We start from the raw sequence: 144,179 nt of genomic DNA, 5'->3' as shown, positions 1-144,179 counted from the left end.
TATTCTTGCCTGGAGAATCCCATGAAAATAGGAGCCTGGCAGGCTACAGTCCATAGAGTTGCAAATAGTCAGACAGGACAAGCACATACAATTATGATACCAGCATGTTACCTTTTTGCAATTGTGGCATTATGTTGTTAGTCATGTATCACTATTAATTCTATTGTGTTTATAAGTAGTAGAATATCTTTAAAGAAAATTGCTTTTTTTTAAATGAAACTGTATTTTAGTACCTTCAATGGCAAATTTTCACCCTGGATATCGAATAAGGGGTTTCTTCTTTTCATTTTGCACTTCACTGTACAAGTTATGTACCTGACCCTGCCTAGATCACCTCCAATCTACAATCTAAAACCTGTAAGCAAGGGGAAAAAATGTAAAAATGACTGAGAATCTGAAATTGCTTTGCATGCAGCATTGTCTCAGAACTTACTGACTTGATATAGGTCTTTTAAGGATTTCTGTTGTGAGCGTGGCCCCTTGTCTCCTGGCATTGTCTATAGTTTCTGCTCTGTGGAGATACTTGCTGTGTTTAAAGAATTTGGGCCTGAATTATACTTGCTTTGCTATCAGGACCATAACCACTACATTCTCATTACCTAGGATACTTTGCCATCCCTTTGTTGTTAGCTTTTATGAATTACTTTGCTAAGTCAGTTTCTTAAACAGAGTTGCATTTATTTATTTGTGAACCAGTCTAAAAATGCTTTTAACAAGGGAGTCAAGCCAATTTGCATATACTGATTTGACTGATATATTTGATTTCAATTGCCATGTTATTTTGTTGTATGTATATTATCTATTACTATGTTTTTCTTTTATTTATACTGTCTTGTTCATTTTCTTTTTCTAACTTTTTATATTTAAAAAATGAATGGTTTTTCTAGAGGTAACTTGTATAAAAATAAAATTTTAAATTTATTTTATTGAAATATAGTTGATTTACAATTTTAAATCAATATCTGCCATACAGAAAAGTGATTCAAATTTATATATGCTCAAATATGTATACATTCAGGTATATATATATATATATATATATATATATATACACACACACACACACACACACACACACACACACACATATAACATTATTTTTTATATTCTTTCCCATTTTGGTTTATCTCAGGATATTGAATTAAGTTCCCTGTGTTATACAGTAGGACCTTGTTGTTTATCCATTCTATATGTAACAGCTTGCATCTTTAAAAATAATTTTAATAATGCTTCTTGACTCCTTGACTTGTCAGCTTTAAATTATATCTTTTGACATCTATCGACTACATAGGAGAAAACCAGTAAACTTTCGATTTCCCATTCTGTTGCTTATCCTTTCATTGTTTCAGTGCATTATTTTTGTCTTGTCATAATGTATAACATGCACATATATTATTCTTATATACTTATCTGCATTTTCATATCTATAACTTTAACCTATCAGTCTCTCTGCTAAAAGTTTCTTAGTTATATCTGTTTTTGATTAATATGGTATTAATTTCCTAGGGCCTCCAGAAAAAAAATTACTGCAAATTGATTGGCTTCAGACAAAAAAAAATTGTTTTCTCATGGTTTTGGAGGCTAAAGTCTAAAATGAAGGTGGCAGTAAGGTTGATTCTGTTCGAAAGTTTTGCAAGAGAATCTGTTCCTTGCTTCTCTCCTAGCTTCTGCTGTTGCTGGCAGTTCTTCACTTGCCTTGGTTTATCCATACATTTCTGTTCTTTTCTAATAAGGACACCAGTCAAATTGAATTATGGTCCATCCTGATATAATATGACCTCATTTTAGCTTTGATAATTAGTGCCACGGTGGCTTAGACAGTAAAGCGTCTGCCTGCAATGCGGGTGACCTGGGTTGATCCATGGGTTGGGAAGATCCCCTGGAGAAGGAAATGACAATCCACTCCAGTACTCTTGCCTGGGAAAGCCCATGGGCGGAGGAGCCTAGTAGGCTACAGTCCATGGGGTCACAAAAAAGTGGGACACTACTAAGCGAGTTCACTTTCACTTTCACTTGATTACTTTTGCAATGACCCTATCTCCAAGTAGGGTCACATTCATTTCTGAGATAATCTTTTTCTTTAATATTTCTCCGGGTTCAGTCAACTCTAACTTTATATCTTTCCATTTTCCTCCATTTATCTTTTGAATTCATAAATTTCTGATGTACAGAGTTAATTTTTATCTTTATATCTATGTTAAATCTAATAATATCCTTTGTATCTATGTTATATGATATTTAATTATGGTTGGAATGTTGTGTTATGATTTTTTCATACTCTGGTTATATGGGGAGTATTCTGATCAGCTGAAATATCTTGCTTCCCATTTCCTGCTCTCTATTTATAGTAGCTGTCTAGAGATGGTGTCTATAGATGTTAGTTAGTTAGCTTTGTTTTGAATGCTTAAAGTTTTCTTGATCCGACAATAACAGATGATTCAATATAGGTATAGAGAAGACATTTTGGTGGACTACTGGGCTTAAGAACATTTTCTTCCATTGGTACAGTGGACTTTCTGCCATAAATGTCAGCCTTTTGCAGAGTAAGAGTTAGGACAATACAATTATGTTTTATTTATGATTCTTTCCGTTTTCTTCAGAACCCTTAACTTTCACCCTTTTGTTCTACTATGTTTCTCATGACATGAAGTCTTGGAAAGGTATCGCCCCATTTCATATTGACACGTTATCCCCCTGAAGCAGTGTCTGCATCCTCTACCCGCACTCATTTTCAAAGACCCTCAATTTCCAGGTCTCATACCTGTTCTCAACATTTCTTTCTTTTTATGTTAGATCTTTTTTTCTTTTAGGGGTGATGGCATCATCATTTCACCAGTCCTAGGTTCCCTACTCATTTCTGTTTCCTACTTGAACTCCACCAGACTGTGCTCCAATGTGGGCTCTTGATATATTATATGATTCCCTTTTAAAATGATTTAAAGTTGATGGCATTCTGTTTTCTAATTAAACTGTGAGTGTTAATTTGGGTGGATTTATTTGCTGTGTGCTTCGATCTGTTGGGGATTCCCTGGTAGCTCAGTGGTAAAGAATCCACCTGCGAATGCAAGCAACCTCTGTTTGATCCCTAGATCAGGAAGATCTCCTGGAGAAGGAAATAGCAACCCACTCCATTATTCTTGCCTGGGAAGTCTCATGGACAGAGGAGCCTGGTGGGCTACAGCCCATGAAGTCACAAAAGAGTCAGACACAACAAGCGACTAAACAGCAACGGCAACTAAATAACAACGGCACCATCATTTGTGTTTGGATAGGGGAGATGATTCTGAAGTGGTTTGCCATTCCCTTCTCCAGTGAACCACATTCTGTCAGACCTCTCCACCATGATCTGACCATCTTGGGTGGCCCCACACAGCATGGCTTAGTTTCACTGAGTTAGACAAGACTGTGGTCCTGTGATCAGATTGGCTAGTTTCTGTGATTATGGCTTTAGTGTGTCTGCCCTCTGATGCCCTCTCACAACACCTACCATCTTACTTGGGTTTCTCTTACCCTGGACATGGGGTATCTCTTCATGGCTGCTCCAGCAAAGTGGAGCCGCTGCTCCTTTCCTTGGACTAGGGGTGTCTTCTCACGGCTGCCCCTCCTGACCTTGAACGTGGAGTAGCTCCTCTCGGCCCTCCTGCGCCTGCACAGCAGCCACTCCATGGAGGTGGGGTTGCTCCTCTCGGGCGCGGCCCCTGACCTCGGACGTGGGGAAGCTCCTCTGGGCCACTCCAGCGCAGTCGCAGCCTAGCACTCTCAGATGCTACCCTTGACCGTGGGCAAGGAGTAGCTCCTCACGGCCATGCTTCTGCATGGTCCGTTCCAGCAGGCATGCTTCTGCATGGCAAGCCACTTCAGAATTCGTTGTTGAGAACCCCATGAACAGTAGGAAAAGGAAAATTGATAGGATACTGAAAGAAAAACGCCCCAGGTCGGTAGGTGGCCAATATGCTAATGGAGATGAGTGGAGAAATAACTCCAGAAAGAATGAAGGGATAGAACCAAAGCAAAAACAATACCCAGTTGTGGATGTGACTGGTGATAGAAGCAAGGCCTGATGCTGTAAAGAGCAATATTGCATAGCAATCTGGAATGTTAGGTCCATGAATCAAGGCAAATTGGAAGTGGTCAAACAGGAGATGGCAGGAGTAAATGTCGACATTCTAGGAATCAGCAAACTAAAATGGACAGGAATGGGTGAATTTAATTCAGATGACCATTATATCTACTACTGTGGACAGCAGTCCCTTAGAACAAATGGAGTAGCCATCATGGTCAACAAAAGAGTCCAAAATGCAGTACTTGGATGCAATCTCAAAAAGGACAGAATGATCTCTGTTCATTTCCAAGGCAAACCTTTCAATATCATGGTAACCCAAGCCTATGCCCCAACCAGTATCACTGAAGGAGCTGAATTTGAATGGTTCTATGAAGACCTACAAGACCTTTTAGAACTAATACCCAAAAGAAGATGTCCTTATCATTACAGGGGACTGGAGTGCAAAAGTAGGAAATCAAGAAACACCTGCAGTAACAGGTAAATTTGGCCTTGGAGTATGGAATGAAGCAGGGCAAAGGCTAATAGAGTTTTGCCAAGAGAACACACAGGTCATAGCAAACACCCTCTTCCAACAACACAAGAGAAGACTCTACACATGGACATCACCAGATGGTCAACACCGAAATCAGATTGATAATATTCTTTGCACCCAAAGATGGAGAAGCTCTATACAGTCAGCAAAAACAAGGCCGGAAGCTGACTGTGGCTCAGATCAGGAACTCCTTATTGCCAAATTCGGACTTAAACTGAAGAAAGTAGGGAAAACCACTAGACCGTTCAGGTATGACCTAAATCAAAACCCTTATGACTCTACAGTGGAAGTGAGAAATAGATTTAAGGGACTAGATCTGATGGACAGAGTGCCTGATGAACTATGGACCGAGGTTCATGACATTGCACAGGAGATAGGGATCAAGACCATCCCCATGGAAAAGGAATGCAAAAAGGCAAAATGGTTGTCTGAAAAGGCCTTACAAGTAGCTGTGAAAAGAAGAGTAGTGAAAAGCAAAGGATAAAAGGAAAGATATTCCTATTTGAATGCAGATTTCCGAATAACAGCCAAGAGAGATAAGAAAGCTTTTGTCTGCAATCAATGCAGAGATATAGAGGAAAACAACAGAATGGGAAAGACTAGAGATCTCGTCAAGGAAATTAGAGATACCAAGAGAATATTTCATGCAACGTTGGGTTCAATAAACAACAGAAATTGTAAGTACCTAACAGAAGTGGAAGATATTAAGAAGCGATGGCAAGAATACACAGAAGAACTATACAAAAAATATCTTCATGACCCAGATAATCAGAATGGTGTGATCACTCACCTAGATCCAGACATCCTGGAATGTGAAGTCAGGTGGGCCTTAGAAAGTATCACTATGAAAAATGCTAGTGGAGGTGATGGAATTCCAGTTGAGGTATTTCAAATCCTGAAAGTTGATGCTGTGAAAGTGCTGCACTGAATATGCCAGCAAATTTGGAAAACCCAGCAGTGGCCACAGGACTCAAAAAGGTCAGTTTTCCTTCCAATCCCTAAGAAACACAATCCCATAGAATGCTGAAACTAATGCACAATTGCAGTCATCTTACACGCTAGTAATGTAATGCTCAAAATTCTCCAAGGCAGGCTTCAGCAATACATGAACCGTGAACTTCCAGATGTTCAAGCTGGTTTTAGAAAGGTCAGAGGAACCAGAGATCAAATTGCCAACATCTGCTGGATCATCGAAAAAGAAAGAATATTCCAGAGAAACAACTATTTCTGCTTTATTGACTGCCAAAGTCTTCGACTGTGTGGATCACAATAAATTGTGGAAAATTCTGAAGGAGATGGGAATACCAGACCACCTGACTTGCCTCTTGAGAAACCTGTATGCAAGTCAGGAAGCAACAGTTAGAACTGGACATATAACAACAGACTGATTCCAAATAGGAAAAGGAGTACGTGAAGGCTGTATATTGTCGCCTTGCATATTCAATTTATATGCAGAGGACATCATGAGAAATGCTGGACTGGAAGAAGCACGAGCTGGAATCAAGATTGCTGGGAGAAATATCAATAACCTCAGATATGCAGATGACATCACCCTTATGGCAGAAAGTGATGGGGAACTAAAAAGCCTCTTGATGAAAGTGAAAGAGGAGAGTGAAAAAGTTGGCTTAAAGCTCAACATTCAGAAAACTAAGACCATGGCATCTGGTCCCATTACTTCATGGGAAATAGCTGGGGAGACAATGGAAACAGTGTCAGACTTTATTTTTGGGGGCTCCAAAATCACTGTGGATGGTGATTGCAGCCTTGAAATTAAAAGACGCTTACTCCTTGAAGGAAAGTTATGACAAACCTAGAAAGCATATTAAAAAGCACAGACATTACTTTTCTACCAAAGGTCCATCTGGTCAAGGCTATGATTTTTCCAGTGGTCATGTGTGGATGTGAGAGTTGGACTGTGAGGAAAGCTAAACGCTGACAAATTGATGCTTTTGACCTATGGTGTTGGCGAAGACTCTTGAGAGTCCCTTGGACTGCAAGCAGATCCAACCAGTTCATCCTAAATGTGATCAGTACTGGGTGTTCATTGGAAGGACTGATGCTGAAGCTGAAACTTCAATACTTTGGCCACCTCATGCAAAGTGTTGACTCATCGGAAAAGACCCTGGTGCTGGGATGGATTGGGGGCAGGAGGAGAAGGGGACGGTAGAGGATGAGTTGGCTAAATGGCATCACTGACTCGATGGGCGTGAGTTTGAGTCAACTCCGGGAGTTGATGGACAGGGAGGCCTGGTGTCCTGTGATTCATGGGGTCGCAAAGAGTCGAACACGACTGAGCAAGTGAACTGAACTGAACTGAACTGAGGGGAGATGATGATACTTAGATTTGCATTTAAGTGGACACAATTATCCTGTGTTAACATGGAACTAATGCATCACTTTTAAGTATGAACAGTTAAGGGTCACCTGGTAGTTTTATGATTCTAGAACTATTAATTGAGAATTTTCTGGAGTTTTTTCCTATTTTCTAGAATAATGCAAGTGACACAAGAATTATGTTTGTTCAAGGTTTGTTAGGACTTGCCTGTAGAACCATATATTTTAAATTACATTTTTCAATGCTTTCTATTTACACTGATTTTCATTTTTAAATAATTCATATTTTCATGGAGAATTCTCTTTTGCATCAAGAAGTTGAAATTTATTAGTATAAAGAAATGCATTTTTTCTCTCATAATTTTATATTTCTATATCTGTAGTTACATTTTTTTTCTTACACCTGTTATTTATTGTTTGTATCTTATCCCTTTTTTGAAAAGACCAAATCCCTACTCAGAACACTTCGTCTAGTATGTACATCCATTGTGGTCTCTGAAGCTGCTTTTCTGTTATCTGCAGAGTTTCCAATATCCAAATCATTTTCTTTGTTTATCTGAAACCTAAATTTCCTCTAAGACATTTTTTTTGCATCAAATGTAGCCTTGTCATTTTCATTTCCCATCCAAATAAGGTCAGTGTGTCTATTTAAATCCCCATTCATCAGTGTCGTGGGATGGAGGAGGAGTGTGGGAAGGCAGTGTTGCCAGATTGTACAGACAAATCATATAAACTTCAAATTAATAAATATTCTTTTTTTATTTAATGGTAATTTTTCTTTCCAACTTTAAATGAATTTCAAGTTTTTCCTTGTTTTTCACTTTTTGTTTTGTTGGCCACACTTCACAGCATGCTCGGTGTTAGTTCTGACCAGGGACTCAACCAATGCCAGTCGCCATGGGAGCATGGAGTCTTAACTACTGGACTCTCAGGAAAGTCCCTGTAGATATTCTTATAGGAAGATAGAACAGTAGTGATCTGTTAGTGTCATCAGTTATGCCTGTGTCACCATTCTGTTTTCTCTGTTATCTATACCAGGACAATGGAAACAGTGACAGATTTTATTTTCCTGGACTCTAAAATCATTGTGGATGGTCACTACAGTCATGAAATTAAAAGACGCTTACTCCTTGGAAGAAGAGCCATGGCAAACCTAGACAGCATGTTAAAAAGCAGAGATATTACTTTGCTAACAAAGGTCATATAGTCAAAGCTATGGTTTTTCCAGTAGTCATGTACGGCTGTGAGAGCTGGACAATAAAAAAGGCTGAGTAACAAAGAATTGGTGTATTCAAACTGTGGTGCTGGAGAAGACTCTTGAGAGTCCCTTGGACAGCAAGGAGACTAAACCAGTCAGTCCTAAAAGAAATCAACCCTGAATATTCATTAGAAGGACTGATGCTTAAGCTGAAGATCCAATACTTTGGCCACCTGATGTGAAGTGTTGACTCCTTGGAAATGACTCTGATGCTGGGAAAGATTGAAGGCAGCAGAAGGGGATGACAGGGGATGAGATGGTTAGATGGTATCACTGGACTCAATGGACATGAGTTTGAACGACCTCCAAGAGATAGTGAAGGACAGGGAAGACTGTTGTGCTGCAGTCCATAGGGTCACAGAAAGTCACATGACTGAGCAACTAGACAGAAAACAGCAACAACTAACCCTTGATATTTTGTGGAATATGCTACAGGCTAAGCTGCTACAATAATAAGACTCCAGAATCAAGAGTTTTATGTAAGTTAGAATTTTATTTTTCTACAACAATTCAATTCAAGTTTTTTATCTTATGCAACTGAGAGGTAAACTAGGAATGGTGGTTCTGCTACACTTCAACATGTAGCTTCCATCTCTGGGTCCTAAGAAGCTTCTCCAATGGCTGCCACTGTCTATATTGATTGAAAAAAAAAATTGCACAACCTAAAAGTTGAGAATTTTTTTTATTTAGTGGGCAAAACTGAGGACTTAAGCCCAGGACACAGCATCTCAGATAACTCTGAGAGAATACCCTGACGTAGTAAGAGAAGAGCTAAGTTTCTGCAACAAAAGGCTGATAGTCAGAAGATCAAGATTACTATTAATCAAGGAAAACTAGACACCTCAATTTAATGAATTTAGCATTTTTCTGTGTATTGTTGTTGTTTAGTCTCTCAGTTGTGTCCGACTCTTTTGCAACCTCAGGACTGTAGCCTGCCAGGCTCCTCTGTCCATGGGTTTCCCAGGCAGAATACTGGAGTGAGTTACCATTTCCTTTTCCAGGGATCTTCCTGACCCAGGGATTGAACATGTGTCTCCTGCATTGGCAGGATGATTCTTTACCACTTAGCCAGCAGGAAAATCCTTTCTATGCATGGGAAAATACAAAAGTCAAGGTTCATTGAAATAAATCATTTGGTATGCATGTCAGCTATTGGAAGCCAGTATCCTGTGCTTTCTCATCCTGAGTCTCCTCAAAATATGCTGTCAGGGACTTGCTGCCATGTCTAATGGCCTCATAGAAGGTAGCCTATTTGCACCCTGAGTTCCCTCAGGGTTCACTGTGGGTGGAGGAGTGATGACTGTAGTGGTTGATGGCCTCAACATCTTTTTTTGTTTGTTTGTTTTTACTGGTATAGCAAGCAGCATTTCTAGTGTAGGCCAAGATTCCAAGAAAGTGAAATGATAAAGAGGGCAAGGAGTTTCCTTACTAAAGATGTGACCCAAAATTCAAACACATCATTTTTTCATCCGTACCTGACTTCAGGAGAGGCTAGATATGTGAACTTTATATGGCTGATAATATTCACTAATAAGACTTGGAGATTATTTTATTTAAAAAAGAAGAAGGGACAAGGATGTCAGTGGGACAATGAACAGTTACATGACTGCAGATATGTGTGTGTATGTGTGTGTGTGCGTGTGTGTGTAAAAATCCCAACTTCCCTTATTGCTGTTAATTGGCAGAAAATGCAGACACTAATGGCTCATTTAATGTGTTCAACCTCTGCTAAGGCCTTGTCTTATGGGACCCTAGACATGTATGTAATTATTTAGAGCAGTAATTGTAAGAGAAGAAGGGTGATACTATGATGACTGGTCTCTGTTAGGGAGTTTACTGCTGGCCTAGCCTTTTTTAAAAATCATTTTTCGATGTGGCAGTTCAGTAAACTGAGTCTTGGAATCAGTCCCTCCTCACACTATGAGTCTAAAATAAAAATTCTCTATTTAGCAAGCAGTGGCTAGAGCTAAGTCCTTTGGATACCTACCCTCAGTAAGTGTGAGGGAGGAAGATTTTATGAGGCTGGGGCATTGATGCAAATAAATTTCTAGAAATCCTGTTGGTCACTCTAAGACTTATCCTTGTAACTATGAGTTGTGGGCTTTTCCTTCTTTTTTTTTTCTTTTCTTTATTTTTTTTAAAGGAACCAGCCTAATTACGTCTCAGGTGGTAGAGCTGGGCTTTGCATTTTGTTGTAGATTTATCAATGGTGATTGGATGTTTTCTTAATTTGTTACCCTTTGATATATGTACTTTTTTTTGTAAAATAATATACCAAAAGGTAGTGGCTTTTGTTTTTCTTGAATGTTCTCAAAATGTTTTCAAATTTTCTGGATTTTTGAGAGTCTAAAATAAAAATTCTCTATTTAGCAAGCAGTGGCTAGAGCTAAGTCCTTTGGATACCTACCCTCAGTAAGTGTGAGGGAGGAAGATTTTATGAGGCTGGGGCATTGATGCAAATAAATTTCTAGAAATCCTGTTGGTCACTCTAAGACTTATCCTTGTAACTATGAGTTGTTACAAGAACTATCCTTCTTTGTTTTTTAGTCCCATGGATCTTTTTCCTGATTTTATTCTTTAAGAGAGGGGATGGCTTATGGTTAAGAATAGGTTTGACTATAGATAAGAGAAATCCAAAATAAGAGTGACTCAAGCAAGAGAGAATTTCACATGAACAAAATCCAGAAGTATAGTCTGAGGTTGACATTGTGGCTCCATCATCATTGGACACTCCAGATCTTTCTGTCTTTCTCTAAACTTTTCAATATATGCCTTATATTTTGTTGCTCAAAAAGACTGATTCAGCCTAGCCTTCATGTCTGTATTCCATCAAGCGGAATATAGAAGCAAAGAAGCTTACACTTAATTGTATGACATTCTATTAGGTATATCTTAGTCATTTGGCCACATCTGAGTCACAATAGTGACTAAAGCGTGTACCCAGCTCAAAAGTAAAGGTTCTATTCCCAGAAAATAAAAGAAAATTGATATTGGGAGATGAATATGCCACAAAACCAGAAACAATTATTTAGGTTCAATTCACTCTCTTAACACACAAAAACAGTTTCTTTCTTGAAACCCCTCAAAATAATTGCATTTATCTACTAGTAAGGAAAAATATTCACATTAGTATGCCCTCAGTAATGCTGATTATGACACAATTTGATGTGGTCGTGGTGTTCCAGCCATGAATTCCTTTTCAATTTTATTTTTACTTCAAGAAGCAAAAGCATAGGTAATACCTAAGAATGTGTCTGTGAGGAGCTTGTATTGTATTATTTAGCATTTTGAAACCCCCTTTATCTTTTAATTTATATCACACACATATTTTACTATGTGGGGACACTTAGCAAATGCACACATTTTATTAAAAGAGAGTGAATTTAGCAAAAAAGATCCAAACAAGTTCCTATAGAAAGCAGTATTATCATTATTGCATAGAAAATCATCCAAAAGTCACCTTCCTTTCTTGGGATTTTGACATGCTAAAAGGTAAAACCAAACTGTATAGGAAGGAAGATGTACTAAAACATCAGTGGCACACACTCTTTACAGCATAAAGCTTGGGAAACAGGAGGCTACGGCATTTTTTGCTAATGAACATAGGGTGAAAGATCTTGGCATGAACACTGCAGTTTTCAAATAATACATTTTTGAACTAGTGCAGGGTTATTATGGCAGAGCAGCAGTCTAACCCTCTTGTCATCTGTGATAAGGACATCAATATTAGTCATTGTCAACCTTCATTAAGTACAGATCTTACATTCTTCCATCCCTAAGGGTGTGTTTCATTGATGTTTTCTTAGCAAACTACACAAGGACACAGGGACACAAGCTCACATCAAACTGGCATTTAGAGCTAGATTGTTTTCTCTTCCGTTGGACATTTACTACAAAGAAACAAAACCTCTTTTCAACAATGTTTTTCAATTTTATTAAACTTATAATGGATACTTAATCTTCTCAAATAAATGTGCTAATTTAAGTAAGTTTAACATGGGAATACATATTATGATTTAAAATATATTTTGACATTGTTTCAATATGCATTATTATTTTTTAAGTCTTACATCTAGAAAGCATGGTGAGCCTAAGAAGGTATTTCTATAGTATATAACTTTTGGGGGGGAGTATTACATTTATTTATTAAGTTCAATTAGGATTTCATTTTCCACTACCGCACTTGTATTAATGAACTTTTTATGACTGTATGATCCCTTGCTGGGAATGAAATCAACTTGTATTTTTAAGCTATACAAAATCCCCACTTCTGTATACACAAGATGCCTTATCTACTCATGACCTGACTATCAGTGAGAGATGCCCCATTGGAATAGCTTCAAAAGCTCAGTCCTGGGCACGACTTCAAGGGACTACTACACAACCACACATCAAGGACCTAGACACGGCATACTGTGGGCAGCCCTGTAGGTTACTGAAGAGTCACACCAAAGGGGAAGTGAGCAAAGGACAGGAGAAAGAAACAAATCGAATGACTTTCAGACCTTTTCATTTTGAATTCTGACTTTGATTTAGCTCAAATTCTTATCAATATGCAGACTTCATTCAGCTGTCAGCCATAAGGAACTTTCCAAGCCTTTCAAAGAAGAGCTTCTGTTTCACTCATGGCTGCTTGCTCAAGTTGTAGAACATATCTGATCACAAGCACTTCAAATGTTTGGGTTTCAAAGTGAAATAGTCATGGAATTGACTTATGATTATAAAATTTAAAATCTCTTCCATTCTAAATATGGTGGATGTATCTGGGGAGAAATAAAGAAGGAAACATTCCTGCTTAAGAGTGAGTAATACCAATACAAAGATTGTAGATGGGAAGAATATGAAACTAAGCAAAATAAAACTGGAGCCGAAACTGTTAAATTAAATCAAATTATTTCTGGTGTGGAACACATTTGTTCCTATTCTTAATCATACTCATGTGCTCTGATTATATATTTACATGAACTTCATGAATTGTGTTCCTATGATTATGAGACTCATGGTAGTTGTAACTTAGCTTTAGCTTCCTTCATGCACTTATCTATTTACATAAATATAGCAAAATGGAAACTGATCAGAGTTAATTCTGGCTGCTCCTCACTTGATGCATACTCTCAACTCATTCTTTCCTACAATAGCCCAGGAGAAAGTGCTATATTTAGGACGATGGGATGGGCTTCCACTCACCGCTGCCTTATATGAAGCTGCTCCCTATTTCCAAAGGGCCACTTTTTCATAATTAATGGCTCTCTATATGTACATAGCATTAAAATACTTCATCCCGATTACAGTAAGACAAACAATATATATGAGAAAATTCTCTGAGACACTCAGTCAATCATACATATTGATTGAATTCCAACTCTATGGCAGGCAGAATATAGGTAGTAAGGCACCTTACCTTACTACTGAGTGAGTAAAATTATAAGAAGTAGCAACTATGAGGGAGCTTGACTTACCAGACATACCAGTCAGATTTAGGGCAATGCCCTGTTCATTCTTTCCATTCTTGCCACAAGATCCCAGAGACTTAGTCTGTGTTTTTTTTTCCCTTCTTTCTGTAGTTACTACTCTATCCTTAGGGATCCCATGCCCTCAAACTGACAGTAGATGCATTATATTTTTCAGTTCCTTTTTTGTTGTGTTGTTGCTATTCTTGAATGAAAACACAGTAGCTCTTTTTATTTCAAGGACCTTAATATTAAGTACTATAACAATGATAACAGTTAAAATGGAAAAAGCATTAACAAATCATTTAAAAGTTCAAATATTTATGGTACCTGAGCTAAAGGCCTAGATAACCTTACTGAGTTAGCACCTGGACATCCCTTGAAGGTCTTTTCTCTTGTTTTATTTTATTTTTTTTAATTTATTTTTTTTTAATTTTTTTTCCAGTGGGTTTTGTCATACATTGATATAGAAAATAAGAGAAGACCCTGTTTTCTGGAGTAGAATTCATGATTTGAAATGGACAGAAAAATTAGCAACATCAGGCATCTACTTGTTTCATGGAGATATTTTTCACCTCTAGGAAACTATTAACTAAACAACATTTATTTAGGTGGATTTATTGCTCTAGTAGGGATGTGAGAGTTGGACCATAAAGGAGACCGAACGTCAAATAATTGATGGTTTTGAATTGTGTTGCTGGAGAAGACTCTTGAGAATCCTTTGGACTGCAAGAATATCAAATCAGTCCATCCTAAAGGAAATTAACTCTGAATATTCATTGGAGGGACTGATGCTGATGTTGAAGCTCCAATACTTTGGCCACTTTATTCTAATGGTTGACTCACTGGAAAAGATCTTGGTGCTGGGAAAGACTGAAAGCAAAAGGAAAAGAGGGCAGCAGAGGATATGACGGTTGGATGGCATCACAGATTCAATGGGCATGAACTTGGACAAACTCCAGGAGTTGGTGAGGGACAGGGAGGTCTGGTATGCTGCAATCCATGGGATTGCAAAGAGTTGGACATGACTTAGGGGCTGAAAAATTGCAACATTACTCTAGTTCCATATGACAGAAGTTTTCAATCTTTTTCCTTTTGGTAAAGAAACTATTTTGTTTTTATTTTTTCTAAATATAATATTTTGATATGGTCCAATATATATAATTGATAAAACTAGAAAACCTTTGTTTGAAGTGTAGAAGGATGTCCCAAGTCCCACTAACTTGGTTTGCCCCCATAACCACCCACTCCATAGAATTTTAGAGCTCAAAGGAACACGGATGAAAACGATTGCCTTATGGTGTTTCCTCAAAATCCTTCTCCCTTAACATTAAAATTAGGCTTTACTATTTTAAAATGAAGTTTTAAAAATAATCTTTGCTCATTTTAAGTACAGAAAACCATTTTAAAAACAAGGGAGGGAAACAGTTATTATCCTGGCACTCAGTGATATAACCACTATTAATATTTGCTTTATATATATTTCCAGCCTTTACTTTTTAGTGGTAACTCTTATCCTTCTTACCGTGGGAATTTATATTATAACCAGGACAGAGCTTAATGTACTCTGAAGAACATGTGCTTTCAAATCAGATAATTCTGCATTCATATTTTGGTTTCTAGGCAAGTACTTAATTTCTATGAGCCTTAATTCTCATCCCCTCACCCTTATTTTTAAGTCTGTATATAAAACTTCATCAAAATGCCCCTGTCAGGATTAAATGAGTGAATATGCAAAGTACCTTAGATAGCTCTGACACAATAATTATTCATCTTCAGTCTTGTTCTTTTCCTTTAATAAATAATGGTTCTACATTAAAACAATTTAACAGTCAGTGAGTCAGTTCAGTCTCTCAGTCGTGTCTGAATCTTTGAGACCTCGTGGACTGCAGCACGCCAGGCTTCCCTGTCCAACAAAAACAAGAGCTTGTCCAAACTCATGTCCATCAAGTTGGTGATGCCAGCCAACCATCTCATCCTCTGTCATACCCTGCTCCTCCTGCCTTCAATCTTTGCCAGCTTCAGGGTCTTTTCCAATGAGTTGGTTTTCACATCAGGTGGTGAAAGTATCGGAGCTCCAGCTTCAGCATCGGTCCCTCCAATGAATATTCAGTACTGATTTCCCTTAGAATTGACTCGTTTGATCTCCTTACAGTCTAAGGACTCTCAAGAGTCTTCTCCAACACTACAGTTCAACAGCATCAATTCTTCAGTGTTCAGTCTTCATTTCAGTCCAACTCTGACATCCATACATGACTACTGGTAAAACCATAACTTTGACTATACGGACCTTTGCCAGCAAGTAATGTCTCTGCTTTTTAGTATGCTGTCTAGGTTGTTCATAGCTTTTCTTCCAAAGAACAAGCATCTTTTTTTTTTTTTTTTTTTTTTTTAATTTCATGGCTGCAGTCACCATCTGCAGTGACTTTGGAGCCCAAGAAAAAGAAGTTTGTCACTGTTTCCATTGTTTCCCCATCTAGTTGCTATGACGTGATGGGACCGGATGCCATAATCTTCATTTTTTGAATGTTGAGTTTTAAGCCGGCTTTTTAACTCTCCTATTTCAATTTCATCAAGAGGCTCTTTAGTTCCTCTTTGCTTTCTGGCATAAGGCCGATGTCATCTATGTATCTGAGGTTATTGATATTTCTCCCAGCAATCTTGATTCCAGCTTTGCTTCACCCAGCCTGACTTTTGTACTCTGCATATAATTTAAATAAACAGGGTGAGAATATACAGCTTTGTCGCACTCCTTTCCCAATTTGGAACCAGTCCTTTATTCCATGTGCAGTTCTAAGTATTTCCTCTTGAGCTGTATATAGACTTCACAGGAGGCAGGAAAGGTGGTCTGGTATTCCCATCTCCTTAAGAATTTTCAAGTTTCTTGTGATCCACACACTTGAAGGCTTTAGCGTAGTCAATGAGGTAGAAGTAGATTTTTTTTTTTTTCTGGCATTCTCTTTAGTTTTCTATGATCCAATGGATGTTGGCAATATGATCTCTGGTTCCACTGCCTTTTCTAAATCCAGCTTGAACATCTGGAAGTTCTCGTTTCACACACTGTTGAAGCCTCACTTGGAGAATTTTCAACATTAATTCCTAGCATGTGAGATGAGTGCAATTGTGTGGTAGTTTGAACATTTTGTGGCATTGCTTTTCTTTGGAATTGGAATGAAAACTAATGCTTTCCAGTCCTGTGGCCACTGCTTAGTTTTCAAATTTTCTGTCATATTGATTGCAATATTTTCACCACATCATCTTTTAAAATTTGAAATAGCTCAGCTAGAATTGCATCACCTCCCCTAGCTTTGTAGCAGTGCTTACTAAGGCCCACTGGAATTCACATTCCAGAATGTCTGGCTCTAGGTGAGTGATCACACCACCATGGTTATCTGGGTCATTAAGAGATTTTCATATAGTTCTTCTGTGTATTTTACCCACCTCTTCTCGATATCTTCTGGTTCTGTTAGTTCTGCACCATTTCTGTCATTTATTGTGCCCATCTTTGCATGAAATATTCCCTTGTTATCTCTAATTTTCCTGAAGAGATCCTAGTCTTTCCCATTCTATTGTTTTCTTCTATTTCTTTTCATTGATCCTTTAGGAAGGCTTTCTCTTCTCCCCTTGCTATTCTTTGAAACTCTGCATTCAGGTGAGTATATCTTTCCTTTTATCCTTTGTCTTTTGATTCTCTTCTTTCCTCAGCTATCTGTAAGGCCTCATTATACAACATTTTGCCTTATTGCATTTCTTTTTAATGGGGATGGTTTTGATCAATGCCTCCTGTACAATGTCAAGAAACCTCCCTCTATAGTTTTTCAGGCACTCTGTCTATCAGATCTAATCCCTTGAGTCTAGTCACTTCCACTGTATAATAGTAAGGGATTTGACTTAGGTCATACCTGAATGGTTTAGTGATTTTCCCTACTTTTTACAATTTAAGCCTGCATTTGGCAACAAGGAGTTCATGATCTGAGCCACAGTCAACTCCTGGTCTTGTTTTTTTTTTTTTTTCCCCCAACTGTATAGAGGTTCTTCATCTTCAGATGCAAATATAATCAATCTGAGTTTGGTATGGACCTTTTGGTGATGTCCGCATGTCGAGTCTTCTCTTGTGTTGTTGGAAGAGGGTGTTTGTATGACCAGTGTATTCTCTTGGCAAAACTCTGTTAACCTTTGTCCTGCTTCATTTTGTACTCCACAGTCAAACGTTCTTGTTACTCTAGGTATCTCTTGATTTTCTATTTTTGCATTCCAGTTCCCTATGATGCACAGGACATCTTTATATATATTAGTTCTAGAAGATCTTGTAGGTCATCATAGAACCGTTCAACTTCAGCTTCCTCAACATTAGTTGCAGGGGCATAGACTTGGATTACTGAGATATTGAACGGTTTCCCTTGGAAATGAACAGAGATTATTTTAGCATTTTTGAGATTGCACCCAAGTACTGCATTTCGAACTCTTTTGTTGACTACGAGGGCTATTCCATTTCTTCTAAACGATTCTTGCCCCCAGTCGTAGATATCTTATGGTCATCTGAGTTAAATTTGTGCACTCGGGTCCATTTTAGTTCACTGATTCCTAAAATGTCGATGTTCACTCTTACCATCTCCTGTTTGACCACTTCCAATTTACCTTGATTTGTAGACCTATCTTTCCAGGTTCCTTTACAATATTGTTCTTTACAGCATCGAACTTTATTTACATCACCACTCACATCCACAATTGGGTGTTGTTCTCCCTTTGGCTCTGTCACTTCATTCTTTCTGGAGTTATTTCTCCACTCTTCTCCAGAAGTATATTGAGCACCTACTGACCTGGGAAGTTTATCTTTCAGTGTCAAATATTTTTGCCTTGTCATACTGTTCATGGGGTTCTCAATACAAGAATACTGAAATGGTTTGCCATTTCCTTCTCCAGTGGACCACGTTTTGTCAGCCATTACCTCTAACATAATTTGGTCTCAAACCAAACAACAGGGAGAGAAAACAGACCCACACATCAACAGAAAATTGGATTAAACATTTACTGAACATGGTCCCACCCATGAGAACAAGAACCAGGTTCCCCCACAACAAGTCCCTCCCATCAGGAAGCTTCCACAAGCCTCTTATCCTTATTCATCATAAGGCAGACAGAATGAAAACCACAATCACAGAAAACAATGGAACACCAGATAGTCAAAGGGGTAGTTGAAAATATATATTTTTTAATGAGTTAAAAAGCATTCCATTGTGTTCTCTGAAATTACATTATGTGAATCACCACTGTTACCTATGCATAAAGATTGAATTGTGCTATCCCTAGCCTCTCAGTGAAAAATGACAAACACAAGTTAATAGAAAAGTCTATGCTATTTGGGTTCACCAGTGTTTTTATTGTTCATGGATATGGTTTATAGTAAAAGCATAGTTGATAATAGTGCTAATTTTAGCTCTTACACTTACTAGCTTTGTGACCTTGGCAAATCACTTAAATTTTCTTAGTCTTATTATCATCTTATAAAAAGGGAGATTAAAAAAACGATAATATATGTAAAGTATTTAGGATGGTGCCAAACATATAAAAAGTGCTAAATGATTATCAGTGATCACTATCAAAATTATTTGAAATTTAATTAAACTCATAGACAGCAGAGGACTGTGTAATGTATGATTAGCACTTAAAACTGTTGCCTATTTTCATAAGTGCTTTATTTTGTTGGTGCTGTAGGTAATAATGATAACATTTTATGACTAAAAAGACATGTAATAGTGAAAATTAACCAAAAGAACTGCAACTTATATCACAATAATAACAAAGATCAACTTGAAAACTATAAACTAGTTTATCTTGCCCTTATCCAGTAAGAGTCAAGGGCATGCTAAATTGAGAATTGATTAACCAGGTAAGGGAGGAAAATCATCAAAGAAAAGGACCTTTCCTTAAAGAAAGTGACAAATGAGCTTCCCAAAGTTAAACCTGATATCTCTTCCACCTAACAATTATTCACTCTTTTTGACTGAGAAATGCTTTTGAAATGCAGTACAAAGTTTCATCATTTTCAGAAAATAGAATGGTACACTGGAAACCTATTAACTCTGGAGTGCAAATCAAGATGTTATTTGAAAATATTCCTTCAACAAACCCTACAGGTATTTAATCAGTTTCTTCTCTGTGTGTGTGTATGTGTGTGTGTGTGTGTGTGTGTGTGTGTGTATATATATATATATATATATATATATATATATATATATATATATATGCACTTTGGTCAGCAGAAATGCTCATACGAAGTGATACCAAGACTCTAAAGCTAAGGATAATATACACATATTTTCTAGGGCAGACACAGCTTTGTAACTCTCTGCCTATCTTGATTTACTAGGCTGAGTTCCAGGATTGTAGTATACAGAATAAGTCTTGAGTTTATTTCTATATATACCCTAATAACAGTGGGGAATGGGTTTACTGCAACACTTGCCGATGTTTTCTCTGAGCATTAGTACAGTTAGAGGAGTTCAACCTTTAGCCTGTGGAAACCTTTAGCTGAGGGAACTAGATAAAATGCAGATTCCTAGGTTACATCTCGGAATTTTGCAATTAAGTTTCTTTTGTGAAACAAGGAAACAACACTTTTCACAAGCTCTAGAGGAAACAGATCGTTTATGCACATTTTGAAAAACATTGCCTTTTCTTAGGACGTGAGGCTGCAAAAGAGTCTGGCTGCCATGTCAAGACAGAAAAAGCAAGTGAAAATGAGTTTAAGGGCAGCCAACTAGAAACTTGTACCTGTATATTATGGGGCACATGAATAAAAGCATTCACTGCGGAGGTTTCTGTTAACCAGGATCACACAAGGATAAACAATCAAACAGCCATGTAACTAATCACTACTTTTTAGGGGAAGTACTTACATAACAGAAGACCAGAAAAGGAAATGTGAAAAGCAAAGGGTTGGCAGGGACCTGTGAGAGAGGAGTAGCTACAGATACAACTCTTAACCAATAAAGCTTTGTTTTAAATTCATAACTGTCTGACTTCAATTCCATCTATGCTAGTGGTTCTCAAACTTAGAACATTCTAAGACTGTCTAGAAAACTCCTTAAAATGATTCTAATCCATTGTTGGAGATTCTTACTCAATAGAGATGAAATGGAGCAAAATAATCCTAATGAAAGTGAACTTTGTATCAGTTAGGATCTATACCCTGATGACACAGTGGTAAAAAAAATATATGTGTGCCAATGCAGAAGATGCAAGAGATCCAGGTTCAATCCCTGAGTCAGGAAGACCCCCTAGAGTAAAAACAAATGACAACCCACTTCCATATTCTTGGTGGAGAAATCCCATGGACAGAGGAACCTGGCAGGCTACAGTCCATGGGTTGCAAAGACTTGGACATGACTGAGCAGCATAATAGTTGAACATAATATTTTGGCTCATAACCCTGATGAAAATGTAGTCACATAATCATACCTAACTGCAAAGGAAGCTTAGAAATGTAGTCTCTAGATAAACAGTATGTATACTGCTGAAACTTAAGGGACTGTCTATAACTAAAATAAAGAAGGGGAGAATAGATGTTAGGAGAGAGCTAGCAGTCTCTGCCATAGTATTCAGACTCCACTTTCTAAAAAACAAAACAAAACAAACAAACAAAAAAACTGTCTACAGATGAAGTTAATCCTGGTTGTTTTTGTTCAGTCACTAAGTTGTGTCCAACTCTTTGCAACCCCGTGGACTGCAGCATGCCGTGCTTCCCCGTCCTTCACCATCTCCCAGTGTTTGTTCGAACTCATGTCCGTTGAGTCAGTGATGCCATCCAATCATCTCATCCTCTGTCACCCTCTTTTTCTCCTGCCCTCAATCTTTCCCAGCATCAGGGTCTTCACCAATGAGTAGGATCTTCACCAATGAGTTGGCTCTTCACATCATGTGGCCAAAGTATTGGAGCTTCACCATCAGCATCAGTCCTTCCAATGAATGTTCAGGGTTGATTTCCTTTAGGATTGACTGGTTTGATCTCCTTGCTGTCCAAGGAACTCTCAAGAGTCTTCTTCAGCACCACAATTTGAAAGCATAAATTCTTTGACGTTTAGCCTTTTTTATGGTCCACTCTCACATCCATACATGACTACTGGAAAAACCATAGCTTTGACTATATGGGCCTTTGTCATAGAATGCTGTAAGGAATATAAGTGTGATGGCTAGTTGTTAGCAGAAGCCCAGAGAAAACCTATAGAAGCAGTTTGATCTCATTTCCACAATATCTGCATTAGTTCTAAAAATATCATTGTCTAAAGTTTAAAAAAAAAAAAAAAAAAGACATCCCTGGGAACTTACAAAAAGGACACATTAGTTGATATAACTGTTCAAAACCCACCCCCTCACATCTCATGTGATGTCATTCCCAAAGCTCTTGGCACTAGAAAAGTTGATTAAAAGTTATAGGAATAAAAACGAAAGAAAGGTCACATTTAATTGGAAAAGTTCAAAAGAGGCTTCCTGAGAGAAATGACAGTTGTGATAAATCTTGAAAGATGGTAGAATTTTGAAAAGTTGAAGAGGAGATATCAGAATATTCTGATTCAAGGAAACAACTTGACAACACTATCGGAGCAAGCAAAAACATAAACAAGAGGCATTTTCAATGAACCTCTAATTCAACTCAATGATATTTAGAACAATTCTAACAAAAAATATTGTAAGACAAGATGGAGAATTTAAAATAAAAGTCAGAAAGTTGTAGTTCTTCTCCTTTATCTATTTATATTTTAATTTAATTTTTCTTGGATTAGGGATGAAAATACAATTTTGAGACTAAATTTAGCTTTCCACTAGTTTGACATCAAGAGATATATATGCTCTAACAAATTAGAGGGTGGAAAGTTTAAATACACCAGAGACTATGCTCTACTAAGCTTCTCTTATATTACTATTAAATTTTCTCCCTTGTGCTTCTGAATTTGTTCAGTGGATATCAACTCAAATGCCTTTTTTCCAGTTTTTAATGCTTTCTAGTCCAAATGACAGCATTTTGGCATATTACTTTTGATATATGAATATACATTTCATCTTTATTAATATTTCTAGTCACTCAGTAAAGGGGCTGAGTAACAGAAAGAGCCGATTTTTATCTGACTGTATTATGAGTTCATTTGACAGTAGCTAGCGGCAAAGCTGTAAAGTGCTGCAGAAATTGTCAAATGTCCTTAGTCTTCATTGATATAAGTTTTGCACATCACCTTTCAAATTTTATTCTCTTTCTTTCTAATGTATTGATCCTTCATCCTTTTGATAAAGCAATTTCTGTATATATCTTTATATTTTTCTTTAAAAGTGCATCATGAAACATTGTCAGTCTTAAATTTCCCAGTTAGTGACATCAGAAAAATCCGTACCAACTTGCCATTTTGAAGAAGAAAGATGATATTTACCATCAACTGATATATACTGTACTTGTTTATATAGCAGGATATTTACTTTTGAGTCACAAAAAATGCAGTTCAAAACTTCTGTCTGTCACCTTCTAAGTAAGTGACCCTGGGAAAGCTACACACACTTAAAACAGATAATACATGCAAAACAATTTGCACAATACCTAGAGTATAGTACATAATCAACAAGTAGTATTTTTTTTTTTACTACATATATAAGAAATAATAATTTCATCAAAAGGATGATTAGTACTAGTTTGCATTCCCACCAACAGTGTAAGACAGGTGGGAGGGGGGATTGGGATGGGGAATACATGTAAATCCGTGGCTAATTCAAGTCAATGTATGACAAAAACCACTACAATACTGTAAAGTAGCCTCCAACTAATAAAAATAAATGAAAAGAAACAAACAAACAAATGAAAAAAGATGATTAGTAAATATGTGTTTGTGACTTTAATTTTTTAACACCAACTTTTTGGAAATTCTAAAAGCAGCAGAAGAACTTAATATCTTTTTCAGAATAGTTAATGATGGATTCAGAAATTATTGCCCCAAGGTTGAATATCATTTGAATCAAAAGTTTGAAATGATTAAAATTAAGTCATTTCTGTTGCAGTTAGAAATAAACTAAATCATATGAAGCATGGACTTCTCTTTTAAAATACTTCCACATCAAATGTGACTCATTGTTTTCTTTTTCAAATGGGTCATTTCATTTTTATTTCTTTGGAATGAATTTGCTCATTTTAGACAAAATAATATATTACAGTATATTGAAATTTCAAGGAATCCAAGGTGGAACACATTATCAAGTGGTTAGAATAGCTCAGAGAAAATTTTGGAACTAATCAGAATATCAATATGATAGGCTTTTTTAGCTATCGATAAATATTGTGTATATTTTCAATAGTGTATAACGTGGATCCTCTTTTGATCTGCCCTTGGTAGCTATATATATACACAGTCAAAAGTTTTGTTCACATTTCTCTGAGTAAAAATTCTGCTCATATTCAATTCGCCTTTCTTATCTATATGTTGTTGTCTGTCGTTCAGTTGCTAAGTCGTGTCTGACTCCTTGCAAAGCCATGGACAACTTACCAGGCTTCCCTGTCTTTTACTATCTCCCAGAATTTGCTCAAATTCATGTCCATTGAGTTGGTGATGCCATCCAACCATCTCATTCTCTGCTGCCCTCTTCCCCTTTTGTTTTCAGTCTTTCCTAGCAACTAATGAGTCTTTTCTAATGGATCTTTTCTAATGAGTCGACTCTTCACATCAGGTAGCCAAACTATTAGAACTGCAGCTTCAGCATCAGCCCTTCCAATGAATATTCAGGGTTGATTTCTTTTAGGATTGCCTGTTTTGATCTCCTTACAGTCCAAGGGACTCTCGAGAGTCTGCTCCAGCACCACAATTCAAAAACATCCATTCTTCAGCTCCCAACCTTTTTCTATTGTCCAGTTCTCACATCTGTAATTGACTACCGAAAAAGCTGCAGCTTTGACTATTCGGACCTTTGTTGGAAAGTGATGTCTCTGCTTTTTATTATGCTGCCTATGTTTGTCATAGCTTTCCTTCCAAGGAGCAAGTGCCTTTTAATTTCATGGCTGCAGTCACCATTTGCAGTGATTTTGGAGACCAAGAAAACAAAATCTGTCTCTGTTTCACTTTTTCCGCTTCTATTTGCCATGAAGTGATGGGACCAAATGCCATGATCTTACTTTATTGAATGTTGAGTTTTAAGCCGACTTTTCATTCTTTTCTTACCTCGTCAAGAAACTTTTTAGTTCCTCTTCATTTTCTGCCGCTAGAGCAGTATCATCTGCATATCTGAGGTTGTTGATATTTCTCCCAGCGATCTTGACTGCAGCTTGTGATTCTTCCAGCCTGGCATTCCGCATGATGTACTGTGCATAGAAGTTAAATAAGTAGGTTGACAATATACAGCCTTGATGTACTCCTTTCCCAATTTTGAACCAGTCCATTGCTTCATGTTTGGATCTAACTGTTGCTTCTTGATTCACATACAGGTTTCTCAGAAAACAGGTAAGGTGGTCTGGTCTTTAAGATCTCTTTAATGTGATTTTGGAAAATCTCTTTAAGAATCTTCCAAAGTTTGTTGTGATCCACAGTCAAAGGTTGTAGCGTAGTCAAGGAAAGTGAAGTTGCTCAGTTATGTCTGACTGTTTGCGACCCTATGGACTGTAGTTTGCCAGGCTCCTCTGTCCATGGGATTTTCCAAGCAAGAATACTGGAGTGGGTTGTCATGTCCTTCTCCAGGGAATTTTCCCAACCCAGGGATTTAACTCAGGTCTCCCACATTGCAGGCAGACTCTTTAACATCTGAGCCACCAGGAAGACTATAAGACTGTTTTTCTGGAACAAGAAAGTTCCAGAAAGCAAGAAAGCTTTCTCTATGATCCAATGAATGTTGACAATTTGATCTCTGGTTGTTTGTCATTCCTTCCTCCAGTGGACCACGTTTTGTCTGAACTCTCCACTATGACCCGACTGTCTTGGGTGGCCCAGCACAGCATGGCTCATAGCTTCATTGAGTTATGCAAGCCCCTTCACCATGACAAGACTGTGATCCAAGAAGGGGTCTTATCTATGTATGAATCATTATTTGATTTTTTTAAATTAAATTAATGCAATCATCATTCAGAATGCTTCCCCACCTAAAGGGAATACTATGACTATTTCTCTATGTTATATTTTAAAATGCTATTCTTCAGTCAAATCCATCTGAGAATGCAATATGTAGAAAAGAATATGCTAAATATCATATAAGCATAAGAAAGTATAAGGCAGTTGTTATTGTTGTTTAGTCACTACGTCATGTCTGACTCTTTTGTGACCCCATGAACCATAGACCGCCTGGGTCCTCTGTCCATGGGATTTCCTAGGCAAGAATACTGGAGTGGGTTGGGTTGCCATTTCCTTCTCCAGGGAATCTTTCCAACACAGGAACTGAACGTGTATCTCCTGCACTAGCTGATAGATTCTTTTACCACTGAGCCTCCAAGGAAGCCCAGAGTGTGCTATAGTAGAAAAGGATTGTCTTTGGAATCTGACACTAGTTTCAAATCCTGACTCTTGTTATTAATGTTACTGTGTAACTTTTAGCATATTAATTAACCTCTCAATTTTTCTGTAATAATACTTATTATTAATAAGACTAGTAAAAGAGAATTTGAACTTAGAATGTGGCATGATGAATGGCAAATGTGGAATAGATAATTTGTAGCTAAGTCTTGGCATTCTCAACGACAGCTGGCACAAGGTAGACCAAAGTATGGAACTGCTCCCCATTGGTTAGGAATCTCAAATGTTCCTAGAGGGCCCAAGGGGGCCAGATGAAATGCTGTGTGATCTTCTGCACTATGGAATAAGGATGACATTGATGAGTCAAATTTCATAATTCCCGATTCTAACTCATAACACTCTCCTCGAATAACCAGAATTAATTGTTAACTAATCCTTTTCCTAATGTAAGCTTTTATGCATCTGTGGAAATAAGATTCCTCAAAGAAAGAGGTCATGTTCTATCAATGACATGGCCATTTTGCATAATTACGGCAGAATTTGCTAAATAAAGGAACTATATAAAGCTCTTATAATTCTCTTAGATTAGGTCAAGTAAACTAATTTATATCCTTTAAACAAGACACAACTCTCAGCCCTAACAAAGAATTAGATACTTTGTTCCTAAAGTACCCCGAATCTATACAAGTTTATGTACAGAAAGCTTCTAGAAAAATACAAAAACAATCTTATGAATGATTATCAAGGTCATGAGGAGAAGACCTGACAAGCAAGGCAGATCAGGACTTCAGGAATTTTGAAAAGCTGCCCCAGCGCTCACCTTAAAGATGATCTCTGTCTTTCTGATGCTTGCTATATTAGACTACTCCCTAATTTCTGTGACACAGGTAGAAGGCTTTCCCCAATCTCTTCTCCAAACAGACTCAACTTAAAACTTTAATCAATATGTCCCCCGGATGGCGGTATCCTATAAGATTATCCAGGATGAAAGGAGTGTTTCAATTTAGACCCCTTTGCTGGCATTCTAGCCTGCTTGGCAAATGCGTACTCATGTACATGACTGCTCACAACACCTTAATCATGAACAGCATAAAGAACCTGATCTAACTAAAGGCCCTAATAGGCACAGAGCCCTTTGGGGGGGTGGGGGGTGGGGTGAGGAAGCCCTATTAGAGAACACAAAAATATTATTTTAAAAGTGGTTGGAATTGTTCATTTTAATCAGGAATGTTAAACAGGTGCTGCCTCACCGGAGCTGCAGTCTTTGTGTTGTAAACCTTTTAGATAAATTTAACTAATAACTTCTGCAAAAGGACTGACTGACCTTTGTGTTCAATAAAGAATAGATTACAGGAAAACAGCTTTGCATTCACCTAGGTCATAAAATTTCAATAGGCCCCGAGGCCAGAAGATAATGTATAAGACTCTCACAAAGAAGTATGCAGAAAACACCCTGGTTTCCTGAAGAACAAGCTGATATAATGTTAAACTATCTTCCCCTTAGAAATGTACTAATTTACAGTATAAAAGCCATGGTAAAAAATAAAGCATTGCCAGACTCTGCCAGACTCTGCACCCTGTCTGGTCACTCTCTCTCTCTCTCTTTCTCGCTCTCTCCCTCGCAGACTTGGCCCCATCAAGGCTGGTCTCACGTGTCTTCTCTCTCTCGCTGATGCCGTTCATCCTGAGGGTACACCCTGGATCCTACCGAGGCTGGACCCTGGCAATCTCTGTGCTATATTAATGGGAGTTTGGGGCAGAATGTGAAAGAAAATTTTGCTTTAGTATTTTCTTTTTATTATTTTTCCTTTCATCTTTCTTTACATTTTTTCCACTTTGAGATATATTATCCTTATTATTTAAAAAGTAGTTAATAGGAGTGACATATATAATCAATGGGTCTTTTGTTTCTTTAGGTAGATATTTTATTTTATACTAAGTATTTTATTCTTTTTGTTGCAACGGTGAATGTTATTGTTTCCTTAATTTCTCTTTCTGTTTTCTTATTGTTACTGTATAGGAATGCAAGTGATGTCTCTGTGTTAATTTTATATCCTGAAACTTTACTATATTCATTGATTAGCTCTAGTAATTTTCTGGTAGAGTCTTTAGGGTTTTCTATGTAGAGGATCATGTCATGTGCAAACAGTGAGAGTTTTACTTCTTCTTTTCCTATCTGGATTCTTTTATTTCTTTTTCTGCTCTGACTGCTGTGGCCAAAACTTCCAAACCTATGTTGAATAGTAGTGGTGAGAGTGGGCACCTTTGTCTTGTTCCTGATTTTAGGGGAAATACTTTCAATTTTTCACCATTGAGGATAATGCCTGCTGTGGGTTTGTCATACATAGCTTTTATTATGTTGAGATATATTCCTTCCATTCCTGCTTTCTGGAGAGTTTTTATAATAAATGGATGTTGAGTTTTGTCAAATACTTTTTCTGCATCTATTGAGATAACCATATGGTTTTTATCTTTCAATTTGTTAATGTGGTGTATTACATAGTTTGATTTGTGGATATTAAAGAATCCTTGCATTCCTGGGATAAAGCCCACTTGGTCATGATGCATGATCTTTTTAATATGTTGTTGGATTCTGTTTGCTACAGACATTTCTCCAAAGAAGATGTAGAGATGGCTAACAAACACTGGCATGGTACCTTTACATGCCAGTCAGAATGACTGCTATCCAAAAGTCTACAAGCAATAAATGCTGGAGAGGATATGGAGAAAAGGGAACCATCTTACACTGTTGGTGGGAATGCAAACTAGTACAGCTACTATGGAAAACAGTGTGGAGATTCCTTAAAAAAACTTCAAATAGAACTACCATATGACCCAGCAATCCCACTCCTGGGCATACACACCAAGGAAACCAGAACTGAAAGAGACACGTGTACCCCAATGCTCTTCTCAGCACTGTTTATAATAGCCAGGACATGGAAGCAACTTAGATGCCCATCAGCAGACGAATTGATAAGAAAGCTGTGGTACATATACAGCATGGAATATTACTCAGCCATTAAAAAGAATACATTTGAGTCAGTTCTAATGAGATGGATGAAACTGAAGTCCATTATACGGAGTGAAGTAAGCCAGAAAGATAAACACCAATACAGTATACTAATGCATATATATGGAATTTAAAAAGATGGTAAAGATAACCCTATATGCAAGACAGAAAAAGAGACACAGATATAAAGAAGAGACTTTTGGACTCTGTGGGAGAAGGCGAAGGTGGGATGATCTGAGAGAACAGCATCAAAACATGTATATTATCAAGTGTGAAACAGATCGCCAGTCTAGGTTGGATGCATGAGACAAGTTCTTGGGGCTGGTGCACTGGGATGACCCAGAGGGATGGGATGGGGATGGAGATGGAAGGGGGCTTCAGGATGGGGAACACATGTAAATCCATGGTTGATTCATGTCAATGTATGGCAAAAACCACTAAAATATTGTAAAGTAATTAACCTCCAACTAATAAAAATAAATGGGAATAAAAAAGAATCAATGGGAAAAGGAAAATTATTCAAGGCTTAGTTTGGGTATACTTGACTGTCTATTAAAAATAATATTGATGAACATTGGGCTGCACGTGTCTCTTTCAGATCTGGTTTCCTCAGTGTGTATGCCCAGAAGTGGGACTCTGTGGGAGAAGGCGAGGGTGGGATGTTTCGAGAGAATAGCATGCATATTATCTATAGTGAAACAGATCACCAGCCCAGGTGGGATGCATGAGACAAGTGCTTGGGCCTGGTGCACTGGGAAGACCCAGAGGAATCGGGTGGAGAGGGAGGTGGGAGGGGGGATCGGGATGGGGAATACATGTAACTCCATGACTGATTCATGTCAATGTATGACAAAACCCACTGCAATGTTGTGAAGTAATTAGCCTCCAACTAATAGAAATAAATGGAAAAAAAAAGCTCAACATTTAGATAACTATGACAAAAAAATAATATTGAATCCATATATTGCATCAACCAGAAAATAACTTCTGTATAGATTAAAGAGTTGAGCATGTTAAGCAAAATTCTCAAGCTGTTTGAAAACAATACTTTAAACGTATGGGCTCTGGGTAAGGGGGTTTTTTGTTTTTTGTTTTTTAAGATTCAAAAAGCAAAAATTGTATAGAATAAATAAATTTAAGCACATAAAATTTCAACACATTGGGAAAGCAGAACATAACAACATTATGGTCTAAAAAGTTTTCTACTTCTAACCATGATGGAATTATGAGAACCAAACTTGGCAACTCATGGTGAACAACTAGAAAACTGGGATAAATATGTGAATCAATTATTTTCAATTTGGACAAGAAGTAGCACAGGACTGTCATTCTTGAAAAAAAGGAAACCAATGAGGACAGCATTATGACTGCCTAGCTTTCTACTTGGATGTACATTCACGAACACTGTTCGAAAAAGAAGAACTGAAACAGATACTTGTGGTCATGCTGAGTTGAGATAGAGATCAGAATTGAGGAGTTTCAGTGGCTGGACTTTGTGAGTACAGGAGGGAGATATATAGAACAAAAGCTCCAGATAAATGTCTAATGGTTTTCATAAGTCTTGCTAAATATTAAGTTGAACATGTATAGGATGTTATTCCAGGAATTTGAACAAAGAACAGGTGTGAAACTGAATCTGAACAATACCTAGAACTTATACAGTGATGGGAGACATAAGTTCTAATCATATGGGGTGTAAATTCCTTTTTGGAAAGTCAGGACAATCAATAAATACTCCAGAAGGGCCATGTCATAATAGTAAGGCAAACTTAGATGTAGAACTACCGTAGCAAAGTTTAAAATCAGACTCCAAGGAATCGAGCTGTTCCAAAAGTAAATTAACTGTCTGTACAAATGAAGTTCTCCACTCTGAGAAATTAAGGAAAATCCAGTACTCCACAATATAAAACTCCAAGAATTCAGCATTTAATAAAAATTTACTATGTATATGTACGAGCAAAAGCTTTGCACCAACAAAAGAAGAAAAAAAAATCACTTAATAGAAACAGACACAGAATTGACAAAATTGATGGAATCAACAGACAGTGACTGTAAAACAGCTACAGAAGGATATATGCTGCAGAATACTAAGGAAAGAAATGAGAGAGAAAAAATGAGTGGAGCCATATTATGGATATATAACAATTTGTTTATCCAATCACCTGTTGATGGACATCTAGAAACTTTCATTCCCCAGTTTTTGGCTATTAGGTAGATTTTGTATGAACATTTGTGGGTGAGACTTTGTGTGAACATATGGTCTGATTTCTCTTAGGAAAATAGCTAGAAGTGTAACTTCTGGGTCATATGTAATATGTGGTGAATTTTACAAAAAATTGCTAAACTGTTTTTCATTTTGTATTCCCACCAGCAATGTATGACTTGTTTGACATACCCAACAACAGTTGGAATTATTATTTTTAACTTTAGCGATTCTAGTGAGCATATAATGATATTGCTTAAATTTGCATTAACTTGATGTTGATCAAATATTTATATGCCTTTGACCATTTGTAAATCTTCTTTTGTGAAATATCAGTCTTTTATTATTTTTTAGTTAACTTGACTCTTTAATAAGTTGCAAGAATTCTTTTTACAATCTGAACATATGTCCTTTGTCAGATCTATGCAGTGCAAATATTTTCTTCAATTCAGTGACTTGCCTTTTCATTTCTTTAACAGTGTCATTCAAGAATGTTAGTTGTTTTTTTTTTTTTTTTCAATTTTCAAGAAAGTTATTTTATTATTTGTTTCTCTTTTTGTTTATGTTTTCTGTGTTGTAACTAAGACATCTTTGGCTAAACCATGGTCACAGAGATTTTTTTCTTGCTTTTCTCATAGAAGCTTTATAGTTTAGTGTTCACATTTAGTTCTCTGATTTATTTGGAGCTAATTTGTGTGTATGGTAACAGATATGGATTGACATTCATTTTTTTTCCATATAGATATACAGTTATTCCAGCATCGTTGGTTGAAAAGACTATTCTATCTCCATTGAATTATCTTGCCATTTTTGAATTGCATTAATGTGGGTCTGCACATTGTGGTTCTATCCTGTTCCATTGAACTAAATATTTATTTTTATCCCATGACACATTAAAATTACGATAGCTTCACAACAATCAAGTAGTGTAAGCTTTTACAATTTTATTTTTGTTTTTAATGATGTTTCTAGCTATTCTGACTCTTTCATTTTTTATGTATAATTTAATGAAGTCATCAACTTCTACAAATCAACTGCTAGAATCATGTTTGATATTAAATGAATCTGTATATCAGTTGGGGAGAATTGCTATCTTCATTCTATTGAATCTTGCAATACATGGACATAATGTATCTTTCCATTAAATTTTAAAAGTTTTGTCTCAGCAATGTTATGTAATTTCAGTATGTAAACATCAAACACATTTTGATAAATTTATATGCATGTCTTTCATGTATTTGGTGTTATTATAAATGCTCATTATTTTAATTTCCAATTGTTCACTGAAATTATACATAAATGCAAGTAATTTTTGTATACTGACTGTGTATACTGACTGTGTATACTGCGATCTTGCTAAGTTCATTTTTTTGTAGATTTATTATTTTTTAACAATGATAATATCATCTATGAACACTTTTTCATTTTCAATTGATATGTTTTTTGTTTCTTTTTGATTTCCTTATTGCACTGACTGGCACTTCCAGTAGAACATTAAACATAAATGGTGAGAATGAACATTGTCATCTTTTTTCCTGATCTTAGGGAGAAAGCATGTGTTGTTTCACCACTAAGTTTAATGTTAGCTGTAGGTTTTTCGTAGACATTGTTTATCAGGTTGAGGAATTTAATATCTATTGAGGAGCCTTGTAGAATTTTTTCAAATGTTTCTTGTCATTTAGTGAATTGATAAAATCATATTGCCTGTTTATTTGATTAAGATGAATTATAGGTGACTTATAGCACCTTGGGCTTCCTAGGTGTCACTAGTGGTAAAGAACCCGCCTGTCAGTGCAAGAGATGTAAGAGACCAGGGTTCGATCCCTGGGTTGGAAAGATCCCCTGGAGGAAGGCACTGCAAGCCCTTCCAATATTCTTCCCTGGAGAATCCCATGCCCAACTTACCGGGCAATGGTCCATAGGGTCTCAAAAGTAGAACACGAGTGAAACGACTTAGCATGCACTCATAGCAACTAGTTTTTAAGATGATAAATCAACTTTGTATTCCTAATAAAATAAACCTCATTTATTTGTGTTTTATTTCATATATTTTTGAAATTTGATATTTTGTTACTTTTTTTGGCTTTATTTTTATTAATTTTTTAAAAATTTTTCAGTGGGTTTTGTCATACATTGATATGAATCAGCCATAGAGTTACACGCATTCCCCATCCCGATCCCCCCTCCCACCTCCCTTCCCACCCAATTCCCCTGGGTCCTCCCAGCCCACCAGGCCCGAGCACTTGACTTATGCATCCCACCTGGGCTGGTGATCTGTTTCACCATAGATAATATACATGCTGTTCTTTCAAAACATCCCACCCTCACCTTCTCCCACAGAGTTCAAAAGTCTGTTCTGTACTTCTGTGTCTCTTTTTCTGTTTTGCATATAGGGTTATCGTTACCATCTAGATACCCATCAGCAGATGAATGGATAAGGAAGCTGTGGTACATATACATCATGGAATATTATTCAGCCACTAAAAAAAATTCATTTGAATCAGTTCTAATGAGATGGATGAAACTGGAGCCCATTATACAGAGTGAAGTAAGCCAGAAAGATAAAGAACATTACAGTATACTAACACATATATATGGAATTTTGTTACTTTTTGTATCTATCTCCATGAAAATCATTTGTCTGTAATTGTGTTTTTCTTGTAATGGCTTCATCTGGTTTTGGTCTCTGTCTAATTCTGAAATAAATAAATAAATAATAATAATTTTGGAAGGGACCTCTCTTCTTTATTTTCTAAAAGAATTTATGTAGGATTGGATTTATTTTCTCTTTGAATCTTAACAGAATTTAACAGTGACTCATCTGGGCCTGGAATTTTCATCATGAGAAGATTTTTATTTTTATTTTTTAATAAATTTATTTAATTGGAGGCTAATTACTTTATAATATTGTAGTGGTTTTGCCGTACATTGACATGAATCCACCATGGGTGTACATGTGTTCCCCATCCTGAAACCCCCTCCCACCTACCTCCCCATCCCATCCCTCTGGGTCATCCCAATGCACCAGCCCCAAACACCCCGGCTCATGCATCAAACATGGACTGGTGATTCATTTCACATATGATAATATACATGTTTCAATGTCATTCCCCCAAATCATCCCACCCTTGCCCTCTCCCACAGAGTCCAAAGGACCATTCTATACATCTGTGTCTCTTTTGCTGTCTCTCATATAGGGTTATCTTTACCATCTTTCTAAATTCCATATATACATGTGTTAGTATACTGTACTGGTGTTTATCTTTCTGGCTTACTTCACTCTGTATAATAGGTTCCAGTTTCATCCACCTCATTAGAACTGATTCAAATGTATTATTTTTAAAGGCTGAGTGATATTCCATTGTGTATATGTACCACAGCTTTCTTATCCATTCATCTGCTGAGAAAATTTTTAATTATAAATTCAATTAATTTAATAAAGACAGTGCTATTCAGATTATCTATTTCTTTTTTCTCCATTCTGAGAATGTCTTTTTAAAGGAATTTTTAGAGGTTATTGAAAATATCTGTCCCTAGTATTACTTTATTATTTTTCTATTAGCTGTAAGATATGTAGTGATGTCTTCCATTTCACACTCATTTTGAAAATTTGTGTCTTCCATCTCTTTTTTCCCTCAGTTTAACTTACTGAAATTTTTCCAAGAAGCACCTTTATGTGTCCTTGATTTTCTCTAGATTTTTCTGTCTTTAATTTCAAAATTTTCTGGCTAAATTTGATTTTTGTTTTCTTGTTTTTTTAAAAATAGAAATATAGGTCACTCATTCAGAGCCTTTCTTCATATGCTTTTCATATTCCAGCATAACTATCTAAGCACTTCTTTAGCTATATCCCACAATCTGATATGTGTTTTGATTTTAATCTAGTTCAAAAGATTTTTTTTACATCCCTAGGAAGTTCTTCTTTGATCTATGGGTTACTTAGAAATGTCTTTTATAAACTTATGAGTATAGGGATGAGAATTTTTAGATTTTTTGGATAATGATTATTAATTGCCTTTTTTATTAAAGAGCATAATTTTGATGATTTAAGTTTATTTAGACTTAGGGTCTCAAAGAGTTGGACACGACTGAGTGACTAACAGACACACAGACTTACTGAGACATGTTTTTATTGCCTATATTGTGATATATCTTGGTGAATGCATCATGTGAACTTGAAAAGTGCAGAACGCCATTGCAATTTGTGCAGAGGTAACTCAGGCCTTTAGAGGGAGAATGAAAGAGTAAGGAGGTGGAATGAGCAAGGGTTCAATTGGAATCAGGAAAATGGAAAAAAAATACAAAGGGTTATTCAGTGTAAATGCAATTAGTCCACATGTGTCTGCTTAACTGGCAATTATGGAAATTAAGATTTTTATCCTCCCCATTTAGGATAATGTTTGCTGTGGGCTTGCCATATATAGCTTTTATTATGTTGAGGTATGTTCATGCTATGCCTGCTTTCTGGAGGGTTTTTATCGTAAATGAATATTGAATTTTGTCAAAGACTTTCTCTGCATCTATTGGGATAATAATATGGTTTTTATTTTTCAATTCTTTAATGTGATATTTTACATTGATTGATTTGAGGATATCAAAGAATCCTTGCATCCCTGGGATAAAGCCCACTTGGTAACAATGTATGATCTTTTTAATATGCTGTTGGATTCTGTTTCCTAGGATTTTTTAAGGATTTTTGCATCTATGTTCATCAGTGATATTGGTTTGTAGTTTTCTTCTTTGGTGGCATCTTTGTCTGGTTTTGACCTTAGGGTGATGGTGGCCTCATAGAATGAGTATGGCAGTTTACCTTCCTATGCAATTTTTGGGGAGAGTTTGAATATGAGAGGTGTTAGCTCCTTTCTAAATTTTTGGTAGAATTCAGCTGTGAAGCCATCTGGTCCTGGGCTGTTGTTTGTTGGAAGATTTCTGATTTCAGTTTCGATTTCCATGCTTGTGATGGGTCTGTTAAGATTTTATATGTCTTCCTGATTTAGTTTTGGAAAGTTATACTTTTCTAAGAATTTGTCCATTTCTTCCAAGTTGTCCATTTTATTGGCATATAGTTGCTGATAGTATTTTCTTACCATCCTTTGTATTTCTATGTTGTCTGTTATGATTTCTCCATTTTCATTTCTAATTTTGTTGATTTGATTCCTCTCCCTTTGTTTCTTGATGAGCCATCAAGATAAATGATCGATTGATAAATAAGATCAATATTATTTATCTTCGCAAAGAACCAGCTTTTAGCTTTGTTGATTTTTGCATTTCCCCTGAAGTCAGGAACAAAATAGGGGTGCCCACTCTCACCATTACTTTTCAACATAGTTGTGGAAGTTTTAACCACAGCAATCAGAGAAGAAAAAGAAATAAAAGGAATCCAGATTGGAAAAGAAGTAAAACTCTCTCTTTGCAGATGACATGATCCTCTACATAGAAAACCCTAAAGACTCCAACAGAAATTTACTAGAGCTAATCAACGAATATAGTAAAGTTGCAAGATATAAAATTAACAAACAGAAATCCCTGGCATTCTTATACAGTAACAATAAGAAAACAGAAAGAGAAATTAAGGAAACAATCCCATTCACCATTGCAATGAAAAGGATAAAATATTTAGGAATAAATCTACCTAAAGAAACAAAAGACCTATATATAGAAAACTATAAAACACTGATGAAAGAAATCAAAGGACACAAATAGATGGGGAAATGTTCATGGATTGGAAGAGTCAATATAGTGAAAATGAGTACACTAACCAAAGCAATGTATAGATTCAATGCAATCCCTATCAAGCTACCAATGGTATTTTTCACAGAACTAGAACAAATAATTTCACAATTTGTAAGGATATACAAAAAACCACGAATAGCCAAAGCAATCTTGAGAAAGAAGAATGGAATTGGAGGAATCAACCTGCCTGACTTCAGGCTATACTACAAAGCTGCAGTCATCAAGACAGTATGGTACTGGCACAAAGTCAGAAATACAGATAAGTGGAACAAAATAGAAAGCCCAGAGATAAATCCATGTACCTATGGACACCTTATCTTTGACAAAGGAGGCAAGAATATACGATGGAGTAAAGACAATCTCTTTAACTGGGAAAACTTGTCAACCATTTGTAAAAGAATGAAACTAGAACACTTTCTAACACCATACACAAAAATAAACTCAAAATGGATTAAAGATCTAAAAGTAAAACCAGAAACTATAAAACTCCAGGAGGAAAACATAGGCAAAGCACTCTCTGACATAAATCACAGCAGGATCCTCTATGACCCACCTCCCAGAATAATGGAAATAAAAGCAAAAATAAACAACAGGGACCTAGTTAAAATTAAACGTTTTTTCGCAACGAGGGAAACTATAAGCAATATGAAAAGACAGACTTCAGAATGGGATGAAATAATAGTAAACAAAGCAATGGACAAAGAATTAATCTCAAAAATATGCAAGCAACTCCTGCAGCTCAAATCCAGAAAAATAAATGACCCAGTGCAAAAAACAGGCCAAAGAACTAAACAGACATTTCTCCAAAGAAAACATACAGATGGCTAAGAAACACACGAAAAGATGTTCAACATCACTCATTATCAGAGAAATGCAAATCAAAACCACAATGAGGTACCGGTCAGAATGGCTTCTATCAAAAAAGTCTACAAACAATAAATGCTGGAGAGGGTGTGGAGAAAAAGGAACCTTCTTACACTGTTGTTGGGAATACAAACTAGTACAGCCACTATGGAGAATACTGTGGAGATTCCTTAAGAAACTGGAAATAAAACTGCCGTATCACCCAGCAATCCCACTGCTGGGCATACACACCGAGCAAACCAGAATTGAAAGAGACATGTGTACTCTAGTTTTCATCGCAGCACAGTTTATAATAACCAGGACATGGAAGCAACCTAGATATCCATCAGCAGATGAATGGAGAAGAAAACTGTGATACATATACACAATGGGATATTACTCAGCCATTAAAAAGAATACATTTGAATTAGTTCTAATGAGGTGGATGAAACTGAAGCCTATTATACAGAATGAAGCAAGTCAGCCTGAAAAACACCAACACAATTTATTAAGCCTATATATAGAATTTAGAAAGATGGTAATTATGACCCTATATGCAAGACAGCAAAAGAGACAGATGTATAGAACAGTCCTTTGGACTCTGTGGGAGAAGACGAGGGTGGGATGATTTGAGAGAATTGCATTGAAAGATGTATATTTTCATATGTGAAACAGATCGCTAGTCCAGGTTTGATGCATGAGACAAGGTGCTCACGGCTGGTGCACTGGGATGACCCTGAGGGATGGGATGGGGAGGGAGGTGGGAGGGGGGATCAAAATGGGGAACACATGTACATCCATGGCTGATTCATGTAAATGTATGGCAAAACCCACTACAATATTGTGAAGTAAATAGCCTCCAAGTAAAATAAATAAATTACAAAGGAAATATAAATACCAAAGAAAAGATTTTACCTTCCCACAGAGACTGGAAGACAGAGGACTTTTTTTCCCCTAATGATTATTAATACACTTAACAGTAATGAGAAAGATATTTCTGAGTCATAGGATATACACACACACACACACACACACATCTCAAATTGTACACCCTTTATAGCAAATGCCCTAGGAAACAAAGGTTTAGGGGTCTATGTCAGGTGTTTTACTAGAACAAATAACAAATTTTTTGACATGCTCACTGTCACTCGGTCATGTCGGACTCTTTGCAACCCCATGGACTGTAGCCCTCCAGGCTCCTCGGTCCAGGTTTCTCATGTCCATTCTTCCAGGAAGAATACTGGAGCAAGTTGTCATTTCCTTCTGCAGGGAATCCTCCCAACCCCAGAGAAGAACCCATGTCTTCTGTGTCTCCTCCATTAGCAGGCAAATTATTGACCTCTGAACAACCTGGGAAGCCCTAAATTTTTTGACAGCTCTAATTATTTGCAGACAGGTACTCAAAAGGGTGCTGGATCATCCCAAGAACCCAGCCTTAGGCTTCTAGAAGCAATGTCAGTGTTTGTGAAGAATCCTAGTGCAGGAGTATGGATGGAGTTTTTTTGTGCCAGAGTTCTTTACAAGATCTCAATCGTGTGTTCTGTATCCTTACTGATTTTCTGTCTACTTGCTCTATCAATTATTGAGAGGTCAGTTTCTACATTTTCATCCAAAATTGTTAGTTTATTTCTCCCATCAATTCTTCATGTAATTTTAATATGCTTATATATATATATATATATATATATATATATATATATTAATATTTGAAATTGTTTGGTCCTCTTGATGAATTGATTGATTGATCCCTTTATCATTATTAAATTTCCTTCTTTATTCCTGGTGACATTCCTTGTTCTGAAGACAATTTTGTTTGCTGTTAATGTAGCCACTCTACTTCTATTTAGAACATGAATATCCAGTTGTGCTAACACTTCTTGAACAGACTATTCTTTCCTTCATTGAATAGCCTTGCTGCCTTTGCCAAAAACCAATTGACCAGGATTTCAGAGAAGGTTACTCATGTACCTCCAGTGTTCATTGCAACACTATTTACAATAGCCAGGTCATGAAAGCAACCTAGATCTCCATCAATAGATAAGTAGATAAAGAAGCTGTGGTACATAAACACATTGGAATATTTGTTGATGTTGTTTAGTTGCTAAGTCATGTTAATTTTTTTTTTACAGCCCCATGGACTGTAGCCTGCCAACTCCTCAATCCATGGGCTTTCCCAGCAAGAATGTTGGAGTGGGTTCCATTTCCTTCTCCAGGGGATCTTTCCAACCCAGGGATCGAAACCAAATCTCCTGCAATAACAGATGGATTCTTTACCTCTGAGCCACCAGGAAAACCCACAATGTAACATTACTCAGCCATAAAAAGGAACAGATTTGAGTCAATTGAACTGAGATGGATGGATTTAGAGCCTGCTCTACAGAATGAAGTAAGTCAGAAAGAGAAAAACACATATTGTATATTAACACATACATATGGATTCTAGAAAAATGATACTGATGAATCTTATTTGCAGGGCAGGAAGAGTCCCAGACATAGAGAATTGACTGTGGACACAGTGGGGAAAGTAGAGTGTGAGACAAACTGAGAGAGTAACATTGAAATATATACATTACCATGTGTAAAATGGATAGCTAGTTGGAAGTTGGTATATAACACAGGGAGCTCAGCCTGGTGCTCTGTGATGACTAGAAGGGTGGGATGGGGGTGGGAAGGAGGTTCAAGAGGGAGGGGACATAAGTATACTTATGGATGATTCACATTGTTGTATAGCATAAACCAACACAGCATTGTAAAACAATTTATCCTCCAATTTAAAATAAATTTTAAAACAGGAGAAGATAAAATCAGAAGCACTAAGAATTTGTCACTTCACCTAGACAATAATTATACTAACGAAAAATAATTGAAATAACTGTTCTGGAACTCTGATGTCTGTTTAAACGCTTCCAACTTTGGAGGGGGAAGGTTGGCTTACAAATTGCAGTTTATTGTGATCAATTTCAGCCTTTAGTACTCTAGGAACTACCCTGCTCTCATCCTTCTAGCCATGTGGCAAGCAACCATGACCATATTTGGATATAACTTACTCAAGTCAAGGTGGATAATAGGAATAGTATAGATATAACAGGAATACTAAAAAATTAAACTCAAATATGAACATACAAGTACAGCTGCTGCTGCTGCTGCGAAGTCGCTTCTGTCGTGTCCAAATCTATGCGACCCTATAGACAGCAGCCCACCAGGCTCCCCCATCCCTGGGATTCTCCAGGCAAGAACACTGGAGTGGGTTTCCATTTCCTTCTCCAATGCATGAAAGTGAAAAGTGAAAGTGAAGTCGCTCAGTCATGTCTCACTCTTAGCGACCCCATGGACTGGAGACCACCAGGCTCCTCCATCCATGGGATTTTTCCGACAAGAGTACTGGAGTGGGGTGTTATTGCCTTCTCCACAAGTACAGCTGGATAACCACATATATAAGAATGAAATGGAACCACTTCCTATGTCATATTCAAAAATGACAAAATGGATCATAGACCCAAAGATGACAGCTTAAATTATTTTTTTTTAAGCAGAAGAAAAAACAGATATAAATCTTTGTGACCTTAGAATAAACAAAATTTTCTTAGGTATAATATCAAAAGTACAGTGAATTTTATTTTCTCATTTCAATAAAATGGTCATTTGGGGAAAAAAGTACAATCAATAAAATATGTATATATATATATATATATATATATATATAAAGAATAAATAGGACTTCATCGAAATGAAAAACCATTGTACTTTGAAGGACACAAGAAAGTGAAAAGATAGCCCACAGAATGAGAAAATATTTACATATTATGTATCTGATAAAGGACTTGTATCCAACATATACAACAAACACCTATAACAAATATAAAATTGCATCCCAATTTTGAAAATAGTAAAGAATTGGAATAGGCATTTCTCTAAAGAAGACTTGTAAAGGACCAATAAGCTTGTAAAAAGATGCTTAGTATCATTAGTCATTCAGTTCAGTTCAGTCACTCAGTCGTGTCCAACTCTTTGTGACCCCATGAATCGCAGCACGCCAGGCCTCCCTGTCCATCACCAACTCCCGAAGTTTACTCAAACTCATGTCCATCGAGTCAGTGATGCCATCCAGTCATCTCATCCTCTGCTGTCCCCTTCTCCTCCTGCCCCCAATCCCTGCCAGCATCACGGTCTTTTCCAATGAGTCAACACTTCGCACGAGGTGGCCAAAGTACTGGAGTTTCAGCTTGAGCATCACTCCTTCCAATGAACACACAGGACTGATCTCCTTTGGGATTGATTGGTTGGATCTCCTTGCAGTCCAAGGGGCTCTCAAGAGTCTTCTCCAACACCAAAGTTCAAAAGCATCAGTTTTTCGGTGCTCAGCTTTCTTTACTGTCCAACTCTCACATCCGTACATGACCAATGGAAAAACTATAGCCTTGACTAGACGGACCATTGTTGGCAAAGTAATGTCTCTGCTTTTTAATATGCTATTTAGGTTGGTCATAACTTTCCTTCCAAGGAGTAAGCGTCTTTTACTTTCATGGCTGAATAACCATCTGCAGTGATTTTGGAGGGAAATGCAAATTCACAGTGAGATGCCACCTCATCCCTTCTAGGATGGCTATTGTGAAAAAAAAAAAAAAAGTATAGCTGACAATATGGAGAAACTGAAAACTTCATGCATTGCTAGTAGGAATGTAGAATGATACAGTTACTGTACCATTTGGTACATTGTACCACTGTACAGTTTGATAGCTCTTCAAAAGTTAAACATTGAACTACTGTGGGACTTAGCAATGTCACTCCCAAGATTTTTTCCAAAATAACTCACAGTAGAGACTAGAAGAGATGGTTCAGTTCAGTTCAGTTCAGTCACTCAGTCATGTCCAACTGTTTGTGATTCCATGAAATGCAGCACCCCAGGCCTCCCTGTTTATCACCAACTTCTGGGGTTTACCCAAACTCATGTCCATTGAGTCAGTGATGCCATCCAGCCATCTCTTCCTCTGTCATCCCCTTCCCCTCCCGCCCTCTACCTTTCCTAGCATCAGGGTCTTTTCAAATGAGTCATCTCTTCACATCAGGTGGCCAAAGTACTGGAGTTTCAGCTTCAACATCAATCCTTCCAATGAACACCCAGGACTGCTCTCCTTTAGGATGGACTGGTGTGGGAGAGATCTAAGCAAAAGGGATTTAGAGAAGAGATGGTAGTGTACCAATTTTCATAGTAGCGTTATTCACAATAGACAAAATTATAAATGACCCAAGTGGCCTTTAAAGGGAGATTTCTTTTAAGTTGTGTATACATACAATGAATGTTATTTAGTCATAAAAGAGAATGAAATTTAAATTTATACTAGAAGATGGAGAGACCTTAACAACTTTATGGTAGGTTACATGAGGCTGACACAGAAGGAAATATATTGTGTGGTTCTTCACATATAATGTACCTAGGAGGATTAAATTTATAGAGACAGAAAGGGTATATGGTATCAGGGGCTAAGGGAGGAGAAATGATAGTTACACACCATTGTGATGTATTTAATGTCTCTGAATTATACATATAAATGGTTAAATTTGCAAATATTATGTTGTATATATTTTATCACAATAATAAATCAATTGACCATTTATATACAGATTTATTTCTGGTCTCTCAGTTCCATTTCATTGATCTGTATGTCTACCATTATGCTAGTACTACACTGCATTGACTACTGTAGCCTTGTAGTAAGTTTTATAATTGGGAAATTTAAGTCTTCTAACATTGCTACTCTTTATCAAGATGGGTTTGACTATGTTGGGTCCATTGAATTTCCACTTGAATTTTAAGTTCAGCTTGTCAATTTCTGCAAAGAAGTCAGCTGGAATATAGATATGGATTACATTAAATTTGTAGATAAATTTGTAGAGGATTGTCATTTTAACTATATTAATTATTTCAAACCATGAATGTGGGATGTGTTGCCATTTACTATGCTGTTGTTTCGTAGCTAAGTCATATCCTACTCTTTACAACCCCATGGACTGTTGCCCACCAGGTTTCTCTTTCCATGGGATTTCCCAAGCAAGAATACTGTAGTGCGTTGCCATTTCCTTCTCCAGGGAATTTTCCCAACCCAGGGATCAAACCCTGGGTCTCCTACATTGCAGGCAGACTCTTTACCATCTGAGCCAGCAGAGAAACCAGAAGCCAATACCTCCATTATTGGCTTATTATGCACTAAGTGAATATTTCCTAGTGTAACAACTTTTTGCTTTAACGTTGTTTTACTATGTTCTAAATTTATTCCTTAAAAGTTTCTCAAGCATTTACTCCATGCATCTTAACTTATCAGAATCTACTTCAGCTTTACACTGCTTAATCACAGTGAGATATAGAATCACTACTCCTTAAATAGTTCTATAATTTCTGCACACAGTTGTTGCTACCATGTTGCATGCAACACACCTAAATATATTGCAAGCCTACAATAATTATTACATATAATTTTTTCAGTGAGTTCATTTTTTTAAACTGAGGTTTAATTGGCATTATATTAGTTTCAAGTATACTGAGTAATGATTTGATATTTTCATATATTTCTAAATGATCACCACAGTAACTCTTTAATTTATGTCCATTAAAGTACCTCAGAAAATAAGGAGAGCAAATAAATATTTATAGTTTGCTATATTTACTTTATTAAATACTCTTTGTGGTTCTCTTCATTTTTCCTGTAGATTTATGTTACCATGAACTGTCATTTTATTACTCCAATACACCGTTGGAGTACCTTTCATTCATCTACTTTGTACTATTGTTGTCAAATACATCGCCTTTCTCTGTGTTAGAAAATCAATGATACAGTTAAAATCATATAATTTTATACAAATACTTCCTAAATAAGAGCAAGAAGAATAAATATGCATTTACACCATCTCAAAATTGCATGATCTGAGCCACAGTCAGCTCCAGGCTCCATTTTTGCTGACTGTATAGACCTTCTCCATCTTTGGCTGCAAATGTAATCAATCTGATTTTGGTATTGACCATCTGGTGATGTACATGTGTAGAGTCGTTTCTTGTATTGTTGGAAGAGGGTGTTTATTATGACTAGTGTGTTCTCTTGGCAAAACTCTGTTACCTTCGCCATGCTTCATTTCATACTCCAATGACAAACTTGGGGTGTTATTACAAGTATCTCTTGACTTCTTACTTTTGCATTCCAATCCCCTATGATGAAAAGGATATCTTTTTTTTTTTTTTTTGGTATTAGTTCTAGAAGGTTTGTAGGTTTTCATAGAACCATTCGACTTCAGCTTCTCTGGCATTAGTGGTTGGAACCTAGGCATGGATTACTGTGAAGTTGAGTGGTTTCCCTGGAAATAAACTGAGATCATTCTGGCATTTTATTTTATTTTATTTTATTTTTTTTACTCACTAGATTAGCAGTTTACTACAAAGGATATTAAAGTATACAAATCAACAGTCCTTTGAAAGAGGCATGAAGCAGATAAGCGGGCAAAGGTGGAAAGCCTCCTTTCCCTCTCCAAGTTAGACATTCTCTCTAAATAGCCAGAACTAATATGCTATTTTTTTTTTTTTTTAGAGTTACACGTATTCCCCATCCCGATCCCCCCTCCCACCTCCCTCTCCACCCCACTCCTCTGGGTCCTCCCAGTGCACCAGGCCTGAGCACTCGTCTCATGCATCTCACCTGGCATTTTAGAGATTGCACCCAAGTACTTCATTTCAGACTCTTGCTGGATATGAGAATTACTCCATTTCTTCTAAGGAATTCTTGCCCATTGTAGTAGAAATCAGTCAGTTCCGTTGCTCAGTCATGTCCGACTGTTTCCGACGCCATGAACCACAGCACACCAGGCCTCCCTGTCCATCACCAACTCCGGGAGCCTACCCAAACCCATGTCCTTTGAGTCGGTGATTCCATCCAACCATTCTCATCCTCTGTCGTCCCTTTCTCCTCCTGCCTTCAATCTTTCCTATAATCAGGGTCTTCTCCAATGAGTCAGCTCTTAGCATGAGGTGGTCAAAGTATTGGAGTTTTAGCTTCAACATCATTCCTTCCAATGAATACTTAGGACCAATCTCCTTAAGGATGGACTGGTTGGATCTCCTTGCAGTACAAGGGACACTCAAGAGTCTTCTCCAACACCACAGTTCAAAAGCATCAATTCTTCGGTACTCAGCTTTCTTTATAGTCCAAATCTCACATCTATACAAGACCACTGGAAAAAACATAGCCTTGACTAGACAGACTTTTGTTGGCAAAGTAATGTCTCTGTTTTTAATATGCTGTCTAGGTTGGTCATAACTTTCCTTCCAAGGAGTAAGCGTCTTTTAATTTCATGGCTGCAGTCACCATCTGCAGTTATTTTGGAGCCCAGAAAAATAAAGTCAGCCACTGTTTCCACTGTTTCCCCATCTATTTGCCATGAAGTGGTGGGACCGAATGCCATGATCTTAGTTTTCTGAATGTTGAGTTTTAAGCCAACTTTTTCACTCTCCTCTTTCAATTTCATCTAGAGGCTCTTTAGTTCTTTTTCACTTTCTGCCATAAGGGTGGTGTCATCTGCATATCTGAGGTTAGTGATATTTCTCCCAGCAATCTTGATTCCAGCTTATGTTTCTTCCAGCTCAGCATTTCTCATAATGTATTCTTCATATAGATTAAATAAGCAGGGTGACAATATACAGCCTTGACATACTCCTTTTCCTATTTGAAACCAGTCTGTTTTTCCATGTCCAGTTCTAAGTGTTGCTTCCTGACCTGCATACAGGTTTCTCAAGAGGCAGGTCAGGTGGTCTGGTGTTCTCATCTCTTTCAGAATTTTCCACACTTTATTGTGATCCACACAGTCAAAGGCTTTGGCACAGTCAATAGAGCAGAAATAGATGGTTTTTTTTTTTTTTTTTTTTCCCCTGGAACTCTCTTCCTTTTTCAATGATCCAGTAGATGTTGGCAATTTGATCTCTGGTTCCTCTGCCTTTTCTAAAACCAGCTTGAACATCTAGAAGTTCACGTATTAATGAAGCCTGACTTGGAGAATTTTAGGCATTACTTTACTAGTGTGTGAGATGAATTGCACTAGCGTGCAATTGTGTGGTAGTTTGAGAATTCTTTGGGATTGTCTTTCTTTGGGATTGCAATGAAAACTAACCTTTTCCAGTCCTGTGGCTACTGCTGAGTTTTCCAAATTTGCTGGCATATTGAGTGCAGCAGTTTCACAGCATCATGTTTCAGTATTTGAAATAGCTCAACTGGAATCCCATCAACTCCACTAGCTATGTTCATAGTGATGCTTCCTAAGGCACACTTGACTTCACATTCCAGGATATTTGACTCTAGTGAGTGATCACACCATCATGATTATCTGGGTCTTAAAGATCTTTTTTGTACAGTTCTTCTGTGTATTCTTGCCACCTCTTCTTAATATCTTCTGCTTCTGTTAGGTCCCTACCATTGCTGTTCTTTATTGAGTAATAGATATAGTGATCATCTAATTAATTTGCCCATTCCTATCCATTTTAGTTCACTGATTTCTAAAATGTTGATGTTCACTCTTAGCATCTCCTGCTTGACCACTTCCAGTTTACTTGGTTCATGGACATAATATTCCAGGTTCCTATGCAATATTGTTCTTTATAGGATCTTTCACCACCAAACCATCCACCACTGAGCATCCTTTCTTCTTTACCCCAGCTGTCTTTCTGGAGTTACTTTTCCGCTCTTACCCAGTAGCATATTGGACACCTTCTGACCTGGGGAGCTCATCTTCCAATTTCATATCATTTTGCCTTTTTCATACTCTTCATGAGGTTTTCAAGGCAAGAATACTAGAGTGGATTTCCATTCACTTCCCCAGTAAACCTCGTTGTGTCATAGCTTCATTGAGTAATGCAAAGCTCCTTGACCATGACAAGGCTGTGATCATGTTATCATTTTGGTTAGCTTTCTGTGATTATGATTTTCATTCTGGAGTCCGTGGGATTGTAGTTCTTGCTTCTTTTGTTTGCCCTCCGATGGATGAGGCTAGAAGGCTTGTGCAAGTTTCCTGATGGTAGGGACTAACTGTGGGGAAAACTGGATTTTGCTCTGATGGGCAGAGCCATGCTCAGTAAATCTTTAATCCAACTGTACACTGATAGCTGGTGCTCTGCTCCCTCCCTGTTAGTTTGTCCTGAGGCAAGCCAGTCCTGTAGTCTACAGGGTATCTATGGTAGGTCTATTGGCAACCTCCAAAAGGAGTTATGCCATCACGTGTTTCCCAAGACTGTTGCTTCCAGGGCCCCAGTCTCCAAGGCAGGCTTTTGTTGACTCACACCTCCACATGAGACTCTCAAACACTCACAGGCAAGTTTAGGTCAATCTCTCGTGGGATCATTGCTCCTTTCTCCTGAGTCCTGCTGCACACAAAGTTTTGCTTGTGCTCTCTAAGAGTTTATTTCCCCAGTCCTGTGGAAGTTCTGTAATCAAATCCCACTGGGCTGTCAAAGTCAGATTACCTGGGGATTTCCAGTCCCTTTGCCAGATTCACAGGTTGGGAAGTCTGAGATGGGGCCTAGAACCTTCACAACAGTGTAAGAACTTCTTTAACATTATTGTTCTCTAATTTGTGGGTTTCCCACTTTGCATATATGGGACTTGATTTTAACATGATTGTGCCCCATTTTTTATGGTGAGTCTCAGTTCAGTTCAGTCACTTATTTGTGCCCAACTCTTTGCAACCTCATGAACTGCAGCACCCCAGGCCTCCCTGTCCATCACCAACTCCCAGAATTTACTCGGACTCATGCCCATTGAGTCGGTGATGCCATCCAACCATCTCATTCTTTGTCATCCCGTTCTCCTCCTGCCTTCAATCTTTCCCAACATAGGGTCTTTTCCAATGAGTCATTTCTTTGCATCAGGTGGCCAAAGTACTGGAGTTTCAGCTTCATCAGCAATCCTTCCAGTGAATATTCAGAAGTGATTTCCTTTAGGATGGACTGGTTGGATTTCCTTGCAGTCCAAGGGACTCTCAAGGGTCTTCTACAACACAGAAGCTCAAAAGCATCAACTCTTCAGTTCCAAGCTTTCTTTATGGTCCAGCTCTCACACCCATACATGAATACTTGAATAACCATAGTTTTGGCTATACAGACCTTTGTCGGCAAAGTAGTGTCTCTGCCTTTTAATAGGCTGTCTAGGTCGGTCATAGTTTTTCTTCCAAGAAGCAAGCACCTTTTAATTTCATGGCTGTAGTCACCATCTGCAGTGATTTTGGAGTCCAAGAAAATAAAGTCTGTTACTATTTCCACTGTTTCCCCATCTATTTGCCGTGAAGTGATGGGACCGGATTCCATGATCTTAGTTTTTTGAATGGTGAGTTTTAAGTCAGTTTTTTCACTCCTTCCACTTTAATCAGGAGACTCTAGTTCTTCTTAGCTTTCTGCCATAAGGATTGCTAGCCCCTCTGTCTAACTGCTAATTAAAGTTCCTTTCTTCAGCTCACAGAGAGACAATCTGATCCTGCCCACATGTGAATGGCTCTAAAGTTGCTAGTTTCAGGTATACAGCAAAGTGTATACCTGAAACACTTGAAAGGTATCGCTGTTGTTCAGTCACTCAATCATGTACAACTCTTTGTGACCTCATAGACTTCAGCACCCCAGTCTTCCCTGTCCTTCACCATCTCCCTGAGCTTGCTTAAACTCCTGTTCATTGAGTTGGTGATGTCATCCAACCATCCCGTCCTCTGTTGTTCCCTTATACTCCTGCCTTCAGTCTTTCCCAGCATCAAGGTCTTTTCTAACGAGTTAGCTCTTCGCATTAGGTGGCCAAATTATTGGAACTTCAGCTTCAGCATCAGTCCTTCCAATGAATATTCAGGACTGATTTCCCTTAGGAATGACTAGTTTGATCTCCTTGCAGTCCAAGGGACACTCTAGAGTCTTCTCCAACATCACAGTTCAAAAGCATCAATTTTTCAGTGCTCAGCTTTCTTAATGGTCCAACTTTCACATCCATACATGACTACTGGAAAAATCATAGCCTTGACTAGACGGACCTTTGTTGGCAAAGTCATGTCTCTACTTTTTCATAAGCTTTCTAGGTTGGTCATAGCTTTTCTTCCAAGGAGGAAGTGTCTTTTAATTCCATGACTGCTGTCACCATCTGCAGTGATTTTGGAGTCCAGGAAAATAAAGTCTGTCACTGTTTCTATTGTTTCCCCATATATTTGCCATGAAGTTATAGGATCTGATTCCATGATCTTAATTTTTTGAATGGTGAATTTTATTTGTTTATTTTTATTTTTTGGACCACAGATTTTATTTTTTAGAGTGAAATCTTTTTCATTTAGAGTACTTTTTCAGACACACTGAACAACATCAAACTGCCTTCTTCTGGAATGCAAATAAGAATTAATGACTCCCATACACAGATATAACAAGAAGGGTATGGATTTCGAAGTAAAGGAAGCCTAGACTAATATCCTCATTCTATTGTTGACTTGCCTGCCTGCTCACATGCATGTTTACTGGCTGTGTAGCTTTGAGCAGGTTGTTTAACTTACTGAGCCTTCTTGATAATACTGTTTAGCTCATCCAGTCATTTGTTAATTAAAACATGGACTCATTGGAACATGTATGAGCCTGAGTGTGTAAAGCAGAGTCATTCTACTTGAGAAGCTTCTAGTCTAGTGAGGGAAGTTTCACTTGTAGCACACTAAGCTGCAAAAAACAGTGGCCTATCTTAAAATTGTTAAATCAGCTTTTTCACCCTCTTCTTTTACTTTCATCAAGAGGATCTTTAGTTCCTCTTTGCTTTCTGCCATCAGGTAGAAAGCATCATCTGCATATCTGAGGTTATTGATATTTCTCCCGACAGTCTTGATACCAACTTGTGCTTCATCCAGCCTGGTATGTTGTGTTACGTACTCTGCATATATGTTAAATAAGCAGAGTAACAATATATAGCCTTGATGTAGTCCTTTCCCAATTGGGAACCAGTCTGTTGTTCCATGTCCAATTCTAACTGTTGCTCCTTGACCTGCATACTGGTTTCTCAGGAGGCAGGTAAGTTGGTATGATATTCCCATCTTTTTAAAAAATTTCCAATTTGTTGTGATCCACACAGTCAAAAGATTTAGTGTAGTCAATGAAGCAGAAGTAGATGTTATTTCTGGAATTCTCTTGCTTTTCCTATGATTCAACAGTTGTTGGCAATTTTGTCTTTGGTTCCTCTGCCTTTTCTAAATCCAGCTTGTGCATCTGGAAGTTCTTAGTTCACATACTGTTAGAGCCTCGCTTGGAGAATTTTGAGCATTGCTCTGCTAGTGTGTGAGATGAGTGCAATTGTGTGGCAATTTGAATGTTGTGTGGCATTGCCTTTTTTGAGATTGGAATGAAAACTGTCCTTTTCAAGTCCTGTGGCCACTGCTGAGTTTTCCAAATTTGCTGGCATATTGAATGCAGCACTTACACAGCATCATCTTTTTGGATTTGAAATAGCTCACCTGGAATGATTCTTCCTAAGGCCCACATTGACTTCACATTCCAGGTTGTCTGCAATCACATTCTAGGTGAGTGACCACACCACTGTGGTTATCTGGGCCATGAATATCTTCTTTGTATAGTTCTTCTTTGTATTCTTTCCACCTCTCCTTAATAATGTCTGCTTCAATTAGGGTCATACTTTTTCTGTCCTTTATTGTACACATCTTTGCATGAAATGTTCCCTTCGTATCTCTCGTTTTCTTCATGATATCTCTAATTTTTTCCCATTGTATTGTTTTCCTCTGTTCTCTTGCATCGTTCACTCAGGAAGGCTTTCTTATCTCTCCTTGCTATTCTTTGGAACTCTTAATTCAGATGGGTATATCTTTCTACTTATCATTTGCCTTTTGCTTTTCTTCTTTTCTCAGCTATTTGTTAGGCCTCATCAGACAATCAATTTGCTTTTGGGCATTTATTTTTCTTGGGGATGGTTTTGATCATCACCTCCTGTACAGTGTTATGAATCTCTATCCATAGTTCTTCAGGCACTCTTTCTATCAGATCTAATTCCTTGAATGTATATGTCACTTCTACTGTATAATTTAAAAAGGAAAATTATGCAGTTTTCCAAATAAAGCCATATTCCTTGCCTCAACACCTCATTTTTTGGATTCTTTGACCTGTTGTGTGGCGAGAAAGAAGAGAGCAACACATCCTTTTCATAAGACTGGCCATTCTTGAAGATGTTTTGTAGGACTGTGGACCATTTTTCCTATGCTTCCTCACGACATCTCCCTCTATATTCTGCCTTTTTACTTTATTTCCTTTCCTCCCCTCATCTCTGTTCTGTAAAAGAAAACCTTGCATCTCTTCCCCAATAAGATAGTTATTTTGAGACATGAATCTGCCATCTTCTCACTCAGGTGGCTTTCTAAATAAAGTCATATTCCTTGCCTCAACACTTCATCTCTTGGATTCTTTGGCCTTTTTTTTTTTTTTTTTTTTTTTTGATGAGCAGAACAAAATTGGATTTATATACAGAAATGTGTGTGCATGTGTGTGTGTGTGTGTATGTGTGTGTGTAACTGATTCACTTTGTTGTATACCTTGAAACTAACACAACATTGTAAATCAAGTGTACTCCAATTTTTTTTTTTTTTGAGAAAAACAAGCAAAAGGATGGAAGATCTAAATAAACCGTTTTCCAAATAAAACATAGAGATTGCTAAGAGCCACATGGAAAGACACTCAATATCACTAATTATCAGAGAAATGAGGATCAAAACCACAATGAGATATCACCTTACTCTGGTCAGAATAGCTATAGCAGAAAGTCTACAAATAACAAATCTACAAGTAGTAAATGCTGCAGAAAAATGTGAAGAAAGGGAAACCTCATATGCTGTTGTGTTGGTGGTGAGAATATTACCTGGTACAGTCATATGGAAAATAGATTGAAGGTTCCTTAAAAAACTAAAAACAAAGCTGCCACATGACCCAGTAATCTTACTCCTGGGTATATATCAAAAAAAAAAAAAGAAGAAGAAGAAGAAGAAGAAAAAGAAAACAGTAATTTGAAAATGGTTTCAATGTTCTTGGAAGCACTTTCTACAATAGCAAAGAGATGGAAGCAACTCAAGTACCCAAGTGACCATTAACAGATGATTGGCTTAAGAGGATTTGTTGTGTATATATACTAGGTTGGACAAAAATGTTCGATCAAGTTTTTTCATAAGATCTTATGGAAACACCTGAACAAACATTTTTGGCCAACTCAATTAAAATGGACTATTACTCAGCCATAGAAAATAATGAATTATTTGCAGGAACATAGATGGACCTACAGAATAGTTAAGCTTAGTGAAATATCAGAGAAAGACAAATACTATATGATATCACTTATATGTGAAATCTAAAAATAAAAATAAATCTATGTACAAAACAGAAACAAACACACACATAGACAACAAACATATTGTTACTAAAAGAGAGAGACAAATTAGGAGTATGATATTAACAGATGCAAACTACCAAATATAAAACACATAAACAACAAGACCCTCAACTGTTATTGCACAGAGAATTATACCTACTTTCTCTCTCTTTTTTTCCCACGTGATAACCATAATGGAATATAAACTGCAAAAACAAGCAAACAAACAGAAAAGACAAATCACTATGCTGTACACCTGAAGCTAACAAAATATTGTAAATCAACTCTATATTAACAAACTTAAATTTTAAAAAATATAAAATAAAACTAGTATACTGGAAAAATATAAGAATATATGTAACAAAAGTAATGAAAGCCTCATACGATGAAAATTACAAACACTGTTGAAGGAAATTGAAGACTACTTAAATAAAATTAAAAAAAAATCCCATCAATATATTTTGGAAGACCTACAACTATTTATATGGCAGTGAGACTTCATTTTATCTACAGAGTCTCTATAATACTCAATCTGTTTTGTATTAGTGGAAATTTAGAAGTTAACCTTAAAATTTATGTAAAAACTCAAGATACCAAGATTAACCAAAATTATTTTTAAAAAAGAACATGTTTTGAGAACTTCCATTTTCTTAAAGACATATTGTAATACTACAGCAGTCAATCCAGAATGGAAGTGGCCAGAGAAAAGACTTGTAAATCATTATAATAGAATGGATAGTCCATAAGTAAAATATCACATTAATGGTCAATTGACTTTCAACAAGCATTCCAAGACAATTCAATAGGGAAAATAATAGTCTTTTCAACAAATGATAATGAAGCAACTGGCTATCCACTTGCAAAGGAATGGTCTTGAATACCTACTTCACACCATATACAAAGAATGAACTCCAAATGGGTCATAGATCTAAGTCTAAGAGCTAAAACTATAAAACTCTTTGAAGAAAGCATAGTAGTAACCTTTGGTAAGGAAATGTTTTCTTAGATATGACACTGAAAGCATAACTGACAAATAAAAATTTGATAAAGTGAACGTCATCAAAACTAAACGCATTCATGTTAAAAAAAAAAAAAAAAAAGAAGGACGTTTCATGTGATTGAGAATCTGCTGATTTCAATATTGTTGTGTCTCAGGGAATAGGGAGTCCTAAGGAGATGGAGAGAGATGGGAAACAGTCAATCAGTATAACTGTCAGAACACACACATTTAGCAATTAAGCTTGCAATTATTTTTGTAACAACAGTTAGTGACACTGCAACACAATTACAATGGTAACATCAAAGATCACTGATCACAGATTACCATAACAAATGAAAAAGTTTGCAATATTGTGATAGTTACCAAAATGTGACACAGAGACACAAAGTGAGCAAATGTTGACAACAAAATGGCACTAACTGGCTTGCTCAATGTAGAGTTGCCACAAACCTTCCATTTGTTCAAAATTCAATATCTGTGAGACACAATAAAACAAGGTAGGCCTGCAGTTGCCATGACACCCAGCAATTCCTCTTCTAGGAATTTCAGGAGAATTGAAAATCTACTTCCACACAAATATTTTTATATGAACATTCATAGCATCCTTGTTCATAATAGGAAAGCTATAGAAACAACCCAAAGATTCATCAACTGATGACTAGATAAATAAAATGAGGTATATTGATATAATGGAATATTATTCAACCATAAAAGATAATGAAGTACTAATATTTGCTGCAACATGAATGACCTTTAAAAACTTAACAATGGCTGAAATAAACCAGACATATATTGTATAATTCCTTTTAAATGAAATATGTGGAATAGGAAAATCTGTAGAGACAAAATGTAGATTAGTTCTTTCCAGGGGCTTGTTACATGTGCAGCATGTATTGAGTAACTACTAATGGCTATGAGTTTCTTTGGGGGGTGAGGAAAATTAAGATATTGGCAGTGATTTTTCAATTCTGTGAACATATTAAAGTTCACTGATTGTACACTTCAAAAGTATGAGTCAATGACTTATTAATTAAACATCAGGAAAGCTTAAAAAAAAAACCAAAAAACCCAAAAGTTGAAGAAAGAATGCATTCTAAGAAAGTATAATTCAACAAGTAATAACACCTTCCTCTGGTATACTTTGGCCACCTGATGCGAAGATCTGACTCATTAGAAAAGACCCTGAAAGAATGAAGGCAGGAGGAGAAGGGTGCAACAGAGGACAAGATGGTTGGATGGCATCACCGACACAATGGACATGAGTTTGAATAAGCTCTTGGAGATGATGAAAAAAAGGGAAACCTGTCATGCTACAGTCCATGGGGGTCACAAAGAGTTGGACATTACTGAGTAACTGAACAACAATAGCAACAACAACTGGTATACCAAAAGTTACATTCCCTAGTACTAGGATCCTACCAATATGTATAACGTTGATTCTTGCATAGGCTTGGTGGTGATAGAACAATCTTGAGCTCTTATCTTTGAGCATTGCTTCTAAGAGAAATGACAGGATTTTCCAAGGGCATTAAACTATCAATTGACCTTAACTCCTTCACCTCTTAGCACCTTGTGTGGACCTAGCTCTGATCACAAGACTGAATTCCAAGAATGCTTATATGCACATTTAAAAAATAAGATGATGATTTGATGTCTTTGAGCAAGAAGATAGGTACAGGATAAACTTTTGGCCAGAGTTTGGAGAGACATATGCTGTAAATGAGGAACTGGTACAAAGAAACCTTTGAAAATGCCAGGGTAAAGGGAAAGATAGGGGGATAAATAAATGAATAGCAACTTAATTTAAAAAAATTTTCAAAGTGATATGTGCTATCATAGAAATAAAAGAAGGACATATGATAAATAACTTGAATTTGGTAAACAACTTGGGTTTGTGTGATTAAGGAATATCTCTCTTAGCAAGCACCACTTGAACTAAGGTTAAAGTAAAAAGAAGCAGTCACTTACAACTTTCAGAAAGTAGCATTCCTGACAGAGGAGCATCAATTTAAAAATCCTGGAGCAGAAAGCAGCTTGCAGAAGAGTGACCAGGACCATGGCCAATGAAACTACTACCAAGTGAAAAATGTTATATGAGAAAAGGTATAAAGATAAATAGTTATAGGTAATGCAGGCAGTTGCTTGCCATGTGAGGAGTTTGTATTTTACTCTGCTTGCAATAGAAAGTAATTGTATGATATTAAGTATAAGCATGTCATGATGTGACTTATATCTCTTAAAGAGTCAGAAGCACATTGAGTCACCACCAATCTTTTCTAAACTGGATGTTTTATGTGCAATGGAATATTTAAAATTCAATGAAGAGAGGAGTTACAAACTCAAATTAATGTCAATGATGCAATTTAATGTTTTATTTTTCCTCAACAGAGAAACTTTATTTCCATACAGTCAGTGACTATAGTTGATTTTTAATCTTCATAGCATTGCGGTTCGAAAAGGCACCTGATGTGATTTCAGTTTTCTTAAATTAATTAATGCTTGCTTTGTGGCCCAGCATGTGATCAGTCCTGGAGAACGTTTCATGTACACTTGAAAAGAATGTGCATTTTGCTGCTTTCAGATGGAATGCTCCACAAATATTAATTAAATCCATCTGGCCTAACAAGACATTTAAGGCCTGTTTGTCCTTATTGATTTTCTGTCTGGATTTGTCCATTGGTGTAAGTGAGGTGTTAAAGTACCCCACTATTATTGTGTTACTATTAATTTCTCTTTTTATGTCTGTTAATATTTGCCTTATATATTAAGGCACCCCTATGTTGGATGCATATGTATTTATAATTGTTATGTCTTCTTCTTGGATTGATCCCTTGATCATTATGTATTATCAGTATCCTTCTTTGTCTCTTATAACAGTCTTTATTTTAAAGTCTACTTTGTCTGATATTTGTATTGCTACTCTAGCTTTTTTTTTTTTTTTCTATTTGCATGGAATATCTTTTTCCATGCCCTCATTTTCAGCCCATATGTGTCTCTAGATCTACAGGGGATATCTTTTAGACAGAATATATGCAGGTATTGTTTTTGTATCCAGTCGGCCAGTCAATATAATTTAGTTTAAATAGGCATGAAATATTACTTAAAATATGCTCTAAGTACATTCTTGAATATCTGTAAGAAAAATATTGTCTTCTTTTTTCCTATTGGCATACCATTGGATATTTGGATGTAGACGTGCTATAATTTTATAATAAAATATATAGAACCAGATGAAAGTATAATTAGTATCTGTGCTTAAGACTTACTTGTTGAAAACCATTAATATATGGGACAAGGACAAGTATATTGGTTTTTTTGTTTGTTTGTTTGTTTGTTTTAAATTTTATTTTATTAGTTGGAGGCCAATTACTTCACAACATTTCAGTGGGTTTTGTCATACATTAACACGAATCAGCCATAGAGTTACACGCATTCCCCATCCCGATCCCCCCTCCCACCTCCCTTCCCACCCAATTCCCCTGGGTCCTCCCAGCCCACCAGGCCCGAGCACTTGACTCATGCATCCCACCTGGGCTGGTGGTCTGTTTCACCACAGATAATATACATGCTGTTCTTTCAAAACATCCCACCCTCACCTTCTCCCACAGAGTTCAAAAGTCTGTTCTGTACTTCTGTGTCTCTTTTTCTGTTTTGCATATAGGGTTATCATTACCATCTTTCTAAATTCCGTATATATGTGTTAGTATGCTGTAATGTTCTTTATATTGGGTTTTAAAATTCTCTAAGCATTTGTCAGTTTCAAAATATCCTCAGCAGGAAACAATGCATGCATTTACATTACTCCATTCTAGTTTTCAAGTACTTGGTGAAAGTTTGTTACTTTGAGAAATGACTAGGTTTATCTGAGCTGAAAGCTACAAGGAAGGGAATTAGGCAAAATGTGTGGATAATAGTTATGCCTCCCATTCTATGTGCTATAATTATGTGCTAAATTATTATAATAATGACTAGCACTGTGTTCCCACCTCTTGAATTCTGGAGACTTATGACTGGTCTGGCTAATAGATTACTATGGTAGGCCATGCTACTTGACTTCCAAGATGAATTCATAAAAATGTCACAGCTCTTAAATAGAACATTTTATCTCTCTCTCACACACACTCCCTTCTCTCTCTCTTTCACAATACTTGATTTGGGGACCCATGTAGAGGGGCGAGGCTTGTTTTTTTCCAACCAATAGTCCCAGATAAGGTTTCAGCCAACAGCTAGCATCTACCAACCAGATTTGTAATTTAGTGATGCTAAATTACAAATATTCCATGAATATTGGAATGAATATTCCAACATCAAGTCAACTCAACTGGTTGCTAAGTGCAACATGCATATCTGTCTCATCAATTGCAGCCACAATTATAGATTTGTGAACAAAGTAAATGTCATCATTGTTCTAAGACACTACGTTTAGCAATAAATTTTTACAGAGCCTTAGTAACTAGAACAACTCCAGAATTGTACAACCAACTGCCTACTTGAAAAATGCAATTCTAATATGGTAAAAACCAAATTCATTCTTATCTTTTCCCCATACTTATTCGTCCATCAGTCTCCCTTATCTAGCAGACAGCTACTTTATTCTTCCAGTTTCTCAAACCATAAGCCAGAGTCATCTTTGATTCCGCTCTCCACAACTGATATTCAATATGCCATTGTTGCATCTACCTTCACACTATATCCTAAATATGACTATTTTCTTCACATCTACCACTTCTACCTCATCCAATTCACCAATATTTCACTTCTCAATTATTTCAGTAGCTTTTAAATGGTCTTCCTATTTCATCCTTCAGCTCAGTTCAGTTCAGTCGATCAGTCATATTCGACTCTTTGCAACCCCATGAACCGCAGCACGCCAGGACTCCCTGTCCATCACCAACTCCCAGAGTCCACCCAAACCCATGTCCATTGAGTCAGTGATGCCAACCAACCATCTCATCCTCTGTCGTCCCTTTCTCCTCCTTCCCTCAATCTTTCCCAGCATCAGGGTCTTTTCAAATGAGTCAGCTCTTCGCATCAGGTGGCCAAAATATTGGAGTTTCAGCTTCAACATCAGTCCTTCCAATGTACACACAGGACTGATCCCTTTAGGATGGACTGGTTGGATCTCCTTGCAGTCCAAGGGACTATCTGGAGTCTTCTCCAACACCACAGTTCAAAAGCATCAATTCTTTGGTGCTCAGCTTTCTTTATAGTCCAGTTTTCACATCCATACATGGCTACTGAAGAAACCACAGCCTTGACTAGACGGACCATTGTTGGCAAAGTAATGTCTGTGCTTTTTAATATGCTATCTAGGTTGGTCATAACTTTTCTTCCAAGGAGTAAGCGTCTTTTAATTTCAAGGCTGCATTCACAATCTGCAGTGATTTTGGAGCCCAAAGAAAGAAAGTCAGCCACTGTATCCACTGTTTCCCCATCTATTTACCATGAAGTGATGGGACTGGATGCCATGATCTTAGTTTTCTGAATGTTGAGCTTTAAGTCAACTTTTTCACTCTCCTCTTTGACTTCCATCAAGAGGCTCTTTAGTTCTTCTTCACTTTCTGCCATAATGGTGGTGTCATCTGCATATCTGAGGTTATTGATATTTCTCCTGGCAATCTTGATTCCAGCTTGTGTTTCCTCCAGCCCAGCGTTTCTCATGTGCTCTGCATATAAGTTAAATAAGCAGGTTGGCAATATACAGCCTTGATGTACGCCTTTCCCTATTTGGAACCAGTCTGTTATTCCATGTCCAGTTCTAACTGTTGCTCCCTGCCCTGCATACAGGTTTCTCAAGAGGCAGATCAGGTGGTCTGATATTCCCATCTCTTTCAGAATTTTCCACAGTTTATTGTGATCCACACAGTCAAAGCCTTTGGCCTAGTCAATAAAGCAGAAATTTCATCCTTCAAACATCTATAGTTTCTACAATGCTTCCAGAGGAATCCTTTTAGTATAGGTCTGACTTTGTTATTTCCCTTCTCCCTCTAAGTAAATATTGAGTTTTTTGAAAATGTTCCCAGTATTCTCTCTGTCCTCCTGGCCTCACACTCGCCTCCTTGCTTACTCAGCAGCAGCTAGTCTGACCTCCTTGTTATTCCATGATTACATCAGGTACTTATTTATGTTTGTTGGTTTTGCTGTGAGGAATCCTCTCATCAGTTGCTACATTGCTCTTTTGCTTACTTCCATTTTCATAAATGTCACTCCTTCCAAGAAACCTTCCTTGACTACCTTGTCCTTTAAATCTGCTTTGTTTTCTCTTTATTGTTTACTAACATCTGGCATTGTTACCTGTTATGTATTTTTATAGTCTCTCAACATTCACTTGAATATAAGATTCATAAGGGCAGGGACTTTGTCTTTTTTTGGTTGTTGTTTGTTGGTTGGTTGGTTGGTATACTCCAGCACCTAGAACAGTGCTTGGCTCAATAAGTATTTGTTGAATATTAGGCTAAAATCTCATGTTGTGCTCCTGAAAAACAAACAGTAGCTCTCTTAGACATCTTTTAATTTTTTTTGTAATGCAAGGAATAAGATGATGCTGAATATCTCTAAGGGTTTTCAGTTTCACTTCTAAATGTGTAATTGTTGTGTGCTAAGCACTTACATTTAGATGAAGGATGCACTGAAAGAACAATTGATTGAAATATTTTGAAATCAATTACTTTACAATCAAGTGCAATGAAATGTAACAGGTCCTATGAAAGAAATTTTAAAAGAACACAAACAAAGAAATAATTGTTGATTCTATCTTGAAAGATTCCATATAAAACTTTCCTAAATTCCCTTTTCCTGATAGAATTTAAAGCTCCTTTCATATTTGTGTTCTTTTAAAGAAAGATGAGCATTTTGTGAGATCAATGGGAGAAGCAGCATTGAGGCAGTACAAGAGAGTGTTCCAAGGTACAGGAGCAACATGGATAAAGGAAAGACTAGGTGAAACAGTTTGGCATGTTCAAGGTATGAATGTCTCTCATGGATTGTATAAAATGTAAGATTATATAACAGGGGACTGAAAAAATAAAGTAGAGCACAATTTGTGACAGGTCTTTTTATGCCATATTTATTTGTACATTATTGTGCAGTGAATGAAGATTCTGTAAGGGTTTTAAGTGTAGCTCTTTCCTGTTTAAGATTCTTAATGACAAAAGATGTGGCTAAAAAAAATAAATATATCAGCCCATTACCTTGTGTTCTATTCACATAAGAGAAAGTTTCCAGAGACACAAACAAATACTTCTCTAAGGAAGGAATTACACAAGCACAAACCATCAATTCTAAGCAGAGTACAGTTATAAATAGCATTACATTTTCTATTAAAATGACAATCCTGTTTATGGGGTTAATATTGTGAAAAAAACTGCTAAGTACATCTATAAAAAATAATTAAATGTCAAAATTAGTTTAGAATGAGATAAATGTCAATAATAGTGCAATTGCTAATTAAATTATGATGGAGTACTACATATTCATTAAAAAGGATGATTTTGATGATGATATAGCAAACATGAGTGATTTTATATATAATGCTAATTTAAAAAGTAGAATTCAGAATTGTATTTACCATGCAATTTCAACTAAAGAGGAAGAAAATCCATTGTGATAGCCAAGCTCCAGAATGGCCCCCAATGACTTTGCCTCCTGGTATATATGACTTGTATTCTCCCCTCCCACACTGAATAGAGCTGACTTGTGTAACCAGTATAATATTGCAGAAATGGCAGTATTTGAGTTCTAAGGTTAGATCATAGAAGATATAGGTTCTCTTTTGCTTTTTATGATGATCACTCTGGGAAAAGTCAGCCACATCCCATCTATGAGAATACTTTAACAATCTTATAAAGAGTTGCACATCATGAGGGCAATTGAGAACCCCTGCTGACATCCAACAAGGACTTGCCAACCATGTTCATGAGCCTTGGAATCAGATCCTCCAATCCTAGGTAAACCTTCAGATGACTGCAACCTATGCTGATGTTTCGACTCTGAAGGAAAACTTTTCCTCTGCCAACTGGCAGTTATGATAATTATGCCAACTGGTAGTAGTTATGGCAGTAGTAGGGTTATGAATTAATTGCCAACAGACTAACAGGAGAAAACATACATACTGGAGACTTTATAAGAACTGGCTCTCTAAACAAGCAAGGGTAAGTGTTTATATATCAGCTTACCAGAAGGGAGGTGGGGATTTACAGCTTCAGTGTAAAAGTATGGAAGGTTCTATTTGGCTTGTTTGCACATTTTTTCATCCTAATTCTAATGGGTAGTCTCCTTTTTTGGCTGGAAGTTTTCCTGGAGGAGGATTTATGACAGTTTAATTCTCAGAAAGCCCTGCTTTAATCATCAACCAAATGTATGTTCAGATAAGGCTTTTTCTGGAGCTGTTTATCCAAAAGTTGTCAGTTTATAGTAGCCTTCATGTCACTCTAGTGAGTTATTGGTCCCTTCCACTGCAAAATCATGAGATGCCCAGTTAAATCACTTATGCAAACCTAGTTCAATAACTATGTGAGATAACCTATTCACTGCTATTATTTTTAAGCTCAAATTGTTATGGAGTGATTAGTGTAATTTGTTATGTAACAATTGGTAAGTAATTCATCCATGAATTTTATTTCCAAAATGTTCTATAATGTAATATTGATTTTATAATGAGAATGTATAATGGAAGAAAGTTAACTATTAGATATCAGTTAACAAAATATAGCGCTGAGTTCTCTAAAATCTTAAAACACTTAAAATTCTGAAATAGAGATACAATGAAAAACTTAAAACAGTGGAGTTCATTAGACCTGTCATTAACAAAAGATTTATACAAAACAACAGAGAGCACTGTTACTGAATGCTGGTTTGGCTGCTCACTGCTCAAAAGCCAATAATCTAAAGGCAAGTGTTTATAGAAAAGAAAATTGCTTTAATCAGAAAGCCAACAATCTGAGGAGAAGAAAGACTAACATCCTAAGACCATCTCCAAAGTTTCTATTCAGCCATGATAGTGTTTAAAGAGAAAAAGGGGAAACAAACTCAGTTAGTAATTAAAATAGGAGGTCAAGTTCTTTTTCATTTTTCTATTACATGCAGACCTATTGACTTCTCCTGTTTTTCCTTTGGATTCTGTCTTGCCTGTGTTATCTGCTTGAAAATTTGTTAAGGAGGAAGCTGAGGGAAAAGAGTCAGTCATTCTTTAACTACATAATTATTTATCCCTACTCCTTTTCAGTAAAGCAGAAGTCAGGAGTTATGTTAAATGTTACCTAGTGATCTCATTTTTATAATTATAATTTTATAATTAAGGTTTAAAGGGAACAGAGATAGACAAACAGGAAAGGGGCAAAAGAGCTGTTTACATATCCCTACTTCTCAGACATTATTCCATTTTTTGTGATATTACGGGCAAAGATTCATCTTCTGCAACTTCTTCATCAAGACATAGGGTGCAGTATTGTTCTCAGAGTAAGAGGCGTCAAAATGGGTCTGACGATTTCAGTTGCTGGCTCATATGTATAGGCAGACCAAGCTACAGTTATTTTTATGCACACAAAAATATAGGTATTATGGGCAATAATGTTAATCTCATCCCCTTGAGGCCAGTTTTTTTTTAATTGTGCTAGCCATAGATTTAGTAGTGCTCAAGATGGAGCAACTATGTCGTGGGTATAGTCTGGTTATCATGTAGCTAGTTTTTTTCTCTGGTGGCAGTTATAGTATCTATAAAATGACTCAGAAATGTACGTTAGATACTGAATCTGTGACATTATCATCTTAATCATTAACTGCTTGAAGTCTGCCTTTTTGTGACTCAGTTTGGCCTGAGAGATATCAGCTTTCCTACAGACAAGAGGCAGGAGATATGGAAGAGGCTTTGTACTTTGTGGGGGGTAGGGCCTACAGGGTTTTTCTCAATTTTAACACTGCAGCCAATAAACCAATACTGTAGGCAAACAGGGTAAGAGGTCCCCAAGGGAAGAAAACAGGTATAGGTTTCTTAATGTAAGAGAAGTCATTTTAGGCTTAAGCCATTTTGTGATCTAAGCCTAGCCATAGTGCTTGTTCATACAGAAGAGGTTTCAGTTGTTAATAATTTTAAGGGAACAAAAGAATGTAGAAACAAAAAGCTATTGACAGGCCAGAGAAACAACCATATCAGAGACAATAAATCAGTCACTAAGACTGAGTTCTGACAAACATTTTCGAGCTGTTTTATAGGGTCCAAAAACTCCCTTGAGCAAATGGTCACAAAACTAACTTGAGCCAGAGAATTGATGATACTGACCTTTGCTGCCCTTTGTCACTTCAGTCAACTACAACCTGAATTCTGCCAACTTTTCCCCAATTCTACACTAAATTCCTCTTTGCACAAGTCCCTTCATAAATATATATGTTGTATTACCTTAAAACTTCCCCAATTTTGCTTATCAGGGAGACATTGCTTTGGGAAACATTTGGTTTTCTCTTTATCTGTTACAAGTAATAAATCCTTTTTACTCCCATTCTTTAACTTGGCTGTGTCTTTTTATCTTGACAGGTACCAAGAGGCAAAACCAGTTTTCAGATAACAATACTTCAGCCAGAAAAATAAGATTCACCCCAAAGAGGAATATGTTGAAATACTTTGATACCAAGATCTGTTTAATGTAGAATAAAAAAAATATTAATATGAGAATAGAAAGAATAATACCCATAAAATTTGTTTACCTTAAGTATCTGATGAAAGACTACAAGAGATTTTTAAGGTGTAAAATAATTCTGTTTTTCTCCTCATCAGTTTAGCAAAGAGATTATACCTAATCTTCCTCTGGCTAGGAAAACAATCAAACAAATAATTGGTAGTATCCTCAAAAAAATAAATGATATCCAGAATCAATAAAAGGGCATTGGAATACTTCTATACAATCATTCTAAATCATAAATAACCTCTTCAGTACCTTGCTTATGTGGGTATGTTTAGATATGAAAGCAGTCATAACAGCTATATCAAAATAGCCACAGATGGTTAGACTATTGAAGGTACTTGCAGTATTATATTATTAATAAATACGAGTGATGTGGGATGTGACATAGAAAATGTATTCAATAATTTAGAATATGGAAATGAGGCAATTTGCATGACTTACATTGTGTTTCCCTTTTAAAATGGAAAGTTAAACCCTTTCTCACTATTTTCTTGTCTAAAAATATTTTTTTTGAAAAAAAATACAACTTTTTATATTCACCTTGAATTTCATCAGCTATTATTGGCAAATTTGAAGACATCAATTATATCAGGAACTTATTATGGCTCCAGAGGAAAGTTAGAACAAGCAGGATACAAAAGTGAACAACAACAAAAAAAGTTTGACCTTTTTTATGGAACCTATTAACATAACTTAGAAATATTTGATGTTTATTTGAGCATTGTCTATGTTCCAGATAAAGGTTTTATTAGTGGTATTTATTTATCTTTCTAATCCTGGAAACAGTCTTATTAAATTGGTAGCATTAGTAATCCCATTTTAGAATGATGAAATAGAAAGCTTATATATCCTGCTTAATTGTTGCAAGTATTTTAACTCATTTGTGGTGAGCTTCAAAGTCAGGACTACAAATATTATGTGATATAAGTGGTTAAGCCTTCCTTGAGACGACACATAATAAAAGTATAGTGGGACCAACTGTTATTTCAAGGACAACTCCAACTTTTCTAAAAAGGTCTACTTGAATTTATAATTAATTTACTAACTTTGATGGTGATTTATGGTGAGAGATTTAGGGAAAAATACTTCTTTTACTGTCTTGGGACAAACAGTGTAATAACTTTCCATTTAAGTTAATAGAAAGCCAAAATCCTGTCCTAGAATGAGGAACTTAACTACTTAAGTGATTAATTAAGTTCTCACATTCTGTAATAGTTAAGAGCTTATCTACTGAGTTTAGTAATGTAAAAATCTCTAATGTGACCTGAGTTGCTGCTTTAAAAAGTGGGCAGTTGTTGTTTACTGACGGCGTGTGCTCAGTCACTCAGTGTGTTCAATTCTTTGCTACCCCATGGACTATAGCCCACCAGGCTCTTCTGTCCATGGCATTTCCCAGGCAAGGATACTGGAATGGGTTGCCATTTCTTTCTCCAGGGTATCTTCCTGACCCAGGGATTGAATTTGCATTTCTTGTGTCTCCTGCATTGTCAGGCAGATTATTTACTGCTGTGCCACTTGGAAAGCCATTTATTGAAGGTAGAGAAGAATTTCTTTTTCTCCTGCAGGTGGGCGCAGGGGGGAGTTTGAGGATGGGGACACTGGAAAGAGAAGGCAGGGTCAAAGCAAATCCAGGAAGTGAGTTATTCAAACTGTCCTTTGCACAAGGAAACAGGTGGGAGAAGGCAGACTGATTACCCAGTTAGGAAGTTCCTGTGATGGGCACTAACCAATAAACATGAGGTAAAATATAATACCCACTTTTTGGTGATTTTTTTCTTCATTGCAATTTTCACTATTTTGTTCCTAAGCTTCTATATGTATAGTAATGTGAAACAGAATTCATATTTTATGGCAAGGCAAGAAAAATTTAAACATAAAAAAAATTATATTTGTCAATTTGTTACCAGAGAACTGGGTTTGCCTCTTGGTGAATAGACATAACCAAGCCAAAGATGGGAAGAAGGAAGAATTTATTACTGGCAGCAAGTAAGGAGAACACTAGGGATCTCTCCCAAGTCTGTGTCCTCCTGAATAGCAAAATTGGGGAAAATTTAAACTAAGGGTACATGCATATTTAATCATTCTATCCTCCACTTGGGTGGGGGGACTTAGTTCCTGCAGAACTCAAAGACTTGCATCTGATTGTTATGTCTATCCCCTGAGGAAGAACCTGGACTCTATTTTATCACTAAACTGTTGCTCTTGACTGCTTTTCCTTTGTCCCTGCCCTCCCTTACTTTCCTTAAGATCATTAATTACCGAGAACTGTTCAAGGACAAGCAATGCTGCCAGGCTTAGATCACAAAATGGTTTGGGTGAAAATGGCTTCTCTTATGTTAAGAAAATTATTCTTCGGCTTCCCTGGTGATCCAGTGGTTAAGAATCCACGTGTCAATGCAGGGGAAAATTGCTAACTGGAATGATTATGTTGAGCCTCCTGACTTCAATCAGCTAAAGCATGGACTCTGTAGACATTTGACCTTTGTCCCAATTCTATGCTGAATTCTCTGATCAAGCTTCTTCATAAATATGCAGGGGACATGGGCTCTATCCCTGGTCCAGAAGATTCCATGTGTCATGAGGCAAATAAGTGCATGCACCACAGTTACTGAAACCTACATGGCCCAGAGCCTGTACCCTGCACAAGAGAAGCTACCACAATAAGAAGCCCATGCACTATGACTAGAGAGTAATGCTTATTCACCACAACTAGAGAAAGCCTGTGCCCAGCAATGAAGACCCAGTGCAGCCATTTTTTTAAAATGTATTATAAAGAAAGCTATTCCTGGTTCTCTTTCTCTGAGGACCCCTCAACCTATCTGCTTACACTCTGGCCTCCTCTCTCCCCACTACTGTGGACTGTGTATCTGCATTAGGCATCAACCACACCTCCTTCATCTGCAGAAATATCTCTTCAACCATAAAGTGTAACGCTCTCCTCCTTAAAGATTACATTCCTTCTTGATCTTTTAAGGTGCCACAATGATGAAACTTAGATATGGATTATATAAACTGTCAATAATACATCGTTTAACGTACAGCCTTTTGTCTCAAAAAGCCTTATACAACTGTGATGATTTCTAACAGATGGAAGAGTTCTCAGAGCTTTCTGAGATGCTGTTCTCAGGTTATAACTCTCCATTTGGCTTGAATATTTTTTTCCACTTTTTTAGATTAATTAATTTTTTCATTGACAGCATCGTTCTTAATGTTCACTTGGGATTAGCTTATTTCATTGTCAAGACAAACCTATGAAATAGATGCCAGTATTGTCTCCATTTAAAATGGACAGAGAGTTCCCTAATGTTCCACAGCTCCTACGTGACCAAGTTTGGATTAGAACTTAAACAGTGTCCATATATTTAGCCAGAATACTGTAGTAGTAATTCTCAAGAGATTTGTTATCTTTCACAGCTTAGACTTAGCAAGATTAAAAGCAGTAAGGTAGAGGTATTTGGCCACACTAAACTGAAATGGCACTGAAAAAGGACAAACCAATCTGGAAAAGATAAGCCCAGAGCAATTGTCTGGAGGAAGAGGTGATAAGTGGCAATCGGGATGAATTGTGCTAAGCATGTAAGTATTTCCCAGGGATAATCAGAAATGTTAGGGGAAAAGAACGCCATAGAAAACAAATTCTTACAATCTGATTAATTTAGATAATCTAAATTTATCTAAATAAATCTAAAGGGGTTTGCTAGGGTGTCAGAACTTGGAATTTGGCAGCATTCCAAAACATGTTTAATTTATTATTTAAGAGTTTCTTACTTTCTGAAGAGTGTTTGACTGTGAAACAGGAAGGAAGTGGGCAGGGCACAACTTTTAAAAGAGTGACATAGCCATAGGGCATGACAAAAATGGTTAGAGCCAACCAGGTCCAAGATGGCAGTAGACTTCCACTAGACCTTGAGCTTCAGTATACACTCAGTGCAACACATCAGCAAGCTAAATGACATACCCGTGACATGACTATTCCAAGACCTACCATAAATGTCAAAAAGTGGACAGTGGCCCAATTTCTGGAAATTCCCACCCTTACCCCCAAATAACTGGAATTCTCCTCCCATTTACTAACCTATGAAATTACCCACCTCTACGAAAACTGACAGACTTGTACCCTGGGACTGCTCTTGCCTTCTGCAATGGCCTACACTCTGTTTGTGGAATGTGTTTCTTTCTAAATAAATCTACTTCTTATCTATCACTGAATTCTTTCTGCAATGAGACATCAAGAACCTGAGCTTCATTAAGTCCTAAGACGAGGTGTGAGATCTCAGTTAAAAAACTGTGGGTTCAAGTCCCAACTTGAGTGGCATAGTTTCAACTGGACAATGTCAAGTCTTATTTTAATACATCTCTGTTTTTTTCTCTTTAAGTTCTTTGGTTTAAGCCCTCCACCCACTTATCCCTACATATAGCACCATTAACCACTATTACTCCCACAAAAGCAGAAAGCATAGCTATATTTACATGTTCCTTTTTTTTTAGCACTCAGTATTTTTTTTAAAATTTTTAATATAAATTTATATATTTTTAATTGAAGGCTAATTACTTTACAATATTGTAGTGGTTTAGCCATACATTGACATGAATCTGCCACAGGTGAACATGTGTTCCTCATCGTGAACCCCCACCCCACCTCCCTTCCCATCCCATCCCTCTGGGTCATCCCAGTGCACCAGCCCTGAGCACCCTGTCCCATGCATCAAACCTAGACTGGCGATTCGTTTCACAGATGACAATTTACATGTTTCAATGCCATTCTCCCAAATCATCCCACCCTCGCCCTCTCCCACAGAGTCCAAAAGACTGTTCTATACATCTGTGTCTCTTTTGCTGTCTTGCATATAAGATTATCATTGCCATCTTTCTAAATTCCAAAAATATGCATTAGTATACTGTATTAGTGTTTTTCTTTCTGGGTTACTACACTCCGTATAATGAGCTCCAGTTTCATCCATCTCATTAGAACTGATTCAAATGTATTCTTTTTAAAGGCTGAGTAAGATTCCATTGTGTATATGTACCACATCTTTGTTATCCATTTGTCTGCTAATGGGCATCTAGGTTGCTTCCATGTCCTGGCTAGTATAAACAGTGCTGCGATGAATATTGGGGTACATGTGTCTCTTTCAATTCTGGTTTCCTTAGTGTGTATGCCCAGCAGTGGGATTGCTGGGTCATATGGCAGTTCTATTTCCAGCTTTTTAAAGAATTTCCACACTGTTCTCCATAGTGACTGTACTAGTTTGCATTCCCACCAACAGTTTAAGAGGGTTCTCTTTTCTCCACACCCTCTCCAGCATTTATTGTTTGTAGACTTCTGGATAGCAGCCATTCTGACTGGCATGAGATGGTACATCATTGTGGTTTTGATTTGCATTTCTCTGATAATGAGTGATACTGGGCATCTTTTCATCTGTTTGTTAGTCATCTGTATGTCTTCTTGGAGAAATGTCTGTTTAGTTCTTTGGCACATTTTTTGATTGTGTCATTTATTATTCTGGAATTGAGTTGCAGGAATTGTTTGTATATTTTTGAGATTAATTCTTTGCCAGTTGCTTCATTTGTTACTATTTTCTTCCATTCTGAAGGCTGTCTTTTCACCATGCTTATAGTTTCCTTTGTTGTGTAAAAGTTTTTAAGTTTAATTAGGTCCCATTTATTTATTTTTGCTTTTATTTCCAAAATTCAGGGAGGTACGTCATAGAGGATCCTGCTGTGATTTATGTCAGAGAGTGTTTTACCTATGTTTTCCTCTAGGAGTTTTATAGTTCCTGGTCTTATGTTTAGATATTTAATGCATTTTCAGTTTATTTTTGTGTATGGAGTTAGAAAGTGTTCTAGTTTCATTTTTTATAAGTGGTTGACCAATTTTCTCAGCACCAATTGTTAAAGAGGTTGTCTTTTCTCCATTGTATATCCTTGCCTCCCTTGTCAAACATAAGGTATCCATAGGTGTGTGGATTTATCTGGGCTTTCTGTTTTGTTCCATTTATCTATATTTCTGTTTTGTGTCAGTACCATGCTGTCTTGATGACTGTGGCTTCGTAATAGAGCCTAAATTCAGGTAGGTTAATTCCTCCAGTTCCATTCTTCTTTCTCAAGATTGCTTTTGGCTATTCAATATTTTTTTGTATTTCCATACAAATTGTGAAATTTGTTCTAATTCTGTGAAAAATACCATTGGTAACTTGATAGGGATTGCATTGAATCCATAGATTGCTTTGGGTAGTACACTCAATTTCACTATATTTATTTTTCCAATCCATGGACATGGTATATTTCTCCATCTATTTGTGTCCTCTTTTGTTTCTTTCATTGGTGTTTTATAGTTTTCTATGTATAGGACTTTTGTTTATTTAGGTAGATATATTACTAAGTATTTCATTATTCTCATTGCAATGGTGAATGGAACTGTTTCCTTAATTTCTCTTTCTGTTTTCTCATTGTAAGTGTATAGGAATGCAAGGGATTTCTCTGTGTTGATATTATATATTTTGCAACTTTACTATATTCATTGATTAGCTCTAGTAATTTTCTGGTGGAGTCTTTAGGGTTTTCTATGCAGAGGATCATGTCATTTCCAAACAGTGATAGATTTAGTTCTTCTTTTCCAATCTGGATTCCTTTTATTTGCTTTTCTGCTCTGATTGCTCTGGCCAAAACTTGCAAAACTATATGGAATAGTAGTGTTGAGAGTGGGCACCCTTGTCTTGTTCCTGACTTTAGGGGAACTTCTTTCAATTTTTCACCATTTAGGAAAATGTTTGCTGAGGTTTTGCCATATATAGATTTTATTATGTTGAGGTATGTTCCTTCTACTCCTCCTTTTTGGAGGGTTTTTATCATAAATGGATGTTGAAATTTGTCAAAGGCTTTCGGTGCATCTATTGAGATAATCATACGGATTTGATCTTTCAATTTGTTAATGTGGTGTATTACATTGATTGATTTGTGGATATTGAGGAATCCTTGTACCCCTGGGATAAAGCCCACGTGGTCTTGATGTATGATGTTTTTAATACATTGTTGGATTCTGTTTGCTAGACTTTTGTTAAGGATTTTTGCATCTATGTTCATCAGTGATATTGGCCTGTAGTTTTCTTTTTTTGTGGCATCATTGTCTGGTGTTGGTATTAAGGTGATGGTGGCTTCATAGAATGAGTTTGGAAGTTTACCTTCCTCTGTAATTTTCTGGAAGAGTTTTAGCAGGATAGGTGTTAGCTCTTCTCTAAATTTTTGGCAGAATTCAGCTGTGAAACCGTCTGGACCTGGGCTTTTCTTTGTTGGAATATTTCTGATTACAATGTCAGTTTCCGTGCTTGTGATGGGTCTGCTAAGAGTTTCTATTTATTCCTGGTTCAGTTTTGGAAAGTTGTACTTTTCGAAGAATTCATCCGTTTCTTCCAAGGTGTCCATTTTAACTGCATATAGTTGCTGATAGTAGTCTTTTATGATCCTTTGTATTTCTGTGTTGACTGTTGTGATCTCTCCATTTTCTTTTCTAATTTGTTGATTTGATTCTTCTCCCTTTGTTTCTTTCTTCTTTTTTTTTTTTTTTTTTCATTTATTTTTATTAGTTGGAGGCTAATTACTTTACAATATTGTAGTGGTTTTTGTCATACATTGACATGAATCAGTCATGGATTTACAAGTATTCCCCATCCCGATCCCACCTCCCACCTCCCTCTCCACCCGATTCCTCTGGGTCTTCCCAGTGCACCAAGCCTGAACACTTGTCTCATGCATCCAGCCTGGGCTGGTGATCTGTTTCACCCTAGATATTATACATATTTTGATGCTATTCCCTCAGATCATCCCACCCTTGCCTTCTACCACAGAGTTCAAAAGTCTGTTGTGTACATCTGTGCCTCTTTTTCTGTTTTGCATATAAGGTTATCATTGCCATTTTTCTAAATTCCATATATATGCGTTAGTATACTGTATTGGTTTTTATCTTTCTGGCTTACTTCACTGTGTATCATGGGCTCTAGTTTCATCCATAGCATTAGAACTGATTCAAATGAATTCTTTTTAGTGGCTGATTAATATTCCATGGTGTATATGTACCATAGCTTCCTTATCCATTCGTCTACTGATGGGCATCTAGGTTGCTTCCATGTCCTGGCTATTATAATCTGTGCTGCGATGAACCTCCCTTTATTTCTTGATGAAGCTGGCTAATGGTTTGTTTATCTTCTCAAAGAACCAGCTTTTGGCTTTGCTGATTTTTGATATGGTTTCTTTTGTTCTTTTACATTTATTTCTGCCCTAATTTTTGACATTTCTTTCCTTCTGCTAACCCTGGGGTTCTTCATTTCTTCCTTTTCTAGTTGCTTTAGGTGTAAAGTTGGCTTATTTATTTGACTTTTTTCTTGTTTCTTGAGGTAAGCCTGTATAGCTTTGAACCTTCCCGTTAGCATTGTTTTTACAGTTACCCATAGGCTTTGTGTTGTTGTGTTTTCATTTTCATTCGTTTCTATGCACATTTTTATTTCTTTTTTGATTTCTTCTGTGATTTGTTGGTTATTCAGCAGCATGTTGTTCAGCCTCCATATGTTGAAATTTTTAATAATGTTTCTCCTGTAATTGACATCTAATCTTACTGCATTATGGTCAGACAAGATGGTTGGAATGATTTTAATTTTTTTGAATTTACCAAGGTTAGATTTCTGTCCCAGGATGTGATCTACCCTGGAGAACATTACATGTGCACTTGAGAAAAAGGTGAAATTCATTGTTTTGGGGTGAAATGTTCTACAAATATCAATTAGGTCTAAATGGTTTATTGTATCATTTAAAGTTTGTATTCCCGTGTTCATTTTCTGTTTAGTTGAGCTATCCTTAGGTTTGAGTGGGATATTAAAGTCTCCCAATATTATTGTGTTATTGTTAATTTCCCCTTTCATACTTGTTAGCATTTGTCTTACTTATATCAGTACTCCTATGTTGAGTGCATCTATATTTATAACTGTTATATATTCTTCTTTGATTGATCCTTTGATCATTATGTAGTGTCCTTCTTTGTCTCTATTCACAAAAAGTCTATTTTATCTGCTATGAATATTGCTACTCCTGCTTTCTTTTGGTCTCTATTTGCATGGGATATCATTTTTCCAGCCCTTCACTTTCAGTTTGTATGTGTTCCTTGTTTTGAGGTGTGTCTCTTGTAGACAGCATATATAGTGGTCTTGTTTTTGTATCCATTCATCTAGTCTTTGTCTTTTGGTTGGGCCATTCAATCCATTTACATTTAAGGTAATTATTGATAAGTATGATCCTGTTGCCATTTACTTTATTGTTTCAGGTTCATATTTATACACCCTTTCTGTGTTTCCTGTCTAGAGAATATCCTTTAGCATTTGTTGGAGAGCTGGTTTGGTGGTGCTGAATTCTCTAAGCTTTTGCCTGTCTGTAAAACTTTTGATTTCTCCTTCATATATGAATGAGATCCTTGCTGGGTATAGTAATCTGGGCTGTAGGTTTCTGTTTGTTAGTTTGTTTCATCATTTTAAATATGTCCTGCCATTCCCTTCTGGCCTGAAGAGTTTCTATTGAAAGATCAGCTGTTATCCTTATGGGGATCCCTTGTGTGTTATTTTTTGCTTTTTCCCTAGCTGCTTTTAATATTTGTTCTTTGTGTTTGATCTTTGTTAATTTGATTAACATGTGTCTTGGAGTGTTTTGCCTTGGGTTTATCCTGTTAGGAACTCTTTGGTTTTCTTGGACTTTGGTGACTATTTTCTTCCCCATTTTAGGGAAGTTTTCAACTATTATCTCCTCAAGTATTTTCTCATGGTCTTTCTTTCTGTCTTCTTTGTCTGGGATTCCTATGATTTGAATGTTGGGGCATTTAACATTGTCCCAGAGGTCTCTGCACTTGTCCTCATTTCTTTTATTTCTTTTTTCTTTTTTTCCTCTCTGCTTCATTTATTTCTACCATTCTATCTTCTACCTCACTTAGCCTATCTTCTGTCTTTGTTATTCTACTGTTGGTTCCATCTAGAGTGTTTTTTATCTCATTTATTGCATTATTCATTATATATTGACTCTTTTTTTATTTCTTCTAGGTCGTTGTTAAACTGTTCTTGCATCTTCTCGATCCTTGTCTCCAGGCTATTTATCTGTAACTCCAATTTGTTTTCAATATTTTGGATCATTTTCACTATCTTTATTTGGAATTCTTTATCAGGTAGATTCCCTATCTCTTCCTCTTTTGTTTGGTTCGGAGGGCATTTGTCGTGTTTCTTTACCTACTGGGTATTTCTCTGCCTTTTCATCTTGTTTAGGTTGCTGTATTTGGGGTGGCCTTTTCGTATTCTGGCAGTTTGTTGTTCCTCTTTATTGTGAACATTCCTTGCTGTGGGTGGGGTTGGTCGGGTGGCTTGTCAAGATTTCCTAGTTAGGGAAGATTATATCGGTGTTCTGATGGGTGGAGTTGGGTTTTTTTCTCTCTGGAGTGCAATGAAGTGTCCAGTAGTAGTTTTGAGATGTCTGTGGGTTTGGTGTGACTTTGGGCAGCCTGTATATTGAAGCTCAGGGCTATGATCCTGTGATGCTGGAGAAGTTGTGTGGTATGTCTTTCTCTGGAACATGTTGGCCCTTGGGTGGTGCTTGGTTTCAGTGTATGTATGGAGACTTTTGATGAGCTCCCATCGATTAAATTTTCCTGGAGGCAGGAGTTCTCTGGTGTTCTCAGGATTCAGACTTAAGTCTCCTGCCTCTGGTTTTCAGTATTATCCTTACAGTAGCCTCAAGACTTCTCCACCCATACAGCACCAATGATAAAACATCTAGGTTAATGATGGAAAGTTTCTCAACAGTGAGGGACACCTGGAGAGGTACACAGAATTACATGGAGAAGAGAAGATGGAGGAGGGAGATAGAGGTGACCAGGAGGAGAAGAAGGGTAATCAAAATGGGAGAGAGCAAGCTATCTAGTAATAACTACTCTATGTGCTCTCCTCAGTCTGGATCCCTCAAAGATGTTCACGGAGTTACACAGAGAAGAGGAGAGGGAGGAATGAGACAGAGATGGCCAGGAGGATAAAAGGGAGAATCAAAATGAGAGAGACAGATTCAGCCAGTAATCAGTTCCCTACTTGTTCTCCACAGCCCAGAACACAAAAAGAGATTCACAGAGTTGGGTAGAGAAGAGAAGGGGGAGAGAGGAGATAGAAGCGACCTGGTGGAGAACAAAGGGATTCAAAAAGAGGAGAGAGCAATCAAGCCAGTAATCTAGCTCACAGGTAAGAATGGGTACTGAAGATTGGGTTCTTAAAGGTACAGAACTGATAACAAATACCAAAAAGTAAAGATTGAAAATCTAGAGTAGAGTTTAGATTCTCAAAAATACAATATTAAAAAAAAAAACAAAAAACAAAGCCATAGATATATATAAAGTTTGCTTTAAAATAGGGTATTTTTTAACAAGGTAATAGTAGGTTATAAAAATGAAAATTAGAGGTGTAATAGAGTACTTAATTTTTTTTTTAATTTAAAATAATGATAATAGTAAAGATATATCTAGGACTTTTTCTGAAGCTGTTGCAGACAATGTGGGGTCAGTTGATATCCTGATAGTTCCTTGATCCAGATTATGCTTCTCAAGATCTATAGGCCCCTTCCTATGTAGTCATTGTTAACTACAGTGCTTTAATCTTTTGCACCTGTCACTTCCAAAGTGGTCCCCTTTGTTTATTTTAGCTTCCTCTGTTTGCTGGTCTCTTCAGTGTCTAATTTCCACCCTGACACAAGGGAACGGTGGTGTTCACTTTTTTAGGCTCGTTTGTTCAGTCCTGCTGTGGGGAGGAGGGAACGCTGCAAACAAATATCAATGGCGTGAGTGGGGAATGCTCACAGTGTCTCAGCCACACTGGGTTTACGCCAGCTCACGACGCATGTGCTTTCCCAGTCTACACTGCTCAGGCTCTAGGTTGCTCTGCAGGGGAACTGTCTGAGGTGGGCCCTGGGTTGCATATACTTCCCAGGTCTAAGCCACTCAGGTTCGGGTTCTCGGGTACTCCATAAAGGCACAGACTTGGTTGGACCTGCGTTTTGTGCCCTTCCCAGGTCCGAGCAGCTCTGATGACCAGGTACTTGGCAAGCATAGTTGACCCCCACTGGAGGCTGCATCTTATCGCCTCCCCCATCCTAGCCACTCAGTCTTCTGGGTATACAATGGGTGCTCCTTTTCAGGTGTTCCGTGTGTCTCTTCTAGGGAGCTGATCTCTGGCTGCGACCCTCCTGCTAGATGTCAACTGTCGTGAATCACAAGAAGTCTTGGTTAACAATGAAGCCTGCTTGCAGTTTGGTAGAGGATGCCTCTCTGGGTCCACGATTGCCCCCTTCAGGCTCTGGCTGCCTCTGGTGGGGGATGGGCCAGTACACAGCTGGCTAGCTCTGCTCAGTCCTGTGTTCTGTGAGCGGGCCTGGCAGTGTCTTAGGTTAGTGCTTTTTGCTGGATAGCATTCCCACAGTCCGGGTTGCTATCTCAAGTTAGTTCCCTCAGATTGCCCTTGGGGCATTCAGGAATGGTCCTTATCCTAAGCAATGCAGCCTGCACCTCCCCATCCAGTCCCTGCTTGCTAGTGGCGGATGCGAATGCCTGGGCTGCTTCTCCGCTGGTAGTTGCCATTAGGCACATAATCTGTGCGTTTTAATTATTTATTTATTTCTCCTCCTGGTTACATGGCCCTCTGAGTTTCTAAGGCTCACCACAGACTCGCCAGTGAGAGTGTTTCCTCATGTTTGGAAACTTCTCTCTTTTTAAGACTCCCTTCCCCAGACGGATCTCTGTCCCTACCTCTTTTGTCTCTCTCTCTCTCTCTCTCTCTTTTTTTTTTATCTTTTATATTTTGTCCTACCTTCTTTTGAAGAAAATGGGCTGCCTTTCTGGGTGCCTGATGTCCTCTGCCAGCATTCAAAAGTTGTTTTGTGGAATTTGCTCAGTGTCCAAATGTTCTTTTGATGAATTTGTGGGGGAGAGAGTGGTATCCCTGTCCTCTTCCTCTGCCATCTTAGTACCACCCCCCTACACATTTCAAATTTAGATAGGTTTTTAAAAAACAAAACTTAAGGCTGGTTATAATTAAGTCTTTTTTGAAACTATTCATTCCATTTCTTGAGTTGTGGAGGGGAGGAAAAAGTTTTCCTCTAGACTATTAGGTTCTTTGACTGAGTCTGAAAACTAAAATGGCAAAGATTAACAGGAGAAAACCATACAAATTTATTTATCATATGTTTTATGTGATAAGGAAGCCTTCATAAGGAAATGAAGACCTTCCCGAAAGGGTTAAACCTAAGTATTTTTATGCTAGGTTTGATGAAGAGTAGGCAGTTAGGGAGGAATATGATAGGTAACAGCATATCAGTGTATTAAATTGGGAGAAGCTTGGTAAGGCCAGTTTGTTTGCATCCTTCTCAGCATCCTTTTGTTTATGGAGATAAGGATGCTCCTTTCCTTCAGATATAGGAGTTGAACCTCTCCCATGAGGGTTTTATGTCCTGTTTCAGAGGACAAGGGCAAGCCCTGCTCATTTGGAGTTAGACCAAGAAGGCAGGGCACCAAAAATTTGATGATTTCAAACTGTGGTGCTGGAGAAGACTTGAGAGTCTCTTGAAAATCAAGGAGATCAAACCAGTCAATCTTAAAGGAAATTGACCCTGAATACTCTTTGGAAGGACTGATGCTGAAGCTGAAGCTCCAATACTTTGGTCACCTGGTGCAAAGAGCTAACTTATTGGGGAAAAAAAAAGATCTTGATACTATGAAAGATTGAAGGCAGAAGGAGAAGAGGGTGACAGAGGATGAGATGGTTGGGCAAACTCTGGGAGATGGTGAGGAATAGGGGAGCCTGGTGTGCTTCAGTCCATGGGGTCATGAAGAGTCAGACACAACTTGGCAACTGAACAACAAATCCTCAAAGGAGGCCTAATGAAATAGGCATTATACTTTCTGCTACTTTCACAAACTTCTTCAGCTTAACATATTCAATATGCCAAGATGCCATATTTTGAAATAGCATGTTCTGAACTCTGTCACTTGGTATAATCAATCTTTTGACCTTTTAAGTGTTAATATTAACTGAATTTATTGAATAGTTTCTACATTGAGGTCCTACTGCTGTGTCTCTCTATAGCTTGTTGTCCATTTCAGTTTTTATGAGAAGTGTTTGCAACTTGTGTCAATTTGACTTATTAGACTACAGAATATATGATATTTTAAAATAGCTTTATATGAATTATATATGTACTATTATTGAAAAACAAAGTTCAGCTGAGTAAATTTTAAAGATCTTATTGACTTTATTCAACAATTCATGAATCAATCAAGTATCCAATATAGCAGATAGAAAGGATCTTCAAGGAGCTATACAAAATGAGACATTTTTGTAGGCAGAAGAGAGCAGGAATAAGAAAATTATACCAGAAAAAAAAAAAAGTGGGTTGGTTATTTCAAAGTCACTGTTCTTTAGGGAGTGACAGGAGTTTATCATGCAGATGACATCACTAGTGCTGATCAGGTGATCCTTCACTGATCTGGTTAAGACTCCATTTCTGGGAGACCTGAAACTGTAATTAAATTGGTTTAATGACATGGAGCTTAACATAAGTGACTCCCGTTTTGGGCCTGCTTTCTTGTTTTTAACATTATTATTTATTCTATCCAACATCAAATAAATATTTTGATTCTCTACTTAGTGCTTCCAGTATCCATTTTGTCAATCATGTTCCCTTACTTTCCATCCCCTCTGTTGTTGCTCTTTCCCTGTCCTTCACCGTCTCCAGGAGCTTGCTCAAACTCGTGTCCACTGAGTTGATGATGCCATCCAACCGTCTTGTCCTCTGTCATCCCCTTATCCTCCTGCCTTCAATCTTTCCCAGCATCAGAGTCTTTTCCAATGAGCCAGCTCTTCATATCAGTTGGCCAAAGTATTGGAACTTCAGCTTCAGCATCAGTCCTTCCAATGAACATTCAGAGTTGATTTCCTTTAGGATTGACTGGTTTGATCTCCTTGCTGTCCAAAGGACTGTTAAAAGTGAATTCAGATAACATCATAACAGTTGAACCTCTCTGTTGACACCCCTTTTCATACTAGATTTAGATCATTTATTCAATATACACACTTGACTTGCTCTGTGGTCAGTTTCCCCTCTTTTCTCTTTGCTGTGTATTTCTGAAATTTTCCTATGTTATAGTGCTTTGGACTCTAGACAGCCCAGGGAAAGGTGTTATTTATTTTATAAGATTTCATAATTTATATAAAACTGTCTCTCTTTTTTGCTTGTCCAAGTGAAAACAGACAAATGAACAAAAAATCTATGTAAATCCCTGTGCAAAGAAACTAATATTTACAGAAAAAGAACACAAGTTTTAAATTTTAACCCTTAATTTATCAATTCAATTTTTATTACACACAGGCAGTTTGAACCACTCTATCCCTAGTTTCATAGAGCCTATTTTCTCCTGGGGGTATCCCAGATAAGAATCTCATTTATGCATTCACACTTAAAGTGAACGTGGAAGTCACCCAGTCATGTCTGACTTTTTGTGACTCCTTGGACTATACAGCCCATGGAATTTTCCAGGCCAGAATACTGGAGTGGGTAGCCATTCCCTTCTCCAGGTGATGTTCCCTTCCCCAGGGTATCTTCCCAACTCCGGGATGGAACCCAGGTCTTCCATATTGCAGACGGATTCTTTACCAGCTGAGTGACCAGAGAGGCCCAAGAATATTGGAGTGGGTAGCCTATCCCTTCTCCAGGGGATCTTCTTGACCCAGGAGTTGAACCAGGGTCTCCTGCATTGCAGGCAGATTCTTTACCAGCTGAGCTACCGGGGAAGCCCCTTAAAATATATCTCAAACTGTACTAAGCTGGAGGAACAGAGGTGAATAAGATATTTAAATATCTTGCCTCCATGAAGTTATATTCTATTAGGGCAAGACAGATAATAAGTAGGAGACCAAGAAATTAAAAATATTTCAGGTGTTACAGTTGCTACAAAGACAAAGCAGGGTAAGTTCTTTTCAAATAAAGAACCATGTATGATATAAGCAAAATTTCATTGACTTATTTCAGAAGGTTGAACACTATATGAGAAATTCTAAAGTATAATCTCCTTTAAGAAACTGGGTGCATGATAGTTTTGCTCATGGTTTAGGCTGGGAAGCTTTTAGGTTGAGATGTGAGAGACAAGGTGAGGCTTTGTATTGGTTGATTTCCTAAGACAAAGGTAGATGCAATACAGGTGAAAATGTTATATAAGTCACAGAATATTCTGTAATTAGACTGATTAGTGAAAGTGTGACTGTTGTAATCCCCTGTCCCTTTGGCCATTCTGGCAAGACCATAAGGTTAACGACAAAACTATCCTTACAGAAATTCTAAACCACTCTTACGATTATTAGATATGATGATTGCCTCAGAAACAATAGTCTGGAGTTAGAGCAGAGTTTGAGATTCATGCTCCTTTTGTCAAATGATGAGTTATTGGATCATCTGATGTGACATTAGTGTCACAGCAGCATATAAGACTCTGGAGAGTATACACCTGGCAATGATAATACACATTAAAGACTAACAGGAAAGTAACAGTTTAACTATATACAATTCTATGAGTCCATGATGCAAATGAACAAATACAGGTGACTAAAACAAGATCATAAGTGGCCAGTTCCTTTAATTCAGAAATTGATTGTTATAGCAACAGTTGGTAGTAGTCTTTACCTGAATGCAACACTAGACACCATCTTGGCTAATAGAGAATCTAAAGTTATCCATTTGTCCCTCATTTCTTGTCCCAAAAGAATCAGACTTGTCTTCTGAGCCTTCAGAGCTGTGGAAGTATCATTTCAGTTACAATTATTGATAATTGTCTTACTATTATAGAAATCATTATTTGGATGGTAGACATGAAATAGTCAATTTTCTGTGTAATTTTCCATAGAAAATGTTATATCTTATTGAGCTCATATCTCATTGAGAAATGGTCTATAGGGTGAATATTATTCTTGAATATGTAGTCTCTGACAATTATCCCATATATACAAGTCAGCTTTATATGTGTTAAAAAAGGAAAGATCTTGGTCCACAGAAAATATAGTATGCTTGTGGGGCTAGAGATTGTATTGGGGGAGTATACATTGTTTAACATGGCAAGATTGTCCCAGTTAACTTTCTGGGTGAAGCTGAATAATTTCTGTAAAGCAGGTTGGATCCTTTCTGAGGAAAACAAACAGACTGTGATAGGAAAATTAATGTTACTGTTTAATCCTATTCCTGTTGTGTTTCTGACCCCAGTGGACAATGCTATAATTATTTCTGCAGAAATATTTTTCTATTCCATGATCGGCATCCAATTTTTATGACTTAATGCTGAAATTAACAATGTGAGGTTATTTCTAATTTCAGAAGTATCCAGTAGAGGCAACATGACTCTTTGAAGTGTTTACGGGAATGCCAATTAGCTTGTTTAAGCTCTTTATGGAGTACAATTTCTATATATGAAGTGAACATGTGAACAGACTAATGCATTTTAAAAAGCAGAACACACTAATACAACTGGCACCTAGATGTAGAAGCAGAATATATGACAGCATCTCAGAATTCCCTAACATGCATTCTTCTAGTCACCACTTCCCCTCAAGGATAACACTATATTATATAATTATCACAAAATGAACAACTTTATACACATCACACAGGTCAAAGAAATAGAACTTTGCCGCTCACTCTAGAAGCCCTTCAATTTGCCCCATCTCAATCATAGTCCTTTCCTCCCACCACAAGTAACCATTATCATGACTTTTTAGTAATCACTGTCATATTTTTAAAATAGTTTTGTCACCCAAGGATGCAACTCTAGACACTAGCTTAATCTTTTCCAATTAAACACTTGATATTGCTTTTAAGTCCGTTTTAATCAATAGATGCCCCCACTATACATTTTACTTTCTCACAGTTTATTTGCTTAAGAACCTAGGTCTGACTTGCCAGCATTTCCAGTCTAGGATTTTCTGCTTGTGTAATAGTGGTGCAGTTCAGCAACTTTCTTTGTATTTTCTTAAAGTTGGCAGCTGGATTCAGAGGTGTGATCAGAGTCAGATGCAATCCCTATGGCAAGGGTGCTGGTGGTGCTTTGTCAAAGAGTGTTTTGCCTATGTTTTCCTCTAGGAGTTTTATAGTTTCTGACCTTAAATTTAGATCTTTAATCTATTTTGAGTTGTTTTCTGTGTATGGTGTTAGAAAGTGTTCTAGTTTCATTCTTTTACAGGTGGTTGACCAGTTTTCCCAGCACCACTTGTTAAAGGGATTGTCTTTTCTCCATTGTATATCTTTGCCTCCTTCGTCAAAGGTAAGTTGTCCATAGGTGTGTGGATTTATCTTTGGGCTTTCTATTTTGTTCCACTTGTCTATATTTCTGTCTTTGTGCCAGTGCCATACTGTCTTAATGACTGTGGCTTTGTTTCATGAGGAGGCACATAAAGTTTTTCACACTTTAAAAAAAAAAAAAAAAAAAAAACAGCAGTTTTTGATCATAAAAGCCTAGATCCATCAGGGGTTGCAAAATGGCAGCATTCTAATTTGATAACTTTGTTTGCTTTTATAATCTGAAATAAATTTATTAGGAAATACTTCTCATCTAATGTTCCGCTATTCAATAGTACAGTTTGTTAGAAAAGGCCGGGTAAATGCATGATTCTTTATTTTTATTTGCAGAAATTTCAGATAATGAATTTGTGTTCTGTCATTCTCAGAAGGCAGTTTTTTTTTAATTATTATAAAATCATAGAATTAAACATATTTAATATTTTCAATTTATTCCAATTCTTATCATTATTGAGGCTCAAACTGTATTTGGCCTGGGAGCTTCTTCAAGTTGGCACTTGAGTCTCTTTAATATGACTTTCATAATCTTTAATAGCTTCTTTACTATCTGGCATGTGAAATGGTTCCAGATTCATCTGGTACATTCTCTGTCCATATCTTCAACCAACCATTTCTCTAAGAAGTTTGATTTATATTAGATAGTGTTTCTGGTATGTGACATGGTGTTTCAACTTCATAGTGTGGGCACTATGACTGCTCATTGTTATTTTCTTTTTCATTGTTTCTAAGCATTTTCGTATAAAGGAGTTCTAGTAAGGGCAATAAATTCTGCTATCTGGACTGATTCAGCTAGTGTTAAAAAGTCATCTTCTGAGGATGATATGAAATCTACTATAGTATAGGCAATGTGATAATTTCCTTTCCAGATCCCTACTGTTTGTTTGTTTTTCATGTTTTGGGCATGACTCTTAAACAGAGTCTGGATTGTCTAAAGGATTTTCTAGAAAGCCTGCATAAGACATGGATGATTCTCAGGCAGAATCTAGACTACATGCTTTACTGAGAGTAGCAATATTTAAAGTGGTACTGTAAAGAATATTAACATATGAAGAAAAAATATGAATACCACAGGGTGTAGGATGTAAGCTGCTTGTTAAGAAAGCAATTTTATTTTCTTTTTTTCTACAGTAAATAGCAAAGAGGGACTGTTAGTTTTAAGAAAGAGACCAAAAGTATGTCAGCAGAGGCCTCCACAAATTTGTTGGTGGCTACCATAGTCTTAGGGCTTCCCCAGTGGATCAGTGGTAAAGAATCTGCCTGAAATGCAGGAGATATGGATTCAACCCCTGGGTTTGGAAGATCTCCTGGAAAAGGAAATGGCTACCCACTCCAATATTCTTACCTGGAGAATCCCCTGGACAGAGGATCCTGGCAGTCTGCAGTCTACAGCATATCAAAGAGTCAGACATGACTGAAGTGACTGAGAACACATGCACCATAGTCTTAAAATAACTAGAGTATCAATAAAAAGACTAGTAAGCTATGAGTCTTCAGTGTTTTCCATTTGGTTTAGTTAGAACGCAGGGACATGATCAGATCATTCCTGAAAAGGATGAAATTTTATAGTAGTAAGACAGACTGAAAGAAGGGGCTGTTGGAGAGCTAACTTCAGTTTGCAAAATTCATGTTCATGTTTGGGATCCCATTAGAGTATTTTTTCAATGAGAAGTTAGGTTAAAAAAAAAAAAAGAGTCATTTTCAAAATGTTTGGAACCCAATATCTATAGTAGCCAGTAAGACCAAGAGATATTCTGAATTGTCTTTGAGTAACTGGCCTGGGGAAGATTTGGATGGCTAACAGTTGATTACCGGTAAGTGACTGACCCCTCTGAGGTATATAATGCTCCAAATAATGGACATTTTCCTGACAAAATTGTGTTTTTTCCTTTGGCAAATTTTGTTCTCTATGGGCTAACAGAGTTTAAAATACACAGAACCCATTTTAAAGACTTCTTTTTTAAGATTAATAAAACATCATCCTCATGTTGTTATTGTTCAGTCGTTCACTCATATCTGACTATTTGTGACCCCATGAACTGCAGCACACCAGACTTCCCTGTCCTTCACTATCTTTCTGAGTTTGCTCAAACTCACGGCCATTGAGTTGATGGGGCCATCCAAACATCTGATCCTTTGTTGCTCCCTTCTCCTCTTGCCCTCAGTCTTTCCCAGCATCAGGATCTTTTCTTATGAGTTGGCCCTTTGCATCAGGTGGCCAAAGTGTTGGAGCTTTAGCTTCAGCATCATTCTTTCAAATTAGTATTCAGAATTGATTTCCTTTAGGATTGACTTGTTTGATCTTGCTTTGCAAGGGACTCTCAAGAGTCTTTTCCAGCACCATAGTTCAAAAGCATCAATTATTTTGTGCACAGCCTCCTTTATCATCCAACTCTCACATCCACACATAGCTACTGGAAAAACCATAAATGAGTAAGCAAGTGAAGTCTTTCAGTTGTGTCCGACTCTTCACGACACCGTGGACTGTAGCCCACCACACTCCTCCATCCATGGGATTATCCAGGCAACAGTACTTGTGTGAGTTGCCATTTTCTTCTCCAGGGGATCTTCCAGACCCAGGGATCAAACTTGGGTCTCCCGCATTGTAGGCAGACGCTTTGCCATCTGAGCCACCAGGGAAGTCCATAGTTTCGACTATATGGAACTTTGTCAGCAAAGTGATGTCTCTGCTTTTTAATATACTGTCTAGGTTTGTCATAGTTATTCTTCCAAGGAGCAAGCATCTTTTAAGTTGATTGCTGCAATCACCATTCATAGTGATTTTGGAACCCAAGAAAATAAAGTCTGCCTGACAGTGTTTCCATTTTTTCTCTATTTGCCATGAAGTGACGGGACTGGATGCCATGATCTTAGTTTATTGAATGCTGAATTTTATGCCAGCTTTTTCACTCTCTTCTTTCACCTTCATGAAGGGGCTCTTCCTCTTCACTTTCTGCCATTAGGGGGATGCCATCTGCCTATCTGAGGTTACTGATATTTCTCCTGGCAATCTTGATACCAATTTGCGCTTCAACCAGCCTGGCATTTTCCATAATGTACTCGGCATACAAGTTAAACAAGCAGGGTGACAGTAGACAGCCTTAACGTACTCCTTTCTCAATTTGGAACCAATCCGTTATTCCATGTCCAGTTCTAGATGTTACTTCTTGACCTGAGTATAGATTTCTTAGGAGCTATTCCCATCTCTTTAAGAATTTTCCACAGTTTGTTGTGATCCACAGGGTCAGACTTCCCTGGTAGCTCAGATGGTAAAGAATCTTCCTGCAATGCAGAAGACATGGGTTCAATCCCTGGGTCAGGAAGATCCCCTGGAGAAGGAAATGGCAGTCCAATCCAGTATCCTTGCTTGGAGAATTCTGTGGGCAGAGTAGTCTGGAGAGCTATAGTCCATGGGGTCACAAAGAGTCAGACACGACTGAGTGACTAACACACAGTCGGAGGCTTTCGTGTAGTTAATGAAGAAGAAGTAGATGTTTTTCTGGAATTCCCTTGCGTTTTCTATGATCCAAAGGGTGTTGGCAATTTGATCTCTTCTTACCCTACCTTTCCTAAATCCAGCTTGTATATCTGAAAGTTCTCAGTTCACATACTGTTGAAGCCTACCTTGAAGGATTTTGAGCATTTCCTTTCTAGCATGAGAAATGAGTGCAATTGTATGGTAGTTTTAACATTCTTTGGCATTGCCCCGCTTTGGGATTGAAATGAAAACTGACCTTTTCCAGTTCTGTGGCCACTGCTGAGTTTTCCTAATTTGCTGGCATACTGAATACAGCACTTTCATGGCATCTTTTTTTTTTTAAGGATTTGAAATAGCTCAGGTGATATTCCATCACCTCCACTAGCTCCGTTCATAGTAATGGTTCTTAAAGCCCAGTTGACTTCACACTCCAAGATTATCTGGCTCTAGGTGAGTGATCACACCATCATGATTATCTGGATCATTAAGACCTCTTTTGTACACTTGTTCTGTGTATTCTTACTACCTCTTCTTAATATCATCTGTTTCTCTTAAGTCCATATCATTTCTGTCCTTTATTGTGCCCATCTTGGCATGATATTTTCCTTGAAAATCCATATATGATTTTATTCCTTCCAAGTGAAAGTGAACAATTATTAACTCTCTGAAAAATCTTGGGACATAAAAAAAAAAAGGCAGAATATATATCAGCAAGTGTAAAATATGTAGCCTTAAATGGTATCATGAAAATAATGACATTTGTCTTTAGCACCACTGTAAGGTAGGCTGTAGTCATTCTCTTGACATCTTTAGGAACTTGAACAAATCTGATTGCTTGTTCACTGGATTTCTTAAATGGCAGAGTAGAATTATCACAAGTGATATGCAAACTATGAGTCTTTTTCTGGTTTAGTTCATCTACAGGTGACTCAGTGGTAAAGAAACCGCCTGCCAAGGCAAAAGATGCGAGTTCGATATCTGGGTCAAGAAAATCCCCTGGGGGAAAATTCCACTCTAGTATTCTTGCCTGGATAATCCCATGGACAGAGGAGCTGGTGTGCTACAGTCTATAGGACTGCAAAGAGTCATACACAACTGAGGACACCCACCCACAACTGTGGGCCTATTTGGCCTATTTCATCTTTTCCTTGAGGTATTTTATGCACATTGGGGAAAAGGTATGGTTGGGTGAAACTGAACTTTGATGGTATCAATACCATCAATTCTACCAATAAATGTAGAATTTTTAATCCATAGGGAACGTATTTTCTTTTGGAGATCTCCAAGTTTTATCTGACTTAAGCACAAGGATACCAGTAAGCCTTGATCTTAATTAGCTGTTGTCTGATTATGACCTGAGAAAATTTGGGGAATTTCAAGTGGTCTACCAAATTAAGTTGATTAGTGGGGTATCACAAAAGAGACCTGTTTCTCAGTCAGAAGCCTAAGGGTAACTGGTTGGGAGATAAGAAGTGGCTGATGTCATGGTGCGGAAATGGATTGGAAAAGAATTTCCAGATATGAGGCAGAATGAGAGGAGAATAAAGTTTATTAGAGTGGGAGATGCTGTTAGAATAGTGGGCCAGCTCAAGGGAGAACTGATGTTGAACAGGGGTCCTTAGTCCACTTTTATGCCCAGGGTAAAAGGAATGGGATAGGGATCTTGTGGGTAATTTGCTGATTGGATGAGACTCATATACTGGGTGGGCAAGAATAAGGCAAATATCTTCTCCCTGTGTGGGGTAGGAAGGGAGATAGGTTATACTGCTCAGGAGGACCTGAAATCCATTAATAGTTGCAACGTTGGGGAGGGAAGGATGATAAAGGTTTGATTTTTCTGTTCCTGCCTTCCAAGACCCTCCTTGGTTTTATCTGCTCTTTAGTCCCTGGGTCACCACATTCCTACCTCTCTTTATTTTTAGGGCCACTTCTTTGGCCCCTATTGACACCCTGCTTATGTTTAACTATCTACCTATTTCCCTTCTCAAGTATTTGGAAACCCAGTCTCAAAGGGAAAGGGGTGATGACTGCTCTGACTTCTTCAAGCTGTACAGGGTCGTTGTGGGGTTCTGGGTTCTCTTTGCCTTCTCTCTGTCAGGGTGCAATTATGAAGGGAGATGGGAGTCCATGGAATGATAAGGTGGCTTGTTTCATCATTGTTTTGGTGTTGATGAGGGAATATTCTTGTCATACTACCACTTGGAGATGTGTTGTATTCTAGAAGGAAGAAACTTAACAAGAAAGTTAAAGGTACATGGCCCAAAGATAAATAGAAGTAGAAAAGCTGCTCAGGGGCTCACCAGGAGAACCATGACTAGACATTGGCTCATTATGTTAGTGTTTCTATGGGTATGACAAGATGCAAGAATTTGGGCTCATAACATCTTACCCAAAAACATCTGACTATCTGAAGGCCGGTTCTTCTGGGTTTTTCCCAGAGCACAGAGAGCCTTGTTTCTGATCTCCACCCTGAACTCCTTTCAGGGGATGTTGAAGGTCAGCAGCTTGCAATGGTCACAATGTAATCTTTGTAGAGGCAACTGACAGATGCCAGCTTCTAGTCAGCATGGTCCCATCATAAACACATATTTGATCACACTTTGGAGGCATTTCATGTCCATTGTGTCCGACAGTGCTGGGAAGGCTCATTCCCAGGTCTAGGGAAGATTCCACTGATAGGCCACTCAATGTGCTGTTATTGGACCAGGCCTTCTGAGTAGCAAAAGTCTCTGGCCCATACCTATCTTACTAGCCTTTTGGTCCTGGAAAATATTCCTCTTGTTGCTTCTTCCCATATCTAAAGTTACATTATTACAATTATTGATGTCATAAGAAACTGCATATCAGCATTTTATCACAGGCTCAGTCACACATTTAGTGATATAAGAAACAATCTTTTGAAACACGTGACATAGAAAGTGATATAGTTAGCAGTTATTAGTAAGGTCACAAGCAATAATTTAAGTGAATAACTTTCATTAGGTATAGCCCAATATACACCCCAGGTCATCTAACTTTGTTAAATGATTATAGCCGGGTGTTAATCTCCTGGTTGTATATCATGGAACACCTGACCTTTACCCAAACATTGTTTATTGAGATAAGCTTTAGAAACAAACTTAGAATGTCCTTTTTAATAACATAATTAAACCATTTAGCAATATAACATAACAACAAGGATCTCAGAAGTGAATCGTAGTAAATACAGACCTTAATTAACAAAACTAGAACTTAATATTAAGTGAAATATATTTTGTGTCATTGTGGGGGCATTAACCCTGTAGCCAGGGAAGGCTTTAAATCATCAAATAAAAATGAACCTTGTCAGGGAACCAGGAAAAGCCAAGTAGTCATCTTGAATTTCCCATAGTCCTGACTCTTTGACTTACAGCTATTGCTCACCCAGTTTTAATTCCCCGATTTAGAAGCAGACTATTGCCATGTTTTAAGGACATCAGGCTAGCAAAAATCTAACTGTGAAGTCTTATTTTTCATAGAAACAGAATGAGCTTTGTCTACATGTACCATAATCTTAAACAGTGTTTATTTACTTTACCGAAGTAACAAAAGATTTTTAAAAATATATAAATCACTTAAAGGCAAAAAAAAAATGCATAATATGCTATCAAAAGCTGCTTTTTAAGAAAGCTTTGCTCTCTTAACATAGAGAGTAGACTAAATTCCAATCTGTTACCACTTTACCAGATAGCAAACAAACAAAACTTGTTTATCAGTTAATCTTAGAAAAGTCTTTTCCATAAACCTTGAAGTATCAATATTCCTGCAAAGGCATCAGTGTGAAACCGTACAAGACATGCCTCAAATCTGATTAAATGCAATTGATGTGATAGCCTGGTCATTGCTATGATATGTAACACTTTAATATGATAACTAGAATTATAATTGACCATATTTTATCAGGGTATATCAGATCTATATGAATTCCACATAATTTTAGGATATCTATATTAGTAACATCAAACATACAATATAACCTGAGAAGATTTATCACCCCTTCAACAATACTCCCCATGTAATTTAACATGTCTAAGGAACCCAGGTAATTTAATAGTTCTTTGGGATGTCTCAGGGGCCCTCTGAAGCATCCCAAAGTTATCTAGAAGTCAAGTTATTTAGGAAATTTTGTTGATAAATATCAAAAGGGTTTATAACACTCAGTCAGATAGAATCATATAGATCACTGTGAAACAATATATTCACTTAGCGACAGTGACAAAGAAGATTTCAAAGGTAAACGTAGAACAGACCACTTCAGAGGTAAAGGAACTTAGAATCCATTATCAAAGGCAGTTCAATATCTCAAAAAACACTTGTATTAATGCACAAAACTCTTCTCCTGGGGTCCAGTTTCAATAAAACCTTCTTATCACTTTCTGTACCCATTACTTTGTTCTCCCATCCTGAAACAGCCAACTGTAAGTCAGACCTATTTCTTTTTCCCTTCATAAAATTTAATTTCATTCCTTATATCTTCTTTACTGAAAACACACATCTTATTTTCCTTAAGCAACCAAGAACTGACTTCTATATTAACATTCTATAGATTGGTGAACATAAATACCGGTGATTGTTTCTAAAAAAAAAAAAAAAATCTGGAGAACGTCTCAGGATGTCTCTAGTTTCTTTGTAAGAGGAAGTTAGTGTTCAGTAGTGAATGTTTCAGAATCTTATTTTATTTGGAAATGACCTAACTATTCAATAAACTTCTTTCATTTAGTTTAGCACCACCCTAGAAATTCAGGTTACTAAAATCTAGAGAGACTGTTTTAGACAGACATTTCTAAAGTGTAATTATTCTTAATAGAGTTTACCTAAAACCTCATATCTCATTTACATTTTTTGAAATTTCTTTACTTGTACTTTCCTTGCTGACAAACTTGTAACATATATAACAATATAATAGTATTTAACTTATAATAAACCTAGGTACAGTGAAAATACTATGCTTAATGTTAATGACTCTTAGATATATCTATATTAGCTTAAAAAACAAATATTAATACTAGATATTTAATATTTAATATTTCCCATTTCACATGTATCTGAAATTCATTCAGGTTAATTTCTCTTGTATTTAGAATTGTGTGATTTGTAAGTGCTTACTTTTTTCAAGCCAATTAAATTAGAACTCATTTACAACTTCAGAAATATATATATATATATATATATATATATATATATAAAGATACACACTGAGATATACATAAATCCAGACAGATAGAGATCTCATAGTTTTCTGCTTGAGATTTAAAATGTCTTATTGACAGTCCCCTCCCCCTTTTTTTTTTTTTTTTGGCTTGAGGTTCTAATTTGCCCAAGGTTGAGGTCTTAGTCAAAGTTGCCTGTGTATTTCACTGACATGGAAGGGGTTAACTTCAAGCTTTTCCCTAGGCAGGGCTTTTAACAAGTTAGTTATTTTTTAATTATGTATGCAAAAAGAATTGGTTTTGCAGTTTCCAAGAAAAAAAATTACTTTAAACAGTTTCTCTGAAGTCTGAAGAATATCATGACCATCCTGTGTCAAAAAGTCACCTTTCCTTTCTGTAGTCATATCTTTATAGCTAAAATATAGACCAAATAGTGCTCAAATTCACTATGATGTCAGGGGCAGATCAGCTGATAAAAATCTTGAATTGTCCCTCTGGTAGGAAGTGAGACCTTTGTCCCATCAGAAGAATCTGAAGGGTTAGGGGAATTTTCAGGAGTGGGGGAAGCTTGGTCCATCCTCTCCCTGAGAGACAGGAAGTAGTTAGAAGGGAATTCTTTAGAAAGTTAGGAGAGTTTTTGATCCCTCAGTCTTTTGAAAATAGGAGAAAGACCTGGACCAAAGGGAACCTTAGAATCTTTTTCTAGAAATCATGTGGATATGAAAGGTCAGGTAGAGGTCATCTGGGAAATCTGATGGAGAAAGACAGAGGGGGACAGGAGATAGGGAGGCAACAGAAGGACACAGGCAACATGAGTCCCTCAAATTCAGATTCTGACTGAGGGCCATGAAGGACTGAAAGTAAGGGAATTCTGATTATTTTCCCTGCTTTTGGCAAAAGCTAGTGTGGCATTCAGAGGACTTCTTTTTTTGTTTTTGGTCCCCCAGTTTGCATTGGAGTCAGACCTTTTGCAGGGTCAAATTTTTCCAGTTCCTGAGAGTGTAACCAAGTGGTGAGTCTGAGAGAGGCTCCCAAGATGTACCAGAATCCATACTTAGCCTATACGCTGTAGAATGGGGATACTGAGAGACACTGACAGGCAAAAAGGCATCCCTTTTTGCCTCAGTGACGTCTCCATGGAACTAATGGCACAAAGAATGGCCGACTGCCCCAACAGTTGCATCCAACAGTGAGAGGAGACCCCTGAGAACCATGCAACTAAGGCACCTGGGGACCCGGGCAAAGAAAAACAGATTCTCGGGATCAACCGGGTGACTCACTGTTTGGCGATTCTCTGAAAGTGGAAGGCACTCTTGGGATGGCTAAGAGGCAACACCTACGCTCCTGTAAATCAATCCAAACTGAAAGGGAAAGAAGTGAAAGTGACAGGGAAGAAGGCTGAGGAATCCGCTTTTACAATCCTATCGGAGAGGCAGTGGCCAGGAGACAATGTTCTCTGTTTTGCTTCAATCACTTTGTGCCAGACACAGTGCATGGAAGTTGTCTTGCTGGGGGCGGATGCCCTTGTGCCTGATCCATTCCATGCCCCCCCTTATCCTCACACAGGAGTCTTCATGTGTCAGGCACCCTAATGGCTTTTAGGTGCCTGACCTGAGCTCACATAATATTGGTTGGCCTAGTTCTCATTTAGAAAGAAGACAAAGGAGAGACCCTCACCTGTTTGGGCAACAGCTACTGGGGCATAGTGAGCAGTGGGGCCTTTGGAACACACAAGAGGGTAACCGTGGCCAGAGTTCCTCAGTTGCTTCCACAACACTTGCTTGTTGGCAAAGAGTCCTTGTGAAAAAGGAAAAGTGAAGAGGTAGGGGAAGAGACCCCAAGTTCCCCATACAGGTCACCAAAAATGTCATGGTCTGGGTGTGGATTGGAAAATAATTTCCAGACATGAGGCGGAATGAGAGGAAAATAAAGTTTATTAGAGTGGGAGACACTGTTAGAACAGTGGGCCAACTCAAGGAAAAACTGGCATTGAACAGGGGTCCTTAGTCCACTTTTTTTTAAATTTTTTTCTTTTATTAGTTGGAGGCTAATCACTTCACAACATTTCAGTGGGTTTTGTCATACATTGATATGAATCAGCCATAGAGTTACACGTATTCCCCATCCCGATCCCCCCTCCCACCTCCCTTTCCACCCGACTCCTCTGGGTCCTCCCACTGCACCAGGCCTGAGCACTTGTCTCATGCATCCCTTTTATACCCAGGGTAGAAGGAGTTGGATAGGGGGGCTTGTAGGTCCTTTGCTGATTGGATGAGGCATGGATACTGGGTGGGTAAGAGTAAGGCAAATACCTTCTCCCTGTGTGGGGTAGGAGGGGAAACAGGCTATATACTGCTCAGGAGAACCTGAGATCCATTAATAGTTACAACATGGGGGTGGAAGGATGATAAGAGTCTGGTTTTTCTGTTCCTACATTCCAAGACCCTACTCGACTTTATCTGCTTTTTAGTCCTTGGGTCACCAGAGCTGAGATTTCTTGTGATGGTACCATTTGATAACATTGCTTCCAAGTAAGGTGGGTGAACATAGTGGTAGCTGTATTATGCAAAGTGTATGAACTGTAACTATAAGGGAGCTGCAAACTGCCAATAGTTAATAATAAATCTTACCAGTTTAAGGGAAAATTTAGAGGTTGGGTGCTATATTCTGTCTTGCTGGTCCCCCATTTTATCACATTTGTCTGTTACAGAGTCCAAGCTCACTCTGCTCACTGCACGGAAAGGCAATAAATCAGAGACGACATGTTGAGATAGGTAATACAACTTTATTCAGAAAGTTGGCAGCCTGAGAAGATGTCAGACTAATGCTTCAAAATAACTATTCTCTTGGTGTCTGGATGCCAGTATCTTTTATAGAACACAGAAGGGAAGAGGTGAGGAAGTAAAGTAAAAAAGACCACTAATCTGATAAATATCTCCTGGAATGGCTAGCCTTAGGGAGGGAGTGTGTTAATTTCTTCCTTCCTGTAGCCATCCACTGGTGGACAGGGTCCTGAACAAAGACAGTTTGGTTTAACATTCAGGCAAAGGAGCAGGGTTCCCCAAGGCATTCCACTATGTATAGGTGTATAGGCTGCATCCTTGTAATGAACAAAAGTAATGGAAGCAAAGGTTAAAGTAAAAGAAACAGATCTAACACGGAGTTAGATTTTGTTTTTCCCTATAACATGTCCTTGCCTATTAATTTTTGGCCAATCACTGGAAAGTTGTGCATTTTATATTCATTTTGTTTAATAGTAATAACAAGTATCCTTATCAGTGGACCCTTTTTGTGGAAGAAAACAGAAGGACGTGAAACCATCTTATCGTTTAATTTTTAAGGTTATTAACTCAAAGCAAGTTTTTGTTGTTGTTGTAAGATATTTTCAGAAATTTCCAAATGCTATCAGTCTGTTTAGGTGACCTATTTCTTATTTAGCCTTGTTTATAACTAAAATCCTTATTTTTGGCTTAAATTTTGAAAAGTAAGAAAACATACCACTCTAAAATATATGTCTAATATAAGATTTATCTTGAGCTGATTATTTTTATAAAACAGCACACACAGGAGAAGTTTCAAAAACCAAATAGGATTTACCCTTTGTAAGATGCATTTACATTCCTAAGGGAAATCTCCTTTTGCAAGGGTGTTTCCCTTTCTGTATCAGGAAGAGATGGACGACTAAATCTCTAGAAACTCAATGGAAAAGATAACTTAAATCTGCATAACAACTTTACCTTTGTTTACTGTACTTTTCCTGATCCCATCCTATAACTGGTTCCCCTAGTACTTCATTCCACATCTTTTTTCTTTAGATGAAGATGACATTTAAGGTGATGGCTTGGGCCATTTCAAAAAGTTACTCAGTTTCCCTGGGTATCTGCCATTGGCATAGGAGGTACATATCTTATTAAACTTGAGAGGAAAGTGAAAAAGCTGGCTTAAAACTCAACATTCAATACATTAAAATCATGACATCTGGTCTCATAACTTCATGGAAATAGGTGGGAAAAAAATGGAAACAGTGACAAACTGTATTTTCTTGGGCTCCAAAATCACTACAGGCGGTGACTGCAGCCTTAAAATTTCAAAGACGCTTGCTTCTTGGAAGAAAAGTCATGACTGACCTAGACAGCATATTTAAAGAACAGAGACATCACTTTGTCAACAAAAGTTCATATAGTCAAAGCTATGGTTTTTCCATTAGTCATGTATAGGTATGAGAGTTGAACCATAAAGAAGGCTGAGTGCTGAAGAACTGATGCTATCAAAATGTGGTACTGAAGAAGACTCTTGAGAGTCCCTTGGACAGCAAGGAGAATCAGTCACTCCTAAGGGAAATCAATCCTGAATATCCCTTGGAAGGACTGATGCTGAATCTAAAGCTCCAGTACTTGGCCACCTGATGTGAAGAGCCGACTCATTAGAAAAGACTCTGATGCTGGGAAAGATTGACTGCAGGAGGAGAGGGTGACAGAAGATGAGCTGGTTGGGTGGCATCATCAATTCAACGGACATGAGTTTGAGCAAACTCAGAGAGATAACTCAGAGATAACAACAACAATATATATATATATATACATATATATATATATATATATATGTTTTTTTTCCTGTTAGTTTGGATAGAAACTTTCAACCAAGAACTTGGGACAGTAGAGGGTAATTTTTTTTCCCCTATGGGATTTTCACTAAAACAATAATAAACAAATTACATATATATATATATATATATATATATATATATATATATATATATATACAACAACAGTGTGACATGGACATCTGCCTCTATATCTACCCTAGAATGTTGTTTGAAGGCATTGAAAGGACATTCATTAAAATCTCCAATGGATCTGTGTTTTATTTGCTTACAAGTCTAGAATATTGCTTGCTCTGTCCTTTTTCTGTCTTTCTTTTAATTGAGGTAAAATTTACTTATATTAAAATCCTAAAAAATGATGCTGTGAAAGTGCTACACTCAATATGCGAGCAAACTTGGAAAACTCAGCAGTGACCACAGGACTGGAAAAGGTCAGTTTTTATTCCAATCCCACAGAAAGGCAATGCCAAAGAATGCTCAAACTACTGCACAATTGCCCTCATCTCACACGCTAGTAAAGTAATGCTCAAAATTCTCCAAGCCCAGCTTCAGCAATACATAAACTGAACTTCCAGATGTTCAAGCTGGTTTTAGAAAAGGCAGAAGAACCAGAGACCAAATTGCCAACATCTGCTGGATCATTGAAAAACCAAGAGAGTTCCAGAAAAACAGCTATTTCTGTTCTATTGACTATGCCAAAGCCTTTGACTATGTGGATCACAATAAACTGTGGAAAAATTCTTCAAGAGATGGGCATACCAGACCACCTGACCTGCCTCTTGAGAAACCTGTATGCAAGTCAGGAAGCAACAGTTAGAACTGGACATGGACCAACAGACTGGTTCCAAATAGGAAAAGGAGTATATCAAGACTGTATATTGTCACCCTGCTTATTTAACTTATATGCAGAGTACATCATGAGAAATGCTGGTCTGGATGAAGTACAAGTTGGAATCAAGATTGCTGGGAGAAATATAAATAACCTCACATATGCAGATGACACCATCCTTATGGCAGAAAGCAAAGAAGAGCTAAAGAGCCTCCTGATGGAAGTGAAAGAGGAGAGTGAAAAAGTTGGCTTAAAGCATAACATTCAGAAAACTAAGATCATGACATCTGGTCTCATCACTTCATAGCAAATAGATGGGGAAACAGTGGAAACAGTGGTTGACTTTATTTCTTTGGGTTCCAAAAATCATTGAAGATGGTGACTGCAGCCATGAAATTAAAAGACACTTACTCCTTGGAAGAAAAGTTATGACCAACCTAGACTGCATATTGAAAAGCAGAGACATTACTTTGCCAACAAAGTTCCATCTAGTCAAGGCTATGTTTTTTCTAGTAGTCATGCATGGATGTGAGAGTTGGACTATAAAGAAAGCTGAGGGCCAAAGAATTGATGCTTTTGAACTGTGGTGTTGGAGAAGTCTCTTGAGAGTCCCTTGGACTGCAAGGAGATCCATTCAGTCCATCCTAAAGGAGATCAGTCCTGAGTGTTCATTGGAAGAACTGATGTTGAAGCTGAAGCTCCAATACTTTGACCACCTGATGTGAAGAACTGACTCCGTTGAAAAGACCCTGATGCTGGGAAAGACTGAGGGCAGGCAGAGAAGTGGACGACAGATGATGGAATGGTCGGATGGCATCACTGACTTAATGGACATGAGTTTGGGTAAACTGCGGGAGTTGGTAATGGACAGGGAGGGCTGGCGTCCTGTGGTTCATGGGGTCACAAAGAGTTGGACATGAGTGAGCTACTGAACTGAACTGAACTGAAAATACACAGAGCATATTTTTTGATTTTATGTTTATTTTTAATTGGAGGATAATTACTTTAGAGTATTCATGTTAATGTGTGGCAGAAACTGACACAATATTTTCTGACTTTTAACAAACGTATACACTCATGTCGCCAACATCCCAATCTAGATGTGTTTCCAAAACTACAGAAATTTTCCTTATGCCTCATTCTAGTCAATTCTCATCCCACACTTCTGATTTCTATTGCCCAATATTAGCCTTGCTTATTCTTGATGTTAAATGAAATCACACAGCTTGCACCCTTTTGTGTCTGACATTTTTTACTCAGAATGTTTTTGGGATTTATCCATTTTATTAATTGACTTCTTAATTTACCCCTCTTTATCCCTGAGTTATATTCCATTGTATAGATATAACACAATTTATTTAATTTTATATTTATGTACATTTGAATTGCTTGCACTTTTGAGTTATTATGAATATAGTGGCTTCAAATATTAGAATAAAAGACATTTTGTACATGTGTACTCTCCAGGAGATATTTAGTGGAAATACAAGTATAACCTTCAGAAAGGACTGCCACATATCTTATTTTTTCTCTAGTAATTTTTCTGTTCAATGGACATTGGAAATTGCTGAATTCTTTGCAAGTCTCTCAGTTAATTTTGTTGAGCTAGGTTTCATTGTCTGAATGTCCTACTAATATACATGCTGCTGCTACTGCTGCTAAGTCACTTCAGTTGTGTCTGACTCTGTGTGATCCCATAGAATGCAGCCCACCAGGCTCCCCCGTCCCTGGGATTCTCTACACAAGAACACTGGAGTGGGTTTCCATTTCCTTCTCCAATATGTGAAAGTGGAAAGTGAAAGTGAAGTCACTCAGTCGTGTACGACTCTTAGAGACCCCATGGACCACAGCCTACCAGGCTCCTCCATCCATGGGATTTTCCAGGCAAGAGTACTGGAGTGGGGTGCAATTGCCTTCTCCAACTAATATACATACTTGTTGTTAAATGTCACGGAAGCTTCGGTTTTAGATCCCCAGTATTGTTCAAATTATCCAGTATGTATCTTTTTCTTTTCTCAAGATTGAAGAAAATCTTTGATGAATGCCTTTAACTCAGACTGATGAAAGTGTCTAAAATCTACCTTCAAAGGTGTACCTTTGTGTTTTTCCAGTCTTATTGTTAAAGATAATTGTGGTTTGAATACAGAATCAGTAATGGAGGATATCAGAAATGGGGAAAATCAGGAGGAAAGGGATGATAATTTTAAAGAAAAGGAGGAGAAGTTTAAACTGGGAGTGAAGAAATGAGTGTAAAAGGAGGAAGACATTTTATTTGATAAGTGCAGTGACTAGATGAACAAGATCAAATTGGATCCAAAAGTCAGATTGTCTTAAGTGTTCCACATTTTCATTAGTTGTAGCCAAATAATTCTTTAATAAAGCTATTTGTTATTAAAAATTCATCTAGAATCTTATTTATACCAATTTTTTAAAAAGTGGTTCATTTTTGTTTGTTTGTTTTTCTTTTGTTTTGTTTTCCATTTATTTATATTAGTTGGAGGCTAATTACTTTAAAATATTGTAGTGGTTTTTGCCATACATTGATATGAATCAGCCATGGATTTACATGTATTCCCCATCCCTCTGGGTCATCCTAGTGCACCAGCCTTGAGCACTTGTCTCATGCATCAAACCTGGACTGGTGATCTGTTTCACAGTTGGTAATATACATGTTTCAATGTTATTCTCTCAGATCATCCCACTCTCGCTTTCTCCCACAGAGTCCAAAAGTCTGTTCTATACATCTGTGTCTCTTTTTCTGTCTTGCATATAAGGTTATCATTACCATCTTTCTAAATTCCATATATATGTGTTAGTATACTGTATTGATGTTTTTCTTTCTGGCTTACTTCACTCTGTATAATGGACTCCAGTTTCATCCATCTCATTAGAACTGATTCAAATTTATATTTTTAATGGCTGAGTAATATTCCATTGTGCATTTATACCACAGCTTTCTTACGCATTCATCTGCTGATGGGCATCTAGGTTGTTTCCATGCCCTGGCTATTATAAACTATGTTGTGATGATCATTGGGGTGCACGTGTCTCTTTCAGTTCTGGTTTCCTTGGTGTGTATGCCCAGGAGTGGGATTGCTGGGTCATATGGCAGTTCTATTTCCAGTTTTTTAAGGAATCTCCACACTGTTCTCCATAGTGGATGTACTAGTTTGCATTCCCAACAAGACGGTAAGAGGTTTCCCTTTCCTCCACACCCTCTCCAGGATTTATTGCTTGTAGACTTTTGAATAGTAGCCATTCTGACTGGTGTGAAATTGTACCTCATTGTGGTTTTGATTTGCATTTCTCTAATAATGAGTAATGTTGAGGATCTTTTCATGTGTTTGTTGCCATATGTATGTCTTCTTTGTAGAAATGTCTGCTTAGTTCTTTGGCCCATTTTTTGACTGGGTCGTTTATTTTCCTGAAACTGAGTTGCAGGAGTTGCCTGTATATTTTTGAGATTAATTCTTTGTCTGTTGCTTCATTTGCTATTATTTTGTCCCCCATTCTTAAGGCTGTCTTTTCACCTTGCATATAGTTTCCTTTGTTGCACAAAAGCTTTTAAGTTTAAGTAGGTCCCATTTGTTTATTTTTGCTTTTATTTCCAATATTCTGAGAGGGGGATCATAGAGAATCGTGCTGTGATGTATGTTGAAGAGTATTTTGCCTATGTTTTCCTCTTTGAGTTTTATAGTTTCTGGTCTTACATTTAGATCTTTAATCCATTTTGAGTTTATTTTTTTGTATGGTGCTAGAGAGTGTTCTAGTTTCATTCTTTTATAAGTGGCTGACCAGTTTTCCCAGCACCACTTGTTAAAGAGGATGTCTTTTTTCTATTGTATATTCTTCCTCCTTTGTCGAAGATAAGGTGCCCATAAGTACGTGCATTTATCTCTGGGCTTTCTATTTTGTTCCATTGATCTATATTTCTGTCTTTGTGCCAGTACCATCCTGTCTTGATGATTGTGGCTTTGCAGTAGAGCTTGAGGTCAGGCAGGTTGATTCCTCCAGTTCCATTCTTCTTATCAAGATTGCTTTGGGTATTCGAGTTTTTTGTATTTCCATACAAATTGTGAAATTATTTGTTCTAGTTCTGTGAAAAATACCATTGGTAGCTTGATATGGATTGCATTGAATCTATGGATTGCTTTGGGTAGTATACTCATTTTCACAATATTTATTCTGCCAGTCCACGAACATGGTATATCTCTCCATTTATTTGTGCCGTCTTTGATTTCTTTCATCAGTGTTTTATAGTTGTCTATATATAGGTTTTTGTTTCTTTAGGTAGATATATTCCCAAGTTTTTTTGTTTGTTTGTTTGTTTTCATTGTAATGGTGAATGGTATTGTTTCCTTAATTTCTCTTTCTGTTTTCTCATTGCTAGTGTATAGGAAAGCAAGGGATTTCTATGTGTTAATTTTATATCCTACAACTTTACTATACTCATTGATTAACTCTAGTAATTTTCTGGTGAGTCTTTATGGTTTTCTATGTAGAGGATCATGTCATCTGCAAACAGTGAGAGTTTTACTTCTTCTTTTCCTATCTGGTTTACTTTTGTTTCTTTTTCTGCTCTGACTGTTGTGGCCAACTGTGTTGAATAGTAGTGATTAGAGTGGGCAAACTTGCCTTGTTCCTGACTTCAGGGGAAATGTTTTCAATTATTCACCATTGAGGATAATGTTTGCTGTGCCTTTGTCATATACAGCTTTTATTATGTTGAGGTGTGTTCCTTCTATTCCTGCTTTCTGGAGAGTTTTTATCATAAATGTGTGTTGAATTTTGTCAAAGGCTTTTTCTGCATCTATTGAGATAATCATATGGTTTTTATCTTTCAGTTTGTTAAGGTGGTGTATTACATTGATTGGTTTGCAGATATTAAATAATTCTTGCATTCCTGTGATAAAGTCCACGTGGTCATGATGTATGATATTTTCAATACATTGCTGGATTCTGTTTGCTAGAATTTTGTTAAGGATTTTTGCATCTATGTTCATCGGTGATATTGGCCTGTATTTTTCTTTTTTGTGGCATCTTTGTCTGGTTTTGGTATTAGGGTGATGGTGGCCTCTAGAATGTGTTTGGAAGTTTACCTTCTTCTGCAATTTTTTGGAAGAGTTTGAGTAAGATAGGTGTTAGCTTTTCTCTAAATTTTTGGTAGAATTCAGCTGTCAAGCCATCTGGTCGTGGGCTTTTGGTTGCTGGAAGATTTCTGATTACAATTTTGATTTCCATGCTTGTGATTGGTCTGTTAAGATCTTCTATTTCTTCCTGATTCAGTTTTGGAGAGTTATACTTTTCTAAGAATTTGTTCATTTCTTCCAAGTTGTCGATTTTATTGGCATATAGCTGCTGGTGGTAGTCTCTTATGATCCTTTGAATTTCTGTGTTGTCTGTTGAGATCTCTACATTTTCTTTACTAATTTTGTTGATTTAATTCTTCTCCCTTTGTTTCTTGATGAGTCTGGCTAACAGTTTGTCAATTTTATTAATCCTTTCAAAAAACCAGCTTTTAGCTTTGTTGACTTTTGCTATGGTCTCTTTTGTTTCTTTTGCATTTGTTTCTTCCCTAATTTTTAATATTTCTTTCCTTCCTTTAACTCTGGGTTTCTTCATTTCTTCCTTCTCTAGTTGCTTTAGGTGTAGAGTTAGTTTATTTATTTGACTTTTTTCTTGTTTCTTAAGGTAAGCCTGTATTGCTATGAACCTTCCCCTTAGCACTGCTTTTACAGTGTCCCATATGTTTTGGGTTGTGGTGTTTTCATTTTCATTCATTTCTATACATATTTTGATTTGCTTTTTTTATTTTTTCTATGATTTTTTTGGTTATTCAGAAGCGTGTTATTTAGCCTCCATATGTTGGAATTTTTAAAGTCTTTTTTTTTTTTTTTTCCCTGTAATTGAGATCTAGTCTTACTGCATTGTGGTCAGAAAAGATGACTGGAATGATTTCAATTTTTTTGAATTTACCAAGGCTAGATTTGAGGCCCAGGATGTGATCTATTCTGGAGAAGGTTCTTTGTGCACCTGAGAAAAAGTTGAAATTGATTGTTTTGGGGTGAAATGTCCTATATATATATCAATTAGGTATAGCTGGTCCATTGTGTCATTTAAAATTTGTGTTTCTTTGTTAGTTTTCTGTTTAGTTGATCTATCCATAGGTGTGAGTGGTGGTATTAAAGTCTCCCACTATTATTGTGTTATTGTTAATTTCCCCTTCCATACTTGTTAGCATTTGCCTTACATATTGCAGTGCTCCTATGTTGGGTGCATATATCTTTATAATTGCTATATCTTCTTCTTGGAGTGATCCTTTGATCATTATATAGTGTCCTTGTTTGTTTCTTTTCATAGCCTTTATTTTGCAGTCTATTTTATCTGATATAAATATTGCGACTCCTGCTTTCTTTTGATCTCCGTTTGCATGAAATATCATTTTCCAGCCCTTCACTTTCAATCTGTATGTGTCCCGTGTTTCGAGGTGGGTCTCTTGTAGACAGCATATATAGGGGTCTTGTTTTTGTATCCATTCAGCCAGTCTTTGTCTTTTGGTGGGGGCATTCAACCCATTTACATTTAAGGTAATTATTGATAGGTATGGTGCCGTTGCCATTTACTTTGTTGTTTTGGGTTCACGTTTATACATCCTTTCTGTGTTTCCTGTCTAGAGAAGATCCTTTAGCATTTGTTGGAGAGCTGTTTTTGTGGTGCTGAATTCTCTCAGCTTTTGCTTGTCTGTAAAGCTTTTGAATTCTGCTTCATATTTGAATGAGATCCTTGCTGGGTACAGTAATCTGGGTTGTAGGTTATTCATTTCATTACTTTAAGTATGTCCTGCCATTCTCTTCTGGCCTGAAGAGTTTCTATTTAAAGATCAGCTGTTATCCTTATGGGGATCCCCTTGTATGTTATTTGTTGCTTATCCCTTGCTGCCTTTAATATTTTTTCTTTGTGTTTGATCTTTGTTAATTTGATTAATATGTGTCTTGAGGTGTTTTGTCTTGGGTTTATCGTGTTTGGGTCGTTCTGGTTTTCTTGGACTTGTGTGATTATTTCCTTTCCCATTTTAGGGAAGTTTTCAACTATTATCTCCTCAAGTATTTTCTCATGGCCTTTATTTTTGTCTTATTCTTCTGGGACTCTTATGATTCGAACGTTATGTGTTTCACATTTTCCCAGAGGTCCTTGAGGTTGTCCTCATTTCCTTTGATTCTTTTTTTTCTTTTTTCCTCTCTGCTTCATTTATTTCCTTCTTTCTATCTTCTACCTCATTTATCTTATCTTCTGCCTCTGTTATTCTACTGTTGGTTCCCTCCAGAGTGTTTTTGATCTCATTAATTGCATTATTCATTATTAATTGACTCTTTTTTTATTTCTTCTAGATCCTTGCTAAACATTTCTTGCATCTTCTCAATCTTTGTCTCCAGGCTATTTATCTTTAACTCCATTTTGTTTTCATAATTTTGAATCATTTTTATTATCATTATTCTAAATTTGTTTTCAGATAAGTTCCCTATCTCTTCCTCTTTTGTTTGGTTTGGTGGGCATTTTCCATGTTACTTTACCTGCTGAGTATTTCTCTGCCTTTTCATCTTATTTAGATTGCTGTGTTTGGGGTGGTCTTTCTGTGTTCTAGTAGTTTGTGGTTCCCCTTTATTGTGGAGGTTCCTCCCAGTGAGTGCGGTTGAATGACTGGCTTGTCAAAGTTTCCTGGTTAGGGAAGCTTGTGTCGGTGTTCTTGTGGGTGGAGCTGAATTTCTTCTCTCTGGAGTGCAATAGAGTGTCCAGTAGTGAGTTTTAAGATGTCTGTGGGTTTGATGTGACTGGGAAGCCTGTATATTGATGATCAGGGCTATGTTCCTGCGTTTCTGGAGAATTTGCGTGTTATGTCTCACTCTGGAAGTTATTGGCTCTTTGATTGTGGTTGGTTTCAGTGTAGGTATGGAGGCTTTTGGATGATCTCTTATTACTTAATGTTCCCTGGAGCTGGGAGTTCTCTGGTGTTCTCAGGATTTGGACTTAAGCCTCCTGCCTCTGGTTTTCAGTCTTATTCTTCCAGTAGCCTCAAGACTTCTCCATCCATACAGTACTGATAATAAAACTTTTAGGTTAAAAAAAAAAAAAACTTTTAGGTTAATGGTGAAAGGATTCTCCACAGTGAGGGACACCCAGAAAGGTTCCCAAAGTTATATGAGGAAGAGGAGAGGGAGGAAGGAGATAGAAGTGAGCAGGAGGAGAAAAGGGGGCAATCAAGAGGAGAGAGACAGATCTAGGCAGTACTCTGTTCCTTAAGTGTTCTCCACAGACAAGGACAACCACAGAGATTCACAGAATTAGGTTGAGAAGAGAAGGGGGAGGGAGGAAATAGCGGTGACCTGGGGGAGAAAAAGGAGAGACAAAAGGGGGAGAGAGTAATCAAGCCAGTAATCACACTCCTGAGTAAAAATGGGTACTGAAGATTGGATTCTTAAATGTACAAAATTGATATCAAATACTAAAATACAAAGATTAAAAGTCTACAGTAGAGGTTAGACTCTTAAAAATACAATATTAAAAAAAAGTTAAGAAATATATATGAATTAAACTTTAAAAACAGGATCCTTTATTTGCAAGGTAATAGTAAGTTATGGAGAAGGCAATGGCACCCCACTCCAGTACTCTTGCCTGGAAAATCCCATGGACGGAGGAGCCTGGTAGGCTGCAGTCCATGGGGTCGCAAAGAGTCAGACATGACTGAGCGACTTCACTTTCACTTTTCACTTTTATGCATTGGAGAAGGAAGTGGCAACCCACTCCAGTGTTCTTGCCTGGAGAATCCCAGGGATGGGGTCACACAGAGTCGGACACGACTGAAGTGACTTAGCAGTAGCAGTGGGTTATTAAAATGAAAATTAAAGGAGTAATAGAGGACTTAAGAAAAAAGAAGAAAACAATTTTAAATAAAAAGATAGTCAAAATATATCTAGGAATTTCTCTGGAGCTGTTGTGGCCATTGTGAGTTCATTTCAGTTTCAGATAGTTCCTTGTTCCAGCTTATACTTCTCAATATCTATAGGCCCCTTCCACTGTAGTCAGTGTTAACTACAGGGATTTTCATCTGTTTCACCTGTCACTTCTAAAGGAGTTCCGTTCTTTTATTTGACTTCTGTTTGTAGGTCTCTTCAGTGTCTAATTTCCATCCTGACACAAGGGGGTGGAGGCGATCTCTTGTTTAGGCTCACTTGTTCAGTCGTCCTATGTGGAGGGAGGAATATTGCAAACAAATATCACTGGCGTGTGTGGGGAGTGCTCTCAGTGTTTTGGCCACACTGGGTTTGCCCGTACTCACGGTGTGTGTGCTTTCCCAGTCTACACTGATCAGGCTTCAGGTTGTTCTACAGGGAACAGACCCTGAGTTCTGTGCATTTGCCAGATCTAAGCCACTCAGGTTCAGGTTCTTGGGTACTTCACAAAGGCACAGACTCGGTTGGGCCTGCGTTTTGTACCTTTCGTGGTCCGAGCAGCTCAGGCAACCAGGTGCTTGATGAGCACACTCTTTTCAGGTGCAATGCAACTTATCCCCTTCCTGGTCCCAGCCTCAGTTTCTGGGCACGCTCGGTCCAGTGTGCCTTGTGTCTCTCCTGGGTAGCTGATCTCTGGCTGTGACCCTCCCAGCAGATGTCAACCATCCAGAATCTCAGGAAGTCTTTGGTTAGAAACTGGAAGCCTGTTTGCAGTTTGGTAGGGGATGCCTTCTCTGGGGCCGAGTTTGCCCCTTTCTGGCTCTGACTGGCGCCCGCCTCCCCCCTGCCTCCAGCGGGGAATGGGCTGGTCCACAGCTGGCTAGCTCTTCTCTGGTACTGCTCAGTCCTTTGTTCTGCGAACGGGCTGGCAGTGCCTTAGGTTGGGGCTTTTCACAGGTTAATTCTCTCTCTCTCTCTTGCTATCCCACAGTTTAGGTTGCTATCTCATGTTAGCTCCCTCATATTGCCTTCAGGGTTTTCAGGCCTGGTCCTTACCCTAAGCAATGCAGCCCACTCCTCTCCATTCAGCCCCCACTTTCTGGTGGCAAATGCGAGCATCTGGGGTACTTTTCTGCTGGGAGTTGCCTTTAGGCATGTGATCTGTGGATTGTATTTATTTATTTTTCCTCTCAGTTAGGTTGCCCTCCAAGATTCGAGAACTTCCCCCGGACCTGCTGGTGAGAGGGTTTCCTGGTGTTTGGAAATTTCCTCTATTAAGACTCCCTTCCCAGGACAGATCTCCGTCCCTAAATCTTTTGTCTCTCTTTTTATCTTTTATATTTTGTCCTACTTCCTTTTGAAGACAATGGTCTGCTTTTCTGGGTGCCTGATTTCCTCTGCCAGAGTTCAGAATTTGTTTTGTGGAATTTGCTCAGAGTTCAAATGTTCTTTCAATGAATGTGTGGGGGAGAAAGTGGTCTCCCTGTCCTATTCCTTCACCATCTTAGCTCCCTCTCCAAAGTAGATCATTAAATGTAGTAGTGTGTTTTGTGAGAATATGACCCAAAATATATAAATAATGTCAGTTAACTGTATTGCATCTTCATGTTCTGCCTTGGGTCCCTTACAAGTAGTTAGCCATCTCTAGCCACTGACCAAACAACCTGTGTCCTCTGGAAGAGATAGTGTTTGAAGGTTTTGTCACAGAAATAGGAACAAGAGAAAAAGATAGACATTGGGAATCATCTTAGAACTTCATGATATCCTTGCTGTCCAAGGGATTCTCAAGCCTTCTTCAATACCACAGTTCAAAAGCATCCATTCTTCAGCACTCAGCATTCTTTATGGTTCAACTCTCACATTCGTACATGACTACTAGAAAAACCATAGCTTTGACTATACTGACCTTTGTTGGCAAGTGATGTCTTTGCTTTTTAACATGCTGTCTAGGTTTGTCATAGCTTTTCTTCCAAGGAGCAAATGTCTTTTAATTTTTTTTTTAACAGAATGAAAAGAATATAGTATTTGTTGATTATACATTTGTCAATCATTCTACAAATATTTATTAAGCATCTACTATATGCCAGACTGTGTTCTACATCCTTGGGATGTAGTAGTAAACAAAGCAAAGGACTTACTTTCATGGAATTTGGTATCCAATGAGGTTGACAGATAGTAAACAATATAGAGATTACTCTCTAGTAAAATGTCAAATTGTAATGAGTGCTGTAAATAAAAGTAAAATAGAGCCAAAGGGTAGAAAGTGATAAAGGTGGTGATGACTATTTTATGGTGGTCAGGAATGGCTTTTCTGAAAAGACTACATCTGAGGAAATTATAGCATTATGTACAAGTTCAATTAACATCACCAAACTAGCCACAGTCATAAAAGCAGAAATTGTGTCAAAAAAAAAAAAAAAAAAAAAAGCAAGCAAAAGTCAAAGAATTTAATGTTAGAAATGCAAATAATCAAAGCTTTTGTTATTATTTCAAAAGATTTAGAGCATTGGTTCTCAGTTGGATGCACATTTGAATCATCTGGGGAGCTTTAAATTTTACTGATGTCTGGGTCTTATCCCTAGAAGTTAATTTCATTGAACTGGGGGACAACCTGTGAATTAAAGTTTTTAAAAGCTCCCTAGTTGATTATAATATACAGCTAAGGTTGAGAACCACTGAATTCTAAAGGATTCAAGAAACTACACCTAAAATTGATATATTTAACTTTAATTGCTTGTCCCTATTCCTATTCACTTTCTGGTGAAGATACTAATCTTAAGTGGATAAAATGTAGGCAAAGTCTGTAGAAGGATATAAAAATTGCTTGTTTTGAAAAAGTAAGTATTAGCTACATTGTAAACTTTCTCTTTCCAACACAGTAGCAATAATATTGAAGCAGAATGTAACACTGAAGAATTCTTCTACATGTCTAGAATATGCTAAATGATGTCTGTCTCATTTTATTCAGGTCCAAAATATCAAAGCTTCCCAGGTGGTGCTAGTGGTAAAGAGCCTGCCTGCCAATACAGGAGGCATAACAGATGTGGGTTCAGTCCCTGGGTTGGGAAGATCCCCTGGAGGAGGGCACAGCAAACCCCTCCAGTATTCTTGAATACTGGAGAATCCAATGAACAGAGTAGCTGGCACACTACAGTCCATAGGTGCATAAAGAGTCAGATACGCCCAAATCGAATTAGCACACACACAAATGGTCAAGAGAATCATTTTATCCATCTTTCCATTATCATTGTTCTTCATCTTGACCTTAACCCAGGGGTTTTAGGGACTTCATATTCATTTGGATCTTTGAAAATTTTTGTACCAATCTAAAATCAAAACAGCCTATAGTCACAAAAAAAGCTCTTTTTTCCCCAAGAAGGATAATGAAGCTGTTATTCATCCAAGATCAAAATTCTAGAGTCCACATGGCCAAAGCATCATTTCAGACAAGTCATCTGCCACACTTAGAGCATGTGCAGTTTTCAAAATCAGTATTCACACACTTGAAAAAAAAATGACTTGAAGAGAGGCAGCACCTGGTTTAAACTTGCATCATCATTAACTCTAACTTTCTGAGTAATCATCTCAATCAGGCATAGGATAAAAACTAAATTAACTCTAATATTCCAGTTGGTGTAATTAAAAGATAGATAATGGCTGTTTTTTTTTCTATAGTTTTAAACAAATAAACTTATTGAAAACTTTTTGATATTTCAGAAACATGTCTAGGTTATACTTCAAACTAATTAAATGAGGCAATCTTTTATTAACATCTTTATTCAACTAAATGTTTGCTACCAAGAAAATAGCATAAAACTATATTTTAAGATGTACTATTACTATATCTTTAAGGATGTTTTTAAGAAAGATCATATGATTATTTTGAATAAAAAGAAAACCTTATCTCTACAAGTGTGCTTTGATGTCAAAAGAAGTGAAGTTTAAAATGTAAACATATAATCATTTCCAATAGTACCTATCACGATCTTGAAAATGTTATACATAGACTATATCTATTTGTAAACCAATTAATAACCTTCCTTTTTCAACTAGTCAATTAAAAGGAAGTCTTTTTTTTTTTTTTTTTTTTTGCTTTTAAAGGATATTTTGAACTTAGTGAACCTTAGTTCACTTAAAGGAACTTAAGTGAACTTAGTTCACTTAACTTAAAGGAACTAAGAAATTCCTTTGCTTCTCTGGCTTCATTTCTCTCCTAGTGTGCACCAAGACATTTTGCAGCTTAGAATCTGGATTCTCTAGCTTCTTTCTTCCTGGTATCTAATGTTTTCCAAATTCATTTTCTATGAAACATATTCAGAATGTGAACTAAAAACTACAACCATGTTGCAGCCAAAATATAATACCTTAAATTGTTTTCTTCTATTACCTCACAGTGTGGAGAAGGCAATGGCAACCCACTCCAGTACTCTTGCCTGGAAAATCCCATGGACAGAGGAACCTGATGGACTGCAGTCCATAGGGTCGCGAAGAGTCAGACACGACTGAGTGACTTCACTTTCATTTTTCACTTTCATGCATTGGAAAAGGAAATGGCAACCCACTCCAGTGTTCTTGCCTGGAGAATCCCAGGGATGGTGAACCCTGGTGGGCTGCCATCTATGGGGTCGCACAGAGCCGGACATGACAGAAGTGACTTAGCAGCAGCAGCAGCAGCATTACCTCACAGTGACAGCAGCATTTGGAAAAAGTTAGCAATTATTGATCATCCACTCATATTATTTTTATTTTATAAGTAAAGAAATTAAGACACAGACATTTATCTAGTTCAAGGTCACACAGTCAGTAAGTATTGGAAATCATGTTTCAATACCAGATCATTCTGATTCCAAAGCCGAAATTCATGCTACTGTACCACATTTTCTTTGGATCTATCTTTAACCTCACTGGCAAGGATGGGTGGAGTGGGAGGGAAGATGTGGGGACATAAACACATACCACCTTTGGAATTATAAAACTGATTCTAATTTTACCACCCACAATTATGTTTTGTCCTTGTAGATGTTAAAGTGTGCTGTAAGAGACTGTTTCCTTTTCTCTCTTTCGAATTCCAATTTTGTCTACTTCATCTTTTAGAATAAAAATCTTTTTTTTTTTGGTCTTTTTCTCAGTATTGCTTAAACAAAGTTAAGTCTAACTTAATTCAGATACCATTAAAAATAGTTCTTTTGTATGTACAGTTATTAGAACAAGGGCTTCAGTATTTGAAACACACATGTATGAATGGACATGGGACTTTCTTCAAATTTCAGTGAAACCAGTAGGATTATATTAAAAGAAGTAATCATCAGTAGATGAAGCTACAGTCTGAGCATTCTTAACTTTGTATTAATAATTGAAACTTTTCTTTGGGAAAAAGAAATTGTTCAATATATTTTCTATAAATTCCAGAAACATAAATGAAAACTATTATGTGATTTATTAAGAAATTAGTATTTCATTTTATACAAATATATTTAAAATATAGACTTTGTATTAACCAGTAAAATTTTATAATAATTTAAAGGACCAATGTTTAATCTTTCTGTATCAAGTTGCTCCTTTTCAAACACATTTTTTGGTATGAATAAGATAAAATGAATAAAATTAAATATTTGCCTAGATTAATAAAAATCTTTAGTTGCAGAATATGTTACTGTGCTATATAAATAAAAATCAAAATATTTCACAATGAAATATTACAAATATTCATACAGCAAGGTCCTAAAGTGTTGCATATGTTGGCCTTTCAAATAAAAAAATTTTTATAAACAAAGATGGAGCCATATTAACTCGCAGCAATGGTGATAAGGAGACACATTCTCATCTGATCCTTTATTTATTATGATAATTTTTTCTGTAATTCAATAAAATCACCCTAGGTTCAACAATTTTTTCTTTCACATTTTCTCAAGTTGCTATGAAGTTACTGTATATATGACTGTGGTAAACTCACAGAGCTAATTTTAATTTCATATATGAATAGTGCATCCACATGTTTCAAAATTCAAAAAATAAAAAGGAGTATAAAGATAATTTTCTGCTTCTGTCCCCAGCTGTCCTCCCTGCTCATATAGTATAAATATTACTATGTCATTCCAGCGATATTTACTTCAAATAAAAGCAAGTTCATATCAATATATCTTAATCTCAATCCTCATTCTTTTTACACAAATGGTAACATACAAACCACACTCTTCTATATCTACAGCTTTCATTTAATATATTTTGGAGATTTTTCTAGATCCATGCATGAAGTACACCCTGATTCTACAATACAAATGCACATTGCTCCATTATGCAAATATATCCTGTACTGTTAATTTATTTAATTAGCAGTTTCTTCGTGACTGCAATGTATAGCTTTTTACATTAGACATTTTATACATGTTTAACAATATCTGTAGAATAAATTCCTTGAAGGAAATTGCTGGATATATTATTAAATGCAATTCTAGCTGGTCTACCTGGTTACCACAGATACTGTCTCTGTTAATACTCTCTGTAGTACTCTTGAGTAATATAACAGAATCTATTACTCACCTTAAATTCAACATATCTTTGCTAGTCTACAGCTAATTCCTTTGGTTGCTCATTTCAAATTTTGTCATCTTTGATAACTCATTTTCACTTATCCGTCACAACAAATTAATCAGGCAATCTTGTTAGCTCTACCTTCATACTATATAAACAATTAGGCCACTTTTTACAGAGTCGGCCTGATCCAAGGAACCATCGACTCTGGTTTGGATAATTGCAACTGACCCTTTACTGGCCTCCCTATATCAGTTTCAATCCCCTACATTCCCTTCCTCTCTCCCTAGAACATCTGAGATTTTCTTTTTAATTTGTGCCTAATCATTACAAATTTCTTGCTAAAACCCCTTCACTTGGTTGTAATGTCACTCAGAACAATTACCAAAGTCTTTAAAATATGCCTCTGTATGATCTGAATATTTATAAAGGACAAATATGGTTATTGTACCTGTTGTGGGCCACCTGATCTTTTATCTCAGTTTATCTTTGACATCTGTTTCTTTTTCCTGTTTGCCTATGCAGATCTCCTTTCTGCCCATTGATGCACATGGCCTAAAAATTGATGCTTTGGTTCATTTTGAAGATTTTGCAAAAAGCAGTCTATAACTTGATTAGTTTAAATTATAAGGAAAGAATCCTATTGACTTGCCTGTGTTTGGGAGGGAGTGTGGATGTGGCATAAGCAAACTCTCAGCTGGGGATGCGGAGGCTACTTCCGAAAGAAGGAGCATGGGTTTGGCAGGCATTTCTCACATGTCCAGTATAGCCTGAAACATATTATTAAATAATAATCCTTTCCATAATTTTAGCATTTTTTTCAGTTAAAAGTTTCTCATATCTTTAGGCAGCTCCCTCAGAAAACCTTTGCATTTTAATATGTCTTTATCTCAATAGAGCAAATGTCATAGGAAAATAAGGTTTTGGAATAATTAAGTAGAAGGGAAATTGCATTAAGGCTGGAGAAGTTTTACTTAATTTTTTATAACCTTCACTGACCATATGAATTGATAGTCACTAAAATGACAAAATATGCTGTGTGTTTGATTTTCACAAAAATGTATAACAACCTCATTGGCTTTTGCAGTGTAGTTTTGATGTCATGTTGCCTAGAGGTAGAGGGAATAAAAGGAGATGATCTTTTCAAACAATTTATAATACTACTGCTTTAAATATAATTTAAAAGATGAAGGAAATGGCAACCCACTCCAGTATTCTTGCCTGGAAAATCCCATGGACGGAGAAGCCTTGTAGGCTACAGTCCATGGGGTCACAAGAGTCAGACACGACTGAGCGACTTCACTTTCACTTTCTATTGTGAACTATTTAAAATAAAAAGAAAGCATTAAGAATTATTTGATAAATTTCCATTTACTAGCTTAGAAAATAAACTACCACAAATACAGTTAAAATCCCCTCTGTTCTCTATGCAATTACTTTCCCCTTCAATTCTCCATATTTGCCCTTACCTGACATCAGTGTAATCACTATTCTGAATTTAGTTTTATTATACATTCTTTGGGAGGAAAAGACAATTGTTCATCATTATAGGTTTCCTTTCCTCTGTTTCAATCTACTTCATCAGAATATATTTATCTTCTCTCCCTTCTAATTAAGAACTATCTTTTCAAATTAGTTTTACTCACCTTTTGCCATTAAAAAGCTTTATAAAAACAAAGATATGGCAATGCATTTCAATTTAGAAAAATAATGTCATCTATTGGTTATTGTTCTTTTTTGGCCCCAGCTCAAATGAAAGTAGAAGGGACTCAAGTAGTTTATTGGGCTGACTGAGATATTTTTTCCCACTTATCAGGTGAGATATGATAACTCAGGAGAGGCAATAAGAGGAGCTGGTAATTGAATTTTTTTTCTGTCCTGGGGATAAATGAAATTTCTTATTTCAACACTCCATATAAAATATAATTTTCTTCCAGCATATGAGGATTTGGCTTTTACTTGTCTTTATTCTTTTGGCAAAAGTTGTAATTTTTGGTTCTGTTTTGTTTTAACGTATATATAATTATTGAAGGTTAAATTGTTTTGCACAAATATGTTGCATTATTTTAATCTTTGATTGCTCGTTTACAAAATGGTTTAGTTTAGAGAAATCCTTTTAGTATTATTTCCTGCATTATTTTTAAATCCAAAACTCACTAAGTCATTTCATTCACATTGCCATGATTTCTTTGACTTGGGAAAGTAAATCAGATTTCTATTTTTATATATAACAAAAAATGTTAAGAGAAAGGAAAATATGCTACTTTACAGTTATGAAGAATGATCTTTTTATTATTTTTATAGTTATGTCCTGTGAAAGGCTATAACCAAGATATATTGTAGGCATTCTGAATTGGGATTTTCACATAAACAAGTCCTCATTTACTTTTCCAGCTTTTCTCCACTTCCAAGGAAAAAATATCCTATTTTGATGCTATTTGGAATGTTTATATTCAACATGCAATTTTCATTTTTGATCAGATAGACAAATTTTCCTCTTTTAAGGTTGTCAAAGATGAGTTTCCAGTTTGGCACATAAAGACCTTAGAATTCACCAATTTGACAAGTAAAAGGCTGAACAAACTGAAAAAAAAAAAAAAAAAACAACAATTCTTAGATCTATCAGAGAAGCAAGGTTACAGGGCAAACCACTACCTCCAAAATTGGAGAACCAGACAGGCTGATACAGAGAATCATAATTTACAAGAAGAGAAACTCACAAGCAGAAACGTGATAGTAACTACTACCAGGAAACAAAAACTTGAACTGTAACAGATGAATTAACTACTACCAGGAAAGAAAAACTTGAACTGTAACAGATGAATTAACTACTACCAGGAAAGAAAAACTTGAACTGTAACAGATGAATTACTAAAGGCTCATTGTGAACAACTCCGAGAATTAAAAGTTCCAGGGGAATCTAGTTACAGGTGTTATCACTACATTTTTGTGAGTTTTACCTCTATCAGATCTTCACAGTGAATATTAGAGAAAAATCCCTGTTTGCTTCTGGTAGAGAGAGTGGACAAACAATCATTTTGTAATATGTCAGGGCACTCTGTTCTTCTACAGAAAGACTGCCCTCAGAAGAGACTATTCTACCAGAATCTAACCTTCTGGGGTTTTATATAATGCTAACCTTAAAAGGGGAAAATAAATACCCAGGTTTAGCTTCTCTTAGCCTTTCATGTGGAGAAAGGGAAACACCTGATTTCAGTCCCCTCTAGCTATCCTGTTCCACATAAGAGTGGGAGAAATAAAGTCAGAAACATTGCTGAAGTTCAGAGTCTAAGTACACAGTTTCAGCAAAGGACAGACCTAATCATAAGATTATAGAATACTTCATCTATCCACATATCTTATCTCTACATTACTAAAGGAATATTTACATCTATTTGCATCTTTTACCAAATACATAATTCCTTCTTTTCAAAAAGAAAATTAAAAGGCATACAAAAGAAAAAAAACAACAACATAGTTTGAAGAGATTAGACAAGCCTCAGACCCAGAGTCAAATATAGTAGGAACATTGAAACTATCAGACAAGGAATTAAAAAACAAAACTATGATCAATATGTCAAGTGCGTTAATGTAAAAAGTAGACAACATGTAAGAATAAATGGATAATGTAAACAGGGAGATGGAAATTCTAAGAAAGACTCATAAAGAAATACTAGAGATCAAAAGCACTATAACAGAAATGAAGAATGTCTTTTATGGGTTCATTAGCTGACTTGGACATGGTTGGGAGAAAAACCCCTGAGCTTGAGAATGTTACAGTGGAAACTTACAAAGCTGAAATGGAAAGAGGGGAAAAAAAATAGAATTTATAAGATTTTTAATCTTTGCTGTTTGGTATTTGCTATCAATTTTGTACCATTAAGAATCTAATCCTCAGGACCGATTTTTATTTAGGAGTGTGTTTACTGGCTTGATTGCTCTTTCCCCTTTTGATTCTCTGTTATCTCTCCCAGGTCACCTCTATCTCCTTCCTCCCCTCTTCTCTTTTCTACTTAACTCAGTTATCTCCCTGGGTGTTCCAGGCTGTGGAGACTACTTAGTAAACTGATTACTGGCTAGATTGGTCTCTTCACTTGTGAGTAGCCCTCTTCTCCTCCTGGCCACCTCTATCTCCCTTCTCCCTCTTCTCTTCTCCATGTAACTCTGTGACCCTCTCTGGGTGTTCCTCACTGTGGAGAATATTTTCACCATTAACCTAGATGCTTTATCATCAGTGCTGTATGGATGGAGAAGTCTTGCTTCTGCTGCTGCTGCTAAGTCGCTTCAGTTGTGTCCGACTCTGTGCGACCCCATAGACAGCAGCCCACTAGGCTTCTCCATCCCTGGGATTCTCCAGGCAAGAACACTGCAGTGGGTTGCCATTTCCTTCTCCAATGCATGAAAGTGAAAAGTGAAAGGGAAGTCGCTCAGTCGTGCCCGACTCTTAGCGACCCCATGGACTGCATCCCACCAGGCTTCCCCGTCCATGGGATTTTCCCGGCAAGAGTACTGGAGTGGGGTGCCATTACCTGGACAAGTCTTGAAGCTACTGCAATAACAGGACTGAAAGCCAGAGGAGAGAGGCTTAAATCAAAAACTTGAGAACACCAGAGAACTCCTGACCCCAGGGAATATTTATCGACAAGAGCTCATCCAAAAGCCTCCATACCTACACTGAAACCAAGCTCCACCCAGGAGTCAACAAGTTCCAGAGCAAGACTTGCCACTCTAATTCTCCAGCAATGCAGGAACATAGTGCTGAGCATTAAAATACAGGCTGCCCAAAGTCACACCAGACCCACAGACACATCAAAACACACTACTGGACACTTCATTGCACTCCATAGGGAAGAGATCCAGCTTTACCCATGAGAACACCAATGCAAGCTTCCCCAACAAGGAAACCTTGACAAGCAACTAGCCCAACCCTACCCACAGGGAGCAACCTCCACAGTAAAAAGGAACCATAAACTTCCAGCCTACAGCCTACAGAAATCTAAATAATATGAAAAGACAGAGAAATATTCATCAGGTAAAGGAACATGATATATTCCCACCAAACCAAACCAAAGAGAGGAAATAAGGAGTCTACCTGAAAAATAACTCAAAACAATGGTGGTAAAGATGATCCAAAATCTTGAAAACAAAATGGAGTCACAGATAAACAGACTAGAGACAAGGATTGAGCAGATTCAAGGAATGTTTAACAAGAACCTAGAAGAAATAAAAAAGAGTCAGTCAATAATAAATAATGCAATATCTGAGATCAAATACTCTCTGGAGGGAATGAACAGTAGAATAACTGAGCCAGAAGATAGGATAAGTTAGGTGGAAGATAAAATGGTGGAAATAAATGAAGCAGAGAGGGTGAAAGAGAAAAGAATTAAATGAAAAGAGGGCCACATGAGTGACGTCTGGGACAATTTTAAATGCCTCAGCATTCAAATGATAGGAGTACCAGAAGAACACAAAAAGAAAGGCTATGAGAAAATACTTGAAATATTTGAGGAGATAATAGTTGAAAACTTCCCTAAAATGGGGAAGGAAATAGCCACCCAAGTCCAAAAAACCCAGAGGGTCCCAAATAGGATAAACCCAAGTTGAAACAACCCAAGACACAAATTAAAGAAGAACAAGTGCAAAGAGCAAAGATTAAAAGCAGCAAGGGAAAAGCAACAAATAACACACAATGGGATTTCCATAAGTATAACAGATGATCTTTCAACAAAAACTCTTCAGGCCAGAAGGGAATGGCAGGACATATTTAAAGTGATGAAAGAGAAAAACCTACAAACCAGATTACTATACACAGGAAGGATCTCATTCAAATATGAAGGAGAAATCAAAAGACTTCCAGACAAGCAAAAGCTGAGAAAATTCAGCACCACCACACCAGCTCTACAACAAATGTTAAAGGATCTTCTCTAAACAGGAAACACAGAAAAGTATTATGAACTCGAACCCAAAACAACAAAGTAAGTGGCAAAAGGTTCATACTTATCAATAATTGCCTTAAATGTAAATAGGTTGAATGCCCCAACCAAAAGGCAAAGACTGGCTGAATGGACACAATAAAAAGACCCTTATATATGTTGTCTACAAAAGACCCACATCAAACCAAGATACACACACAGACTGAAAGTTAAAGGCTGGAAAAGATATTCCACGCAAATGGAGAGACCAAAAGAAAGCAGGAGTAGCAATACTCATATCAGACAAAATAGACTTTGAAATAAAATCTGTGAAAAGACACAAAGAAGGACACTACATAGTGATCAAAGGATCAGTCTGAGAAGAATATACAACAATTATAAATATATATGCACCCAAAATAGGAGTTCCACAATATGTAAGGCAAATGCTAAAAAGAATGAAAGGATAAATTAACAATAACACAATAATAGTGGGAGACTTTAATACCCCACTCACATTTATGGATAGATCAACTAAACAGAAAATTTGCAAGGGAACACAAACTTTAAATGATGCAATGGACCAGTTAGACCTAATACATATCTATAGGGAATTTCACCACAAAAGAATGAATTTCACGTTTTCTCAAGTGCACATGGAACATTCTCCATGATTGATCACATCCTGGGCCATAAATGTAGTCTTGGTAAATTCAAAAAAAATTGAAATAATTTCAAGCATCTTTTCTGATCAAAATGCCAGGAGATTAGATGTCAACTACAGGGAAAAAGCTATTAAAATAGAAACATATGGAGGCTAAACAACATGGTTCTAAATTACCAACAAATCACAGAAGAAATAAAAAAAGAAGTCATAATATGTATAGAAACAAATGAAAATGAAAACACGACAACCCAAAACCTATGAGATTCAGCAAAAGCAGTGCTAAGGGAAAGGTGTTGCTAAAATGGTGCCATTCCAACCAAGGTCCATCTAGTCAAGGCTATGGTTTTTCCAGTAGTCATATATGGATGCGAGAGTTGGACTATAAAGAAAGCTAAGCACCAAAGAATTGATGCTTTTAAACTGTGATTTTGGAGAAGACTCTTGAGAGTCCCTTGGACTGCAAGGAGATCCAACCAGTCCATCCTAAAAGAGATCAGTCCTGGGTGTTCATTGGAAAGACTGATGTTGAAGCTGAAATTCCAATACTTTGACCATCTGATGCAAAGAGCTGATTCATTTGAGAAGACCCTGGTGCTGGGAAAGATTGAGGGCAGGTGGAGAAGGGGATAACAGAGGATGAGATGGTTGGATGGCATAACCGACTCAATGAACATGATTTTGGGCAGACTCTGGGAGTTGGTGGCGGACAGGGAGGCCTGGCTTGCTGCGGTTCATGGGGTCGCAAATAGTCAGACCTGACTGAGCGACTGAACTGAAGGGGAAGCTTCATAGCAATAAAAGCTTAACTCAAGAAACAGAAGAAACAACAAATAAATAACCTAACTTTATACATAAAGTAAAACGAAGAAATGAAGAACCACAAGGTTAGTAAAAGGAAAGAAATCATAAAAAATTAGGGCAGAAATAAGTGAAAACGAAACAAAGGAGACTATAGCAAAAGTCAACAAAATTGAAAGCTGTTTCATTGAGAAGATAAATAAAATAGATAAACCATTAGCCAGACTCATCAAGAAAATAAAGGGAGAAGAATCAAATCAACAAAATTAAAAATGAAAATGGAGAAATCAAAACAGACAACACAGAAATATTAAGGATCATAAGAGACTACTATCAGCAACTATATGCTAATAAAATGGAAAACTTGGAAGAAATGGACGAATTCTTAGAAAAGTATAACCATCCAAAACTGAACCAGGAAGAAATAGAAACTCTTAATAGACCCATCACAAGCACAGAAATTGAAACTCTCATCAGAAATCTTCCAACAAACAAAAGCCTAGGACCAGATAGCTTCACATGTATAGCCTACCAAAAATTTAGAGAAGAGCTAACACCTAGCCTACTCACACTCTTCCAGAAAACTGCAGAGGAAGGTAAACTTCCAAACTGATTCTATGAGACCACCATCACCCTAATACCAAGCCAGACAAAATGCCAGCAAAAAAAAAAAACAAAAAAAAAACAAAAAAACAAAACAAAACAAAACAAAAAAATACAGGTGAATGTTACTGAAGAACATAGATGCAAAAGTCCTTAACAAAATCCAAAGAGAATCCAACAATATATTGAAAAGATCTTACATTATGACCAAATTTGCTTTATCCCAGGGATGCAAGGATTCTTCAATATTCATAAATCAATCAATGTGACACACCATGTTAACAAATTGAAATATTTAAAAAAAGATAATCTCAATAGATGCAGTGAAAGCCTTTGAGAAAATTCAACATCAGTTTATGATAAAAACCCTCCAGAAAGCAGTGATAGATGGGACATACCTGAACATAACAAAAGCCGTACCCACAGTAAACATTATCAATGGTGAAAAATTGAAAGCATTTCTCCTAAAATCAGGAACAAGACAAGGGTACTCACTCTCACCACTACTATTCAACATAGATTTGGAAATTTTAGCCACAGCAATCCAAAAAGAAAAAGACATAAAAGGAATCCATGTTGGAAAAGAAGAAATACAACTCTCACTGTTTGTTGATGACGTGATTCTCCACGTAGAAAACCCTAAAGACACCACCAGAAAATTACTGGAGCTAATCAATGAATATAGTAAAGTTTCAGGATATAAAATTAACACACAGAAATTCCTTTCATTCCTATACACTAACAATGAGAAAAGAGAGAAATTAAGGAAACAATTCCATTCACCATTGTGACAAAATGAATGAAATACTTAGGAATATTCTACCTAAAGAAACAGAAGACTAATATATAGAAAATTATAAAACACTGATGAAAGAAATAAAAGTTGATACATATAGATGGAGAAATATATCATGTTCATGGATAAGAAGCAACATATCATGAAAATGAGTATACTATCCAAGACAATCAGTAGAGTCAATGCAATCTCTATCAAGCTACCAACAGTATTTTTCAGAAAACTAGAACAAATAGTTTCACACTTTGTATGGATATACAAAAAATCTTGAATGGCCAAAGCAATCTTGATAAAGAAGATTTGAACTGGAGGAATCAACCTGCATGACTTCAGGCTATACTACAAAGTTAGAATCATTAAGTCAGTATAGTACTGGCATAAAGACAGAAAATTAGATCAATGAAACAAAATAGAAAGCCCAGAAATAAATTCACACACCTATGGACACCTTATCTTTGACAAAGGAGGCAAGAATATACAATAGAGAAAAGAATCTCTTTAACATGTGATGCGAGAAAACTGGTCAACCACTTGCAAAAGAATGAAACTAGAACAGTTTCTAACACCATACACAAAAAATGAACTCAAAATGGATTAAAGATCTAAATGTAAGACCAGAAACTATAAAACTCCTAGAAGAAAACAGGGAAAACACTCTCTGATGTAAATCACAGCAGGATTGTCTATGACCCACCTCCCAGAGCAATGGAAATAAAAGCAAAAATAAACAATGGGAGCAAATTAAACTTAAAAACTTTGCACAACAAAGGAAACTATAAGCAAGATGAAAAGACAGCCTTCAGAATGGGAGAAAATAATAGCAAATGAAGCAACTGACAAAGAATTAATCTCAAAAATATACAAGCAGCACATGTAGCTCAATTCCAGAAAAATAAATGACCCATTCGAAAAATGGGCCAAGGACCTAAATAGATATTTCTCCAAAGAAGACATATAGTTGGCTAACAAACACATGAAAAGATGCTCAACATCACTCATTATCAGAGAAATGCAAATCAAAACCACATTGAGGTACCATCTCACACCAGTCAGAATGGCTGTTATCAAAAAGTCTATAAACAATAAAAGCTGGAGAGGGTGTGGAGAAAAGGGAACCCTCTTACACTGTTGGTGGGAATGCAAACTAGTACAGCCATTATGGAGAACAGTGTGGAGATTCCTTACAAAACTGGATATAGAACTGACTTACAACCCAGCAATCCCACTGGTGGACATACACACCCAGGAAGCCAGGATTGAAAGAGAAACAGATACTCCAATATTCACTGCCACTATTTACAATAGACAGAGTATGGAAGCAACCTAGATGTCTGTCAGCAGACGAATGGATAAGAAAGTTGTGGTACATATCCATAATGAAATATTACTCAGCTATTAAAAAGAATGCATTTTAATGAGTTCTAATGAGGTGAATGAAACTGGAGCCTATTATACAGAGTGAAGTAAGTCAGAAAGAAAAACACCAATACAGTATATTACTGCATATACAAGGAATTTAGAAAGATGGTAACGATGACCCTATATGCGAGACAGCAAAAGAGACACAGATGTAAAGACCAGACTTTTGGACTCTGTGGAAGAAGACAATGGTGGGGTGATTTGAGAGAATAGCAGTAAAACATGTATATTACAGTATGTGCAATAGATTTCCAGTCCAGGATTGATGCATGAGACAGGGTGCTCAGGGCCAGTGCACTGGGATGACCCTGAGGGTTGGGATCAGGTGGGAGGTGGGAGGTGGTTTCAGGATTGGGGATACATGTACACCCATCACTGGTTCATGGCAATATATGAGAAAAAAGACCCCAATATTGTAAAGTAATTAACATCCAATTAAAATAAATTAATTAATTTTAAAAAATTAAAACTTTTGTGAATCAAAGGATATTATCAGAAAATGAAAAGACAACCTATGGAATGGGAGAAAATATTTGCAAATCATAAGTTTGATAAGGGATAGTAGATAATAAGAACTCATAACTCAACAGCAAAAAGACAAACAACCCAATTAAAACATTTCCAATGGACTTGAATAGTCATTTCTCCAAAGTCGAAATGTTCAACAAACGTGTGAGTAGATGTAAAATTTCTTTGGTTTTTAAGGAAATGCAAATCAAAACAACAATGAAATAGTACTTTACATCCACTAGGATGGCTTTTAATATAAAGCAAAAAATGCCATTAGGTAGCTAGTATTGGCGAAGGTGTGGCGAAATATGAGCCTTTGTATGTTGCTGGTGATTGTGTAAAATGGTGCAGTCGTTGTGGAAAACAGTTTGGCATTTCTTTGAAAAACTGAACATAGATTTGTAATATGTCCCACCAATCCCACTGTAAGTATGTAAAAAGAAATAAGATGTATACCCACATAAAAACTTGCACATGAATGTTTATAGCATCATTAAAAGATGGAGACAACCCAATGATCCATCAACAGATGAATGTACAAATAGTCACATATATACAACGGAATATTATTCAACCATCAAAAGGAATGATGTAATGAGCTATAACTTGAACTTTGAAACAGTATGCTAAGTGAAAGAAGCCAGATACAAAAGCAAATTTATTTTATGATTCCTTTAAGTGAAATGAAAATCCAGAAACACAAAAAGCAGATCTCCTACCCATAGGGCCTGAGGGTAGGAGAGAATGAGGTATGTGTGTGTTATTATTTAAAGAGAATATGGTGTTCTTCTGGGGTGCTGAAACATTTCTGAAACTGAAGAAAGGTGACTGTTGCACAACATTGTGAATGCATGCACTAAATATCCTTAAATTTATACTATAAAAATCATATAGAATAAAAAAATTGCAAAGCATATATTTGATCAGTTTAAATGTCCAAAACATATAGCCAACTAATACATCTCAATAGCAAAACAGTCCCAATAATTCAATTTAAAATGGGCAAATGATCTGAATGGTCATTTCTTTCAAAGGCTATATTCGAATGGCCAGAAAGTACAAGAAAAGTTGCTCAAAATCACTAGTATTTAGGAAATTGCAAATCAAAATCACAATGAAATATCACCTCACACCGGTTAGAATGGTCTTCATCAAAGAAGCAACATGCATGGATCCAGAGAAAAGGGAATCCATGTGAAATTCTGGTGGGATTGTCAACTGTCACTATGGACAATAGTATGAAGTATCATTTTAAAAATTAGAAATAAAACTACTCTATGATCCATCAATTCCATTTCAGAAAACATTTCAAAAGAATGAAAATTTTAACTAAGAAAGATGTCCATCCTCATATAGCAGCATTATTTACAATAGTTTAGACATAGAAACAACCTTAGTGCCCATTGACAGATGAATGGATAAAATTGTGCAATATTCGCTGTTGTTCAGTCACTCAGTCATGTCTGACACTTTGTGACCCAATGGACTGCAGCAAGCCAGGCTTCCCTGTTCATCACCATCTCCAGAAGCATGCTCAAACTCATGTCCATCGAGTCAGTGATGCCGTCCAAATACCTCATCCTCTATTGTGCCTTTCTCCTTCTGCCTTCAAACTTGCCCAACATCAGAGTCTTTCCACTGAATCAGTTCTTTGCAGCAGGTGGCCAAAGTATTGAAGTTTCAGCCTCAGAATAGGTCCCTCTAATGAGTGTTTAGGGGTGATTTCCTTTAGGAATGACTGGTTGAGACTACTTGCAGTCCCAGGGACTCTCAAGAGTCTTCTCCAACAACACATTTCAAAAACATCAATTATTCAGTGCTCAGCCTTCTTTATGGTCCAACTCTGACATCCATACATGACTACTGGAAAAACCATAGCTTTGACTATACAGACTATGTTAGCAAAGTAATGTCTCTGCTTTTTAATATGTTGTCTAATTTGTCATAGCTTTTCTTCCAAGGAGCAAGTGTCTTCTAATTTCATGACTGCTGTCACCATCTGCAGTGATTTTGGAGCCCGCGAGAATGGCCTATCACTGTTTCCATTGTTTCCCCATCTATTTGCCGTGAAGTGATGGGACTGGATGCCAAGATCTTAGCTTTATGCATGTTGAGTTTTAAGCCAGCTTTTTCACTCCTCTTTCACTTTCATCAAGAGGCTCTTTACTTCCTCTTTGTTTTCTGCCATAAAGGGACTGTCATCTGTATGTCTGTGGTTATCAATATTCCTTCACACAATCTTGACTTCAGCTTGTGTTTATCCAGCCTAGCATTTCACATGATATACTCCGCATAGAAGTTAAATAAGCGGGGTGGCAATATATAGCCTTGACATACTCTTTGACCAATTTTGACATGCTCCTTTCCCGATTTGGAACCAGTCTGCTGTTCCATGTCCAGTTCTAACTGTTGCTTCTTGACCTGCATAGATTTCTCAGTAAGTAGGTAACGTAGTCTGGTATTCCCATCTCTTTAAGAATTTTGCACAGTTTTATGTGATCCACATAGTCAAAGGCTTTAGTGTAGTCAATGAAGCAGAAGTAGATTTTTTCCCCTGGAATTCTCTTGCTTTTTCTATGATCTAACGGATGCTGGCAATTTGATCTCTAATTCCTCTGCCTTTCCTAAATCCAGCTCATACATCTGGAAGTTTTTAGTTCACATACTGTTGAACTCAACCTTGAAGGATTTTGAGCATTACCATGATAGCATGTGAAATGAGTGGAATTGTGCAGTAATTTGAACATCTTTGGCATTTCCCTTCTTTGGGACTGGAATGAAAACTGACCTTTTCCAGTTCTGTGCCCACTGCTGAGTTTCCCAAATTTGCTGGCATATGGAGTGTAGCACTTTCACAATATCATCCTTTAGGTTTTGAACTAGCTCAGCTGGACTCCAACTCCTCCACTAGTTTTGTTCATAGTGATGCTTCCTAAGGCCCACTTGACTTTGCACTCCAAGATGTCTGGCTCTAGGTGAGGGATCACACGATTATGGTTGTCTGGGTCATTAAGATTTTTTGGTATAGTTCTTCTGTGTAGTCTTGCTGCCTCTTCTTAATATCTTCTGCTTTTGTTCGGCCCATACCGTTTCACCCATTATTGTGCATATCTTTCCATGAAACGTCCCCTTGGTATCTCTAACTTTCTTGAAGAGAACTTTAGTCTTTCCCATTCTATTGCTTTCCTCCAATTTTTTGCATTGTTCACTTAGGAAGACTCTCTTATCACTCCTTGCTATTCATTGGAACTCTGCACTCGGTTGGTTGTATCTTTCCTTTTCTCCTTTGCCTTTTGCTTCTCTTCTTTTCTCAGCTATTTGTAACGTCTCCTCAGACAACCATTTTGCCATTTTGTATTTATTTTTTTTTCAGGATATTTTTGATCACTGCCTCCTGTACAATGTTGTGAACCTCTGCCCATAGTTCTTCAGACACTGTGTCTATCAGGTCTAACACCTTGAATCTATTCGTCACTTCCACTGTATGGTTGTAAGGGATTTAGTTTATGTCATACCTGAATTGTCTAGTGGTTTTCCATACTTTTGTTAATTTAAGTTTGAATTTTTGCAATGAGTTCATGATCTGAACCACAGTCAGCTCCCAGTCTTGTTTTTGATGACTGTGTGAGATTATACCTATACCAAAGGGAGTATTATTTAACCTTAAAAACAAGGAAATTCTGTTATGTGAAGGGAACTTGAGGGCATTGTGCTAAGTCAGACAGAGTAAAACAAATGCTGCTTGAGCTCACTTACATGTGGATTCTAAAATAAAAGAAAACAAAATGAAAAACTCCAAACTCATAGAAAAACTGATTAGGATTGTGATTACTAGAGGTGAGTGTTAAGAAAAAGGGGAATTGGAGAAAGGTGGTCAAAAGGTACAAACTTCAAGTTTTAAGATAAAGAAGTACTAGGAATACAGAGTAATTAAGAGGGTAAATCCTGACTTCTCATCACAAGGGAAAAGTTTTATTTTCTTGCCTGCCTTTTTCTTCCTATTGTACCTATATGAGATGATGAGTACTAACTAAACATATTGCAGTAATGTTTCACAATATCTGTAAGTCAAACTGTTATGATCATATACCTTCAACAGGTACAGTGATATATGTTAATTACATCTCAATAAAATTGGGGAAAAAAAACTTTTGAAAAGTAATATATGAAATAGTAAGAAATGAGAGAAAAATGGAACCAAATAAAAAAATCAATTAAAACCAGAAAAGGGAGAAAATCTGTGTAAGATAAAAATGGATCAGAAGACAAAGGCAAAAAATAGAAAATTGAATAAATATGGTAAATATTTTTAACTAATTTTTAAATTTATTTTAATTGAAGGCTAATTATTTTACAATATTGGGGTCATTTTTTGCCATACATAGACACAAATCAGCCACTGTTGTACATGTGTCCCCCTGTTCTGAAACCCCCTCCAACCTCCTTCCACATCTAATTTCTCTGGGTTGCCCCATTGCACTGGATTTGAGAGCCCTGCATCATGCATCAAACTTGGATTGGAAATCTATTTCACATATGGTAATATAAATGTTTCAGTATTATTCTCTCAAATCATCCCACATTTGCCTTCTCCCACAGTGTCCAAAAGTCTGTTCTTTACATCTGTGTCTCTTTTTCTATTTTGCATATATGATCATCATTACCATCATTATAAATTCCATATATATGTGGTGACATACTGTATTGGTGTTTTTCTTTCTGACTTACTTCACTCTGTATAATAGGCTCCAGGTTCATCCACTTCATTAGAACTGACTCAAATGTGTTATTTTTAATAGCTGAGTAATATTATATAGTGGATATGTACCACACTTTCTTATTAATTCGTCTGCTGATGGACATGCAGGTTGCTTCCAAGTTCTATCTATTGTAAACAGTGCTGCAGTGAACATTGGGGTACCCGTGTCTCTTTCAATTCTGGTTTCCTTGGTGTGTATGCCCAGTAGTGGGATTGCTGGGCCGTAAGGCAGTTCTTTTTTTTTTTTTTTTTTTTAATTAGTTAGAGGCTAATTACTTTAAAATATTGTAGTGGTTTTTGCCATACATTGACATGAATCAACCATGGATTTACATGTATTCCCCATCCCGATCCCCCCTCCCACCTCTCTCTCCACCCTATTCCTCTGGGTCTTCCCAGTGCACCAGGCCCGAGCACTTGTCTCATGCATCCAACCTGGGCTGATGATCTGTTTCACCCTTGATAATATACATATTTCGATGCTGTTCTCTCGAAATATCCCACCCTCGCCTTCTCCCACAGAGTCCAAAATTCTGTTCTGTACATCTGTGTCTCTTTTTCTGTTTTGCATATAGGCAGTTCTATATCCAGTTTTACAAGGAATATCCACACTGTTCTCCATAGTGACTGTACTAGTTTGCATTCCCACCAAGACTGTAAGAGTCTTCCCTTTACTCCACACCCTATTGAGCCTTTATTGTTTATAGACTTTTTGATGGTGGCCATTGTGACTTGTGTGAAATGATACCTCACTGTGGTTTTTATTTGTATTTCTCTGATAATGAGTGATGTTGAGCATCTTTTCATATGTTTGTTAGCCATCTGTATGTCTTCTTTGGAGAAATGTCTATTTAGGACTTTGGGCCATTTTTTGATTGGGTCATTTATTTTTTCTTGATTTGAGCTAAATGAGCTGCTTGTATATTTTTGAGACTAATTTTAGTCAGTTCTTTCATTTGCTATTATTTTCTCCCTTTTTGAAGGCTCCCTTTTATCCTTGTTTGTAGTTTCCTTCATTGTGCAAAAGTGTTTAATTAGGTCCCATTTGCACTCCAGTACTCTCAGAAGTGGGTCCTAGTGGATCTTGCTGTGATTTATGTCAGAGAGTGTTCTGCGTATGTTTTCCTCTAGGAGTTCTATAGTTTTTGGTCTTACATTTAGATCTTTAATCCATTTTGTGTTTAATTTTGTGTATGGTGTTAGAAAGTGATCTAGCTTTATTCTTTTGCAAGTGGTTGACCAGTTTTCCCAGCACCACTTGTTAAAGAGATTGTCTTTTCTCCATTGTATATTTTTGCCTCATTTTTCAAAGATAAGTAGTCCATAGATGCATGGATTTATCTCTGGACTTTCTATTTTGTTCCATTGATCTATATTTCTGTCTTTGCACCAGTACCATATGGTGTTGATGACTGTTGCTTTGTAGTATAGTCTGAAATCAGGCAGGTTGAGTCCTCCAGTCTCATTCTTCTTTCTCAAGATTGTTTTGGCTATTTGAGGTTTTATGTATTTCCATACAAATTGTGAAATTATTTGTTCTAGTTCTGTGAGAAAATACTGTTGATAGCTTGATAGAGATTGCATTGAATCTACAGATTGCTTTGGCTAGTATACTCATTTTCACTATAGTGATTCTTCTGATCCAAGAACATGGTATATTTCTCCATCTTATTGTGTCATCTTTGATTATTCATTTCATTGCTATGGTGAATGGGATTGTTTCCTAATTAATCTTTCTGTTTTCTCATTGTTAGTGTATAGGAATGCAAGGGATTTATGTGTGTTAATTTTATATCCTGAACTTTTCTATATTCATTGATTAGCTCTAGCAATTTTCTGGTGGTGTCTTTAGGGTTTTCTATTAAAGGATCATGTTATCTGCAAACAGTGTGAGTTTTACTTATTTTTTATCCATTCTGGATTCCTTTCATTTCTGTCTCTTCTCTGATTGCTATGGCTAGGACTTCCAAAACTATGTTGAATAGTAATGGTGAGTGGGCACACTTGTCTTGTTCCTGATTTTAGGGGCAATGCTCTCAGTTTTGATCCATTGAGAATAATGTTTGCTGTGGGTTTATTCTAGATGGCTTTTCTATGCTGAAGTAGTTTCCTTCTATGCCTGCTTTTTGGAGATTTCTTTTTCTTTCTTTTTTTTTTTTTTAATCCTAAATTGTTGTTGAAGTTTTTCAAAGTCTTTCTCTGTATCTACTGAGATAATCATATGGTTTTTATCTTTCAATATGTTAATATGGTATATTACAATGATTGATTTGTGAATACTGAAGAATCCTTGCATCCCTTGGGTAAAGCTCACTTGGTCATAATGTATGATCATTTTTTTTTTTCATTTATTTTTATTAGTTGGAGGCTAATTACTTTAAAATATTGCAGTGGTTTTTGTCATACATTAACATGCATCAGCCATGGATTTACATGTATCCCCCATCCCAATCCCCCCTCCCACCTCCCTCTCTACCCGATCCCTCTGGGTCTTCCCAGTGCACCAGGCCCGAGCACTTGTCTCATGCATCCAACCTGGGCTGGCGATCTGTTTCACCCTAGATAATATACATGTTTTGATGCTCTTCTCTCAAAACAGCCCACCCTCGCCTTCTCCCACAGAGTCCAAAAGTCTGTTCTGTACATCTGTGTCTCTTTTTCTGTTTTGTATATGGGGTTATCATTACCATCTTTCTAAATTCCATATATATGTGTTAGTATGCTGTAATGTTCTTTATCTTTCTGTGTATCTTCACTCTGTGTAATGGGCTCCAGTTTCATCCATCTCATTAGAACTGATTCAAATGAATTCTTTCTAATGGCTGAGTAATATTCCATGGTGTATATGTACCACAGCTTCCTTATCCATTCGTCTGCTGATGGGCATCTCAGTTGCTTCCATGTCCTGGCTATTATAAACAGTGCTACGATGAAGATTGGGGTGCATGTGTCTCTTTCAGATCTGGTTTCCTTGGTGTGTATACCCAGAAGTGGGATTGCTGCATCATATGGCAGTTCTATTTCCAGTATGATCTTTTTAATACATTGTTGGATTCCATTTGCTAGAATTTTGTTGAGAATTTCTGCATCTATGTTCACCAGTGATAATGGCCTGTAGTTTTTTTGTGTGTGTGGCATATTTTTTCTAGTTTTGGTATTAGGGTGATGATGGCCTCATAGAATGAGTTTGGGAGTTTACCTTCCTCTGCAATTTTCTGGATGATTTGAGTAGAACAGGTCTTAGCTCCTCTTTAAATTTCTGGTAGAATTCAGCTGTGAAGTCATCTGGTCCTGGGCTTTTGTTTGCTGGAAGATCTGATTACAGTTTTAATTTCCATGCTTGTGATGGGTCAGTTAAGAATTTCTAATTCTTCCTGATTCAGTTTTGGAAGGTTATAATTTTCTAAGAATTCGTCCATTTCTTCCAAGTTGTCCATTTTATTGGCATATAGTTGCTGATAGTAGTCCCTTATGATCCTTTGTATTTCTGTGTTGTCCTTTGTGATTTCTCCATTTTCATTTCTATGTTTATTGATTTGATTCTTCTCCTTATTTTTCTTGATGAGTCCGGCTAATGGTTTGTCAGTTTTACTTAACTCTCAGAGGAGCTTTTAGTTTTGTTCATTTTTTCTATAGTCTCCTTCATTTCTTTTTCATTTTTCCCTTGCTCTTCTATTTATGATTTATTCTCTATTACTAACTTTGGAGTTCTTCTTTTCTTCTGTTTCTAGTTAATTTAAGTGTAAGGTTAGATTGTTTATTTAATGTTTCTCCTGTTTCTTGAAGTAAACTTGCATTGCTATGAACCTTCCTCTTAGTTCTGCTTTTACTTAATCCCATAGTTTTTGGGTTGTTATAGTGCTTTCTTTTTCATTTGTTGCTATGCACATGTTGATTTCTTTTTTTGTTTCTTCTGTGATCTCTTGGTTATTCAGAAGTTTGTTGTTTAGCCTCCATATATTTGCATTTTAATAGTTTTTCCCCCTTGTCTTTGCTATCTAATCTTACCACATTGTGATCGAAAAGATGCTTGAAATGATTTCATTTTTTTTAAATTTATCAATGCTCCCAGGATGTGATATATCTTGAAGAAGGTTCCATGTGCACTGGAGAAAAATTTGAACTCCACTGTTTTGGGGTGAAATGTTCTAGACATATCTATTAGGACTAACAGGTCCATTGTATCATTTAGAGCTTGCTTTTCCTTGCTAATTTTCTGTTGGTTTGATCTATCCATAGGTGTTCGTGGGGTATTAAAGTCTCCCACTATTATTGTGATACTGTTAATTTCCCCTTTCATGCTTTTTAGCATTTTCCTTACATATTGAGGTGCTCCTATGTTGGGTGCATATATATTAATAATTGTTGTATCTTCTTCTTGGATTGATCCTTTGATCATTATGGACTGTCCTTCTTTGTCTCTTCTTAAGGTCTTTATTTCAAAGTCTGTTTTATCTGATATGAGTACTGCTACTCCTGCTTTCTTTTGGTCTCCATTTGCATGAAATATCTTTTTTAGCCCTTCACTTTCAGTCTGTATTTGTCCCTTGGTTTGAGGTGGATCTCTTGTACACAGCATGTATAGTTCTTTTTTTTTTTTTTTTTTTTTTAATCCATTCAGCCAATCTTTGTATTTTGGTTGGGGCATTCAACCCATTTATATTTAAGGGCATTTTTTGAGAAGTGTGATCCTGTTACCATTTACTTTGTCATTTAGGGTTCAATTTTATTAACCTTTTCTTTGTTCCCTGTCTAGAGAAGATCCTTTAGCATTTGTTGAAGAGCTGGTTTGCTGGTGCTGAATTCTCTCAGCTTTTGTTTGTCTGTTTTGATTTATCTTTCATATCCAAACGGGATCTTTCTGGATATAGTAATCTTGGTTGTAGTTTCTCCTCTTTCATCACTTTAAGTATGTCCTGCCATTCCCTTCTGGCCTGATGATGTTCTGTTGAAAGTTCAGCTCTTATCCTTATGGAGACCCCCTTGTGTGTTATTTATTGCTTTTCCCTTTGCTGCTTTTAATATTTGCTCTTTGTGCTTAATTTTTGTTAGTTTGCTTATTGTATGTCTTGGGGTGTTTTGCCTTGGATTTATCCTGTTTGGGACTCTCTGGGTTTCTTGAACTTGGGTGGCTACTTCTTTCCCCATTTTAGGGATGTTTTAAACTATTATCTCCTCAAATATTTTCTCATGCCCTTTCTTTTTGTCTTCATCTTATTCTGGGACGGCTATGATTCGAATGTTGGAGCATTTAGCATTGTCCCAGGGGCCTCTGAGGTTGTCCTCATTTCTTTTAATTTGTTTTTATTTTTCCCTCTCTGCTTCATTTATTTCCACCATTCTATATTCCACCTCACTTATACTCTCTTCTGCCTCAGTTATTCTACTGTTGGTTCCCTTCAGAGTACTTTTGATCTGTTATTTCATTATTCATTATTGATTGATTCGTCTTTATTTCTTCTCAGTCCTTGTTAAACATTTCTTGCGTCTTCTCAATCCTTGTCTCTAGTCTATGTATCTGTAACTCCGTTTTCTTTTCAAGGTTTTATATCATCTTTACTATCATTATTCTGAGTTCTTTTTCAGGTAGACTCCCTATCACCTCCTTTTTTTGTTTGTTTGTTTGTTGGTTTTTTTTTTGATGAGTTTTTATCTATAAAGCTTCCTCGCCTGCTAAATATTTATCTGCCATTTCATTTTGTTTAGATTGTTGTGCTTGGGGTGCCCTTTCTGTAGGCTGGAAGTCCATGGTTCCTCTTTATTGTAGGTTGGGTTGCAGTAGTGGTTTGTCCAGGTTTCTTGGTTAGGGTAGCTTGTGGTTCTGGTTCTGGGGGGTGAAGCTGGATTTCTTCTCTCTGGAATGCAATGTAATGTCCAGTAGTAAGTTTTGGGGTATCTATGAGTTTAGCATGGCTTTGGACAGCCTGTCTTTTAATGCTCAGGGTTGTGTTCCTGTTTTGCTGGAGAATTAGTGTGGTACTAGGAATTTATCTGGGGCTCTTGTGGGCAGTGTAGGATCAATTCCATGTCAAATAGTTCCTTGTTCCTGCTTGTACTTCTTCTCAAGGTCTATAGGTCCCTCTCCAATTCAGTCAGTATTAACTGCATGGTTTTAATCTGATGCACTTGCCATTTCCTGAGCTGTTCCCTCTTCTTTGTTTATTTTGACTTCTTCTGTTTGCAAGTTTCTTCAGTGTCTAATCTCTGCCTTGACACGAGAAGGTGAATGTGGCCACTTATTTAGGCTCACTTATTCAGTTGTGTTGTGTGGAGGGAGGGACACTTCAAACAAGTACCACTGATATGTGTGGGGTGTGCTTGCAGTGTATGGACCACACTGATTTGCCACAGCTCAAGGCAGCATGTGCTTCCCGGTCTACACTTCTTAGGCTCCAATGTTCTCTGCAAGGGCACTGTCCCAAGTGGACCCTGTATTTCATTCACTTCCCAGGTCTATGCTGCTAAGGTTATTGGGTACTCTGTAGAGGCACAGACCCAGATGTTCTGTGTGTTTTGTTCCCTCCCAGGCCTGAGTAGCTCAGGTGACCAGGTACTTGGTGAATACACTGTCCCAGGAAGGCCATGTGTCTTAACCATCTCCCCTGTCCCAACCACTTGGTTACTTGGGTGTACCACAAGAGCACCATATCAGGTGTGCTGTGTATCCTCTCTGAGGAGCTGATCTCGGGCTATGACACTCCTGGCAGTTGTCAACCTTCCAGGCTGCCAGGAAGACGTGGTTAGCAACTGGGAGCCTGCTCACAGTTTGATGGAAGATGCTGTCTCTGTGGCTGAGATTACAGCACTTCTTTGCATTCCAGCTCTAGCTATTGCATGTCTGCCTCTCTGCTTCCATCCTGAGGGGCCTATACAGTAGCCGACTTGCTCTCCTTTGGTATTCTTTGGTATTTGCTCAATCTTTTATTCTGTGATCACTCCAGGGGTTACCATGCTACATTGGAGCCTTTTGCAGGAAAGTGTTTTTTTCTCTCTCTTTTTTTGTCCTTCTGGAGATCCCACAGTTTGGGTCTCTGTCTTGTGTTAGCTCCCTCAGGTTGTCCTCAGGGCATTCAGCCCCAGTCCTCACCTTAAGAACCGATGATGCAGTCCATGCCTCCCTGACCAGTCCCCACTCACTGGTGGCAGATGTGAGCACCTGGGCTACTTCTCTGCTGGGAGTTGTGGTTAGGCACAAGTTCTGTCTTTTTTTTTTCCTTTCTTCCTGGTTATTTTGCCCTTTGAGGTTCTATAACTCCCAACAGATCTGCCTGTAAGAGGGTTTCCTATTTTGTGGAAATTTTTTCTCCTTCATGATTCATTCCCCAGGATGAGTCTCCATCCCTAAATCTTTTGTCTGTTTTTATCTTTTATATTTTGCCCTACCTCCTTTCAAAGAGAATGGGTTGCCTTTCTGGGTGCTTGGTTTCCTCCACTTGTGTTCAGAAGTTGTTTTGTTGTAGAAGTTGCCTAACATTCAAATTATCTTTTTGATGAATTTTTTGGGGAGAAACTGATCTCCCCATCCTATTCCTTCACCATCTTGGGACTGTTCTTCTAAATATGTTAAATATTAATCCAAATTTAGCAGTGATCACTTTAAATGTCAAATTCTAAATACACCAGCTGAAAGACAGAAATCATCAGAGTAGACCAAATACATAAGACCTAAACCAAATGAGCAAAAAGTTCCCTTTAAATATGAAAATACATATAGTTGAAATTAAAGGGATGAAGACAGATGAATTAATCAAAATAAAGTAATATATTAAATTTAGAACATATTCCAGAGCAAGGGTAATTTTCAGGGGTAAAGAAGAGTATTGCATTATGATAATGGGGTCATTACTTCAAGAATATACAATTCTTAATGTGTATCCACCAAATAACAGAATGTCAAAGCACTGGAGGGAAAAACTAATAGAATTGCAAAGAGAAACAATGAATTCACTATCATAGTTTAAAACTTCAGGAGTCCTCTATCAGAAATGAACAGATCCAGCAAACAGAACTTACCAGCGTATTCAACTGAATATAATTGACATCTATAGGCCACCTCATTAAACAACAGCAGACTATGTTCTTTTCAAACCTGTATGGAGTATTCATCAAGGTGGACCACATTCTGAGCCACAAAACAAACCCTACAAAATTTAAAAGAATAGAAATCGTTTAAATGCATTCTCTCAAACACGGTGAAATTAACAGAAAGAGAGCTGAAAAATCCCCAAATACTTGGAGATTAAACAACACACTTCTAAATGACACATGGGTCAAAGCACATATCTAAAATTTAAAAATATTTTGAACTAAATTAATGCAAAATCCCAGCAAGTTATTTAGTGCATACTGATAAACTGATGGTAAACTTTATACAGAAATGAAAAGACTCAGAATAGTCAGTTCAGTACTGAAGGAGGATAAGAAACTCAGAGAGCTGATGGTACCTGACTTCAAGACTTACCAAGACAATGTGGCATTGATGAACAAATAAACAAATATGTTAATAGAACAGAATAGAGAGCCCAGAATAGACCCATGAAAATGTAGTCAACGAATTTTTGGCAAATGAGCAAAAGCAATACAACAAAGGAAAGACAGACTTTCCAAAAAATTGTGCTAGAACAATTAGACATTGATATGATCCATATACTTCCCCACAACTCTGCAGTAAAAGTATCTAGACATAGACCTTAAACACATAACAAAAAATGACTCAAAATGCTTACAGACATAAATGCAAAATGCAAAGCTATAAAATTCCTATAAGACATCATAGGAAAAACCTAAATGACCTTGGGCATGGTGATGACTTTTTAGATATAACAACAAAAGATAGATCCATTATATAAATAATTGATAAGCTGGACTTCATTGAAATTAAAAATTTCTGCTCTATGAAGGACAATATGAAAAGATTGAGAAGACATGCCACAGAGGGAAAATTTATGGGCAAAAGACCTTAACAGAAAATTTGCCAAAGATGAAACACACATCAGATAAACATATGAAAGGATATTCAACATCATATATTATTAAAGAGTTGAAAATTTTTTAAAAAAGCAAAACAAAACAGTGAGATCCCAGTATACACCTATTGGAGTGACTAAAATATTAAACATTGAGAACACTAATGACAATATTTTTTTAAATGATAAGACAAAAATACATATATTTAAAGTGTGATTAAAGTATATTTAAAGCCTCAAATTACCTACCCAGTGAAAGTTTACAAGTTTTGATCCAACTGGTTATTTCCACTATTTAAAAGCATTTTGATCCACAGATAAACCATTTAAACCATCTACAATAACAAGAAACGTCAGGACAGAATTTCAATTTCAACCTGAGTTTAGTTCGTTTTCCATAAAGAATACCTGTTTCAGTGTGAAGAGCAAAGCACCTCATGCACTGCTGTGGGGAGTGGAAAATGTCACATTTCAAACTTTAAATGAACCAGAGATCAGCATGAAAATATTTGTAAAGACATCTCACCTGTGCTTCATTTAATTGTTTTACCTTTTTAATTTAGGCTTTTGTTTCCTAGAAACACACTTTTCTTTTCCATTTATTTTTATTAGTTGGAGATTAATTGCTTTACAATATTGTAGTGGTTTTTGTCATACATTGACATGAATTAGCCATGGATTTACATGTATTCCCTATCCTGATCCCCCCTCCCACCTCCCTCTCTACCTGATCCCTCTGGGTCTTCCCAGTGCACCAGGCCCAAGCATTTGTCTCATGTATCCAACCTGGAAACACACTTTTTTTAAGCAAGTACTGAAACAGGGCTCTGGAAGCAACGAATTGGTTATAAGCAATTCTTTAAATCTTCCCAGAGATTTGAAAGTGAAAGTGGCTCAGTCGTGTCCAACTCTTGGCGACCCTATGGACTATACAGTCCATGGAATTCTCTAGACTACAATACTGGAGTGGGTAGTCTTTCCCTTCTCCAGGGGATCTTCCTAACCCAGGGATTGAACCTAGGTCTCCCTCCTTGCAGGCAGATTCTTTACCAGCTCAGTCACAAGGGAAGCCCAAGCATACTGGAATAGTAGGCTATCCCTTCTCTAGTGGATCTTCCTGACCCAAGAATCGAACTGGAGTCTCCTGCATTGCAGGCAGATTTTTTACCAGCTGAGCTATCAGGGAAGCAGAGATTTTAAAACATTCTAAAAAGATAGTTAGAAGTGGGATTCTAATCGGCCTTTAAAACTTTCAGTAACATTTTCTTACAATGTGCTGCAAACTAGACACCATTAACACAACATTTATACAACATGAAACTCAGAACCATCCAGACTGCCAGATCTCTCCATATTTACTACCCTGTGTTAAATGCAGAAATTAAAATTCTCTCACTGGGAGTAAAAGATTTTATTCAAGTTATATTTATGCATTCCTTGTTTAAAGAGATACCCTCAAATATTTCAAGCCCTGAAATAACACTTACCTATTTAATACAAGTTTATTAAAGAAAAACTTCAGTATAAAATAAAATGAGATCCCACTTATTAAAATGGCTAAAATCTAAAACACTGAAAATAGTAAATACTGACAAGAATGTGGAGCAACAGGTATTCTCATTCATTGCTGGTAGGAACGCAAAATGGTTCAGCTATTTGGAAGATAGTTTGACAGATTCTTACAAAACTAAACATACTCTTATCATATGATCCAGCAGTCATGCTCTTTGGTGTTTACTCAAATGAATGAAAATCATATTAACAGAAAAACATGCTCGTGGGTGGGAAAATTAACAAGTTGGAACCAGTCAGCCTCTCTTACCCCACACTCTCATGCCCTCTTGTCCCATGTTCTGTAAACAATGACTTTCCCTGGCTATCTAATGGCTGAGATAGCATATAGCACTGTTCATGCATGTCACAAGGTACTCACTTGGTGGTGGGTGACTTTGTGTGATTCGTCTGTATGAGCTTCACCATGAAAGTCCTGGCTGCTGCTGCATCAAGGCTACATTGAAACAGCATCACCATTATGTTATATGAGGTTATGTTTTGGCTACGTATAGCTAAGTTATGGTTATGTTTTGGCTGTTGCTATGGTTGCTGTGTCAGTCAGCAGAAAGGTTGTGTTATGGCTACCATGCCAGCCAGGAGAGAATAAGCATGTCTGTACTTCCTATGGCTCCTCAAGTCTATTTTCAGCCTCTTAGCTTGCATCTTGCCTACCCTGGATTCAGCAAACAGTGAACCAGTGTGAACAACAAGACAATAGGCACTGTGAACAGGATCAGTAAGACACAATGTATATTTATGTGATAGGCAGATTATGTAGCTTTATTCATAATTCCCAAATATTAGATATAATTATGATGTACTTTAGTAGGTGAGTAGATTAATAAACTGTTGTACATCTAGACAATGGAACATTATTCCTTGCTAAGGGAAATGGATTATCAAGCCATGAAAAGCCATGGTGGAAACTTAAATGCACATTACTAATTGAAAGAAGCCAATCTGAAAAGTCTACATAATGTGTGATTTCAATTATATGACTTTCTGGAAGAGACATAACTTAAGCTCCCCTGGTGGCTCAGTGGTTAAGAACCCACCTGCCAGAGCAGGAGATGCAGATTCAATCCCTGGGTTGGGAAGATCCCCTGGAGAAGGAAATGGAAACCCACTCCAATAGTCTTGCCTTTGAAATCTTTGGACAGAGGAACCTGGTGGACTATATAGTTCATGGGGCTGAAAAGAGTCAGACTCAACTTAGTGACTGAGCATGGAGAGAAAAAAAAAAACAAAACATTTGTTGTCAGGGATTAGGGACACTGAAAGGATGAAGAGGCAGATTATTTATTTTTTAATTTATATTTTTTATTGAAGGATAATTGTTTTACAGAATTTTGTTGTTTTCTGTCAAACCTCAACATGAATCATCCATATATATATCCCCCCTCCCTTTTGAATCTCCCTCTCATCTCCCTCCGCTTCCTGCCCCTCTGGGTTGATACAGAGCCCCTGTTTGAATTTCCTGAGCCATACAGCACATTCCCATATTTTACATATGGTAATGTAAGTTTCCATGTTATTCTTTCCATATATCTCACCCTCTCTTCCCCTCTCCCTGTGTTCTTTAGTCTATCCTCTATGTCTGTTTCTCCATTTTTAGGTCAGTGAAAATATTAATACTTTGTATGACACTATAATGATGAATACATGTCCTTATGCATTTGTCAAAACCTATAGAATGTACAACATGAACAGTGAATCTTAATGCAAGTTATGAACTTTGGGAGATAATAACATGTCAATATAGGTTCATTGATTGTAGCTAATGCACCACTCTGGTGTAAAATATTTACAGTGGGAGAGATTGTACATGTGTAGGCACAGGGGAGGATTGAGAACTCTCTGTTCTTTTCACTCAATTATTCTGTGAATCTAAAACTGCTCTAAAAAAAGAGTTATTAAAAAAAATGTCAATGGCAAATAAACCAACCTCAATTTCTTGTTTCTAAAACAAGAGGAGATAAAATTATTACATTTATTGGAAAATGACATGTTTATAGCACTAGTCTTGTTATGTATCCTGTAATTAAAACTGCCTGTCAGCTAGCCTGATCATGATTTATCCACCAACTTTCAGATTCATAATTCATTCTCTAAGACTTGGCCAATCAAAGACTTAGTATTTGAAGACTAGCTTGTTTGGGACACTTGAATAAGTACTTCTATGATCCCAAAGGGAATTTTATGTCACTTTTATTGTTCAGGCAATGCTAGTATCTACCATTCAAAATGGTCACTGCCTTTGAATTAAGTGACATGTGGAGATTCTGCTCCTTTGATTGTTAGGAAGAGGCATCATGTAGAATAATCAGCCAGTGGTTGGAATGAGGTGAAGTCAGAAATCGGAAACAATTTTTGTTCAGATTCAGTTTAATCATGTGTGTGTGGAGTGAGTGTGTGTGTGTGTGTGTGTGTGTGTGTGTGTGTGTGTGTGTGTGTGTGTGTGTGCTTAGTCACTCAGTCGTGTCTGACTCTTTCTGACCACCATGGACTGTAGCCTTTCCAGGCTCCCCTGTCCATGGGATTTCCCAGGCAAGAGTACTGTAGTGGGTTGCCATTCCCTTCTCAAAGGTATCTTCCCGACTCTATTGCTGATCCTGTACGTGACGCCAGTTGTCTCACCTTGTCTCACTGTGTGCAGTTTGCTGAACTGATGATAGGCAAGGCATGAGCTAAGAGGCTGGAAGAAAATGCACGGAGCTGTAGGAACTGCCAACATGTTTGTTCTCTCCTGGCTGGCACAGGAGCCATAGCAACAGACATAACTTAAGTGCACATAAGTTATGTGCACTTATATAACTTATCCAGGTGAACCTTATATATACTTGCAGAGCTTATCCAGGTGAACCTTATATATACTTGCAGAACAGAAGAAGCCCGTGGCCAAGTGAGTACCTCGTGACATGCATGTGCATTGCTATAGGTGATCTCAGGTTTTACATAACCATGCAAAGTCATTGTTTACAGAACATGGGGTGAGAGAGTGTGAAAGCGTGCAGTGAGAGAACCTGACTGGTGCCATCTTGTTAAGTTCCCACATTCTACCCCTTCGGGATCTCTTGTCCCACAGATTATGCCCTCTGTGGCACCCTCCTAGTGCACAATGCCGCCGCTTGAACCCACATCATGAAACAACAGTAGAGACTTAAAAAACAAAGTACTAGGGTGCAAGCTATATACCCAGTACAAAGCAAAACTCAACACCAGGTATCACCTGGAACTCATGTTGCAGTCCTCGTCCTCATGGGGCTAGGAGAGCCAACCACTGCATGTAGAGTGCCTTTATGTTTCATGGCCAAGTCCAGTCCATCATCTGTCCTTGAGAAATTACAGGAAAGCCTCCATAGGGGCAGCGACACCCCTGCAGGGTTTTTCAGTAAAGACCTGCAAAACCCCCTCCCCCAGGCACTGGACCACCCCTTTAAGGAGGGGATTTTTTTTATGTGTGTGGCATTCTCAGCCCACCCACATTATTCCAAATGCTTTCACACTGTTCTAAATCTGCAAGAGAATCAGAGGGTAGTAGCAGATCATAGGACACAGCCTTACAGTATACTGTTCTACTAAATGTACATCAGAGGACACAGCTTAAATCTTTACAGTCTAAATCTACATCATTTTTCTGCCATAGCCACCAATGTATGCACTAGGACTGGGAAACTGCTCTGGCTTGCCATAAAGAAGACTGCATTCGGCACCAGTGTCAGCCAGAGCCATTACTCTCTGTACATTAGCTAGTGACCAGTGAATTGCAAGTTCTACTTAGGGCCTCTGGTCCCTGCTTGGGCTCTTCAGGAGGGCACCTTGGTCTGAACTATATTCAAAGCAGGAAAAGGCATCATTGAAAGGAATACCCTGGGGTACCATGTAATCTTCTAACTGAACCGCCCAAATCTCTTGCCGTGTATGTTTCCTAAACCTGGTAAAGTGCTGCTTCAGTCTCAGTTGCCTACACAGCTCTATGAGAAGAACACTGGGTTATCAGTTTTATTTCTGTCAACTCATGCTGCCAGTAAATCAGCCCACATTTGCATTCTCATCACCCAGATGGGGTCTTTACCAGCTCAGGCCCCCTTCGGGATCTTAACACTTCTAAACCCTGTTGACTGATGCGGTCCCTCTATTTCTCCCAAGCTAGCCACATCAAGGTCACCTCATAAATGGAGCGCCCCATATAGGGCACAAGAATAGCAGTCAAGGATTCAAAAGAGGTGGATGGGGCATTGTTCAAAATGGCACCTCGCTTGCCGCCAGTAAAATGCTTATCATGTGGGCCTTGAATATTTGGGTTAGATATCAACATCTTCATGCCCATTTCTCTCACCACTTGGGTCAACTCGGCATAGGTATACCATTTACTCACAGTATCTGGGAGCTCTCCCATGTTGCATTTGATCACATGGTGTGGATGGCAGTGTTAATCCATTCCATCAGGGTGTGTGGTTAGGCACGCCCTGCATGAACTACCTAGCATTCTGCAACCTTTTTCTCAATGAGGGGCGAGTAGTTATAAATGCCAGCTTTTCTATCTCATCCCTAGAACACAGGATGCCAGTCACCCTGTATTCCAGAGTCACAAAATCCATGCTGCCAAGGGTTCCCCTTGCTTTTGCCAAAACTTCTTGCCCCAGTCGAACAACTCCACCTGAGTGTATGGTCAATATGTTGTGAACTCAGTCACACTGGGGCCCCTTGGAAATGCCCCCCATTGGCCATAGGCTGCTCATGCTTCACTTTCTGCTGTACAACAGGCCTTTCTTCCAAGTGGGGACACACGGTCTCATAATATTCATCATCACCGCCACTTACCACCTGGCTTTCAGAGATGCTGGGTTCTTCAGGGCCACGGGGTTTTTGCTTTAATGCCAATATACATTGTTCTAGTTCTTCCAAGCACCTCTGCACATTGCACAGCAGCATGGCATTGCACAGACAAATCCATATTTGCCTCCAGGGCAGTGAGGAAAACACACCCCATGGTGACAGCAGCAGTCTATGCCACCTTGTTTGTCAATCGGGAACTCACCAACTGTAACAGCTTTTCAGTGCTCTCTGATGACCCATCCAGTGCTTCCCAGTCTTTCACCAGAGCCCATGCCAAGAGGATTGCAGCCACATAGTACCACATACTCTATGGTGACCACTGGTTTCCTTCATCCAGTGGAGCCTCAGGCCTGCCTACCTGTTGGGTATCCTGCCTATTATCCCAATTGTATTGTTGATCCTGTTCCTGATGCCAGTTGCCTCGCTGTGTCCCACT

The sequence above is a fragment of the Muntiacus reevesi genome, chromosome X (assembly GCF_963930625.1).
Source record: "Muntiacus reevesi chromosome X, mMunRee1.1, whole genome shotgun sequence".
Classification (NCBI taxonomy): Eukaryota; Metazoa; Chordata; class Mammalia; order Artiodactyla; family Cervidae; genus Muntiacus; species Muntiacus reevesi.
Note: the sequence above shows the minus strand (reverse complement) of the source record.